This window comes from Numenius arquata, chromosome 22, assembly GCF_964106895.1.
Source record: "Numenius arquata chromosome 22, bNumArq3.hap1.1, whole genome shotgun sequence".
NCBI classification, from domain to species: Eukaryota; Metazoa; Chordata; class Aves; order Charadriiformes; family Scolopacidae; genus Numenius; species Numenius arquata.
The window spans coordinates 130,332-235,880 of NC_133597.1; the positions used below are offsets into that span (position 1 = coordinate 130,332).

General features: G+C 58.4%; 7 protein-coding genes across 13 annotated transcripts; 3 read left to right on the forward strand and 4 right to left on the reverse strand.

Moving 5' to 3' along the window:
- Nucleotides 1-52,383: 52,383 nt before the first annotated feature.
- On the forward strand, nucleotides 52,384-55,113 carry FOXR1 (forkhead box R1). Its single transcript, XM_074162270.1, has 5 exons — nucleotides 52,384-52,504; nucleotides 53,355-53,569; nucleotides 53,850-54,085; nucleotides 54,465-54,697; nucleotides 55,085-55,113. The coding sequence occupies exons 1-5, from the start codon at nucleotides 52,384-52,386 to the stop codon at nucleotides 55,111-55,113; spliced, it is 834 nt and encodes a 277-aa protein (XP_074018371.1).
- A 922-nt stretch (nucleotides 55,114-56,035) lies between these two features.
- On the forward strand, nucleotides 56,036-59,295 carry CENATAC (centrosomal AT-AC splicing factor). The gene is made up of 9 exons (XM_074162464.1): nucleotides 56,036-56,328; nucleotides 56,520-56,685; nucleotides 56,766-56,828; nucleotides 56,924-56,988; nucleotides 57,275-57,380; nucleotides 57,701-57,731; nucleotides 58,105-58,191; nucleotides 58,295-58,427; nucleotides 58,697-59,295. The coding sequence occupies exons 1-9, from the start codon at nucleotides 56,036-56,038 to the stop codon at nucleotides 58,740-58,742; spliced, it is 990 nt and encodes a 329-aa protein (XP_074018565.1). The 3' UTR covers nucleotides 58,743-59,295.
- RPS25 (ribosomal protein S25) lies at nucleotides 58,836-61,943 on the reverse strand. Of its 2 annotated transcripts, none has more exons than XM_074162472.1 (5): nucleotides 61,412-61,431; nucleotides 61,181-61,276; nucleotides 60,560-60,743; nucleotides 60,078-60,176; nucleotides 58,836-59,534 (listed from the first exon to the last, which is right to left on the reverse strand). In XM_074162472.1, exons 1-4 carry the CDS (start codon nucleotides 61,412-61,414, stop codon nucleotides 60,082-60,084), a joined length of 378 nt encoding a protein of 125 aa, XP_074018573.1. In that variant the 5' UTR covers nucleotides 61,415-61,431; the 3' UTR covers nucleotides 58,836-59,534; nucleotides 60,078-60,081. The 2 variants fall into 2 exon arrangements, with proteins under 2 accessions (XP_074018573.1, XP_074018572.1); XM_074162471.1 differs by lacking the exon at nucleotides 58,836-59,534 and adding an exon at nucleotides 59,670-59,748 and having other exon boundaries at nucleotides 61,412-61,943.
- Nucleotides 61,441-63,261, forward strand: TRAPPC4 (trafficking protein particle complex subunit 4). Of its 5 annotated transcripts, none has more exons than XM_074162465.1 (5): nucleotides 61,441-61,737; nucleotides 61,824-61,998; nucleotides 62,079-62,182; nucleotides 62,266-62,392; nucleotides 62,812-63,261. In XM_074162465.1, exons 1-5 carry the CDS (start codon nucleotides 61,563-61,565, stop codon nucleotides 62,888-62,890), a joined length of 660 nt encoding a protein of 219 aa, XP_074018566.1. In that variant the 5' UTR covers nucleotides 61,441-61,562; the 3' UTR covers nucleotides 62,891-63,261. The 5 variants fall into 5 exon arrangements, with proteins under 5 accessions (XP_074018566.1, XP_074018570.1, XP_074018569.1 ...); XM_074162469.1 differs by having other exon boundaries at nucleotides 61,563-61,737; nucleotides 61,824-61,891; nucleotides 62,134-62,182; nucleotides 62,812-63,259; XM_074162468.1 differs by having other exon boundaries at nucleotides 61,563-61,737; nucleotides 61,824-61,865; nucleotides 62,075-62,182; nucleotides 62,812-63,259.
- A 95-nt stretch (nucleotides 63,262-63,356) lies between these two features.
- Nucleotides 63,357-71,077, reverse strand: SLC37A4 (solute carrier family 37 member 4). 2 transcript variants are annotated; one of them, XM_074162462.1, is made up of 9 exons: nucleotides 70,765-71,077; nucleotides 70,419-70,651; nucleotides 68,892-69,135; nucleotides 67,459-67,617; nucleotides 67,070-67,155; nucleotides 66,444-66,557; nucleotides 66,114-66,179; nucleotides 65,000-65,138; nucleotides 63,357-64,717 (listed from the first exon to the last, which is right to left on the reverse strand). In XM_074162462.1, the coding sequence occupies exons 1-9, from the start codon at nucleotides 70,910-70,912 to the stop codon at nucleotides 64,551-64,553; spliced, it is 1,356 nt and encodes a 451-aa protein (XP_074018563.1). In that variant the 5' UTR covers nucleotides 70,913-71,077; the 3' UTR covers nucleotides 63,357-64,550. The 2 variants fall into 2 exon arrangements, with proteins under 2 accessions (XP_074018563.1, XP_074018564.1); XM_074162463.1 differs by lacking the exon at nucleotides 66,114-66,179 and having other exon boundaries at nucleotides 70,765-70,912.
- Nucleotides 71,078-71,166: 89 nt separating this feature from the next.
- HYOU1 (hypoxia up-regulated 1) lies at nucleotides 71,167-86,263 on the reverse strand. The gene is made up of 24 exons (XM_074162339.1): nucleotides 86,163-86,263; nucleotides 85,974-86,067; nucleotides 84,374-84,452; nucleotides 83,942-84,096; nucleotides 83,784-83,860; nucleotides 82,726-82,907; nucleotides 82,019-82,134; nucleotides 81,081-81,264; nucleotides 80,536-80,670; nucleotides 79,649-79,731; nucleotides 79,417-79,549; nucleotides 78,898-79,085; nucleotides 78,495-78,633; nucleotides 78,345-78,405; nucleotides 77,013-77,095; nucleotides 76,428-76,610; nucleotides 76,081-76,280; nucleotides 75,828-75,915; nucleotides 75,127-75,249; nucleotides 74,658-74,791; nucleotides 74,079-74,163; nucleotides 73,366-73,618; nucleotides 72,453-72,536; nucleotides 71,167-71,970 (listed from the first exon to the last, which is right to left on the reverse strand). The coding sequence occupies exons 1-24, from the start codon at nucleotides 86,224-86,226 to the stop codon at nucleotides 71,909-71,911; spliced, it is 2,985 nt and encodes a 994-aa protein (XP_074018440.1). The 5' UTR covers nucleotides 86,227-86,263; the 3' UTR covers nucleotides 71,167-71,908.
- Nucleotides 86,264-86,800: 537 nt separating this feature from the next.
- PHLDB1 (pleckstrin homology like domain family B member 1) lies at nucleotides 86,801-103,688 on the reverse strand. Its single transcript, XM_074162304.1, has 26 exons — nucleotides 103,632-103,688; nucleotides 102,379-102,495; nucleotides 101,882-102,005; nucleotides 101,639-101,809; nucleotides 99,688-99,813; nucleotides 97,319-98,421; nucleotides 96,358-96,600; nucleotides 96,143-96,280; nucleotides 95,915-96,052; nucleotides 94,098-94,226; nucleotides 92,885-93,040; nucleotides 92,689-92,799; nucleotides 92,445-92,534; nucleotides 91,811-91,933; nucleotides 90,917-91,054; nucleotides 90,261-90,419; nucleotides 89,711-89,878; nucleotides 89,354-89,470; nucleotides 89,148-89,241; nucleotides 88,941-88,985; nucleotides 88,249-88,540; nucleotides 88,049-88,139; nucleotides 87,822-87,968; nucleotides 87,487-87,706; nucleotides 87,302-87,387; nucleotides 86,801-87,068 (listed from the first exon to the last, which is right to left on the reverse strand). Exons 1-26 carry the CDS (start codon nucleotides 103,686-103,688, stop codon nucleotides 86,928-86,930), a joined length of 4,524 nt encoding a protein of 1,507 aa, XP_074018405.1. The 3' UTR covers nucleotides 86,801-86,927.
- Between the last annotated feature and the right edge of the window lie 1,861 nt (nucleotides 103,689-105,549).

Genomic DNA, 105,549 nt, shown 5'->3' on the forward strand with positions numbered 1-105,549 from the left:
ATATGGCACAAGCTGCAGCGTGAAGCACGCACACTGCCGGCAGCCACTGGCTGGCCAGCTGCAGGGAGCCTTCAGCCCCGCTGGAAGAGGCTGCTGCCAGACAGCATTCCAGAAAGCAAGCCCTGCAGCAGCTCCCGCTGCTGGTGGCCCAGAGCCCCCGCCTGCTGCGCCGCAATCTTTGCAACGTGCTGCGCCACAGTCCCCAGGGCCACAAACCCACCGTCCCAGCCGAGGAGCTGCTGCCACTGCCACTGCCACCCCTACCAGTGACAGGCTGGGAGATGTGGGTCTGCCCCTGGCATGTCTGCACGGGCACGACATTGCACGCCAAATGGGTCCCAAAGTGTCTCACCAAAAATGCGAGCGCTGAGCAGCATTGCAGCACAACCCCAGAGCAGCAGAGCACGGGCATGTGGGTACCCTGGGGAGGGAGGAATCAAACCGGGCCCCTGCAGAGACTAACGCTCGAGATGCGCCCCCTTCCCCTCTAGTTCTCAGGTGAGATCACAGGGAACACACGCATCGATCCCGAAGGACCTGGCGGCTGCCACGGCAAAACCTTCAGACACTGCCTACAGTGTGGACGAGCCTCAATGGCTGCGAGACCCCTCCAGAATGTGACGGTTTGGGAGCATCTACCTTCTTCCTTCATTCTGGGAGCAGGCTGGTGCTCCAGGGAAGAATCCAATGCCTTGTCTCAGCCAGCCGCAGGGTGGAAAGCCACCACCCTGGGTTGACTGGGGGCCCTGGCTCAACCTTGGGCAGCCCCTCCTCTTCCAGCCTGAGTCCGACCGCACTCCCCTCGCAAATCCTAATGGGAACAAGGCCAGAAGCCGCTGCCTGCTGAGTCTGCTCTGCTTTGGGGTGTAGCCACAGTTGGATCCTCATGCAGATGGATAGCGGGGATCCACCCCAGCCACCCCATGCCGATCGGCATCTCAATTGCTCCTTGCACAGGCCCTGGGATTCAAACTGGATTCCAGCAGGCATGCCACACATCTGGGCCACAGAAGAGAATTAGAAAGTAGACACACTGACACGGGGAGACAAATGATCCAAAACATCTTGAAAAGAACATGAGAAAAAGGAGATTGCATAGAAATCTGGCTCCCTCTGCAATTCAGCAACACACCCACTCCAGCCCAGTAGTTTTCAAGACAATAGCAAACTTAATTCCCAGTGGTTAAAGCAAGGAGCCAGGACTCCTGGCTTCCATCCTCAGCTGCCACCAATTCCACGAGTGACCCTGAGCGAGATGTGCTGTTTCTGGGTGCCTCGATTCCCCTGCCATTAAACGGGGAGGGGAACCCAGCCTACCTCATGCGGGGAAGGAGGTTTACAAGGCACGAGAAATATCTCTGTTGAACGAAGCACTACATCTAAACGCGGAGGGAGAGTGTTTGCGCCTGGTACATCTGAAAAGCCACAGCTTCAAATCAAAGACTGGGACCTTAGCGGACAAGAAACCTCAAAACAGAACAACAAAACCTGCTTTCAGTAAGTCTCCTCCAGTCAGGTCTGAACAGCAGCAGAGGGGGCGGAGGAAGCTCTGGGTGAGCAGAGACTGGGCTGACATATTCACAGTCCCGGAATTGCAGGCTGATAGTTCACGAAACCTGAAACCCCGCTGCGTTCCTGCAGGACTTTCTGGTGAATCATGCTCCCAAGAACGATAACACAGATTCCCAACGCTGCCGCAAGAATGCAGAGCCTGCGCCCGCCTCCCGACTGGGCAGGGTGGCCCCCGGCCACCAGCCCCGTGGCTCCCACCCCTGGGTGCCGGCAGGCATGGCTGCCCTCTATCCTTGTCGGGAGGAAGGGCCAGAGGGGAAGCCGGGAAACCAGAGCCGCCACAATTCCAAAAGGCAGGAGCTTCACTGCAGGAGAGCTCTTGCGAAACCCAGACCCTTCCTGACTTGCGCGAAGACCAGAAGCCTCCAGAGCTGTGCTGACATGCCCCGCAGACCGTGAACACCCAACCTACCAGGCGAGACGGGTCGTGACAGTGATGCAACGAGCAGAAAGTCACCCAGCCCCTCTCCGCCAGCCAGTCCAGGCAGCAACAAGACGAGGCTGCCGCTGCAAACACCCTCTGAGCACATCGCCCGTGCTGAGAGCCACACACCCGCTCCCTGCAATCCTGGGATGAGCCCGATCCAAAACGTCCCATGGGCGCCACCACGAACTCAAGCGGAACACCTTGGCTTTGGAAATGAGAGGTCCTAAGCAAGCTCGAGGGCTTCTTGAAGAAAGGCATTAGGCAGGTGTCCCAGTTTGAAGTAAACCCGAACCAATTTTCTGTTCTGTAATTTTACATCTTAGCTAGGCCTCTTCTAACTGTCTGAAATTAACGGTATATTGTGGAGAAAACTGCTCGTTCTCAGAATGATAAGACCAATGTTTGTGCTACATGCCAAGGAATGGTATGCAGAGACGCCCTTGCTTATACTTATTGCTATAACAACCAAGGTCAGCCCATTTTCGTTATTTGCCCCTTAGAGGGTTGGAAACAGAAAAAACGTAGAGGGGTCACATCTGTGGGGAGGAGTGGACAGGACAAGTGACCCAAACCTGACCAACTGGGGTATTCCATCCCATCTGCCCCGTGCTCAGTATAAAAGCTGAAGGATCAAAGGGTCAGCCCTTCTTCCTGCAATGGCCAATGTCCGGAGAGGACTCTGTCTGTTCATCTGCCTTTGATCCCGATCTGTGTGTTCCTGACTCCAGAGCTGGAATCTAGTTCCCATTCGTCGCTGAGTCCAGTCTGGGACTTCCCCAGTGCCTGCCGGTGACGTGACTGTCATCCTGGGAGCTTGATATGGTTTTGTATATACTGTATCTATTTCATTATTTTCTTTTTTTTTTTCTTGTTTTATTTTAATATTAAATCTTCATTAAAGTAGTTTAGTTCATTCTAAACTTCTGAGTCTCCTTACCTCTTTCTCTCCCCTCTCTCTCTCTCTCTTTTGGGGTGGGGGGGGAGGGCCATCTGTCAGTCTGGTTTTGGTAAATTTGGCCGAAACCACGACAACAGGGAATGGCAAAAGGAGAGACGCAAAGAACCCATCACCCCATTCTGAAACACCTCTCACCCCAAGTCTGGATGAGATCGCGGGCACAGTGCCCAACACCTCTCCATGATTACCAGTCCTCCCAGGGTTAACAGCAGAAGGGGCTGGAACACCTCCAAAGAAATACCATACTATTTCATTAAAGTCAGAGTGTTCCACCGCGGCAAAGACTACAAAAAACTTTCTAGAAGCAAGACTTCTGAAGTCCGAGACTCTTGGATCATTTCTGATTTGAGAAAAAGACCAGAATCAGAAACTTGACCTTTTCCATGCAAAAATGGTTGTTCCAAAACAATCCTTTTCGCAAGACCATTCAATGGGTTTTGAGTCCATTCCAGTGAGAAACAAAACCCTCAAAAACAGTAGCAAAACAGCACTGCTGTCACCCAGCCAGCTCCAGCCAAGAGTCAGCGATGGGCTCAGACGAGCCCTGGAATCCACCCGGAGCCCCACAAGCACTGCTCCGAGACAGTATGCTTTTTAGCCACCAACGATGGCAGGAGCATCTCTAACCCCTGTACGGGAGCACTCGCCTGAGCATGTTTATCGCCAGCGACAGCAGCCTTAACCCAGGCTGCTGCTGCTAACGGCGTTCTCATTTGGGCCAGCCGGACTCAGGGACATCGTGAGGCACAGAGTTCTGCAGGACAACGCTCCCGCTGACGAGAGTTGTCCATTTTGAATGCGTCGTGAAATTATCTTGCTTTTACACCATCAGACAGGTAGCCCAGAGAAGCCTATTTTCTCTTCTATTCATTTCTTGGATCCTTCTCACACCCTTTCAAATAGCAGAAAAGGTGGTACCCTCACAAGCTGTATGGGAGGGATCCAAAAGACCTAGACAGAGAACTAATGCTCTGCTGAGTCCTACCAGTTCTCAGAGTCCTTTTGGCAGGCCCTGCTGATCTCCTGCCATTTGGAGCTGCCTCAGGAACGATGCATTTCAGCAGGCTGCTTGGCCACAAGTCTCAAAGGTCTTTAGTAGGACAAAACCTCAGATTCACGTTCCCTTCCACCTAGGAACAGATATCCCCAGGCAACACGGGTGAAAACAGGCTTGGAGAGAGAGAGGTGAAGCGGGAATGTCGTTTGCTTTCTGCCCTGCACCGTATTACCTTTCTCCTGCTGCGGCTTCAACCCATCAGCGTTAGAAGGGCTTTTCTTAGCACTTCCTCGCTCCCAGCTCAACAGTTTCTCCCACTCTTCTGCTGCCTCCTGCATCCCCTCGCAGAGCCTGCTCCCCGTCCTGTGCTCAGGGAGTCTCCAGGTCTACCACCGAATCTGCAGATCCTTTCAGCTTCCGAGTCCAACTGGCACATTCCCTACAGAAACCCTGCATGTGCCAGACATTACTCGACAGCCACACACGGCTCTACAGGAACGATAACGAGGAATTACTCTGTGCACCAGCTCAAGCGACCTGCTGGGGACGGGTCAGCGAGAGACGGGCAGGCAGCAGAGCCCCCTGCATGCTGCAGCTGGGCAGGCTGCGGTGGTGGAACAGCATCTCACAGGGCAGGAAGCAAAGCCAGAAATCTCTTCCAAAGGTATCACCGCTGCTCAGGGAGCTTCGATTTCCTCCAAGGCAGGATCTCTTCCCAGCGTATGTGAAATCTGGCCAGGGTCAGGGGCTGCTCTGACAACAGGACACCCCGATGCAGCCTTTGGTAAACACCTGGAGGACCTTGGCTTGCCGAGGCCAGTGGCACGGCTCAGGCTGGTAGCAACACCGGGATACATCCAGCACTTCTGCAGTGGCACCTTCCATCTGAACCCCTCAACTAACCACCGCCGTCTGTCCCAGCTCAGGGCAGGAGACCGTCCCAGACCCCAGCAGCGCAGGGTGCACAACGACAAGCCCACCCATACACAAAGGGGGCGATTTCCCTGTGAAAACCACCATGGCAGACAACACTGCAAGCAGTAACGCACAGCCACAGCACGGACCTCACTCTGCAGTTGTTGCATGTGATTGAGAGACCTCCTCGGGCAATTCCCACTGTGTTTGTGCACTGGGATTACTGGGATTGGCTGAGTAATGCTTAAAAGCCTACCTGGTGACCTGCCCTCTGCTACATCAGCTCCTCTGGGTAGCAGGGCTCATAGGTGAGACCCCAAAAACCCAACATTCCCACAAAACCATAAGGGAGACAACTCCTGCCTAGAGCCACGCGTGTTGGATAAACAGGTGTTTAAAAACAGGCGTTAGTCCGATGCAGCTAACCCTACGAGGAGAGTCTTTCAGCTGCCCCTAGAGTTCAGTAACTGCTTCAGGATCCTTCAGCAATAATGAGAGAAGTCTATGAGAAGCCAGCAGCATGCAGGACTGAACCCAGCAATGCTGGAGTTCAGGAGGAGCTCCCGAGATCTAACACAAGAGTTTCTGCTCTTCTTTTTTAGCAGAAAGTCTCTCTGCAGGGCTCTGTGACACGCTAGCCATCACCAACAAGGACATGGCCCTTGGTTCCTTCCCTGTGCACTGTCTCAACCAGAGACATAGGGTTCTCAAGCACCACAGGGTCTGTTGCCTACAGCTGGTCCTGCTTCATGCTGGGCATCGGGAAGCACCGGGAGATTTTCTGGGGTGTCACACCCAGCACCCCCATCTCTGGGGCTGAGGTGGAGACCGTGGGACGAAGCCACTAGGTGTCACCGTCACCCAGGGCACCCGCAGCCCCACCAGGGCTGAGCACTGGCCAACGCGCTGCACCTCCCAGCTGGCGCAGGGGCTTGCTGTCCAGACCAGGGGCTTCCTCCGCACCCCATCCCTCACACCGGGGCCTGCGCAGGGTGTGGAGGGGGGTGCTGGAGGGCAGAGCCATGGGCTGTACCCCGCAGCAGGCACTTACCCCACTTCCTCAGATACGGGCAGCACCGAGACGCCTGTTGCATCCTGTGAGCGAGGGCCAGACATCCGATGCCACCTCCAGAAAGTCTCCCCCAAAACAACAGCTCTCCCTTTGAGCCCGACCACACAACCGGGACACTTTCTGGCCTGAGGAAGGGCACAAACTTCACAGGACACCCCTCAACACCATCATGTACCCCAGCTACACCCCACAGTACAGCCAGCAGTGCAACAAGGTTTGCCTTTGAGGATGCAGAGGAAATGAGACATTTGAAGCCACACGCAGGACGGCTTTGTCTGACAGCGCTACTTTGACGGGACTATATGCATTTTTCAAATCACTCGGCGTCCCAGGGTTCTCATCCTGCTCTCCAAACAGAGCTGGGCTCCCTTCCTGTGCCCTGTCCTGGCACTAAATGCGACGCACAAAGGACACACCTGCACAAGAAGCAGAGGCGGGAGCAGCTGTGGGCAGCAAACCCACACGCAGGGAGTTGAGCGCACGCAGGAACCCCAGCTCACCTGGGGAGGGGGATTCGACAGAGAAATGCCGGGAAGAGGGGGGAAAGCAAGGCTGGCTGCCCCGGCACCTTGCCCCGGGGCTGCCCTCTGCCAGCAGAGACGCAGAGCATCGCCCAGCGCTCCTGCAGGGTTATAAATACCAGGCCCAGCACACAGCGAGCCTGGCTCTATATTTAAACCCCGGCTGAGGTCACTTCCTCTTCCCAGCAGCTCCCGCCAGCCCCCACCCCGCCGCCTCTCCTATTTGCATGCCATCGTGACTAAGGCACATCGGGGTTTAAGGTCAGAGGCGAAGTGGCCACGCATCTGCCTCGCAGGAAATTCCACCCTGGGAAACCCTTCACCTTCCCCGGCGCCGGCCACATCGGGCCGCAGAGATCCCACCGTGGCACCGGGCCCCCGGCGCTGGGCTGGAGAGAGAGGGAGGGACCCGGAGGAGAGGGGACCCCACGCTCCCCCCACCTCGTTTAACCGTCAGAGCCTGGGCTCGCACCACTCCGGAGCGGGGTTTCCCCTCTGCGCACCCCGAAAGGGCAGCTGCTCCACCTCCTCACCATGCTTCACCTCCCCACAGCCTCCTCCGCACCTTGAGCTGAAATTCCCCACCTTCTCCCACTCAGGGGGTGCAGAGGCACGGCCTTCCCCACAGACCTACCCCAAGTCCCAGGGGCTACCCCCGCAGTTCCCTGAGCTCCTCCAAGACACTGTGATCTAACCCTGACCCAGGCCTCCAACCACCCCACGAGAAACTGGCAGAAAGAGGCAGAAATTGCCCCGTCTCACTAACTGCAGCCCTCCACACTCAACTTCAGCTACACCGTTACTTAAAAACCAGAACATAGCAAAAAGAAGTTACTGCATCAACAAAGACTGAGGTACAAAGGAGGGGGGAAGAGCGCAAAGGCTACCTAGTGGGAGAAGGGGAGATAACGGATCTTTAGGAAGCAGGGTAGCTGATATAAGCAGGGTAATGATATAAGCAAATTAGCTGCGCGGTTTGCAGTAGAACTAGTTGGTGACGCTCACATGGTATCTATTTGGTTTCAAAGTTCTCGGCCATCTGCATCACCAAGACGATTTGCAAGTCTCTGAGCTTGCACGAGACACACCGGGATCAACATCTCTGAAGACCGACAGCCAGAAAGTTTCCTGTACACAGTCTTGGCATGCCGGCCAAATGCCTCTTCCTCTCCCTCATCCCATGGATTCTGGAGAGGAAATCTGCGACGGAACAGGGGTGCTGACTGCAGCCCTATAATCCCCGGGGAAGCAAGCGTGACAGAGAGCTGCAGGGAAGCATCACTGCTACGAAAGGACGGGCAGCACAGAGCCAGCCAGCAGAGAGGGACGCGGGTGTCCAGCTCCTCTGGCTGGCGACAGGGTGTTTGCCATCCTCTTGGGCACATGAACACCGCACTCTGACTCCTGGCTCATGCCTGTGCCCTCCAAGGCTTTGCCCCTACAACAACAGGAACCAGAAGCCACAGCAGGCACCACGATCACATTACAGGACAGGAAGGAAGAAGGCACTTTGATCAGGCTGGAATTGCTTTAAACAGCTTCCACACCGATACCTCAGCCACTGGAATTAGCACCCCAACACCCCAAACGTCCCGTTCCCAAAGACACGTCCTGCCCTGGCACGTGTCGGGGCCAATGCAGCCCAGCAGCCGGTGGCCACACTGGAGCCGGCTGCAGGCTGTTCCTGAAGCAAGGTCAGGGCAGCAAGCAGCCTGGAAGAAGGCAGAGGTCCTCCCTACACCTTGTCAGAGGAAATCAAGGCTCAGCGGGGCCCTGCCTCTCCATGTTCGCCTTCACCACAGGCGTGTGCCAGCAAAACAGCAGCGACTGGCAGATTTGGAGGCTGCCGCTGCCCTGCAGCTCCCCGCTGCCTACCCAAGGGTGGCAGGAGCTCCTCCACCTGTCCAGGGGACCTCCTGCTCTGCATGCCCTGCCACTGGCAGGCAGAGGGTTAACGATGCCCAGGGAGCTGCAGGCAGCCTCCTCCTTGCCCTCTCAGGAACAATGGGGCCATTGTGGGAGGCCAGGCAAGTGTGGGCAGATCCCTGGGACTGGCAGTTACCCACTGGGTGGGTCGTTACTGCCACCAACTCTCCTCCTCCTTCGCTCAGGTAGGAGGAGAGCGGTGGCTGCCATGGGCCCTAGAAGAGAACAGGGCCAGCCCAGCCGCAGGAACGCCATGCCAGCTTGCCCGGTGGCCCTGCCGAGCAACCTCGCTCCCACCAATTTGTCTGGGTACAAAATGCAGTCAGACAGCCACAGGCGCAGAGCTGCCAGCCGACACCAGCACGCAGCCGCCCAGACTGCGAGTGGCTGCTGAGCACCGCCGGCGCTGCCAGCACTGCAGCTGGGTCTCCCAGCAGGACCAGCTGCACGCTCGGGATGTGCTGCAGCGGGACGGGAGCAGGAGGAATCAAGGTTTTCTCACCCCAAAGTCATGTTTCAATGGTGGGTGCAAGTGCTGACCTGAGACCAAGAGCTTCTGGGAAACCCGAGAACTCCTGGCCTTGACACACAGGAGAGCAGCGAGAACTGTGTACGGGGGTATGACAGTGAGGGTTTCCAAGCCTCCACAGTCTGAAACCAAGATGAATAAGCAAGGGAGCAAGCAGCTGCAACATACTCCCACTCTCATACAGATTTGCATCTTCTGGCCCCAGCAGGTCAGTGCAAAGAGAATACGGGATGCTCCCAATTCACACCCCCAAGACACAGCGCTGATCCCCGACACAGCGGCAGCACCTCTGGGGAGTCCTACGCCGAGGCACTCTGTCATGCTCCCAGACTTTCCAGCAGAGCCTCGTGCCCCCCTGGGCACGGGACCAGGGTACACAACAACAAACTGGGCTCGCTGAAGTGTACACTCAGCATCCGCGTGAAACCCTTGGCCAGGAACCTAACTCTGGACGAACAGCCCGAGTTACAGCCACCACATGCTGCCTCCAGCACCAGACGCAGCTCCGACTGGTCCACAGGAGCGTAGCACTGCAAACAGGAGTGTAAAACAGCTCGTACCACTTGGCACTGCCCCCCCGGAACCCCTCATGCGATGCCGCAGAGTGCAGCTCCAAACACCTGGGTTAGTCCAAGTTTGGACAAGGGGAAGGTGCAGCTCAGGCACCTGCTGTGTGTGCTGCTGTGCACAATCACTGCAGCTCAAACCCTACGGGACCTACTGCCACACGGACATGAGGGAGGTGTGTCCTGTTCCACTCGACACGGCAGCTTCTTCCCCCATCTCACAACTAGACTCGATCGTCCCATTTTCAGGAGCACGAACACAGGCCAGCACAATTCTCTGAGCTGGCAGCACCAGCTCTGCCAGCAGTTCCCATCTCTGTTTCATTTTTACCCCACCTCCCGATGTCCCGCACTCGCTCAGGAGCGCTGCCGCTCCCTCATTTTCCCACAGCCAGGCTGACGAGCAGCCTGAGCATCTCACGCAGCTCCCTCGGGCTGCACCCCAGGTCCTGCTTTCAGAGCTGGAGCCTTCTCCCCTGCAACTCCCAGATAACTATTCTGTCATTTCTTCACATTTCCCACCCCAGGGCATCGCTTTCTTCCTTGCCCCCAGATCGCTCTCTCCTGCTGCTCTTACTCAGCTCCGCCAAGCCCCCTTCAAGACACGCTGTACAAGTTAAATACAACACTGTTTCGGGTCCCAAATAGGAGGCTGGCTGCTCTCAAAGAAAGGGCTACAAATAGATCTGTCGACATAAACGTGCCGTGCTCCCCGCTTTGCTGCCAGCTCCGTCCAACAAACCAGCACAGCCCGCAGATGGATTTTGCTCTTCCCTAAATACTCGAGCAAAAGGGCCTAAGACAAGGGCAGGTAAAAACAGGCAACGGATCTGACAGGGCAGGGTTTCGTCTGTGTATCTTTGCAAGACAGCGTGCCTGAAAGAAAACACAATCTCTCCTTCCAACAAGGAAAAGGAACAATCTGGGTAACCTCTGGCAAGAAGAGAAGAAAAAAAAGAAAAGGATAAAAAAATCAGGGCAAGAGGGACAAAACAATCTTTGTCCTCATTTTGCTGGTCACGCAAGCACAGGGCAGCCTCAGTACCCGCTGCCCCGGCTTGGACAGCGAGTAATAAGCACGACCAGCCCAGTTTCACCGAGGCTTAGAGACACCAGGCTCTATGGGTCCAGGGACCTTCCCAGGGTCCAGGGAAAGTCGCGTCCCTGCGCTCAAGAAAGAGGTAGAGCATAGATGGGATTTCCAGACTACGCTGATAATCGGCTCACAGAAACCAGATAGGACAGCACACCCTCAGAGGTCACCGCTCCACTCCACAACCTTCACTTCGGAGGCTGCTCCTTTAAACGTGGCTCCAGAGACCACACAAGGGTTAAACCTGCCTATAAATATCTGTTCTCAGCAGGGCTGCTGCTCTGAACCCTCCAGCCATCTGTTCTAGCTTTCCCCCATCTAAGACTCTAACATCTGAAACACGCTCACAATTCTTCGGAGCGCTCCCAAAAATAGCCCAGTGCCGTGGCTCAGCCTCGTCGCCAGCGAGCGCGGGAGCGCGTCTGCCTGCGCTGGTGCCGGCACCAGCCCGGAGCTGTGCGCATACGAACACGTCCGTGAAGGCTGTGTTTGCCCCCATGCTGGCGTGGGTGTGCCTGCGGAGCCCTGTGAATCCGCGCCAGCGTGTTTGCGCCGGTATGGACCTGCATCTGCCCGCGTGTGCACGTCTGTGCCGGCGCGTGGGCGTGAGAGAACGTGGAAGCCTCTCGCCCATGGATGCGATGGCCACCCTGCTGTGCCCTCTGCGCCAGCGGGACATGGCCAGGCACCTCTCCTGCTGCTCAGCCTCAGCGTGAACCAGCTTGTCCTGCGAGGTCTCGCTGTCCCCTGGCCCGGGGGAAATCCATCCATCCATCCTGCCCTATGGCACAGCAGGGAAGGGAGAACACTGGTTCTCTCGCTCAACGCTTGGCTCAGCAAGTTCAGCAACCCCACCTCTGGGCACCAGAACCTCACTGCAAAAGCAAGTAAAGCCTGATCTGCGTGAGGCCAGAGACACGTCGCCCTGCTCGCATCCAGCTGGGGCTTGCAGGATTTCCTCAAGCGCTCCATGGAGAGAGATGGGGCAAGGCTCCTGCTGCCGACACAACAGCGTTCTGGAGCAGAGTGGGCTCCAAGTCTCTCATGGCTCTTTCCAGATATCAAAGACATCGGTAGGTCCACCCTTCCAACTGCCAAGGCCATTAGCCTCACTCCAGGCAGGCAAATCCAAGAGACAACGATCATCTTCAGGCTCACAAGGCAAAACGGGAAACGAGCTGTCTGCTCCCAAATCTGGACATATTGTCCTGGAGCAGACCGTCCTCCTGCGCATCCTCAGGGCACAGCGCTGCCCATCTGCCCTGTGCCAAGCACAGCTCATACTCACACACCCTTTACACAGCGGGGACCACCACAAAGCTCAGCCCCAGCTCCTGGCCCTGCTGACACCACATCACAGGGCGATGTGCGCGCAGAGCCACAGGGAGGGGACACCCAGCGTCCATCCTCCACGCAGCAACGACAGCCCGAGGATCAGACAGCAGTTGGGTTCTCACCTCTAACTAGTTTCACAAGAGTGATTTTCCCTGCACACACAGGGACACACCTCCTCGACCAACGCGCAGAGAGCCCATGGGTGAGAAACACGGCGGGGGCTCTCTCAAGACCGTACCTGCATATGTGGGCTGGCAGAAGGGACCGAGGCTGCCGCACCGGAGCACTGCACCACTGAAGGGTCATTTGGCATTTCCTGGAGAGCATTCCAAAGGGAACCTGGCAGGCAGGAAGGTGGAAGGGCAGAAAGTACATACCCCACAGTGTTGCTCAGGGTTTGCCAAGCTGCCCAGTCCCCTTCACCCCTCTGATGTACTCACGATAGCCAGCTAGCTACAAGCAAGAACTACAAGCAAGACTTTCCGAGAAGTCTAAAATGCCGGTACACCTTACAACTCGGGTGACAATGTAAATGGAAAGAGCTTGAAATTCCAGCTCTTCGCTTCAGGCTTTGGCAGGGAGATGTGCTGGGAAACAGCCTCAGCGGATTGAGTCAACAGAGCTATACTCTATTTCTGACAGGCAGGAAAAAAACCCCATTGATCTAGGTATTGATTTGATGCAGGAGTTTGTGTTTGTTTAAAAGTTTGCCCATGGGTCAGGCCCTGTTACAAGCGTCTTTCCTGGTGACGAGGTTAGAAGGAGTCCGTGCCAAACTCCGGTCACCCGCCTGGGGAGCAGAATGTAAGCAGGTGTGGAAGTTAAGTAGCCCCTCGGGGATTCTTCCCTCCTCCGCTCCCCCAACATTAAAAAACATCTTGCTGGGTGGAGGAGCACCACAAACAGCTGTGAGGCAGCACCCGTGTTTTGAGGAGTACAGTGCAATTAAGGGTGGTAAACAGGGGGCTGAAGGCCAGGCAGTGTGTCAGAGGGTTCAGATCACGAAGCGGAAAGGATTTAAACAGCAGATCCCTGTCAGGATTATTTTTCCTCCTCCCTTTCTCTCAGAAAGAGCAATGGGATTTCAGGATCCCCACAGGTTTGCAACCCAACCAGGCAAGGGCCCGAGAACCAGGAAACGACACTGACCGGGACAACACGGAACTGACAACTCGAGCTGCTTTCTTTCCCACAAAAGCAGAAGCAGGTAAGTACCAGGATCGAGCCGGTACCCACTGACACAGACAACCTCCCAAAAGCACCGCACACAAACAGCTTCTGTACCCGCTCAGGCCCCCAGCGCACTTCACCTTTGTGGAAAATAACCGCTTCCAGCCCCCAGCCACGGGTGCCACCAATCCGCAGGTCACTCTGAGCTACTACATTCCCTTCCAAACCGTTCCTTCTCCTGTCCCGGACATTTGCTGAGCAAATGACGGCAAGTAAGTTTAAGGAAAAAGGGTGGCTACGTCAGGCACAGTTATTCCATCCGAGACACTTGGGTGCTGCTATAGAGCTCTCCTCTTCCCATACCTCCTCAACCCTATGGGCACAAGCTCTCAAGAGACAGGGAAGGGAAGAGAAGTGAGGACAGGCTGAGGACTAGGCACAAATGAATGCAGGAGGCGCGTCCCCAGCAGCTACCTCCTGACCTCATTGCTCCTTCCCTTAGTGCCCAGCAAACGCGCAGCATCCATTGCCCCCTACTCATTTCCAGCCCCACAAATCTCTGCCAACAAACACCAGATCCCAGCAGTGCTTCTCAATTTTCCTCACCGCTTCTGTCCTGCTATCACAGCTCCTGCACCAGCCGCAGATGCGTGCATACTGCAGCGTTTTCATAGCCGCCTCCAGCGGCGCGGCACAGGCAGGGCACCGACCGCCGGGGGAGAGGTGGGGGCACCGCTCCGAGCACAGGGAGACATCTCCTAGGGGCTGAGATAGCTATCGCTCCCCACGTGATGTGTGGCAGAGAGGCTCGGCCTCACCAGGAGCTTGCAGACACCTTTCCCCACCGCATTCTCAAACCTCCTTGTCCACCTTTATGTTCCCTTCGTTTCAACGAAGGAAAATATTCCGGAGGATTTATTTTGCCTTTTACGTTTCTTAGCCCATCACATCACTTCCTGCTAAAATATAAAGCAGTAAATCAATTTCTCCCCTTCCCTGCCTTTGCTGCCTTGGATGTGCGTCTCGCAACTGAGCGGTGATATATGAGGGAGGAAGCAGCAAATGAGCGGAGATCAGCGCGGGTATCCTCAGATACCCGTGTGGCTCTCAGCAGCCAGCCACCCGCCCGCCCTCACACAGCCCTCTTGCTGAAGCACACAGAAGCCAGAGTCAGGCTGGAGCATTTGCTGCGATTTATGCATCTGAAATAGCAAAAAAATCGACATACGAATTAAGAAAATCTGTCACCGATTTGCATCTGAAAACTGCTCTCACCCAAGGAGCCTCCTTTGTTGGCTCAGTAAGTGTCACTCCTGTGAGATGCCACAGACTTGGGTGCCCGATGACACCCGGGAGCTGGGACAGGGCGAGGTCCCACGGCCTGTCACGCAGCTCAGGCTGGGACACGGGTTCGCATGGAGCCGAGCTGGCAGCGCTGGGATCACACCTCAGCCCCTGCACCATCTCCCCTCCACCCTGGGAACGGGTCACGAGGCCGCCCGCGGAAGCTGGATGCAAAGGGAGTGAAGATGTTGATGACCAAGCAAGAGGCCACGATGCAGAAAACCACCCCCTAAACAACACAGTGCTGGGCCGTTCACGCAGGGGGGATGTTGGCTCCCATCTTCCCAGTGGAGGAGCCAGCCCTAGGACGCATTTCAACCAGCCACACCTGAGCCATGGCGGCATTTATAAACACTGGGGAACAACGCTTCGCCTGGCTTCTCAGCTCCCATCCTCCCAAGCCAGGCCCTGTCCTTTGTCCCTCCATCTAACTGCCCATTGGAGAGTGGAGGCTGCCATGGAAGGCCTGGGCACAGCGGGCAGCTGCCCCCGCTCCCAGGCAGCATCACTGTGGGTGAAACCCGGCTGCCATCCTGCACCTTCTCCCCCGAGACCGATTCTGAAAATAAAAACCAGCTTCCACTTGTCCTGGCCCCGAGAGACGAGGAGGCAGAAAGAGGTTTGTTGTCAATACATGAAACTGTCGCTAAGCGAAGGAGAAAAAAAATCCGGGGGGAAGGGGGGAGAACGAGGGAGGGGACAAAACCGCATTTTTACTTCTGGTGGCCAGCCAGCTGACTGACTCAGCCAGTTTGGTCGCCTGCCATATAGATTTAAAAACAAAACCAAGCTCTCGGAGAGGGGAAAGAAGGGGATTGGGATGAATGTGCTTTTTTGTTGCATGTCAAGCAGATCCTAGACCGGTCGAAGACATGTTTTCGGAAAATGGCTTCCCTGCCACATGGTGCCCAGGGGCTCGGCGCAGGGCAAGGTGCAGCACGGGTCTGCCACCACCACGCTGCCAGGGCCAGGCTCCGAAAAGAAATGCAGTGAAAGCCTGAGACTCCAAGGCTGCCCCGAGAGCTGGTTCCCTCCAGCCGTCTCCAGGGCTAGAGACAGTGGTCTGGGTCCCCAGGCAGGTGCCATCTACCAGCACGGCCAAGGCAAGGGTGACCGGCTGCCTCCGAGTGTCCCGCATCCGCCGGGAAGAGAGCTGCGCCTGCCGCTGCAGCCGCTCCCGGGCCACGGGCAGCTCCCTACCTTGGCCTGCTCCTGCCGGAGGAATGCGCACAGGAGGTGGGAGGAGCGGGGAAGAGGTTGTTTTGAAATACCAGCTCCCGTTTTCATTTATCTGGATCCCACAGTGCCCATAGCACGGTAGCCGCTCGTAACGAGCGCTTTCTGTTCCCAAAGCGCTGTGCAAACACGACCACGCGCTCCCCACGCCCTGCGCGGCAACGCGACGCGCTGGCAGGCTCCGCGCGGCACCAGACACGCCGAGCTCGCCGCCCCGCGCCGGCCCGGCGCTTCCACACAACTGGATGGTCATGAAATCGTATGTGAACAAGCCGTACTTGGCACTCTGCAGCTGCAGCAGGCATTACAAACACGAGCCGGCGGAGCCTCGTGAGCCTCCCACGCAGTGATCTCCCATAGAAACTGGCCGGCCTCCCTGGAGATTAATCCCCGGCTCGCTGCGGGGAGGCAGGCAGAATAAGTTACCTAAGGAGCCGAGGACAGGTAAGCGCAAACCCTGCGGCTCTCACTCCTGCTCCAAGAGAGTGGAAAGGACGCACGGAAAACCCAAGGCCTTGCAAACCAGCAAAGCCACAAAGAAAACCTTTGCCCTTTGGCTCCCGGTGCCCAGCACGGACACCACAACAGTGACACCACAGCCTGGTCTGCTGGCAGCACCGCGCCGGCCTCGCCGGGGCTCCGAGAGCAGTGCCGACACGCACCCACCCCACGAGCACCGGGAGCAGGAGCCGGGCCCCCCAGGCATTGACGGGGAGCTGCCGCTGCTGGCACCAGTGTGGGCAGGAGGCAGGGAACTGACGCAAGGAGAGCTGCCCAGCCACACAGGACCCTCGGGCTGTCCCCAGCCCTCAGCCTGGGGGAAGAGGCTGGCCCCGCCACCGGAGATGTTTCTGATTTGAGCAGAAGGAGCAAGACATGGGGCTGGGGGCAGGGGAGGGGAGCGCCGGGTAGAGGTTTGCAGCGGAGCTAAAAGGGGAGATTTAGTAACTGTCGGAAAAAAATGGCTGCTTTATTGCAGGCAGCTTGTAAACCCTGGAGCCTGAAGGTCTGGGAGTAATTTCTGCCTCCCACGTGCTGGGCTCAGTTTGTGCTGGGGGTCAGAGGGCAGTGCTTTTCCAAAGCATTCTGGGAAAGACGCCAACTGGAGCAAGCTGCTAAACACTGCTCCTGCGGCAGGGCTGCAGCGCCTTAACCCTTCGCGGGGACATCCCTCCCCTCCGTCCCTCCCGCCCGGGGAAGGTGGATGCTGCGGACCCGCCAGGGTCAGCCTCCCTGAGCCCAGCCCACACACCTGCCTCTGCCATGCCACTGCCCCCTGAGCAGCCTGCGGGCACCGAGTCATACAATCATGGAATAGTCTGGGCTGGAAGGGACCTTAAAGCCCATCCAGTGCCACCCCCTGCCCTGGGCAGGGACACCTCCCACCAGACGAGGGTGCTCAAAGCCCCGTCCAACCTGGGCTTGAACCCGTCGAGGGATGGGGCAGCCACAGCTTCTCTGGGCAACCTGGGCGAGGCTGAACTCCCCCAACTCTCTCGGCCTGTCCTCACAGCAGAGGGGCTCCAGCCCTCGCAGCATCTCCATGGCCTCCTCTGGCCCCACTCCAACAGGTCCATGTCCTGATGTTGGTGGCCCCAGAGCTAGAGGCATCGCTGCAGGGGGGTCTCCCCAGAGCAGAGCAGAGGGACAGAATCCCACCCCTCACCCTGCTGGCCACACTGATGGGGATGCAGCCCAGGATGCCAGTGGCTTTCTGGGTCGCAAGTCACAACCGGGGGCACTGACTGGGGCACCCACAGGAAAGAACGCTCCCCGTCTGCAGGGTCCTGCCAGGCTCCTGGCACCCCTTCTCTGCTCAGGAAAGGGTGTCTTCCCAGTGGGTGCTCCCTCTGCCTCTACCCCTCTGTGCTTTGTTCCCAGGGTACCACCATGCCCTGCTGATCTTCTGGGGGAGGCAGCGACCGGCCTCCGCCTGGCACCTTCTGCTTCTCCCCAGCATCAGGTAAACACCAGGACCCACCAGGCTTGCCTTGGGCTGCTGGTGATGCTCCCGTTCCCCGGGGGGGCTTTAAAGGCTGCCTGCCAGGGCTCCCTTATCTCCTCAGCCCCCGCCTGCCAGGCTCTGGGTCCGGCAGGCTGGGGCAGCCATGGCTCTGCTGTCTCCCCCCTGCGACGCGGCGGCTCTGGATCACCTGTGCAGGCGAGAGCATGGCTTCCTGCAGCATTTCAGCTTCCTCTCCCGGGGATGTGCGCGAGCGTTTCTGGCCTGCAGCCCAGCCCCGCTGCCCCCACCCCACCAAGTATCCGCCGGCACACAAAGAGGAAGGGCGCTCAGTTCTGTTTCTCGGCGGCATTTCTCATCTTCCTCTCAGATGCATGCCCCATCTTTCCCTCGCTTCATCATCTCCTTCATGCTCGGCGAGGAGGAGGGGCTGTGGTTACTGCCCAGGCAAACAGCAGACCCGAGCGCTCGACTCGGGTCGGATACTCTCTGGGGTCTTCCCTCCATGCAGCAGCACCGGTCCCGGTGGCACACTGAAAGCATGGCAACGGTGCGCCGGGGCCCTTCCATGGTGACACCGCAGTCTTGGCCCTGCCTGGCCCTCGCTGCTCACCGTCAGCCTAGCCCCATGGCTCCCATCTCTATTCCACGTCCCTCACAGCCACTCGGAGAACTTCACTGGCTCCTCCAGTGGCAGCCACCTGGTTCTCCCGTTTCTCCGAGGCCTGGCGCGGGCAGGGACCGCAGCCGGACTAACCAAACGGGGTGGGGGCAGACCCTACTGTCAACCAAGTGCGTGCCGAGCGATGCCCTTCTGTAACACCACACTTCCCCAGAACTGGCAGGGGGATCTGGCTGTGCCTCTGCCCCCCTCCACCACAAAGACGGTCACAGCGCAGAAGACGATCCCTCTCCCTCCAAACACAGACTTGTGCCTTCTTGTCTAAATCCCTTTGAATCACACTCGCATCTTTCTGATCCAGGTACAAAACGGCAAATTTCCCCACCGGCTTCGTTTATTCCATCTTTCCAAGCTCCTGTTTTCATGTCCCACCTGCAATCCCTCCAGCTCCTTCCAAACCTCCCTTTACAGTCAGAGCTGCTGAATCCTCTTTCATCCTCTACCATCTCTTCTGACTAATCCACATACCTCAGCCCTCCTTCTGGGCTTTCCCTGAGATCACAGCCCGGCGTTGCCTTCGTGCTCCCAGCTATGGCTTCACCAGTTTCAGGAGAAAAGGAGTTTGCTACGCCCCCACCATGCCCTCTCCATTAAATCCTTCCGCTCCATCCCTCCCAGCTTCTCCATTCTCACCTCCAGAGAAGCCCCCGTGCCAGAAGCACAGGCTGTGCAGCCAGGGCATCTTGGTGACTGTCCTGTTGGGGAACTGGCTTGGGGCAAAGATGTCCTCTCAGGCTACCACCACCCTTTCTGGTACCAAACGCGTACCCACAGAGGGGAACCTGGGGCAGCAGCGCTGAGAGGCTGAAGCCACAAGAGATGCCACTGTGCAGGGTGCTTCCCGCTGCCAAGACGGCAGGACTACCAAAACCTGGGAGTGGCTCTCGGGAGGCAGAAATCCCCAGCCCTGCTGCCCCTGCACCCCAGGCGCACGCCATCCCTCTGCTCAGCCACAGTGGAAAGGAAAAGACCTCCCTTCTCCCCGAATGGGCCAGAGGAATACCTGGAATAGCGAACTATGCCCCCCCACAGCCGCGTGGGACAGACCCGAGCCAGACAGCGGAGCGAAGCATCCTGCTCCGGCAGCGGGGCCAGCCGCTCGGGGCTGACCTCGCTGCATCTGCTCCAGCCAAACGGCTCCGGGATTTTCTGCCCCAGACTCCGCGCCTGCCTGCGGCCCCAGGCGCCGGCTGGAAACCTGCCAAGGAGAGGGCTGCCTGTTTGAATCACCAGCCAGAACCGGGTAAGCATCACCTTTAATAAGCCTTTCCCCTCCATCAGGCACCCTGTGTTTTTTTTCAGCTACGGTCTTGTGAGACGGAAGGCTGCTTGGAGCCGAGCCAGGACCGGGGAAGCCACCATTTCAAGGTCCTGCGAAGGAGCCTGTAGGAGCAGAAGGGAGGTTTGGTGGGGTGTGCGGGGGGTGATGCGAGGAGCAGGCTGTTCACTGGGAAGCTGCTGCCGCTTGCCAGGCGGTGGTGGGGGAGGAGGCAGCAGATGTCCGCAGACAGCATTTGCCGAGAGCCTGCAGCGCTTCAGAGCCCAGCCAGGGGAGGAAGGCGGCGGCTGGTGCCACCGCTGCTGCATTGTAATTGAACAGGACAAACGCCACAGTCTGCCGAGAAACCCTATGCTGCCATTCCCTCCCATCACCGCTGCTGCAGCGATGGGAAGCAGGAGTCTCAGGACCCTGGCTCGGGGTCAGAGAAAGACCTCAAGATGACCATCAAGAGCCCTCAAATGCAGGAGGAAAAAGCCCTGCCATGAAGACTGTGAGACCCTTCTTCTTGCCTGGGAAGCAGTGGTGGCTGCAAACCCTGGGGCAGCCATCGTGCCGGGGCCAAGTCTGGCTACAGGGGCCTGGGCGAGGGCAGTGGGCTACAGCCCCGGGGCTGCCTTTAGCCCTGGCACACATGATAGCCAGGCACCAACAAACAGAGCCCGGGCGAGTGCCTGAGGACGGACGCACAGCAGAAAGAAGAGCCCAGGAGCCCTGGCTGCAGCCTCCTACTTTGGGCACTGGGGCACCAGCCCGCTTTGCCCCTCCCTGTGCAAACAGAGGAGACTGAGCAAGGCCACCATGGCGGGCAGCCAGCGAGCCCAAGCCCAGCCATGCTCATTGGGTGTGAGGTGCCGCGGGGCTCAGAGGCGGCCCACGTGGCTCCCGTTTCCTGCCTCTGGGGCAAAGGGGGTTGGCTTCCTCCCCACCCCACCGCAGTGAGGCCGATCAGGGGAGCTCTGCATCCAGCAGCACCCCACAACCACCCCACAGGTTTTGTCCCGCACCTGGGATGCGGGGAGCCGGGCCGCATCAGTCCGATGAGACAGACGGGAGCAGCACCTTATAGAACTGGTCCGCTGTCACTGGAACACCTGAGGGCAGCAGCAGGTCCTAGGCGAGCACCATCCTCCCATCAGACAGCATCCTGACCATCGCCAGAGTCTACACAACCCTCTCTACCCAGACTGTTCAAAAGTGCCTTCAAACCCCCAGAAAAATTGGCACTTGCCCATTTGGGATGGAAAGGAACTGACTTCAGCCAGAGGGGTCTTTGGCTCATTAAGCAGCACCACCCTCAGGCCTGTTGTTCAGATCAAATCAAGCAGTTCCTGGGCTCTTCCTACAGCATACTGAGACGCGGTCTGGCACTTGGGTCCACTTGAGTCCTCTTAAAACAAAAATTAATTGATATGCAAATCAGATGAGGCATTAGACTAGTCTACCGGCCAAGGGCGATGCGCAGATTCCCTGTTGTTTCACGCTATGATCCCATCTCCCCCACGCCTCTCCTCCTTTCCAAGCCCAGGGCCAGCCATTAGCCCCAGCTCTCTAGAGCGGGGAGGACCTCGTGGGTCCTTCCGAGACCTTCCTGAGCCTCATCCCCTCCCTGACCATCAGCATGTCACGCCTGGTGGGAGCACTGCGGGGCTCTCACCTCAAGCTGAGCCTGAGTCTGCTTCGTGGGACAATGGAGCTGCTCTGGGCACATCACCATCTGTGCCCAGCAGGGAGGCAAGGAGGTGGCAAGAGAAGCAAGAGCCTGGCCTCCTGGCGTGTTTGCTATTGGGATTCTTCCATCAATTTCCCAGAGAGATCGATTCTTTGCACACTCCCAATAGCTTTTCCAAATCTACTGCAAACAGCAACCACAGCCCCGGCCATGGCACCACCCGCAGCCAGAACAGCCACAGATCAAACACGGACACAGCAGCAAATCCAACACGCTCAGAATCAGGTCGTGGACAAAGGGCAATTCTAAAACATGCCATCACTCTTGGACACCGTCACCTCTCCTCTCTCCCTTTCCAACCAACCAACCATCGACTACAGCTCCCCTTGTCTGTGATCTTGTTCCAGCCTGAGGTTGGGTGGCGCAATTAACCTCTCCATCTGGCCGCAATGAGACAAACACAAAGCTCAGCATCACCCGGACAGGGATCACCAAAAAGATCTGTCCATACCAGCACCAGAAAAATAACTGGAGCCCTAAAAAAAAAGCCTAAAACCTACTAATGCAAGTAATACATTTTAAATAGACTAGAACCTTGTGAAATTACTTTCGACTAAAAAGCATAATAAACTAACCGATAAACATTTGCCACCGGCAGCTGAGACTCTCTGAATATTCCAAAGGCGCTGTGCGGGGTGGGGAACCGTCACTTAGAGGTGAGGTCCCGATCCCACAAACACTCAGGTACGTAAATCACTCTTCTTGCTAAAATAACACACACACCTGCAAAATCAGGGCTAAAACTACATTTATAGCAAAGTATTTGTAAGTATTTGTAAGAGTAGAACCTCTTTGCTAAAGTTCTGCTTAAGGCAAAGTAACTCCTCTTACACCAAACATTTACAACTTCAGCTTGTGAAACTGACTTTCAATGAGCAAAACCGGGTTTGGGAGGGGTTTTTGTTTCTTTTTGAAACAGGCTCCAAAGCAGATTCAAACACTGAATGCTGTGAATTTTTTTATTTTTTTTTAGAGAGAGTGGGGAGCAAAACTCACACTGACTCTGCAATGCAGGTGGGCAGCCTGGGCAGACCATCATTGAGCAGACCTGCAGAAACGTCTGGGGAGGAAAGGTGCTACTGAGCGAATCGCAGCCACGCTGCTGCACTTATCTGTTCTTCCTCGGGTTTGTCCTGTTCTCACAGCAAAGACAACAAACAGGGCTTTGGACTTTTCTCTTGCAGTGTCAGGTTCACATGAAACAGGATTCCCCACTGACAATTAGGAAATTAATTAGAGAGTACAGAAAACATCCACTTCAGCCATTCTAAAACAGATATATACAGATGGCATCACAGAAATAAATAATAACAGCAAAAAGGTATTTGACTATTTCTTGAACACTTTTTCCAAGAATGAGATGGGACAGAGAAGCTCATCCCTGCGAGAAGCCGGCAGGAGAAGCCGCCCTCGTACTCGCCAGCGGCAGAGCAAAGGCGCTGGCCTCAGCTGTCAAACGCGATCTCGGCTTCTGCCCGTGGACCCTAAGAAAGGAAAGGGGACGTTTCACTCATTTTCCAGGTGGAGGAGGGGACACAGCCCCGGGAAGGTGCTATCTCCTGCCCAGTGCAGCAGAAAGCTGGGGATGGGTGGAGTGACGACAAAAAGGGAGAGGAGGGCACGGTTCTGGTGCCCACATCCCACGCCGAGGGCTGCCAGCCCCGCATGGGCTGCCAAATCAAATAGCTCTCCAGAGCCACGGTCCTGACAGGCGGAACAGGCAAAGCCCTCAAAGCAGGACCGGCGCGAGGCTCCTTCCACCCAGGGCCATTGCTGCCCACGTCTGACGCTCATCCACCACGACTGGCAGCAGCTGATGCCTACGGATCACACAGAAACCTCCATTCCTCCGCTGGAGAAGCTCCACAGCTCCCCAGGCCCCTGCAGCTTTACTGGCTCCAACCAACACCCTCGCCGCGCTCCCTCCAGATGCCTTTGTACCATTGGAAAGGGACCCGGGACACTGTGAGGAGCAGCCTGCACCCCCAGCGCCTCTCCAATCGGGAGACGAGTGATGCCATGGGTGGGCTCTGCTGAGGGAAACCAGACAAACACAAGGGCAGACCTTTGGCACCTCCCCATGGGAGTCTTGACCCAAAACCAAAGGCTCCCAGCTCCCTTCTCAGCACCGTCCTGTCAAGGGAAGGCAGGCAAGTCACAGATTATCCTCTTACCATAACACAGCTGCTCAGCCAAAGGGGCAAATTACACAAGATTGTCCCCTTCAGCTCAAACATTGTGCTGGCAGCACCTGTGTTCCTACATCGCTGTGCCCACCGGCATCCTGCCGTCCCCCGAGGTGGGGGGACCACCACCATGCAGTGGCCATCCCTCCCACGCGCCTTTCGGACCAACATGCAGTGCATCCACGTGCGGGAGCCTCCGCCTGCAACCACAGTAGAAATAAAACCACTGCCATCCAGAAAAAGCACAATTAGCAAAGATTAAACAGCTGGTAGCTACGCCAGCAGCTGGGAGGGAAGACACAAACCACCACCACCTCCCCGAAAAAGAGGGGTCGCTGCCTCCCTGCACCCATCGCACACCCTCCGAGAGCCGGACGTGCCCCACACTGTGCCCAGCTCCGGCGGGAGGCACCGAGCACACTCGCCCCCATCACTAGAAAGTGTATACACCGCAGTACGCAAAATCCTTCCTGTCTTCTTTTCCAAACCCATCTCGCCCCCTCTCAACTGGGACCCCCTCATAAAAATAAGAAGAGACAGGCCTTTCCTGGCATTTCCTTTTTCTGAAAAGGCTGTAAAATTTTCCAAGCGTAGCCAGAGCCAGAGCAAAGTTTGTCAGGAGCTCAGCTCATTAGGCGGCTGCTCAAGGAGCCCCGCGGGAGGCACAGGCTGCATAATTCAAAACAGCTTGGACCCTGGAAAAGAAAATAGAAAGCAGGCTGGGAGAGCGAGGGGGGCAGCTCCAGCTCCGGCATAACCCCCGCTCCGGGAGCACCCCATCCGCAGGGCTCCAGAGGAGCCCCAGCCCCAGCCAGAGGCGCTGCGGCCAGCCCGAGAGGAGCTGGCACCAGCCAGAGGAAATTCCAAGCCTGTTGCTTCTGGCAGCCGCGCCGGGCCCTGGCTAGGACCTCGGCAACCTGGAAACCGGCTACTCAGCAATTTTCTTGCCATCCAGAGGGCTTGTTCTGAACCACAGTTTCACTTCCCCCTCCCTGCATCGCAGCCCAAGAGGCAGGGAACAGCAGAGGCAAAAAACCCCTTTGCTCAAAGGCTGTCGTAACCGAGGCCCCCCTAAACTGCTCCGCTCCGGGACAGCACTCGGGAGCTGCTGCTGTTTCCCCGTTGCATCTGGGGGCGGGGAGAGCAGAGGAAACTTGCTTGGACCAGCCCTAGGTCTCCCCGGTTCCTTTTGCTCCTTGCCAGAGAAAAGTTCAAACAAGGCTGCGCGGAGGCAGGACAGAGGCAGCTTTCAGCCCGGCCAAACTGCGCACTCGAGGCGCGCCTGTGGCCGGACCCGCTCCGCTCAGGCCCCGTCGGCCCCGACCTCCGCTGCAGACCAGCACTAGAGCGAATCCTGCCGAGGAAGCGGTGAAAGCTCCGGTGCCGCGGGGGTTTCCACAGCCTTGGCCAGCGTGCCTTCGGGAAGAGTTGCCCAGAGACGCAGCCCTTGCTCCCAGTTACTGGCTGTTGGAGCTCCCCATCCCGCTCCTCACCGCCTCGAGCCCACGCACCACCGGGGCTGCAGGAGACCTACGGCATGGCTACTCAGGACCCTCGCGACCACCTTTTTACAAGCCAGCATCCTCCACCAACTGCAGCCTCGCACAGTGCCTTTCCCAAGAAGCCAGGAGCCCAGCACAGTGTAACAACAGAACGAAGCAACAATCATTCCACCCACTGCCGAAACCCCTTCCCATCTGAAGGGGAGCACAGCTGCTCACCGATACTCAGCTGTTACACAAGATCTTTCTTCCAGAGAGGATTTTAAGAATACATTTTCTAATAGGAAGACTGCAACGCTCCACAGAGTCTGCAGAACCAGGCAACCAATGCACGCCCGATCACGCAGTTACCAAGCCCTGGGTGGCAAGCCAAGGAAGACCGACCACGAAGCCAACTTCAGGAGGGGAAACACTGCAAGCAGAGAGAAACAGCTTCCCTTAACTTAAACCCTTAGGAGAAACCTGTGTCCGGCCTCCAAACAAAGGTACAGTGCTCTGGGAGAATGGCATTTCTCTGCAGAGCGCACATCAGACGAGGACCACGGTGCTCCTTGGAGAACCAGACACTCGACCCACCACCCAAGGACACCGTTTGCTTTAACCACACCAGTCGTAGCTTTCTAAGTTACGGTTTTCTCTGCTGGGCAAATCCTGGAGGGGAGACGCTCCGGGACTGGAAAGCTCACAGATGCACCGAGCATTGAGGATAGTTCAGGAAAGAAGCTCCTGACCTGCAGTTTCTTAGGGGGCTGGAAAAGGTGCCGTACACCCAGACTCGAATAGCAGGAACCCAAAGAGGCAGCTGAGTAGGAGCAGAGTGATGAGCAGGAATCGGGAATCCTGGCTTCTGTCCCTAGCTCTGCCCCATATTCCCTTCCTGTCTTTCGTTAAGTCATTTCCTTTCATTTTTCCTCCCAGTCTCTATTTCGGAGGTGAAAAAACCCAAGCCCTCGCTTCTGCAGAGCGTTCGAAACCTCCCCTGGCCTGTGACAGCGGAGAGCATCGCTCCCAGCAGAGGCTGCAGGACACGCAGTGCGCAGGAGCCGCACCACTCACACAGGCAGAGCCCGGCTCTTCCTCCACTGACACCTCCCCAGAGCTCAGAGCCCGAGAACAGTCAGTGCCGCGCAGCATCTTCTACACAAACCAAATCCTGGCCCGGCCCTCGCCTCGGCCACTGCAGTGAGCAGCCGAGCAAGGAGAAGGAGAAGGAGAGCTGCTCAGCTGAGCTGTGACAGACGCAGCATCGCTGTGGACAGCCCCTGCAAGGAGGTGGCCCTCAAACCAGCAGCAGCAAGGACGAATGAGGGATGATACAGCAACGAGACAAGAAGGGTTAAAAGGGGGAAAAAAAAAAACCCAAAGCCAACCCAACAAGCAGCCCAAAGGGGCAGGCTGGAGCAGAGGTGCCTGAGGAGCACAGCCCTCCTGCTCCGGAGCGGAGCAGTCCTGTGGCCTCCCACATACTTGAGGGAGAGGGAAGACCAGTAGGCACAGGCAGGAACAAGGAGCACTCTGTGGCTTCGCTCGGTATTTCAGGCCATCTCTCACACAGGAGGAGTTCTGCTTCGCTTTCCAAGTCTCGCCCTCTCTGGCACGGATCACAGACCTGGCTCTGGGCCCAGGCCTTGGCTCCAGCAGAGCTCCTCACCAAACAGGGTGACGCCCCACCTCCGGGCACAGGCACAGCCCCATCTTAAAGCCATCTTGAGGCCATTACCCCAGCACCAGAGGAGGCTCCATCATCCCCTAGCTGGGATTCAAGGCATCCCGAGTCGCAGCTGAGAAAAACCAAGCCCCAAACCTTGCTCCTTCTCTTGGTGGAAGCAAAACCCAGCGACAAAGCACTGTTTTCTCCAGCGGCTCCAGCCGAAGCTGGGAGAGGATCTGCCCGCATCAGGAATCTCCCAAAGACACCCCAAGGCCTCGTTCCTCTGCCTACAGCTGTCTGGAAAGACACAGCAGGACAAGACGCCAGGTGAAGGCCCTGCCCTCCCATCGCCGGCAGTGCAGAGGGGCTGGAAACCACTGCCTGATGCTCCCATCTGGTGATCCAGCATGGACACTGGGATACAGGGGAGCCACTTATGCCCAGACACCAGTAGCTGCCGAAGAACCAGCTGAGCAAGTGGGAAGCAGGTCTCACCCCAGCAAGAGCAGAACAGGTTCCCACTTGGCTCTTCAGGGTGCTGCAGCCCATCATCCTCATGCCACCTTCTCCAGCGGAGGGTGGCATCAAGGCAACCCTGCCCATCGAGGAGCTGCGTGTCTCCGATGGCCCATCCCACACCCCGGGAGAGGGAGACAGCAGGAGCACAATCTGGGAAAGGAGGTCGGAGTCCAAGTAAGCTGGACTTGGAGCTGGTAAGGACACCCATCAGCACGCTTCTAAGGCTCAGTGCGGGCTTTGGACTGCGATGCCGAGATGTCCCCGCTCCCTCTCCTGCCTCACTGGGGACCAGCCTGGCCAGGGCAGTGACAAGCCCAGCTCTGCTGGCCCAGGATGCGGGGAGCACGCAGGGCTCCTGGCAAGCCGCCCCTGCATAGCGTGGCTCTCCCTTAAATCAAAATCAGGTGCCAGTGACACTAACTGCTTCCTCTACGCTGGCTCCTGCCGAGCACAGCCCTGTGGCAACAGCAAACGCCACCGTGAACCGGTCCCAATTAGAGAAAAATCCATCACCCTCTCCACCTTTGGGTTTCAAAGAAAATTGGGTAAGGAGAAAACAAAACCAGCTCCTTGTTCCCAGGAAGGGCCCGGTGCCAAGCAGATGACCTGGAACAGGCACCACGGAAGGAGGAAGGGTGCCTGTCCTCCATGCCACGTGGTCCGGCTGGTGCTGCCTCCCAGGGAGAGGCCGAGGGAGGGCAAAATACAGCAACAGAAACCATCCCCGCAGCCTCCGGTACCAGCTCCTGGGTACCTTCCACTTGGGGCTGCCGGGGGTGGTGCTCACAGAAGGGAAGCCAAACCAGGGGAGCAAAGACCGACCTGCCAGAAGGCAGCACGCAACTTCGAAACAGGAGTCGGGAAGAACCAAGGAATCTCGTTTGGGCCTTCCTCCCCCCTGGCCCCGCATGGGGCTGCTGGAAACACACAACTGAGAAGCAAAGCAGCCGCAATGCTTCCTCAGCCCCTGGCTCCCAGACACTCCCGCACCTCCTAGAAACATGGAACCATGCGCGAGACCACCAGAAAACGTGTTTCCCGGTTGACATCTTCCTGGGAGGGAAGGAGAGCTGAGTGACACCGAGTCCTGACCTGCATTAGATTTTGATTTGCCACAAGACTCATGCTGGCAATCCTCCTAGCACTTCGCTGATGCAGCTTAAATAACACTGACAAAATATTGCCGCATCTGTATATCATATCGCTATGATACCTCTGTCCTTCATTATATGGCGTATCTATGCGTCTGTGTACCACATTTCCTGCTAAAAATGCCAAAAGCAGTCACAAACCTGGCACAAATCTCCTGTGCTCCCCCTCGTCCAGGGCACTGGCGTGACGCTGGGTCTTTGCCAAAAGAGCAACAACAGAAGGAAAATGACATTTGCAGGGCGAGCTCCAGGCTCCTGCTCGGCTACAGGGGGTGGCCGGCGGCTGGGCAGGAGGCAGCAGGAGAAGCCCAGGAGCAGACTCAAAGGTGGAGCAGAATCTCGACGCACCCCCAGACAGGAACAGCAAACTTGTGCTTTTCCACAGGGGGCTTACTCCCCCAGAAGAGGCTGCCTGGGCGATCTCTCCATCAGGGTGTTCAAAACTGGATGGAGCCCTAAGGAATTAAGGGCTGGAGGCCAGCCTGTGCCACCCCCGGGAAACGGCTAGACCCAAGCAGCTGAAAACCCATCGTAGCTGCTGGAACACACAACCAGTGCCAGCACAAGCACATCTGGACTGCGGGGGACACAGACACATCCCCGAGCACTCCAACGGCTCAACAGTTTCACTCTCAGCAGCAGCCAAGCCTGATGTAATAACCCGAGACAGCAAAGGCCATCCCAATGTCAACACCGAACCGGACATCGCGCCGAGAAGAGATGGGGCACGGCAAACAATCCCAGGACCCATCTTTTACTTGGGACTCTGCAACCAGTGGCAGATGACCAGGTAAACTATGAAGAGTACTGCCTCTAGAGCAGTACGAAACAGCCAGTACAGAGGACGTGATGCCAGCTGGGCAGCCGACACGATGGCAAAGTCAAAGGGTGAGTTGAGCTTGGACACTGGGGACTCCAGGGCGGCACAAGCAAGGTCCACAGCTCCACAGGCTTGCATTAGCCTGGAGCTGAAGTGCGAGTCCAGCGCAGCCCAGGCCAGCAAGCTCAGCACTTTCAGCTCTGCCGTGGCCCAGCCACTTCACCCAGGGTTCTGTCCCCTCTGTCACACGGTGGCCAGAGCAACACAGCGAGGGGCAAAAGGTGGAGGGCTTTAAAGTACAAAACAAACTATTTAACTTTCTTCACCTGAACAATCATGGTTTCAAGTTTCTGAGCAAGCTTTCCTTTAGCTGCTGTGTTTTATTCTTTCCAGCGGAGCGGTCTGGAAAGAAGAAAGGAACTTTTAGGGGTAGGGACACGTAATAACACCTACGACATTACACTACAGAAAGTACCAAACACTGCGAAATGCATTTTCTAGGTAACAAAGATACAGGTCGGGGTGGTGGGGAGGCACTGATCACACCATCTGCCCAGCTAAAATGGCAAAACCCATGTTAAAAAACAGACAGAAAGGTTCTAGAGCATTTAGGGCGTGAACGCTCTGGAAAAAGTCCCCAATGGAGCAGACACTTGCCATAGAGACAGCACACCAATACACTCATCTTTCTACCAAGGAGAAAGAGAGAATCAGGCAACAATGTCAATCTGGTGATTTCTGCACTAGTACCAGCCTCGGGTGCGTGGTATATACCCACGTGCGGCGACAGCCAACCTCCTCACAGGCACCGGAGCCAAAGCAGGTCTTGCTTCAGCACTGCCACAGACTCACCATGCGACCTTGGGGAAATCACTTCCTCCGTGACTCACTTCTCTTATCCCTCCTGCCGCCGAAGTAGCAAAACAAGGTGCACACACATCCCTTCGCAGAGACCTGGCAACTGAGCTGCGTGTCGTTACTGCGTGCCTGGCATGAAACAGCCTCTGGGCCGGATAACGAGCAGTAGCCACGTTTGCAGCGTGGATCCTGCAGGTCAGGAGCACGCAGCTACGTCTCCTGCAGCCCTGCTTGGTGGGGACGCACTGCAGCCAGAGATGTGTGGTCCTCCGTGCCGTGCCACGCTGTCGGCAGCCCTTTGCCTGGCACAGCCAGGACACAACCGTGTGACACCGCAGCCCGACACCCTGTCACACAGCGCTGCCCCCAAGGCGCGCAGACGCCGCACACAACAACACAGCAGCCTGCCCTGTCATGCAGCATTACTTATGTGTTCAGATATGCATCCTTCTCACATTTCTACTCCAGCAAGTGGTTGCTAGCAGAGCGGGGCTAGGACAAGTTCACCACCTGCTAAAGACACGTCCCTAATACAACGCAGGGAAGGTTTTGTTACACGGGTTCCTTTCTGCGTGCAAGGAAGGCATATACGTGTGGTGCTTCCCCCCTTTTTCCTCCAAGCCGACCGCACGCCTGATTCACCTCCAGGAGCCCATCGCGTAGGACACCGCACAGAGAGGGGAGAGGTCTCCCCCGACACTTAGGATGGGCTCCCACAGGAGCGTTCACTCAAACCCCCAAGTGAAACGCGGCGAGTCCAGCTACGGGAATCCCGGTTCCAGCCCTCCGTGGGGCTCTAACAGCACCTGCAACGTCTTGCCAAATCCAGAACAGCCCGGGTAAAACCAGGCGAACGCAAGTAAGTTCTTTGCCTCTACAGCTGAGCCCCACTCGAGACAATTTGGTCCTCGAGGAATTACCGGGCTGGCGGCGGTGGGTGACAAGGACCCGGGAAGAGAGGTCCCCGAAGCCCTCGAGCGAAGCGGGCCGGGGGCGATGCCCGGGACGCGCCCGGGAGCAGCGGGAGCGCTGACAGCACATCCCGGCCCCCGCCGGCGGCGGGACGGAGCGCACCCGCCTGGGGAGCGGCGGGCCGGGGCCGTCCACCCCCGCCGTCCCCCGGGAGCCGCAGCGCGGCGGGACGCGCCCGGCGGAGAACCCCGGGGCGGAGGGGGGCGCGGAGCCCCGGCCCCCCGCGGCGGAACAATGGGGCGGCGGCCGGCGGGGCACTCACCTCGGCGGCGGCGGCGGCTCAAGGCAGGCCGGGCGAGCCCGCCGGGGCGGCGCGGCGCGGCTCCGCGGGCTGCTGAGGGCCGGCCGGCGGCGCGGGGCCGGCGGCGCGGGCCGCGCTCATGGCTCGGCCGCCCGCCGCGGGGCGCGGGGCCGGGGCCGGCGGCGGCGCTGCCGGCGGAGCCCCCCGCCCCGCCGCGCCGCTCCTTCCGCCGGCAGCAGCGGCGGCGGCTCCAGCCCGCGCCCGCCGGCGGGGGTGGGCGTCCGGCGGCGGGCCCCGGCTGCCCGCCCGGCCCCGGGCCGCGGGCGGCTTCCCCGCGCTGCGGCGGGCTGCGGTGCCGGCGGGCGCGGCGGGGCGGGCGCGGGCGGGGACGCCGTGGCGGGGGGCGAGGCGCTGCGCGGCGAGTGCTCCTTTCTCCGCCGGAGCCTGAATAATCATTTGGAGAAACGGGATCATTCACTTTCCTCCGAGCGCCGAGCCAGGCGCTGCCCTGTCAAAATAAAAGCCCCGCGCGCTGATTCACCGCCTCCTCCGCGCCGGCCGCCCAGCGGCCTGACGGGGACCAGCACCGGCCACCGCCGCTCGCCCCGGGCCGCCCGCCGCCCCCGGAGGGACGAGGCCGTCTCCCCGCCAGCCGCCGGCGGGGGACAGGGGTGTCGCGCAACCGGCCGCCCCGCACACGGGTCCCGGCGTGGCCTGGCACAGAGGAACCGCAAGAACCGCAACAACACCGGGACTTGTCCCGCCCGGCATCTCCCTGCCCGGCTCCATCACCCGAAACATCGGCCCGGGGTGAAGCTCCATCAGTCTCCGGTTCTGGCCCTGCTGGCGCCCTGCCTGTCCCACTCTTGAGCCTGGCTGTGCCGGAGGGGGGGTTGGGAGAGATCTCACACCTGAGCCCCTCTCTGCTGCATCTCCCAGAGCCAACACACCAGATGCAGAGGGGCTGGTCCCCACACCTGGGGCAGGCAGCGTGATACTGTCTTTACCAACAAGTTTTCCACACATTAGCCACCCTCTTCCCCTGAGCAAGGGCCTCCTCCAACTGCTACATCAGGGTGGGGGTGACAGGAGCAGGGAGAGGCAGGTGAGACAGCTGGGGACAGCCGGGTGCAGGCTCAGGCGGGAAGAGCATCCACCTCAAATACACCATTTGCTCCAGCTGGGCGGCAGGAGCCCCCCACCCACCTCGGGAGCTGCGGCCGGGCCAGGGGCTGGTGCTGGTTGCAGCTGGGAGAGGACACAGCAGGGCTCGCTGGCTGCCCGCGCTCTGTGCCCACGCCCCCCCCAGCAGGCAGAAGGAAGCCGCACAAGTGTACACGCACATCAGGCTATTAAGCCGGTCCACCCGCTTCGGGATGATGCCAGCAGCATCCTAACCAGGATGTGTCACCTTCCTGCCTGCAGTGCACTAACTGCTCGGGGGTGGGCTGGGAAGAGAAGGCTGGAGGCAGGGACCACTTGGCAGCATCTCTGAACATTGCAGAGCTAAAGGGGATGCAGGGACAAGCAATCCATCTCCGCTGATGGGAAGTGACAGCCCTGACTGAAAATGGAAGCACACCCTGCCCTCCCGCAGCCGCCACCAGGGTCGGACCCCGGGGACCCCGGTCACTCGCCCTCCCTTGGCTCGGGGTGAGGAAGCCAGTCTGCCCCCGGGAAGCAGAGGCACAAGAGGTGGCAGGGAGGGGAGACAGAAATGCACTGGCTGCTCCCAAACCCAAACAGAAAGGATGGGACATTCCTCTTTGAAGGCACCTCTCTGCCCCCAGCACAGGGCAGCTTTGCCCGTCTGCAGAAGTGCCTGGGGAAAGCAGCTGAGGCTGGAGCAGACAGGAGGGACAGATGCCCTGGCTTTTCCCCCAGGGGACCGTAGGCTGCACGGGTGGGCAGTCACTGGGGACCCCTTTGCAAAAAGCAACACCGAGCATCATTTGCTTACGCCAGCCCCGCAACCGTACCCTGATGTACCCCTCCCAGGGACCGGGGCGCAGTGAGGCCATACATCTCCCCGCCTCCCTGGTGAGCTCCCGAGTGCCTCATCAGCGAGCAGTGACATAGTTTCACGCTTTCATCCTTCCCAGTAGCAGCACTGGGCTCGTGTCCCTGCAGACGGCACGCACAGGCGCAGTGGGTTAAAACCAGTGCCCAACCACCACTTTCTGGCACAACAGCTGGGTGCCAGGGGCAGGCTGGCAGCTCCTGCCCTCCAGCCACGTCTGGGGACATGCAGAGCCACCTCTGCTCCAGGCCCTCTGGCTACCTCTCCCTCCCGCTCCTTCCCTGTGGCCTCCCAGGCTTTCTACATCACAGCCCCTCGCATCTCTCCCAGCCTGTGCACATGAAAGTGGCAGAGCGAGACTGGGAAAGGTCAGCAGGAGGACCAGCCGCTGCCGGCTCAGTGCTGAGCCTCTGTCTTTAATTAACATCTGCCGGGCTAGCTGCCCTCCCTACACTTGACTCCGACTCCCAGTCTCCCCTTCCCTCCTCTATCATTACACCCACGCTAGGAGAGATGGGGAGGGGAGGAGACGGGGAAGCAGAGTCCTTGGAGCTTCTCAAAGCCTCCCTCTGCCAACACCACCACCACCACCATAACAACAGCACGGCAGCAGCTCATCCCAGGAGCTGCCTGGTACATCGGCACGTTAGCGAGCCCCTGGCCGAGATGCCCAGACTGGCTGTTACCTGCCCCTCCCTTACACAGGGCTTTCCTGCCTTTGGGCCACAAAACATCCGCCCAGGAAATCTAAGGTCTCCCTTCCAAACTAGTCAAGGACCAAGAGAGCCATCTGTGGCCACAACTCCAGCCCAGAATTGGGACCAGCCACCCAGAAGCGCCTGACACGTTCTAACTCTGTGGGATGCAGAGGATACCGAGATACAGGTTCAGAAGGATCAGCCTCCTCCCATCACGCTTTCACCGGCAAGGACACCTGGAGAGCACGGAAGCCAGGTCCCAAGCCACCTCCAAGGCTCCGGGACTTGTTCATTCCCGTTGCCTCTGCAGAATGCCAACCCCAAGCTCAGACCTTCGCAAGACCCCTATGGGCAAGGCCCTCGTTACACTTATGAATATGATTAATTAGGTCCAATTAACTATACTGGAATTAATGATGTGGCTCACAGTTAGCTGGAGCTGCCTCTTTGCAAAGCATTTCCCCAGTGGCTCACTCCAGTCCCAGACCAACCCCCAGCAGAGGCCCCAGAGATAGAAGCGCGCAGATGAATTGGGATGAAGAAATGAGCCCGGGGCTGCAAAACGCCTGTTTCAGGAGCAGCCCTTTGCTTTGCTGACCTACCCTGGTACAGAGCAGGGAGCTGGGGGCGTTAAATCCACAGGCCTGGCACACAGACTCACCCCGTGCTCCCCCAGAAAGGCGAATGTCCAGCCAGGAGAGGGAAGAGGCTACGTTACTGCTGCAGAGGGAGACTCTGGCCTAAAAATGTCTTTTCAGCTCTTTCCCTGCTACCCTTGGTCCTGCACATCCCGACACAGACTCCTGGCCACAGTGCCCTCTTCTCCCCTCGGACGCTGGCACGGATCCTACCCCACAGCCTCACAAGTCCCTGCTGTGCCTCCATCTCCCTCGGGCTGCACCGCGAGGTCTCAATCCCACCTCTGTTTTGACGGTACCACAAAGCCGTCACTCAGAGAAAGGGGAAAAAAGCCAAGCCAGGAGAGGCCCCAGGCCTGTGCCCAGCCCTGCAGGCAGCCGGGGAAGGAAGAATGGGCTCCCTCATTGCTCGTCGCTGGAGTTTGAGCAGGGCAGGCGCCAGCAGCGGGCAGCTGCGAGGAGCCCACGCTACCTCTGCCACCTCTGCAGCCGCCCAGGCAGTCTGTGCCGCAGGCCAGATGGACCTGGGCAGAGCCAGGAGTGCCCAGCTTGGCTTCTCTGCTCCTTTCAAATGGGATCCCAGCCCATTTCCCTCACACTAACTTATTAACCATCACATCTCCAGCAGGCCAAGGCTGTTCACCCACCGCAGCCAGAAGGAACTGGGGAGCTCAAAGACAACATGTGAAGCGAGGCAGCCAGGCAGCCACGGCGTCCTGCTCAGCATCCTCATGCCAGGCCCTGGCCCCCCTCCGTACGCTGGGATTTTCCTGTGCTGCAGCCCTAAAGACAGAACACAGCCCATGCTGGAATACTGGAGAATTTAATCGAGCTGAGCTGTCCTCTTCCCAAATGGAAATAAGCTGCTGCAGCCACAGCACGGCTGCCACACCAGCGTCTCGCAAAGACAAACTCCTGACACAGTTCCAGGATCACAAAGACACCGAGGCGCGGGATCCTGGATGCTATTCCCGCAGTGCCAGACGCACTCGTAATGCCTATGCGGGTGCAGGCACGACGAAGCTCTTCGAGCCTTTTTCCCTTCTTGTGACTCCCGCGCGCTCTGAACGCCAGCCTCATCCTCCCACCGCCTCCGGTGCTCGCTGCAGCCCAGGGGAAGTCATCCCAGGTCCCACAAAGCCCTGATGCTGCCGGGATACTGGCACAGGAGATGAGCTCCACTCCGGCCACCGCAGCCTGGCCTCGGGTGGCCCCTGCTACAGGCTCCGGCTGAATTTGGGCTGCTCTTTGCCCGGGGCCCTGCAGAGACATTTGCTTTCGCTGTCTCTGCTCTGGGTGCATCGCTGCTGCCCAGAGCAGCCCCCGGCGAGCAGCAGACCCCGAAAAGGCGGGGGTTTACCGGCGCTGGAGCCGGGAGGGAGCTTCTGCCCCTGCCACCGGGGAGGGCCAGCGGAGCCGGAGCCCGCCCGGCCGCTGCCAGCGGGGCAGAGCCCGGCGCCTGCGGGGCGCAAGGGGTTAAAGTATTTAGCGAGGCCACCAGCGCGATAAATGCGAATCCGGCGCCTCCCACCGCCACCCGGGGCCGGGGCCGGCCGGGGAGGGGACGGTGGCGGGGGGGACGGGGGTGGCGGGGGGGGGGGAACGGGGGAGGGACTCTTATCCTGATACGGCGCCTTCTCCCGAGTGCGGGTTTGGAAAAACTGAGCAGGCAGGGCTGGCGCTGGAGCGGCAGCGCCGCGGTGACACAAAGCCAGCAGATCCCTCGCCGAAAGGACGGGCGGGCGGGGCGAGGCGGGCAGGGGGCGGCGGGGGTCCCCGCTCCCCCCGCAGCAGCCACATTCCCCTTCCCCGAGCCGTCCCCCGCCGGCTGCGAGGGGTTTCGGGTCTGGGCAAACGGGCCGGCGGCTCCGTGGTCCCTGCCTGCCATCGCGGACCCCCGCAGCAGCCTGGGCATGTGCCACGCACACGGGCAAGCGCACGTCGCAGACGGGCAAATCTTCACGCGTCGGCGCCAGTGGCGGGTGCCAGAGAGGGTGCCGGGGCAGACGAGCTCTCCGCGGGCGTGCGGGAGCGTGTGGAACCACCGGCATCAGGAAGGGAGCGCGGCAGAGGGGTGCCAGCCCCACAGCTCGCTGCCGACACCCCACCAAACAATCCGGGGTGCATCGTGCCGGGGACAACGAGTCAAGAAAGGAGCAAGAACAGCTTTGGCTGTCCCTGCTCCTACAGTCTTATAGCCAGGCTGAACTAGGAACGGAGCAACCCCCCGCTCTGATTTATTTATTCGGTGCCTTCATCTCCAGAGTATTCCTGGGGGCTCGGTCACTGCAGACCTGCGTCAGTGAGTGGCAGAGCAGAGATCAGGGGAGTTTTCAGGGAGGTCACAAGCCTGACACAAATTCAATTTTATTCAATGTCTCTATTAGTATTTGGGGTCACTCAAAATCACTGCTTTGTAAATGGGGTCATAACAGGAAAAGTTAGTGAGCTGCTGCCTTGCGCCATCTGCCAGCGTGACAAGGACTCGTGGCCAGTAGCCTGGACCAGCACTTGCCGCCCCCATCCCCACACACGCCGTCCCTGAGACATGTTGTACCTTGGCGTGTGCAACACCTCAGCCACAGATCTCCAGCCGGGGGAAAAGCCTCTCCCCCGGCATCTCAGGGGCAGACCCGCCCTGCAGAAGTGGGGAGCCTGGCCCGCAGGGCTGATCCCCCTGCATCGACACCCAGCTGCCTGGCCGGACACTTCTGTCCCGTGTGCTGCAGGGAGGGCGACCATCCAAGTAAAACCACAGACACTACGTGTGTGTTCAGGCTCTGCTCCCACTTCTCCCTTAATTTTCACCCAGCCCTTGCTCATCTGCACCCTCGTCTCCAAAAATATGCGTGCAAGTGATCAGAGGCTGGAGCCCCTCTGCTGTGAGGACAGGCTGATGGTGCTGGGGAGGCTCAGCCTGGAGAAGAGAAGGCTCTGGGGAGACCTTAGAGCCCCTTCCAATCCCTAAAGGGGCTCCAGGAAAGCTGGGGAGGGACCCCTGATCAGGGAGGGGAGCCATAGGACAAGGGGGGGATGGTTTTAAACTGAAAGCGGGGAGATTTAGACTAGATATTAGGAAGAAATCCTCTACTGTGAGGGTGGGGAGACATGGGCCCAGGCTGCCCAGAGAAGTTGTGGATGCCCCATCACTGGAAACATTCCAGTCAGGCTGGATGGGGCTCTGAGCAACCTGACGTAGTTGGAGATGTCGCTGCCCGTGGCAGGGGGCTGGAGTAGGTGGCCTTTAACGGTCCCTTCGCGCCCACACCCTCCAGTGACACCGATTCCCGCAGCTCTGATGTGAGCGGGATGCGGGCGAGGAGCAGCTCCTCCTTGCCCCTCGACGCGTTCGTGTCTGTCCCTGTCCCGGTCCCAGTCCCGGTCCCTCTCCCGCCCCGTGTCCCTCCGATCCCACCCCCCCGGGCGGGCGGGGCGCGCGGCGGGGCGGGGCGCGGCGGCGCCACCTGGCGGCGCACCGTGCGGGCTCCCGGAGCGGGGGGTGCCCGGCGGAGAGAGGAGGCAGAGGGGGCACTTCCCCGGGCCCCCGCTCCCACCCCGGCCCGGGAACGCGGGGTCGCTCCCGCCGCAGCCGGGTTTTCCCCTCCCGCGCCCCGGGCGGAGATACACCGGGTAGAAACACGAGAAAACACGTTGCCTTATTGCATTTACCCTGTTTTCTCTCTGCGATGATGCAAAGGAGACGCAGGGCTGTGCATGACAGAATAGCAGCATGTGCACAGCAGAAGGGGATGTTTTAATTAAGAGGAAAAGGGAGAAACTGTGGCTCCAGTGGAAAATGCCAAACGGAGCATTAGCATCCAGGCACAGAAGTGAGGAAATGGATTTCCGCAGCGTGCGATACATCCTCATACGAAGAGCTGAACGCACCCTCCATCCCCGTCAGCAGAGTGGCTTACAGCTGGCACCTGAACCATTAAATCACGCAGCCATTCATGAATATCTGTGTAACAGGCACCGTAACACACTTTACAACTGCCCTTTACACGGTGTGGACGTTGAGAGCCAAGCACCAAAATCCTCTCACAGGTGGAAGGAACACAAGGGGCTGCAGGGAGAGTCACATTTGCCAGAACACCAAATGCAGGGGTTGGCCCAGCCACAGATATTGAGGTCAGACGTATGTTGAGGTGCTCAGCCAGGACAAACACCCGGATTCAGAGAGGTAGAGACGGAGGGAGACTGCCAAAGCCCTGCTGGCTCTCCAGCAGCGTGACCAGACAGGGCAAGGAAGAGCGGTGAGGCTGAAGCAGCCCAGCTGCCACAGCCCCATCACACGTGGGACAGCGACAGAAGGGGCTTAGGGAACCTCTCCTCCCGACCACTGCCCTTTCCTCCTTCCAGTGCAACCGCTCTCTCCATTTAAACAAACAGGCTTGAAAATGTCAAGGCACAGTTACTTAAGGAACAAAGAAGCCAACAAGTGACAACTCGTTAAGATGCAGCATTGCAATTGTTTCCCACTTTCCGTGGACAGTCTAAATCTACCAGGCCAAAGCACAAAGTTCTCAGCCAAAGCCAAAGGCGTCAAGAAGGTGACCGTGCAAGAGCCTGGAGCAGCATCTCCTCCCTTCCTGTCTCTCAGCCATACTGCAGCCCCGGCACCAGCTTGGACTTCGCAGAAACAGACAGGAAAATCCCTCAGCTATGACAAGGAGCACGGTGTGCACCACCCTGGGTCTGCTTCCTGGGCCACCAGAGACAACGGCGGACTCACAACAGGAGAGACCCATGGGGACCCGAGGGCGTCCAGGACCCCCTTTCATAGCTGCAGGACACAGAAAAGGCCAAGCTAATGACCACATAAGCTTAATTACTTCATCCAGTCCCTAATGGTCTTGCCGTATTCCCTCAACTCCTCCCTCTAACCACTGCCTTCAACCCCGTTAGCAGGAGCCCTGCAAGCTTCCCCATCCTCTGACAGCCACAGCTCCGTGTCCAACTGGAAAAGGGGAAAGAGACAGGGGAAAAGGGAAAAAGGACGTTTTCCAGAAGCCAATGAAATTCAACTGTGAACATAGTTCCCATGGTAACAGCAGGATCCAGGGGAAGAAAAGGGAATGTAAATCGGATTATCAAGGGGATGAACAGGGAGGGACCAACAAACCAGTTGCATCCACCAGCCCAGCCAGGCCGCTCAACCACCGCCTGCGCCGTGGGCCTGAGGAACAAGTCCCCTCCTCAAACGCCCGCCCAGAGCTGCCCGTGCGGCAGCCCACCTGGCAAGGAGAGGTCCCTGCAGCACGACAGGGCTCATGGAGGCCACTGCGGGAGTCCCACCACCTCCCCCAGCCCAGAAACTTTCCCCTGAGCGGAGCAGTCACCCTATAATTGATGCGATATATTACTTTCACTGTCTGACATCCTAACCATAAATGAGGAGGCGGCTCAAAAATGCCCTGAACATAAAGAAAAATATAAAAGTCACAGGGAAGTAACTCACGAGACCCAAGATTTATGCTTCTCCACCCACAGGGGAATCGGCGTACTCCTCCATGACATTCTAGCAAGGACTTGCACTTTGCAGAGTGAATACAGTGAAATCAAGGTGGCTTTCAGTAAAGCCAGGAAAAGCGCAGGAACTCGCATCAGATGGATTTAAACCAGCAGCAGAACCCCCTGTTCCAGCCTGAGAAAGGACCACAGCCCCTGGGGCTGCTCCCAGATCTGGCTCTCCCGGCACTGCTGCGCCTCCTCCCGCACACTCTCTCTGACAGCGCTTCCCAGCCTGGAAAGGGTTAAGCCTCAAAAGCACCTCCTGGGGTTTTGCTACTCCTTTTCTGCTCTGTTTTATTTCCTCAAAGACAGAGATCAGCTGCCTGGATCTGGCTTGACCCCGCAGCGGAGCCCGCAGCAGCCCTTGCTGCAGCACCGAGTGCCAGCATAGGGGGGAGGCACGGGAGGGACACAGGGATCTGCTGCGCTGGAGCCCCTTTGGAGATGGGCATGAATATTTCACGACAGGGAGAGGATGCTTCAGCAGCACCCTGCAGATGTGGATTTGATCGGTTCTGTGCAGGACACAAAAGGACAGAGCCCAGGTCACTGCTCTCCAACCCCCAGGGACCCACCAAGAAGAGAAGCCCCCCCAAGGGTGAAGCGACCTCCTCTGCCCATCCAGCAGCCTGAGGAGCCGCAGGTGGTGCCAGCAGCTCCTGCACAAACCTGGCAGCAACATCCCAGCAGAGAAAGCTGGACCTTGGCCTAATGTGGGCAGAGGTAGAGGGACAGCCCTGTCCGTCCCCAGCACATCCCAAGGATGGTAACGCCCTCTCAGAACAATGCACCGGCCCCAAAACACAAAATCTAACCAGACAGCCATTCCTAACGGGACCCAAGGTGTCAAGAAAAGCACAATATCCAACTGGAATCAGACGAGACATCTCCAGGAGGGCTGGATGGCATTTGGCACAAAGCGTACAGGCGCCTTTTGATTCAGGCACTTCCTCCATTCAAAAGGAGAGCGAAGTTTGAGATCCCTGGTTTGACTCTCCATAATAGGTGGAGCGGGTCCTGCCTGAGAGTCTCTGAAAGTCTGGCATAAAAGGAGCGCTTGTGTCTCCAGAGCACGTGGAGAGGGCGGAAGCACGACTGAGAAGGGAAGGGACTGAACAGCACGACACGGGACTGCCTGGAGCAGGGCTCGGCTTGTCTCTGAAACTCTCAGGCATGATCTAACTGCAAAATTACCAGGGCTACAGCATCAAAGTGTGTTCCCACTGGCAATCCTGCGTGAAAGGAACGGCCAGGAGCCCTGGTTCAAGTTCCCCAAAATCCAGCCATGCAGAGGTGATGCCAACAGGAGGAAGGAACAAGATCTCAGCAAGGGGAACCCGTGGAGGACCACAGCTCTGGAAGTTAATTGAGACAAAGCTGCCACGCTTTTCTTGGACATGAATTTGAGTGGGAGGTGTTTGTTACTGCCAATACATTTTTCCCTCATACAGTTCTTCCACATGAGGTTGAACCGTTAAGCGTTGACAGTGCATCTGTTAAGATTGGCTCTAGAAACCAAATGTTCTTGAAAATAAAGAGAGAAACATGCTGTGCTTGCCCTTCATCTTCGCAGCCATCCAGCTCCCAGTACCATGAGGAAAAGCCATGTGGAACAGCCCGTGTGCACAGGAATGGCCCGAGAGCGGCCGTGAAAGGTGTAGCCGAGGAACAGAGAGAAGTTCCCCAAGGATGGCAAGACTCGGCAAGAGGGCGGCACGACAACATCAGGCTTGTTTCTGCTGACAATATGAGGCTTCAAAGAAAGGTCCCACAGAAGATCTGAGAGAAGGGCTCTTCCCAATATTTCCAATTTCTCTCCTACTTGGTATTTTCTTTTTACAACTGCATTTCTGTCCTACCTCCCGTGGCTGATGCCTTGGGCTTAGGGCAAACGGTGAGCCTGCTTCTTCAGAAAGATCATGCGCCCAGCAGAGAGCACTGGGATCACCATGGACTATGAGCACTGGAAGAGGACATCCCTGCAAACAGAGGAAGATGATCTTCCTCCAAGGTCATGAAATCTTTCCTTCACAGGAAGAAGAGAAAAAAAAAAAAAAAAAAAAAGAAAGGCCAATGCAGCCTCCTCACTTGACTCCCTTTAATTAGTAACCATCTGGTTTTGAGAAGAGCTGTCAGCCGATGTAAAGCATTTGGCAAGCGTCCTCCACTGCTGCTCTCCTAACTTCAGATCTTCTTGGAAACGCTCTAAGCCCCGAGATGCCAAAAGGAATAGAAAAGCAAAAAAGAGAGGGCACGAGCGAAGCAGAAGAGCAAGGACGCAGTGTGACCGAGTGGATGGAGCCAGACATTCCCCAGTTCCACTTCCAGGTTGGGGAGCAAACTGTGAAGGCTGCTGCCCTTTCGACAGCCGGGAACCCCCCGCCTCGGCAGCTGCAGGAGGGACTGCATCACCTCGAGCACCGTATTTCAAACAAGCCGGTACAAATCCCTCGACATTTTCTGGAAGTTGGGCTGCTCAATTCGGCAACCTGGCCAAATTCCAACTTAGGCAGTGACTTTCTGTCTTCCTACATTCCCTTCCTCACTGTAATTTGTCCTGTGTCCCACCCAACCACTACACGGCGGCACCATGTGCCTGCAGTTACCAGTGCTGCTCCAGCACAGCGTTCATCCACTGGGCAGACGCGGACAATCTCACAAACCAAACTCATCGTGCTCTGTGGACGAGAGCTGCGACGCTCTTCCTCGAGTTTTGTCCTGGTTCTGCCTGATGCCACGCTCAAATAGAGGGATACTGTTCTCCATCGAGAAACCCGTAGGTGGGAAGGGAGCATTTCACCAAGCTCGTGGAGGCAGCGAGGAGGAACCATAACCCTTCTGCTCGGCTCAAGTCCTCAGGCTTTGCCAGCACAAGCCCTTTTGCTCTTTTCTGGGGAGCAGCCGTGCTGGAAGCGAAGCCGGGGGCTGCCGCATTTCACGAGCGCTGCCTCCTCATTAACATTCAGCGCAAGGCTCAAGCAGCTTTTAGATTACTCCTTCCTGACTCTGGGACCTTGCGCGTGAGTCAGAGCCTTGCACATTCGCTTCTCCCGATCCCTGTGAGCCCGCAACACATGGCAAACTACATTTTGAACAGTTCCCTTAATTTCTGTGTGCAGACAACCTTCTTCTGGCTTTTGTGAAGAAGCCGAGTCATCCTCTGCTCCCTGAAACAGCATTGTATGCACAGGGACCACCACCCTCTTTTCTCACAGACCTGTTCTGATTTTGCAATACCCTGAGACTGTGCGGGCCCCTCTTGTAAGCAGCTACAGCAGACCCTCTATGCTCATCCCCCTCTATTTATTTCCACCCTGGTTCCCATGTGGTGCTTCAGCTTCCCACAAAGCACATGTAGGAGCCCTTTCCCTTCCCCAGACCCACGGCAACGGTACAGGCACAGCTGAAGGAGCGGAGGATCCCATTAAATACATTAATTCCCCACCACAAACAGGGCAGATATCATTTCCCAATGCATTTCTGCAGACCTGTCCTATGTGGCAAAGGAGCCTGAGATCCAAACCTACGAGATTCTCCCGTTAAACCTGCCCTGACATCCACCAGCCCGTCAGCACAGCAGAGCTGTAACCTCGTTGACTCCTGACCTGCGAGTAAAAAGCAAGCATAAAATTCCTTATTAGAGCTTCTGAAACCACTAGGGACCTGCACCTGATTAACCTTCTCACACATTTCCAGGGGGGCAGATGAGCAGGTTTCAGCTGCCCTGATCCGCACTGAGCTAAGAGAGATTCTCACTTTCAAATGTCTCAAGAGCTGCACGGAATTCAGAGTTGCCCGAGATGCTCACCATCGCCAGGGCAGTGGGAGCTCAGGAACCCTCTCACATCCACTTTTTTTAAGAGGATGTGTGCTGGTCTCACACGCTTGGGACTGGAAATCCCTAGGCAGAGAACAGGGAGGCCCCAGGCAGGTGAAACACACGCGAGTCATCGGGCCTGGACCATCCTCCCGTGAGCCTCGACACAGCCAATTTACACCAAAGGACCAAAAGCTGTGGACACCATTCCTTTTTGGCTTCCCAACCTGAATGGGGGAAAACAAAGCTTTTCCTTTACACTCTACGCTCTGCTCCAAGCCCCAGGAATCTCTGCGCAATACTTCCATCTTCCTTCTCCAAAGCCTTTCTTCCTCGTCTATTAGTATTATGCAAAGTGCCCAACTGCCAAGCCAATGAGACTTCAGGCACAAATCCATCTATTTCTCCCCTCCAGCTCTTAATTAACATGTGGACTTTAATTACATTTCCCGTTTTCACAACAAAATACGTCTCTCTCCTTCACCTGCCCCTCCCCGAGATCATTATGAGAGCTCTAATAGTAATCATCATCATCCATCTACCCCGAGAGTGAGGTGGGGGGCACCCACGCCATCTTCCCAAGCTGCCCCGTCCCACCAAACCCCCAGTCACTCAGTCCTCAGAGCCCTGGTCCGTTTCCAAGGAGAGAGGTGGAAGCACTGCTAACAGGTTGGCACGACATATTGCCAGGGCGGGATGGTGCCTGCAGGCTTTGGCTGCAGTGAAAGACATCACAATTCAAGGATGGACATGGAAACAAAGACAAATTGGGGAGGTATTAGGGATTCTCTTCCTTTTCAAAGGTAAAGGCGGGCCTCCCTCCTGCCAAAGCAGCTCTGTCCTCACTAGGAAGCTTTGCAGTAACACTCAGCTGGGTCACAGATTGATGCACTAAAAAAAGAGGGGAAAACTTTCTAACAAAACTCCCCATCCTCCCTGATCCAGCCACTAGAAAAGCCTTAGTAAATCACAGAACATCCTTTTCCGAGGAGAAAGTGAAAACCAAGAGATTCTTCCCTACCCAGCCAGATGGGAGCGGGCAAGAAGCTGACAGAATTTACTAGAGCGCAGTCAGGCTTTCGCGGAGCTCGGGCATTTGTCTGAAGGTAACTCAAACTGGTACCAGTCTCCTCGCCAGCCCCGGAACGTCACACAGATGCAATCTATCACGGCGGGGAAACCAAGTCCTGCACAACATCAACCTTGATTTGCAAACTCGGAATCAGCTCTCAGACTATTTTATCTGAATGGTCAAAATTCACCAGTCAGCTGGTGGCTTTGTCCACTTACGGAGGTCTGGGAAATGAGATTGTCCTTAGGTATTACTTTACGCTTTCAGTGCTACTCAAAGACAGTCTCTAGCCCTCCTGGCAGCAAACAGTAAGGAAATACCGAACTGAGTATCAAGCTATGCAATATTTGCTTTAGTTTGACAACAGACGGGAGGCAGCAAGCTGCCCACCTCTCCCAGTGCCGAGTGGTGAAGAATTAGCAATACTTCACAGAGCAGACATGACATCAGGCTCTTGGGACAGAGACAATAACATAAGGGCAGCACCGAGGCGACTGCAACACAAAGGGGATATAGGAAGGACTAAAAATATGGCCCAGACAGAGTCTGCAAGGCAAGGAGTGCGTGATCCCAACGTGCAGTGAAGCGCATGGTGCGTAACTCGGGCAGAAAGAAGAGCTGGCAGCAGAGCTCCATGGGGCAGCGAGCACCCCACGAACGCTGACGGCATCGCTGCTGCTCACAGAAACCCACATCCCTCCCCACAGACCAACCGTGTAAGAAAAAAACCAAGTAATTGCCCGAGAGGAGAGTGTCGATAAGCACGGCAGAAGGGAGACGATGTACCTTTAAATGCGACTAAAGTGTTGTCAATGGATCTGCCATGGTAGAGGAGTTAATCCCCCCCCAGCCCCTCTCAGCCACTGTGATGGGATAATTAGATGCGAGGGCTCAGCACAGATGATGCTCCAGTTGCTTAGCAACTAATGGTTTCCATGGAAATGGCAAAGCACAGCCTTCGGAGCAGTAAGTGAGCAGTGCAGCAGGGCAGGGAAAGATGCCTTAAACTCCTGCACTGATCCTCTCCTCCAGAGTCACTCGGAGGCCTTGAGGTATTAGGGGAGCAAGAAGAGGGTGCCTTAAAGATACAACATCCCTGTTTCAAGCAGCAGTAAAAAGAAAAGGGTTTTTTTTAGGCTAAACTTTCAGTGACATGGTCCCCCCCCTGATCTCGGTGCCCCTCCACTGACAGGAGGAGGAGAGAGGCTGAATCACAGAGTGGTCTTAGGCAAAGGCTCGTGCCCCAATACATGGCTCCTCCTGCCAAAAGCAGCTGAACGTGATTCCAGCATCAGTTCTCGCAGCCAGGGCCTGAGGTGAACGCACACACACACTAACGTGCTGAGATTTTCAGCGCTGTTCCGTAAGATGCCGTGTACAGGCATCCAGCCTGGCCCCGAACCAGCAGGCAAGAGGTTTCCTCTCAATTCTGCAGCTCCGCAGCACATACAAAAGCAACACTGGCTATAAAACACCAAAAGCCTCGCCAGAATAGCAGAGATCAGATTTATTAACCTTAGCCCAAGCCCCTCATCTGGTACTTCCTGCAACACGACCGATTCCTACTGCTTTATGACCGCCGCTCCCTGCACCGAGTCAGCGTCCCACTGTTCCTGAGCATCGCAGCCAGGACCTGCCCCTCTCCTCGCCAAGCAGGGCACGTGCTGCCCATGCAGCAGCACTGCTGCCATCCCATTATCTCCCGCACTGAGCAGGGATGAGCTCTCTTTGTATTTTGATAAGGGAGCTCTGGGACACCCAGGTGGGGCTGTTGGTTCAGTACTAGATGGTCTTCACCCCCTCGCAGGATGCAGGAACAGCATCGCTGCCTGCTTCCCCATGACAGCCTTGTGAGTTAAAGCTTTGCAAACGCCTCGAGCCCTGGTAGCACAGAAGAGGGTACGGACGCTCACGCCACAGAGACGAGCCCCTGCTCTCCCATCCTCCCTCGTGACAAGAGGCGTCCCCAGCAGAGACAGCAGCAGAGCGGGTGCCATGGGCACTGGCTGCAGATCACGCGTGCACTGCTCTGCTTTTCCCCTTCCCAACCGGGAGGACACTGGCAGCATGTGCTCCGCTCCACTGGGTGCTATATCTTCTAAGCAAAAAGCATGTAAAAATGGAGAATAGGGCAGACCCCTCCCTCCGGCAGCAGCTGAGCTGGGAGGTGGTACATACTGCTGGCAAGGAACAGCCGGACCAGGTGCCAAGCCCCCCACAGGGTCAGTCAAAGCCACCGACCCCAAGATGCTCTGCAGCTCCTTCCTCCCCTCCCTGAAAACCCAGGGGATGCTGGCTGCGACATCCAGGAGGGATGGAGCATCCCCTTGGCCACCCTGCACCAATGGCTAATTCAGCCACAAGTGAGGTCTCCTCCCTGGAGCCCTGTCCTCATCCACCCGGCACTTCAGGAAGGTACCAGAGCAGAGTCACCAAAAAAGTTGCGGAGCATTTCAGACTCTGTCCCCTATGGCTTTCAAAGAGGGAAATCAAAGGGAAGCGCCGCGCTTTGTTCTGCGGGGGAGCGGCAGGAAAGGTGAGCGGCGGCGAGCCCGGCAGAACCGGTCGCTTCAATCGTCCGCCAGCTCACCTTTGAAGTGGTTTTAAAAATCAGGGAGGAGGGGCAGAGACCCGAGTTCAGCTCTTTTACTGCAGCTTCACAGAATTTGAGGATGTGGGGGGTAAGAGGCCGCCTTTCCCCCACCAGAAAAGTAGCATATCTGTTCAGAGCGAACAGAATATGGCTAATAGAAAAGGCTGTGATACTCATCAAGTACACACCAAGTCCTCACGTCCCACGGAGGCTACGAACAGCTACGATGGCAGCAGCATCTGCCTACGGTACCGACAGAGACAGATGGGGATCCACAGGATTAAGCAGGTGCAACCCCCGGTCCAGTCCCGATGGAGCCACCGACTCCCCCCAGTAACAGAAAGGTCTGATTTTAACCCCAGCCTGCGCAAAACCTGGGAGCTCTTTCTATATTATAGTCACAGCATCAGCCCTTGCTGCAGCGCGGGGAACCGAAGCAATGCCACCCAGCAGGAATGGAGAAAAGGAGGCTCCGGGGAGACCTCATAGCGGCCTTCCAGTACCTGAGGGGGGCCTACAGGAAGGCTGGGGAGGGTCTGTTTACAAAGGCCTGCAGTGACAGGACGAGGGGCGATGGTTTTAAGTTGGAGAAGGGGAGATTTAGATTGGATATTAGGAAAAAGTTCTTTACCATGAGGGTGGTGGAACACTGGAACAGGTTGCCCAGGGAGGTGGTTGAGGCCCCTTCCCTTGAGATATTCAAGGTGAAGCTCGACGAGGCCCTGGGCAACCTGGTCTAGTTGGGGGTGTCCCTGCTGACTGCAGGGAGGTCGGACTAGATGACCTTTGGAGGTCCCTTCCGGCCTGGACCAATCTATGAATCTATGAATGGCACTGTGTGAGGCCAGGCCAGGCCCTACCATACACCCCGTGCTGGGGAGATGGGGAAAAGTAGCAATTACTTAGTTGGAAATTAATCTGTACCACAGAATATATATATATATATATATATATGTATACATAAAGAACACAGTTGATTGGCATGAGCAGTCCCCCCAAGCCCACTGAACCTGCTTCTATACAAACACCACCAGCTGAGCAAAGCCAAGACAAGAGGTGACACCCTCCTGTTACCACAGACAATCGGATGTCACTCCGTACAAATACAAAGCTTTCCAGGGCTGTGGAATACAAGAGCCATTCGAGCCAGACTTGAATAACAACTCTGAGTCAGAAGCCAAGTTACAGAGCTCCCCTCTCTTTAGGGCAGAGAACGAGCTCAAATCCAACATCTTTCAGAACTGGGAGCAAATCCAGTTTCTCTGCTTGCCGAGGAGACCTCGCACCGCACATCATGCACACACGAGGCCATGAGCCCGGCCAAAGACATCTGAGTGCACACACAAACCTCAGGCACCCCGAGACGCAATTGAGCGTGCTCGCAGTTACGTCTCGAATCTGAAATGTCTTTTCACTCTTGATTTGCAAACACGACTTAATCTAAAACACCAGGACACAGGAATCAGCACGGATAGAGAACTGCAACTGCCCCCCGACCTCATCCTTACAAAGCTTCCCTGGAGTTCTTGTGGTTACGGGGCATGTGGGAGTAGGTGAGACTAGTTTGCAGCAAAACTGTCCCATCAATTGGCTTCCGCGCCGGTAACACTCACCTGAGAAGAACTGGCTTTGAAGAATCCAGACGTCCTGAGCCAAGACACCTCCAGCTTGTGGCTCCTCTACGTTTTCAGCTCCATTCATGATGCAGACAGAGGTGCTGGCTTTGACCTTCTGCACGTATCAGCAGGTTCTCTTCCAACTTCTGTTTCACCTTCCGAAGCTAGAGGGGGACCCAAAAAAGAGATGGCTTTAGGAGACAAGTGTGAGCTGCTGGTTAAACTGTAGGGCATAAGGAATCGGCAGCCTCAGACAAACTGGCTCTCTCAATCTGATGAAGATCCCTCTCACCTGGGAGAGAAGGCGGTAGAAGCCAGAGCTCAGGTGTTACGATGCTTTTGCCCAGAATACACAGGATACAAACTGGTGGGATTGGGATTCAGCAACTGAACAGCCAAAGGCAAAATTAAAGCCTTTTAGCCTTTTCCTAAACTTAAGGGAAAGGTCAGTGGTTACAAACACATGTATTTAAAATATTCTTAGGCTTTAAGCTGGAAACCAACACTTCTGCTCCCAGTTTTGCTTCACTGCATGGACTGGCCAGACGACAGGGCCCATTTCCCTGCTTCCCCTGTCCGTACGAGGGCAGCACCTCAAATCTCTACCAGTAAGAAGTAAATGTTATCACATGGGGGAAATCCTTTCCATCCCTGCAGCAGGGGCAGCAAATATTAGCAAGCTCTTTTCACATCTTTTTTTGAGGAGGGTCTAAGTAGAACTGTTCAGGGCTTCTCTGGGTAGAGCACTATATTATATTAAGTTATATCCTCTCCCTCCCCGTCTGTTACTTACCAGTTCCACCAACGGGCACAGCCTCCTCTGAGGACACAAGAACCTGGGGGAAGATGGGAGAAAGGAATCTCTAATCAGCTGCAGGCAGCTGCTGCCGGCAGCCTGAGCTCTGCAGGTGTTTCTCATGTCCCTCATTGCTCTGGAGCAGCTTTTGCTGGTGAATACCACCCGGCCTGGGGGTACCGGCCCTGAATCAGCCACAGGTGAATTCAGTCGCTGTCTGCAAAACACCAGCTCACACGGCCTCTTGTGGCCGAGCCTTCACTCCTGCTGTCCTCTGCCAGGATGCTCCTGGAAAGCAGCACAGGCAACCAGGTCCTTCCCAGGGACAACTCCATCCCCAAATATCCTGCTGTCTTTTTTCTGTTCACATCGATGCCTCGCACACTGCCCCGCTTGTTTTTCTGACAAGAACAAGCAGGTCAAGATGCTCCATCTGCACGCAGGGTCCAGCTGCCCCGGGGCTTCTTTCCCCCAAAAAATACTTACATGGTTCCAAGATGATTAACATAACTGCATCCAGGCTGGCGCTCCTGTGCGAGCTTGTTGGTGAAGTCCCAAAGGTTAGGTGGGTAGGTGAGGCGTCAGTTGAGGGTGCTCACAGATAATCACCAGCTTAATGAATTACTCTGCCTCAGCTGATGCCTGCCCCACTGCAGGAGAGTTTCGCTCCAGATAGGAAGGGGAAAGCGACTTTGTGGTGCAACAGGTCGAGTGATACGTGGTAAATTATTAAACTATAGTAGCTGGATTGTTTGCAACACATCTCAAGTCAAACACCGGGCTCCAGTTTCAGGAAGGGGAAGGGATTTTGATTGGGGCGTGCTCCGGCTTTTTGAGGAAAGCAGCCAACGAGCAGGCCATGGGCACACCTGAGGAACCTGACGGGGAGCACATCGTCTGCGCTAACGACTGAACTTTGTCACACCAGAGTGGGAAAAGCTACGTGACTATAGTAGTTTGCATTTAGCAAAAGTCAAGCCGTGCTGGCTGGACAGTTGTGAAATGCCCAACAAGTACATAGGGGACAAACTACCGTGCCTGCCTTGACTCAAGAGGCAAAACTCAGAGATCCTCCTCTGCCCTTTCAAAGTTACCTTTGCAAGAAAAGCTTGATTTGCAGTCTGATTTATTTGTCAACTTTTGAGCCCGTCTCAAAAGATGCAAATAGGCAAAGGGCAAGAACAGCAGCAGCCAACAGTGCAGCAACATCTGGCCCAAAGCAGCAAAGAGCAACCCCGTGGTGGGGAGAAGCATTTTCTTTCATCACACAGGAAAAAAACCCACATAACCCAAAGCTAAACCTTTGGTGCCAGGAGAAAGGAATTCACTTTTACACTGAGATTCCCTCAACATCGTGACACTAATGTTGTGGTGCAATCTTTGCCAGCAAATGCCAAAACCAGCCTCGTTCCATCCATCTCCCAGCAACTCCCTGATGTACTCCTCCGCTACAAGCGTAACCTGCATCCTCCTACAAAATGCTCAATGTATGTAGGAGTCTGAGACCTCATTGCCTGCTGGTGCCAAGCCAGGGCTTGGATTTTGGTTTGAGGCCACTCCATTTCCAGCCATGTCACCCACTTCCCCTGCCCCCTGAGCAGAGGAGCGGTGGTAGGCAAAGGGGGTAAAGATGTCTTACACCCACTCTGTAACAGCACAAACCACACGGCTTCATTTGAAATACATGGGACAGATTAGGCTAGGGCCATGTGTGAAAGACACGGTCAAAGAAACAAGACCAGTTCAGGAAGGTGCAGAACTCAGATTGCATCTCCGGGCTGTACAAAAAGTTTCTGAGAGACACTGTGAGAGCACACCCCGTACCTGCCCAACCTGGCTCCTTTTCCCCCTCTGTGGCACCCCCTCGGTGTTTTGCCTGGGCTGAGCTAAAGCAGTTTCCAGCCTTAAAACCCTCCCCAGTACCTGCAAACGCATCCTGAGGGCCCTCCACACCCTTCAGAGATCCCTCCTGCTTCCAGACGCATCCGAGTTCTCAGGTCAGGGAAGCCCAGGGCAGAGTGTAACACTGTGATTTTATCAGAAGCAGAGAAAAATAAGAAATTAGCCTAACAAATACAGGAACGGCTCACTTCTTGAGGCTCTAGCAAAGTAAACGGGTAGAAAAACAGAGCCCATGTGCCACTACCTTTGCTATTCTCAATCAGCTCACTTACCCCACCAGCATGGACCCTTTACTCACCGGAAGGGGCTTTAATCGGTATTTAGAAGTGTGAAACAGAGACCAGCCTTTCACCCACCTGTGTGATCCCCTTTAAAAAAAAAAAAAATAAATGAAATCAAGTCTCTTGGCACATGGAGCCCTTCCAGCTCGTGGGATTCTTTGTGCTCCCTCACAGATCCCACTGCGCTCTACACCCGGGGGTCACTTCGCCACGCAGAAAATGTACTTGAGCTTTCAAAACAAGTCGTTTTGGGAAAGCCTGCATTTAAAAAAGGGCCTTGAAGACTGGGATATGGCAGAGGAGCTCAAACTCTTCGTCACTACTGAAGAGTTTCTTAAAGGTAAGGGCCGCGGGAGGATTGATTGGTTTGGCTTTCCCTTAAGAAGATTCCCATCTCTAAAATGCAGGTGAAAATTGTAGAATCTGGTAAATAGTAAGTTCCGGTCTCGAAGTTAACAAAAGGCCCATTTTCTTTATGTTTTGATGTGATCAGATCCAACTAGGAGTGTCTGCAATTAGGTGTGAAGTCAGTAGGAAGCTCACAGAGAATGATGCTCACACAAAAATGCTCCCTGTGGTGTCCCTGGGCCCCCCCACCGCCAGCTCCCAGCCAGACCCCTCACACGCTGCCGTGCCAAGCTGAGCCCTGGGACATGGTGCCAGATGCCGGGGGCAAGTCTGGGAGCTGGTGCCACCTCCAGAGGCTGGTGGTGCTTCAGGGAACGACCCAGGAAAGGGGCTTTTCTCTCACCAGCCAGAACCTCTGTGTCCAGATGGGAATTTTTCGAAGCTTACTTAGGGAAAGTTGAGGCCTGTCTCTCAAAGAAAAGGATGTAATTACATGGCTGTGCCTGCAGACACACTCCCCTCTGAACACAACCTTTTGGATAAACTCGGGAAAAGAGGACTGAAGGGAGTAATTTACACTCTTCTGGCTTTGCGGGGGAAAGACAAAGTACAATGTCAGAGCTGAGCACCGTTGTTTGGGCTGGTCACAGCAGCACAAGACCACGCAGACACGCATGCTGTACGCTAAACAGGGAATAAAATGCTATTTCGAGGGATAAGAAGGCAACTGGAGACCTTTGCCTTGGGATGTGCATTGCGCTAGAGCTTCCCCAAGCTGTCTCTGGACAGCAGGGTCCAGAAACAATCCCCAGGTAGGACCATGGGGTGACATTTCTCCTTAGGACCTGGGGATCAGCCCCGCCTGTGGACGTGGGTGAAGCCCAGCCTGGTCTGCCCCATCCCCAGCAGCCCTGGCCCAGTCCCAGCCGGACTCCACAGCTCGGTGGCCTTGGCTGCTGGTGTCGCGGAAGCCTTCTCTCCAAAGACATCCCGGGATGACACCGACCCAGACTGCTCCAAGGAGGACGCGCCGTCAGCCAGCAGCAAAGCTGGGAAGGTACAAAAAGGGAACCCCCTGGGCAGTCTGGAGCATCACACGTGCTTAACAATGCCTCCCGTTTCAGCAGGGGTCGGTCAATGCGGGGAGCCATCTGACGAACAGGCTGAGAGTACGAAGTGCAGGGCAGGAGGCTGAAATTTAAATTCTATAAAGCCTATAAGCTTTCTATACGCTCACTGCCAGACCCACCCTGCCCCAGAACAAAGCAGCTTATCCCTCCCCCTCGTTCCATTCAGGGCTAATATGTCCACATCCTTTTCCTCCTTCCTCTCCCCAGCTCACTGAGGAGGAAGATGCTTCGCATGGGGACATTCCTCAGGCGATGACGATGCCTTGGAAATGTGTGGTCCTCAGACCCCAGAGCATGAAGCTCAAGTGCTCCAGGCAGACGAGCACCAAAATCAAGGGAGGCTGGCCCCGTCCCCCCCTGAATTACTGCATCCTCATCACCCTCGCCCTGGGCAACAGCGCAAGTGGCAGCCTGAGTGTACAGCAGATCTACCAGTTCACACGGTACCCACTCCCCTCCCACTCTTCCCCCAGCTCCTAGCGCAGAATGAAGGGAAGAGGGATAATGAGGGGGGCAGAAGTCCCTGATCTTCTATTGGGGAGCAGGGATGTGGCAGCCAGGACCTGTCTTCTGGCCTTAGCTCTGCCTTCGGCTCAAGATGCCGCTGAGAAAACTGCTTCCCCTCTTTGTCAACACCCAAACCCAGGAGCCTCGAGAGCAGGCATTTTAGTTTTGTCTTACCCTCCTTAGAAAAAACACAATTCCTTACACCACAGGGGTCAGGGAGGACCTTCTCCTCCTCCCCTCACTCATACGTTGTATTCTGTCATTTGTCAAAGCCTCGAATTACTTCAGCTCAGGACAAATCTTTTCTCTCCGCAGGCAGCACTTCCCATTTTTCCAAACGGCCCCGGAGGGGTGGAAAAGCACCATCCGACACAACCTGTGCTTCAGCAGCTGCTTCGAGAAAAGCACCGGCTTCGTGCGCGGCGAAGGGAACCGCAAGTCCTGCCTGTGGAAGCTGACACCAGAAGGACGCAGGAAGTTTCAGGAGGAAGCCCAGGCTCTGCCCAAAGAGGCTCTCGACCTGGTGCGCCAAAGCATGAGCGACCCGGGTACGCTTCAGGGCGAAAGGCAAAGGGAGTCAGGCTGTACGAGGTTCCTGGGGTCAGGGGGGCATACGGGTGGGCACCCAAGGCAGTATGTGGTGACCAGCACAGCGTCTGGGACCAACACTGGGTGTGGGAAATGCTACCAGACCCTCACAGATGCCTGTAGCGATACCCCCAAAGCAGGGCTTGGTCACCAGGCCCTTCTGTAATGAAACCAGCACAGCGAGAGAAACAAACTAGGCTGCGTTAAATCTCAGAGCCTTCACCTCAGTCTCACGCTGCTCAGGAATGCGGTACCTCTCAGCTTAATGGGGACAAGAACCGCAGCATCAGTGTCCGCAGTCATTATGATCTGAGTGACTGCCACAACCTCTCTCTCTTTTTTTGCAGGTCTCATGAGATCCCTGTTTGGGCTGTGATGCCTTCTGGCTCCCTGCTTCTGAAAACACATATTATGTCTTTTCAAACCGAGCTTGGTTTTTGGGGTGCTGCCGCAGAGAGCCTCCCAAGAACTGTGTATGGAAATTATGAGCATCGTGACATAAGGGCTCAAATTTAGAAGTGGGGGAGGAGAAAGATGACCAGTCTTATTTCCTTCAGTAAGGGTCAGGAGGGACCTTAAAGCCCCCCCAGTGCCACCCCCTGCCCTGGGCAGGGACACCTCCCACCAGAGCAGGTTGCTCCAAGCCCCCTCCAACCTGGCCTTGAACCCCTCCAGGGATGGGGCAGCCACAGCTTCTCTGGGCAACCTGGGCCGGGCTCTTACCACCCTCACAGCAAAGATTTTCTTGCTCTGTATCTGATCTAAGTCTCCCCTCTTTCAGTTTTAAAACCGGCTGTGTGTTTGTGTGTGTGTGTGTGTCTCCCCAGAGCAGAGCAGAGGGGCAAAATCCCCCCATCTCCTTACTGGCCACGCTGCTGGGGATGCAGCCCGGGATGGGGGGGGGGGAGAGGGGGGGGGGGGCGCTTCTGGGCTACCAGCGCACGTTGCCAGCCCATGGCCAGCTTCCCCCCCCCCCCAGCACCCCCAAGTCCTTCTCCTCAGGGCTGCCATCCATCCATCCATCCATCCATCCATCCATCCATCCATCCAGGGTTTGGTGCTGGGGATGCCCCGACCCCCAGCCGCGGAACAAGTGAAAAAAGTCTGAAAACGAGTAAAATCCGAGCCAGACCCGGGGTGACACACGGCGCAGGCTCGTCCCCGCCCGCTGTCGCGACACGATAGCGGATCCCCGGCCCCGGTCCCACCCTCCCCCGGTGCCCGGCCGGGAGGGACGGCCCCGGACGGGGCCGTCCCTCCCGGCCGGGCACCGGGGGAGGGTGGGACCGGGGCCCGCCATGGCGGTTCACTACTGCGATCTCTGCCGCCGCACCTCCTTCTCGGGCCGCCGGCACCTCTACAGCGCCGGGCACCGGCGGCGGCTGCGGGAAGCGCTGTCCGAGCTGCAGGAGGCGGTGGCGGCGGCGCGGGCGGCGGCGGCGGCGGGGGGGGAGGCGGCCCTGCGGCCCTACGACCCGGCGGAGCACGGGCGACGCGTCTGGTGCCTGGTCTGCGGCCGGGGCGTGCGGCGGGACGGGCGGAGCGGCGGCATGGCCCTGCCGCAGGCCGGCCTCCTCCGCCACCTAGCCGGGTGCGTGGCGGGGGGCCACCGGGGGAGGCCACCGGGGCGGGGGTGCGGCCTAGGCGGGTACCGGGGCGGCAGGGCCGGGATGCGGCCTAGGCGGGTACCGAGACGGGGATGAGGCCTAATCCGGTAGCGGGGCGACAGGGCCACCGGGAGCGGGAGGGCGACCGAGAGGGCCACTGACGGGCGCCCCGCAGGCCCGATCACCGCCGGGAGACGGCGCGGTTCTGGCGGGAGCAGCGGGCGGAGGCGGCGCTGCGGGAGCGGGTGCTGGTACCGGCCGAGGAGTACGAGCGGTTCGCCCAGGGCCTGGAGCGGGCGCTGGATGAGCACCGGCGGCGGGAGGAGGAGCGCATCCAGCAGGTACCCCCCACCCCGCACCGGGCTCGGGCCCGGCCGCACCGCCCCCTCGGGCCCGGCCCCACCGCCCCCTCTCCCCGCAGATGGCCGCCGGCATCCGGGAGGCCGAGCGCAGGCAGCGGGAGACGGTGCGGAATGCGCTGCAGGTGGGTGAGCCCAGTCCTGCCTGCCGGTACCGGCACCAGGAGCGGGGGGAAGCTCTGCTCAGGACCAGAAATACCGCTGCTTTTTCCTGAACCAGCATCAAACGGAGCCGGAGCCCGGCATGGGACCCCCCCTCGGCAGCCTCCCCGCGGCACTGGGAAGGTGAGAACCGTTTCCCATCCCCTTCCCCACCGGACTGAGCCACAGCTGGTGCTACCATCACTCACACCCTTCACAAACTTTTATCCAGACTCTATTAAGCATCGTAGCTCCAGAACAATTAATACACGAGCATTTAACGCGATCATACCCTGAGAACATTTCTCCTTTGCCTTCTTACTGCAAAGCTCCACACACAAACACTAAATCTGCTCCAGAAGCCTCCGCTGCCCGCCCAGCTGCGGCCGTCACTCACCTCCGGGGCTGCCTCATCCCCTCTCTCTTCCAGGGACGCCTCCCAGGATGCAGAGCAGCCCGGCCCCAGTGGGACACAGACGGGACCCGACTTAAACTGGATGGAATCAGGCCAGGCTTTGACTTTCATCGGCCACCAGGTAGGGGTGACTCGCTAACAAGCGTGACTTAAACGCAACTGTGGGTGACACGCGGCACGTGTCCCAGCACAAAACAAGGGGTTGCCGTCTCCGGTGCCGAAAACGGCAGCTTGGCAGATTCGAGCTGGGAGTTTCAGTCCTCCAGTGCTAACCAGTGATTCGTTAAGCAAATGTTCTTTAACACACCCTGAAAAAACAAATGCTCCTTAAAGAAAGTAGAGAAGAGCCTCCCTCTTGTACCAGAACACACAACGCCATTCTGTTCAGAGATAGGCTTAGAAGCATCAGTTTCTCACCAGTTTTTTTGCCTCTGTTCACAGGAGATGGAAGGGAGAGGGAACGTGCACACAGGTAATCCCACTGGCTTCAGGCTCACTTGGTTCCTCCCCTACCGAAAACTCCCAGCGTGTAAATAGAGGGGGATAACATAAAGCAATTTTAAAGCAGTTACAGCATAACCAGGAGGTGCTGTCTTGCTAACATTTGATGTACTAGAGAAGAAAACCCTTCTGTGTTATGAAAACTGCTGGTGCTGCTGTGTGGGGTTCAGGGTGTGATCTCCCACGGCCATAACCAAGGCAACGCGGCTGCTTTTGCTGACAGAGCCCAGACTTTATTTTTCCTTTCCCGCTTCCTGGGCAGTGCGAGCTGCAGGGACGGGGAAGAGGGGACACTTTTCCCCATCTCCAGCTCAGGCCAAATGCATTCTCCCCACAACTTCCAGGAGCAAAACCTCCGTGGCTAACAGAGGAAGAGGAGGATGGGAGTACACGAGAAATCGGACCTTCGTATGAGGAATTTCTCAAACAAAGTGAGTGGGCTGTGCACGTTTCGGTTACCCTTACACTCACCGTGCTAAAAAGCCAAAGGCGATCCCACTGAAAAAATCCCGCTGAACAAAACCATTTTTCCAGAGGAGAAGCAGAAGCTGAAGAAGTTGCCGACGGAGCGGGTGGGTGCCAACTTCAACCATACCTGTCAGACGGGCGAGAGCTGGCTGCCCTCCTTCGGGCGGGTTTGGAACCATGGCAGGCGATGGCAGTCACGGTAAGGCTCAGCGCGGCCAGACGGTGCCTGGCGGGGAGTCCCTCCAGCCGAGCTGCACGCAGAGTGGGATTTGGGGGGGCTAGTCCCGCTGGTGCCGTCTAACGTGCTATAAACGTGTCAGCTACAGAGAGAGCTCACCAGGAGATGGGGGAAATGCCGCCATGTGAGGCTCTGCTCTAACACTGTGCGCAGTGCTGTCGTGTGACACGGGGCAGCGCTCGTTACCTCTCTGAAGGCCGCTGCTTTCTCACTTCTATGCTCTCTTTCAGGCATCAGTTTAGAACCGAGTCAGGGGAAAAGAAGAAGAAAAGGTGATGGGGAGAGGAGGACCAAGGAAACCGAGCTGTGGTGCTGTGGAAGGCGGACTGTAGAGCAGCAGCTTTGTCGGTGCCACCGCCACCACATTTTGTGCTGGTTTTTAATACACACATCTGGATGTGCTGGTCCCCTGGAAGGCAGGGACCACAGCACTGCGCTGGGGGTGTTGCAGCAGATCTCCCCGTACCCGACACTCAGGGCACCGATTTCTGAACTCTTTAAGCTACACCAAGGCAGAGCCTGCAGCGAGAAGCACGTGCTGACGTGTAGCATTGCATCCAGTAACGAAATAAGTTTTTGAGAAATAAACCTTTTTTTTTTTTTTTTCTTTTAAAATTACCTGTGTTAGTAGACCAGCTCCTTTCAGACGCAGGGCCCGCTCTGGGGGCAACTGATGACAAGGCCTGATGTTTTCATTCTAATTTATGTGACTTTCACTCGTTCTGCCTCACCTCAAGGACGACTCACAAGTCCTCAGAAGAAGAAAGGCCTAAAGGCCTTTGCCGTGGGCAGTTCTTACCTTTAATTTCAATAAAATACTTACAGCCTTATTTAGAGCTACTTTTCTACGCTTCCTCGCTAGACTCTGACCTGAGAGACGCTGCTGCCATGTACGCACAGGGATCTGCGGGCACAGCTTGGGTAGAGTTTAAATAAGTGATGGAAATATCCCACTAGCACCTTCCCTGTCTATACTGCAGGAAGCGGCCTTCCATTTTCCTCCTGTTAGATCCGAATACAGTTCAACATTGCTGGCTGCTGTAGGTGATGCAAAAGTTCCTCCCCTTTCTGCAACATAAAAGCATGTTCTTGGTACAATTTTTTAAGACAGTTTGAGTGCAAAAAGTGGCTGGTGGGGGAGGACAGCCGTGACCTGCTCCAGAATCCACTCTGATCCCACCAATAACAAAACGTACACGTTCTTGTAAAAGCAAGAAACATTTTGATAATTTTATTGTGTGCATCTACATATGACACATAGCTGAGGAGGTCACTGGAGAACCTGCAAAGCAAGGAGTCCCGAATCAGACAAACAGGTCAAAGCAAACGCTCCCAAAGCTCCGCTCCAAGAGAACACGGTGCCTCGGGCAGCAGGGGGGGCGCTGCCCAGGGACACCCAGCCCAGAGCAGGAGAGCACACACGGCTTTCCTCATCCCACAGGCAACATGGACAAAAATCGCAAATTGCTCTTAAATTCTGGAAAATCACTGTTTCCAGTAACGCCACCCAAGAAGTTGCTCAGAGCACAACATCCAGAGCCCGGAGGGAGCGTCCATTAACAGCCTCACGCCTTTTGTTGGCCCCTGACAAAGCCCAACCCCATGTCTCACCTCCCTATGCGTCCTCCCCGGCCGCAGGCGCGTCTCCACCCTTTGTGTTTCTGGTGTAGATCACCTGGGCTCGGTGCTTGGACACCAGCTTGATCAAACCTACAAAAAAAGGCACTTATTTGAGTGTGTGTGTACTGGAGGACGCCGGGGATGTTGTGCTGCTTCCCAAAGCGCAGACCAGAGGGCATGCGATAGGAAATACTGGGGTACCCAACGCCACACGCGCTTATATGAGGCTTTTGTTCAGGTCTGGCAGTAGTTACATCACAACCCGTCCTTCTGGCAGCATTTTATTAGCACAGCAACGCCACTGAAGGCAGCGGAGCCTCTGCTCCTTCCACTGGAGCCCTTCTGAAACCCAAGCTATGGCAGCGACGCATCAAAAACACACCAGCTTCCATACTGCAGATGCAGCACAAAATCCCTAGGTAAGCAAGGAAAAGAAAACAGCTTTCTGCTTTCCCACAATTTTGAGCACTCACCTTTGCTGAGCAGCTCCTGGAGGGCGGCCCTCGCCAGGGAGCCGCGAATCTTCAGTCTCTCGGAGACAACCGCCGGCGTGATGAGCTTGTAGTTGGGCACTTCTTTGCACAGTTTGTCATAGGTGGCTTTGTCGAACAGGACGAGGTTGTTCAACTTGTCTCTCACTTTCCCCTTGGACCACTTCTACTCGAAAAGAGGGGAAAAAACCAAACCACTAAGCCGCCTTCCAAGCAGTAACAAAAGATAGAGCAAAAAAAGTACACCATTCAGTATCTCTGTATCACATCCCACATTAGAGGACTGGAGATGCACAAGATGGTCTTTATAAATGCACACGTTGCAGATAATACCTGCGCTATCTCCAAAGAAAAGGAGAGAAGCCTTTTTCTACTCGGATTTAACACCCTCACGTGCAGTGCACTGGCCGATGGAGAGCAAGCTCCTCCAACACGATGGCACCTCCCCGCACCACTAGGAGCACCCCCACACCCGCTCCCCAGGCCTGGGGAGCCCCCTCGGCCTCTCCCGCCCCCCTCCGCGGTGCCCAGCCCCGCAGTGCCACGCCGCGCCCGGTTTCCACGGCGGGATCGAGGCCTGCCGCCAGCCGGGCCGGCTCCTACCTTCTTCTTGGCTTTACCGCCGGACTTGTTGACGGGGTCCTTGTCCTTTTTGGTGGACTTGCCCGCGTCCTTCTTCTTCTTGTCGTCTTTGGGCGGCTGCGGGGGTGGAAAGAAGGGAGAAGGACGGGAGGGTCAGCGGCGGGGGACGAGGACGCCCCCTCGGACTCTCCTCGGAGTTCCCCACCCTCGGGGACGCCCTCCCGTCCCGCCTCGGCCCGTCCAGGCGCTCACCATGCTGCGGCGGCGGCTGCTCCCCCAAGATGTCGGCCGAGAAAGGAAGCGCCTGGCGCGAGGCGCAGGGAAGCCCCGTAGCCTGGGGGGCGGCTTCCGGGGCACGGTGTGACGTCACTTCCCGGGCAGGGCGGGCCGGGCCGGCGGCGCCATGGCGATCTTCAGCGTCTACGTGGTGAACAAGGCGGGCGGCCTCATTTACCAGCTGGACCACTACGCGCCCCGCGCCGACACCGAGAAGACGTTCAGCTTCCCCCTCGACCTCGTCCTGCGCCCGCACGACGAGCGCGTCGTCGTCGCCTTCGGGCAGCGCGACGGCATCCGCGGTGCGGCGGGCGGGGAGGGCCGGGTCGGGCCGACTGACAGACAGACACTGACACACTGACTGACTGACTTCTCGCTGTCCCCGCAGTGGGCCACGCCGTGCTGGCTATCAACGGCGCCGAGGTGAACGGGCGCTTCACGGCAGACGGGAAGGACGTGCTGGAGTTCTTGGGCAACCCTGCCAACTACCCGGTGTCCATCCGCTTCGGCCGCCACCGCCTCTCCTCCAATGAGAAGCTGATGCTGGCCTCCATGTTCCACTCGTGAGGCTGGGCAGGAGGCGAGGGGATGGGGGTGGCCGGGACAGGGGTGGTGGGGGGCACTGAGAAACATCTCCCTGCAGGCTCTTTGCCATCGGGTCACAGCTGTCCCCTGAGGTGGGGAGCTCCGGGATCGAGATGCTGGAGACCGACACCTTCAAGCTGCACTGCTTCCAGACGCTGACAGGTACCGTCTGGCCCCAGGCACCCGGCCCCGTTCTGCTGTGCCGGGGCTCGGCTTTCCTCACGTTCCTGTCATTGTGGCTCCAGGGATCAAGTTCGTGGTTCTTGCTGACCCGAGGCAGGCGGGGATAGACTCCCTTCTCCGCAAGATATATGAGATTTACTCTGACTTCGCTCTGAAGAATCCTTTCTACTCCCTGGAGATGCCAATCAGGTAAGGAAAAGCCCAGTTTCAATAACGCAGCCCCAGCCCCCCCTCACTTTCTCCCTGCGCAGCAAGAAATGTCCGCAGCCCTTCGTTGAAGCGGCAGAGCAGACGCTGAGGCCAAGGGAAGCAGCCGCTGCAGGGAGGGGACACTGACCTGTGCCTTGTCCAGCGCAGCTCTACTGGGGAAGTGGGAGGTGCTCTTTCTCAGCGCAGTCCCTGCTCTCCTAACGTGACCCTGCAGCCCACACAGGCAGCTTTACTGGAACTTACTGGCCAAGCAAAGGCTGACAGCAGTCCAGTTGCTGCCTCCCGACTTACGGAATCTCTCCTTGAAAGATGCAGAGCCAAAGGATGTGGAGATCCTGTCTTTGTTAGCCTGTTCTGTAGGTAAAGCCATCCCCTTTCTGCTTTTCTGACTGTTTCAGATGTGAGTTGTTTGACCAGAACTTGAAACTTGCTCTGGAGGTGGCGGAGAAAGCGGGACCCTTCGGACCCGGATCATAGGGAAAGCCTCGGCTGCTGCACGGCCTCTCTCCTCCCCGGCTGCCCTCTCCTGGATCTCTCCCCTCCACAGCAGAGACTGCGTATCCCCAGAACATGCTTCGTTACCTCCCAAGATCCCGGCTGCTCCCCTTTGTTGTGAAATTTACCTTAAACAGACTGGTTCCTGTTTACATTGGGCTACAGAAGCTTGTTCTGCTGCTGCGGCTCCGCTGCCCCCGGGTGAGGACAGACAGGGTGCGGGTCCGTGGCCTCACCGCAGCCGACTCTCTTCTTTCCTCTCCCATTTGTACATACGTATTTTTCCTGTATAGCTCTAACTTATGGTTCTGCAGGGGGTTTCTGTGTAGGAATAATAAACATTCTCAGAGGAGGCGGGTGGCTGCTTGTTTGCTGCTGCCGGGGCAGATTCGCACCAGGCTCGGGGGCTTCTGCTCGTGCCGTTCCCCGTAAGACGACCACAGCCCTTGTGACACTGCTCCATTTTTATTTCACAGATAGTAGAAGATCGTAGAATTAAGTACAAAATGTAATTCACTTCCATTGTTTTAATTAAGGCTGGCTACCTGCTCTTGCAACCGAGCTGTTCAGCAAAGCACCCGTGTGCAGGTTCTTCACGAGCTGAACTTGCCTATTCCGGGACCCTAAAGCAGTAAATCCTTTTGGGAAAAAACAAGTATTCAACAAAATTCCAGTTAAAAACCTGAGAGTAGTTATTGCAGAGAGCGCTGGGCCTGGCTCTCAGTGGGGGCTCCGCTCAGAGGTAGCCAGTTCCCTCCCTGCAGCCCTGAGAGACGCAGCTCAACCAAAAACATCCCAGACTGTGCTGAAAAAAACAAAAGCTGATGCCAGAAACAGGGGTTTTCAGGAAACCCAGCGGCTGTCGTGATGCCTGCTGCCGGCTCAGTTTTCTGGCCGATTCCCCGTGAGCAGCCGCGGCAGCAGCTGCCTCCCTCGCTAATCATTAACGGCATGTGCGGAGAGCCCAGCGGGCGGGATGGGCTCCGCAGACAGAGCTTCTCTAAACGCTTGCCCCCGACATGCCAAGAATTTCTTGGAAACCTGCCTATTCCTAAGCGCTGCCACGGCCCCCGCACCCCCCTCCCATTCCTCCCCACCGCCGAGCCTGGGCAACGCTACAGCCGCACCGCTCAAATCAACCACGAGGCCGAACCATTGTCATCATCACCGCTTGCTGCTCTGCCAGCCTTGTGGGGCTGAGAGTGTGCCGGGAGCCCCGGGATGGGGCGGACGGTCGCTGCAGCACCCCTGGAAAACGGGGCTGAACTGGTAATTAACGGGCAAGAGGAACAGTCAGGACAAAACTAAAGGTGACGGCGGCTGGAGCCGGTCCTTTCAGAGCACGTTCAGTGGAGAAGCCGCGGAGCCTGCTCGCTTCACCAACAGCGCTGTGAGGAGGAGGTACAGTGAAATCATCGCAGCTGTAAACGAGCTGAATTATCACATTTTGAGAGGGAAAAAAAAAAAAAAAAGTGATGGGTAGCGGGAACCTTATGCCCTGGGGCACGAGACAGTGGGTGAGACACTGAGAGACTTTTATCGAGGTTGCACCAATAGGTAACTCACTCCTAGGCCAGTTAAACCCAATACGGGCAGCGCTCACGTCGGCGCAGGAGCATCCCCGACGCCACGCGGCTCGTCCTCAGTCAGCCTTCTTGGGGACCCGGCCCATCTTGGTACGGATGTTCCGCAGGAGGAAGAAAGCCATGGTGCTGGCGGTGCAGGTGATTTCGGCCACCCAGAAGGCTGTGGCCCAGCTGTAGTGCTTGGCGATGGTGCTGAAGGGCAGCCCGGCCAGAAAGCCCCCCACTGCAAGGAAAAACAAACAGAAAAATAGCAATGCTAAATTGTCTTAATTTTATCTGCTAATACTTCCTTTTGCATGCATAAAAATTCCTGGTTTGAACTTAAAGCACAAGCAAAAACCCACCAGGGGCAGCAGGAAGCTTCCTTGAGGCTCCCAGCTCTACTCCCTCTGCTCCTCGGTGCCTTCCTGCCATCCATGACCTGGCACCCAGGGGCCAGACCACGCTTCATCCAGAGCACACCCGGGTTCTGTTTGTGTTTTTTGGGGAAAAGGGCAGTACTCACCGTTGGCCATGAGGGCCACTATGGCGTGGGAGGTGCCGCAGAGGTTGGCAGGGGCACTTTCGTTGGCAATAACCCCGAAGAGGGCGATGGGCCCGTAGGAGGAGAACCCAAACACGGCTCCCAGCGTCAGGATCCACAGCTGTCGAAACAAGATCGGGTCAGAAAGGGGATCTGGGCACCTCACCCCATCGGTCAGCAGCTGCTGACAGATCTCGGGCCCCATGCGCGGGGTTGTGACATTTTCGGGCTGAGGGCAGAGCTCAGACACAGCCCAGCTCCACTGCACCCTCCCATCGGCCAGCGCGAGCCCTCCTCTCTCCCGCGGTTCTGTCCCCTGCGCCCTGCACACAGGATACGTGCTGCTTTGCTAGAAAGAACCAGAACTTCCACGAGAGATGGGCAACGAGCCCGTGAAATCACAGAAGAGCGCTGTGAATCCAGGCCCTCGTAAAAATGATCCTGGAAACACTGACTAAAAGCGTTTCTCATTTTAGATGCCAGCGGCCGATCGAAGCATCGTTATTTGTGAGCAGCCACTATCTGATAACCTCTGTGTGACCACACACACACAAACACATCCAACAAGCCCCAACAGCGTGAACGTCAGCATTAGTTTATGCTCTAAGAAATCTCCCGGGCTCAGAATTTATCAGTTGCTTGTGAAAGGACAACAAAGGGCAGGGAACGTGACCGTCTCAGGACTGCAGCAGGCTTTTTGACCGATAAACACCATTTCAGGATGCCCAGAAGCAAGTAGGTGCCATCTCATTTTCCAGAAGGCAACAAACACAAAGAGTTAGGAAACCAGTTGCCAGAGTTAAGCAGAAACAGCCTCATTCCTTCCAACCTCACTCACGAGACCCCTGAATCGGCTGCATTTTACCTGACAAACAAACGTCCTCAGAACCTTCTACACTAAAACATTTTATATTCAGGCTTTTCAAGTCAGTCAGTGTGATCAAATGATGAGAAGGTTTCTTTTACAAAACTTACAGTAATCTTCTCAAAGCCCTGGTTCTAAGTTCTGGGTGCTAACCAGCCTCCCAGGAGAGGGAAAGGGCAGATCAGCGAAAGCAGAAACAGGCAGAGGGAGAAAAAAAGGCAAGGCAGAAACCTCATGTTCTTTCAGGCCTGTAAGATCAGCTAGAGGTTGCAAGGCTACAGTCCAGAAGGGATTTTCCTGAAGAAGAAAAAAAGAAATAGGAGAAAAGAGGTTTCATTTATTCAGCAATCATTCAGGCAGATGCAAGTCACACCTACGCTACGGCTGCCCGAGCCAGCGGAGGCGGCAGCGACAGCCCACACCAGACTCGGCTTCTCTGCAGCGCAAACAAAGGGAATCCAAACCTACAGCTCTTGGGAAAGGCGAAGAAAACAGCCACACTCCCTACCATCACACTCCTCACCGCTGAAGAGCCGTCCCTACAGCTCCTGGCGACGTTACCTTGGGAGAGTCGCCCGTCACCGTGACGCGGAAGAGGAACATGGACACACACATCCCGGCCATCATGGAGAGCAGTAGCGTGTGCCGAGGGTTCCCGTAGCTTGACAGACCCACCTGGAAGGGAAACCGAGGGTCAGGAACTCCCATTTTATGCTGGGAGTAATTAACGCCGTCCACACAGCCCAGTCGGAAACGCGGACGGCACAGCCAAAGCACGGCTTTTAGCAAAGCCTCTTGGTTTGGTGTAAGGGCCGCCCGCAGTCAAACTGTGCTAAACGAGCAGCTCTTAGTGATGAATGACACTTCTGTTATCAACTGCGCCCTATTTCCACCCTGAATTTGCCTTCAGAATCCACCACTGGGTCTTAACATGGGTTTTTTTTCAGGCAGAAGAGGTGTCGACAACCAGATCTCCTTCAGCATGGAAATCCGGAGAATGCAGTAAAGCTGACAAATCCAGCAGATCAAACACCTCAGACCCGAGAGGCGTATCATGATCCCTAACATCGGCATATGTTTCCCAGCACATTCACAAAGCAAGCCAAAAACAAATGTAGAAATTCAGAAGTGGCTCAAATTGACACTGTGTCAACTGCCCAGCGCGGCGGAGGGCCTGGATTACTTACTCTCGCTACCGCTCTGTCGGAAAGGTACCCAGCAGCGATGCTTCCCACTAGGCCCCCAATCTCCAGGGCGCTCATGTAGGAACTACCTGGAACGCAGGCGAAGCAAGAAGAGGTTGTCAGGTTCAGTCACAACACGCTTTAGACCACGCTCAACCGCTGTCAGCTCCCCCCAAGCTCAGAGCAGCTCTGCTGGAGAAGACCCTGCGGCTCATCCTGGTCCAGGAGGGCCCTGGCACAAGAAGGCACCGGGGCACACAGTGACTGTGGCAGCGAGTCGGTTCAGTAACTACGTGTATCTGAACAGACAGGCAGGAGGTGAGCAAGGTCCCTCAGATGGAGGTGCCTGTGTCCTTGTGCTGTACCCAGTCGAGCACAGCTTTGCATCTTACCCACAAGCATGGATTGTCCCCTCTCCTGGATGAGGAAGAGCTGTCCCCAGTCGGTACAGCACGTTTTCACTCCAAAAACCACCAGGTAGCCCGTGGAGAGCACCCAGAGGTACGGGGAGAGCAGCAGCTCTGTCAAAGTGCTGTTGTCGCTGGAGGAGCCTGTCGGGAAGATGAGGAGGAACATTATTACTGCCTGAGCTCAGCTACTGAACCACAGTGGCACCACAGACACGCTGCAAGCAGGATTCACGCACAAGAACATCCTTACAGGGGAGATTCTCAGAGTTATTGGGAGTGACTGGCTCTACTTTCCCCTTGTTCTGGGTTTGCTGCGATTTCAGAATCTTTTCTGTCAATTTATTCCACATTCATTACAGATTTCAAAAAGAACAATCAAAGCACTACTCCCGGTAACTCTCTGTATTGCGGTTGCCAATAAACCCTTTGCAAAGGCTGTTAGAAAAAGGATCTGCTTCTCCAGATTTCACGGTAACACTTTTAAGCTCTGCCCGCGGAAGCCACTGCACAGACCCAAACACAGATGCTGACGTTCAGGCATTACCTTCGTTTTTGCATCGGCCGTCCCAGAACGCCTCCAAACCCACCCTCCCCAGAGACGCTCTGGGGAAGCAATGTTGGGGTTTGCACACAACGAGGTCCAGCCCAGCAGCGCGGGCACCACAGGACGGTGTGGAAGGTGGGTTAAGCTTCCTTTGAAACCCCACAGCAAACCTCTGTTGCAATCTCCTCTACCTGTTCCACTTTCAGAGCAGCACCAGCTCAGTGGCCTGAACAAACATTTACTAATGATATGTCCTGGGCTGGGGCAGAAAACACTGAGCAGAGTCCACCGCCAGCCAGGGGTCACAAGAAGCCACAGCAGGGTGAGGGGAGAACTGCCTGTCCGCGGCTAACGGGGATGAAAGGAAGGTCGGGCTCGAGGAAGCGTTCCCTGCTGCTGTGTTTTAACTCTCTCTCCAGCATTACCTGGGAGACTCGCTCACAGTCTGAGCAAATAAAGCTCTGAGAAAACAAGGGCACCGTTAGGAACACATTACACAGATGGAGAAATGATGGAGAGATGAAAAAGCCAGCCACAAGCGCCTCAGTGACGCACACACGGTCACCAACAGAACCGATGGGGGCCTGGCTCTTCCTCCACTGCTGCACTTTGCTGTGACAGCCCCAGGAGCCCGGACACCGGCCCCGTCCCGTGAGGTTACGCTGGGGCTTGGTTTACAGGAGTTATAACTAACGCAGCACAGTTACCATAATAAAGCTGCCAAAAACAACCCCTCACAGATATCACAGTGGTGTGGGGAGGTGGGAAGGACGGAGGTCTTGGCACACCGAGAGATGCATTTGTGCCACAACACAGAGAAGGCACCGCATCTTCCCCCGCGCTGCCGCTCACAGTGAAGCCCTGTGCTCACCTTTCTTCCCTTTCTTGGCTCCTTGGTCGATGTTGGGCAGCCCAACATCCGACGGCTCGTTCTTAATGAGGAGAAGGCAAACAAAAGAGACGACAACGCAGATGAGGCCGGAGAAGGACAGCGTCATGCGCCAGTCGTAGTTCAGAGAGACGAGAGCAGCGACGATGGGGCCCAAGCCTCCGGCCAAGTTCATGCTCGTGGACAGGATCGCCCACCAGGTCCCGAACTGGGAAGGCTCGAACCACTGCGCAATGACAAGGAAAAGGGTATGAGATGTGAGACAGAGCAACATTGCACCTGGAATTCCTCATCATGGCCCACGCTGTGGGTTTGGGGCAATTCTAACCCAAATCTACAAAAGCTGACAGAGGGAGCACCCACTCCCTGCTACCTCAGTCCTGCAGAGAACCCCAAACGTCAGGCAAGTGCCAGCCACAGGAGCTGGACGGCCGCTCATGCTGCGAGCCAGCTCGGGGTCATTTCCATTTAGAGATGCTGAAACCGAGCCGTGGGGCAGGAGAGGCAACTGTAAGAGCGTGCAGTTCCACGTACTCACTTGCTGGGAACAGCGTCCTCCTGGAAAGCTCTGCTGGCACCGCACCGCGGGGACGAGCAGGAGGCACAGACTAACTTTAGGACTCACTGTCACGTTAAGTATCGGGCACAACAGACTCTGCATCGCACCCTGCGCTTGGGCTGGAGCCACCGGGGTGGTGGCTGTTGGCAAGGAGACCCCCCGAGGGCTGCATTTGGCTTCAGAAAGCACTGCGTGTGCAATTTCCGTTACTTGGGAACCCCTTTCTGAGCACACAACCATCCCGGGCGGCCCTTCCCTCCCCAGCCAGACGAGGCCAGATGCCTCACCAAAAGGCAATGCAGTTGTTTGTCTCTCCTTGTCCTACAAGGACCTGCGTTCTGGGGTTTTACATCCTCCTAGAGAGGTCAGCAGGCAGCTCCCTCCTTCCCTTCCACCCTCGGGCAGAAATCAATCTGTTCCATTCAGGTTGCCACAAACCCCAGACGCAGCAGCTCAGATTGAGAGGCTCAACTCATGCTATTCTGCCGTATGTCGCCCGATTTTCTACCTGAACAGCCCACAGTTTGCAATTCCTGAGTTTTCCGAGCGCGCAGATGGAATTCTGCTCCTTGCCCCTTGCCCGGCAGCAAACTGCTGCCACGGCAGCGAGACAGGCAGAGCTTCGCACGCTCAAAATACCAGATTCCACCAAAGGACGACTCTTAAGGGGCAGAAGGTTTGCTCTACCAAAAACGTCACTTATCAAACCAAGCTAGAATCGAGGCACGGCAAGGCACGGGCTGACAAGCTTTTCAATCTTTGCTAGAACAAGCAGAACCTTGTGCAGGGAAACTCACTCCACGGGCAGAGGAAAGCCCAGCTGGTGAGTTTGACCTCGAAAGAGGCTGGAATAGGTGCAAATTCCTCTGAGTTCGGACCGAGCTCCTCCCGCACAGACCAGAGAAGAGCCGTGAGACGTTCCCCCCTCGCCCTTCCCAGCAAACACTCACCTTCCGCAGCACCTTCCCGCAGGGCGGCCAGCCCAGCCCCTGGGCCAAGCCGTTGAGGAACCAGAGCCCGGCAAAGGCGGCGACGGTGGAGCTGCAGGAGAAGCCCAGGTTGACCAGCCCCACCATCAGCAGCCCGCAGGAGAAGAGCCAGCGGGCGCTCAGCTGGTCCGAGAGGACGCCGCTGATGAACTTGCTGATGGCGTAGGCCGCGGACTGGCTGCTGGTGATGAGACCTGCGGCGGCAGAGCCCCCGGGGCGCCTCAGCCGGGCGGCACGGCCACCGGCCCGGTAACGGCAGCACCGGGGGGAACGGGGAGGGACCCGGGGGGTGGGTCCCGGCACTCACCCAGCTCGTCCTTGCCCAGCGGCACCTCGGCCATGACGGCGGGCATAACGAAGGAGAAGGTTTTGCGATTGAAGTAGTACAGCGTGTACCCCACGAACATAGCCGCGAAGATCACGGCCCGGTACCGGCCGTACCCGCCGGCCGCCATCCCGCCGCGCTCCTCCGACGACGGGTCAGGTCAGGTCGGGACGAGGCGGCCGAGCCCCGGTCCCGCGAGCCCAGCGGGCGGCGACACCGGGGACGGGACGGGACAGAACGGGACCGGCGGCTGCTCCCGGCTCCTGCCGCTGCCCCGGCCCCCGCCGCCCCGCCCGGAAATCCCGCCCCGCCCCGCCGCTCCCATTGGTCGCCGGGCGCCGCGCCCCGCCCCCGGCCCGCCCCGCACTTCCCGGAAGAACCGTTAAACACCCGGAAGTGTCATTTTTATTCTCGGTTGAAGAGACCCAAATGGAGAACAGCCTCAGGTGCACAGAGACAGGCGGCGCCCGGCGGCGGCGGCGGGTCGCGATGGAGGCGGAAGGAGGAGAATTATGATTAATTTGCCCCGGTTTGGCTGTGATTACCTTTGCCCGGCCCCGGGCCCCGCTGACCCCGTCTTTCAGTCCCACGGCGCTCGGCCCAGCCCTTTCCGAGCTTTTATCTCACCGTGAACGATAAGCGCCATCATTTTATCAAGGGATTGTGGGCTCCATCGGGGAGAGACACCCCAGCACCAGGGTGTGGAAAAGGGACACTGACCCCCTCCCATCCCACCACCCCATCCCCTCTCCTTTGCAGAGACACCCCCTCAACGGACCCCCCGTCCCCACGGCGGGGGCGCGGGAGGGGGTCTACGCTCCAAATGACCCCCTAAAGCTGGAGATGGTTCAAAGTCACGGGGGTGACTCGGGTTCGGAGACGGTTCTGGGTGGGCACACCCCCACCCTTAAACACATAATAAAAAAAACAAAACAAAACAAAACCCAATTCACTAAGTTAGTAGCGGCAAAATCCTCAGAAAGAAAAAATAAAATGTACATCTCTATCCCATTGTGCTGCCAGGCTGCTGCGTTCCAGGTACACTGTGCCTAACCCAGTCCATCATAAAAACAAGAATGTAACCATGAAATAAATAGATGTTGACACTAGTGGGATTCCAGGGCTGTTATAACTCATCATTTTTCCTGTTTTCTCCTCCAGTTTCTGTCTTCTTCTCTTTTTGGTACCCTGTGTAATGAAGGAAAAGCCGTTACAGGCTGCGGCATGTTTTACAGCACAAAAAGCAGGGCTGAAGCCCCCGATGTTTGTTTGGTATTTCACCAAACTCCGGCCTATGGTAGAGGGGTCAGGGGATGCTCTGAGGGCTCGTACTCGGCTCCCAGGGGCTGAAGATGCTGCTGCTCTCACTATTGGGCAGAATAAACCTGCTCATCAGGCCCTTAACGAAGGTGGGCTGACACCTAGGCACTGGCCACAGCGCACAGCGGCTGAGGCAGCGGCACATTTTAACTCGACACTGAACAGTGAGAAGGTAGGAGCAGCGGGGAACCAAAATTTGTGTGTTCCTCTTTGCAGAATTAACAATTCCTTTGCAATCGGGGCTTCTACCATCCTCATGCCTCCCACAGCCACAGCCGTGGAGAGTAGCTCAGGGACAACCGGCACTCACAGCGACCACATTCCAGACCGTCAGTCGAACCGTTACTCACCGGAGTCTGATCCAGGCTCATCACCTGTTGCTGCTTTCTCAGCTGTAGGAGGTTCCTTGGCTGGACCCACGTCCTCAGGTTTGTCTGTTTAAAGCAGAAAGAAACAGCACAAGAGTTTTGGGAGAACATAGAGGAGATTAGGCACGGGGTGAGGTTTGTGACCATGCCAGCCATGGCTCCTCAGCAGGGCTGCAGTGACCCGCTTTCTCCGTGGCGCTCTCACACCCAGAGAAGCACCACAGAACTGCTCCTTATTTCTCACTGCCTCTCTTTGCCAGGCGCTACGTCCCTGGAAGCCCCGGAGATTCACTGCTTGCACAGACAAGTCACCTTTGGAGCTGTGACCACAAGCAGCAGCTCTCACTCAGGCCAGGGGAACCGGCAGGGAACTCTGCTGACAAACAGCAGATTTAAAAGGAATGGGGAGCTCAGAACCTGAGGATCTTTAAAAAGTTCAGAAAACTCCAAGTCTTGGTGCCCCAAGAAATTTTTTATGTTTTTTCCTGGGGTCCATCTAAGCCAGAAACCTTTCTCATCAACAGGTCATTCTGTTCCTTGACACAGGACATGACCTTGAACACTTGCTGTGGACACCCAGAAGGGAACGGATGGTTTCTCTGCCTTAGGGGGCAGCCAGCGGCCCAGAGCGACACTGACCAACCACCCTGGGAAGTTTGTAAACACCTCCCCTTCCTTCACAGAAAAAACCCAGACAAATGCTGGGGGAAGAGGACATCGCCATACCTGGATTTTCCAGCTGTTTCTGAAAACTAAGAGGTGGATCACTTGATCCTGCAGTTAACTATTGTCCTCACTTATTTATCTCCCTTTCACCCAAAGCAGGGAAACACAAGTGTTACACGTGGTAATTATACACCAGAAGTTAAATACTCGCTCCCCACCCGCTCCTTACCTTCCTGTTTCCCCTCCGTGGGAGGGATAGTGTTCTCGGTCTCAGAGGTGGCTGTACCATTCTTGCCTGACTCCGGTTTTGTGGTGTTCTTCTCCTTTTTGGGCTTGGGTTTGGCAAACTTGGCTTTATTCAGAAGATACTGCACTTCCCTGTCCAGGGCTGCCATCTTGAGCTCTATGTCCTTGGAGAGCAGGACGGGTTTCTCCGTAGGAGAGAGCTTGTTCTGCTCAGCCAGTGTCTCGTTTTTCCAAGTCTGTGGGACAGGAGGGAAGAGGTGCTTTTCGGATGCTTTTTGGTTCTAGGAACCACTGTATGTTACAGCCTCTCCCCGTCACCGTACTCAGGGTAACGCTGCTCCCCGCTGCATTTCCAGTGGCTCCTGAACTACCCAGACACAGGGCAAACTGAAGGAACGGAGCCCTCAAAACCCAGCCTCTGCTTTTAAAAGCTGCAGCCGGACTCCTGGGCTACCCCACTGCTCCTGGAGACAAGTGCCCACGCGCAACACAAGAACCATTATCCCTCCAAAGCAGCCTGGAGTCGAGCTGGGCATTAGAAACACTGAAATATGGTTTGCAGGGGGCATGGAAACAAGACAAGCACACCCTGTTCCACAACCCTGAGTGAAAGAACACGACCTGTTCCTTTGGGCAGGAAACACAACCTGAAGGGCCACCCCCGCCCTCCCCCAGAATCATTTGACCCGTTATTACCGTTGTCTCATTGATGGCTTTTTCCAGTGTACTCAGTTCCACTTCTGTGAATATCTGGTCAGACTCTGGAATCATTCGGGCACCCCTGGAAGATAAAGAGAAAGTTTATTTCCACTAAACCACACAGATTGTGCCTTGGCAACTCCATGTTTATGGCTCCTGCAATCATAACAATTACTGGCCACTGCACATGCTTACCAATTAGTGCATTTTACAGTTACGTGTCCTGCATCTGCAGGAAACAGAGCCCTAAATCAATCTCTGGGTGCTGAGGACAGAACACAAAGCAGCAAATGCAGCTATCATGAGATTAGAAAAAACGGGGAAGACAGAAAAAACCAAGGCCATTGGACCAAGAGGGAAAAATCTGCTTGTAAATGGTGGGTACAGCGTAGGATGGTTCCTGCCCCCCCGGTTTAAAGAGAGCTTCTATTAATGGGCTCAGCAGAACTGAGCAGGGTTTTGGGCTCTTCTCAAGAAGCGCCAGTGACTTTCAGCCCACGTTGGGTCTGGCTCTGTTCTGTGGCATCTCTGACACCATCATCTGCCCGACCCCCCTACCCAGCGGCTCCCTCTTACTTGAGAAAGATGGTCGAGTGGTTGAGCAGACTCTCCAGGGCAGCCAAGCGTTCTGGCCACTTTCTCCTTTCCTCCACACGGAAGAAAAGGTTCCTACAAAGCTTTTTCAGCTCTGAAAGCTTGTCTTTCAGCTCCTGCAAATGGGGGAGAGGGGAAAGGAGATGGTTAGGTTGTCCGCTGTCTAACACCGTAAACCTCAGAACTGCAGTTTTTGTTGTTCTATCAAATATACTATTTCAATAGAGTAAAAAGAGGCAGGTGGACTCGAGAGGTTCCTGCTGAAGCTGGTGAAGAGGCACCCACGGCTGGAAGAACTTCCCATTTTGTTCTGTGCGTAATGCACTGAGGAAGCAAGAAACTTCCAAGAACCAGATTTTGAGGGATCAAGAAGGATCAATGCTCTCTCAGCCCACATGCTCCCTCCCACGCCAGGGACAGTGACCGATGTCCCAACCCTGTGCAGAGATACCTTTGTTGCAGCTGCGTAGCCCTCCTCCTCCATCCAACTGGAGGCCTCGCTGAGCTTTTTGGAAATTTCTTCTCTCTGCTCCTCTGTCGAGACAAACTGATACTCCTCCTGGTAAAGCTTGTCCTGGAAATAACAAAGCAAGTGCTCCCATCAGATACCACTGGAAGCACAAAACAACTGGGCCGCCCACTTGCAACTGGGCTGGACTGGGAGCTCCTGGGGATGCGCTGGCCCCAGGAGATTCCCATTCAACCCTCCCAGACCTGGGCTCTGGCTCCTGGCATCACCAGGGGCGCGATGGTAATACACCCCGTATCTGATGGTAAAGCTGCACTAACCACGCTGCTTTCACACACGCTTAACATCATTTGCCTCCTCTGCACAAGTTCCTGAGAAGCTGTAGGGTCTTTACAGCCCAACTGTTCCAAAACGCAGAGCTAAGTGCACTAAGTGATACTGGAAACCCAGAGTTTAACGTGTGAGACACCCTGAAGGAAAGCGTTCATTCTGTATCGAGGAAACCTCCCAATTCCACGTGGGCTTGGGAAGCCTAATCGCAGCAGAAAAAGAGACTGAAAGATGAAAGCTGGGCTCTTCAAACCAGCTTCCCCCCACTCAAACCACTCCCCCACATTCGGATCAGCCAAGCTGCGTAAGACACTTCTACCTGGAATTCTCATTTCTTCACATCCCTCTCTCACCTGGGTCTCAAAGATGAATGACTCCAAGCTGTTGGCTGATTTTTCTCTTTCCTGTTTCTCTAGATCTCTGACTGTCAAGTCTTGGAGTCTAACAGGGGAAGAGAAGAGAAATCAAAGGTAGCAAGTATCTTTAGATGTGCACAACACCATATACATCAGCCTCTGAGGAGAGCAGCGCCACGGGAGCTATCACCGCTCCAGAGCCATTCGCTTCCTCCATCGAGAGCTTTAACCAGAGCCATTTTAAATGTACTTTTTCATGGAGCTCTTCAGTTCCTCCTCCAGCAGGTCAGGGACATCGTTCACATCCAGCTCCATGGTGATCTCATGGACAAGCTTCTGCTTCTTGGGCGCTTTGATCTTCTTCTCTTCCTCCGTTTTGGTAGCTGTGCTGTCGCTGGAACTTTTGGACGATTCTTCCTCTTTTGCAGTTTCTCTGTTTTCTTTGGGATCCTGGAACAGGTAAAACACATTCTCAGGCAAGGGAGCAGATTTGCACATTTTGCAACTTTTTTTTTCCAGGGAAAAGAAGGGAAAGAAGAATTTCACTAAGGAAATTGCACTGAAATCCCAGTCCCATTCCTTCAACCTGATGCTCACCTGAGACTCTGATTTCTCGCCTTCTTCCTTTTTCTGGGACTCTGCTTTCGGAGGGGCAGTTTCTGCCTGGCCTGCAGACTGCTGCTTCTCTTCTCCCCGCTCTTCATCTTCTGTGCTGCTTTTCTGCTCTTGTTTCTCCCCCTGCTCCTCTTTACCTGGTTCTGCCAGGCTCTCTTCTTCCTCCTGCTCCCCACAGGCAAGCAAAGGGGAAAACAAAACAGTGTTTTTAATGGAGAAACTCTGTGCAAGTGTTTCACAGAACAGATAATTCTCTGCAAAAACCCCGTATGTACGAAAACCAGCACTCGCAGTGACTGCAGGCGTTAGCGAGGGACTGTGCTGAGCTAGAATATTGAAGAGTCCTGGAACATTAGTCCACCACTGCTGGACTTGCCAGTGACAGAGTACAAGTTTCTCTAAACACACGCCACATGAAACTCCAGAGGAACATAGGACTCCCTGGAAATATTTAAAACCCTGACGTGGTGCCAGACACCTTCAGTTCTGCTCACGTGAGCCGCTGCCCCGTCAGCACTGAAGCAAGACGCGGGGCTCCCTCCCGCTCGCAGACACCCTGGGACTCACCTGGACCGAGTCCGTCAGGTTCTCTCCCATTTCTGCCTTGGGGCCACCGCCCCCAAACAGGCTCGAGATGGTGTTTCCAAGTTCTGTCCGTGGGAGACAAAGAATCCAGAATATTATATACCCAAAGGAGGAATAAAGTCACCTGTGGCCCTCAGTTCTTCCCCTCACAACCACAGCGACCACAAGGCAGCTCCCGTGGTGGTATAGGTTTGCTAATACACTCCAGAAACCCATCCTTCCCTGACCTCCCTTTGTGTTTTTCTGTGCACAGACACGTGGGGCCTCTGCTGGAATGAGACCTGAAACTTGTAACTTCAACCAAAAAGCTTCAGGCTCCAACCCGTGGCTGCATCTCCCATCCCCGCATCTCCCCCTTGCCTCCCAGCACACGGATTTCCAGCTCCTCTCTAGAGGGGACCTGTGCTCTGAAACTTGAGGATTGCAGAGCACAGACCGGGCGCCACAACCCAGAGAGTGAGAATCATAGAATCACAAAATCATAGAATTGTCTGGGTTGGAAGGGACGTTTAAGATCATCTAGTCCAACCATCAACCTAACTCTGATAAAAACCATCACTAAACCATGTCTCTAAGCACTACGTCAGCCCGTCTTTTAAATACCTCCAGGGACGGTAACGGTTTTAAATTGGAAGAGGGGAGATTTAGATTAGATACCAGAAAGAAATTCTTTGCTGTGAGGGTGGTGAAGCACTGGAACAGGTTGCCCAGAGAAGCTGTGGATGCCCCATCCCTGGAAGTGTTCAAGACCAGGCTGGATGGGGCTTTGAGCAACCTGGTCTGGTGGGAGGTGTCCCTGCCCACGGCAGGGGGGTTGGAACACGATGATCTTTAAGGTCCCTTCCAACTCTAACCATTCTATGATTCTATGGTGCCTCAACCACTGCCCTGGGCAGCCCATTCCAATGCTTAATAACCCTTTCAGTGTAAAAATTTTTCCTAACATCCATCCTAAACCTTCCCTGGCACAACTTGAGGCCAGAGAAGGGAGAATGCTGTGGATGCAGGACTTCCCTTCAGGGCAGACCTCCCCAGATCAGCAGCTGTGGCCGAACACACAGGACACAGCTCCTGTTGTTCTAGTTGCAGTGTGTGCCACAGCCACCTTAGGAGCGTATGGCATTCCAGAGTTCCTGGCAGCCACTTGCAAAGGGCTTCTAGGTATTTTGGAGCTGTACCTGCCATCAGAAGCTATGGCCGACCCTTTAATCTCCACGTCCCAAACCCACGGGCTTGCTCTGCTCAAAGAAATGCTCTGCTTTAGCTACCCCAGCTACTGTGGGTAAAACACAGATACCAAAGTTCAGCATTTACTTGTCAGCGTTGACTCCTCCTCCAGCTTGTCTTCCACCAGGGTCTCAAACACAGATTCCACCTTGGAGAGGGGAGCAGAGATTGAGTTTTAAGCAGGGACCAGAGAGAGGGGCAGAACTGGAAAATACATCCCAGCGGGGCAGTGCTTACCCGGTCAAGGCTCAGAACTCCACTCTCATCCATGTTGAAGTGAGCTTTGATGCCTTTGGATTCATAATCCGAGTGCTTCTTGAAACTGTCCCCAACTCCCTTCAGCCTCACGGTGGTGAGATTGAGAGAACCAAAGACCCTGGTGACACAGGGACGAAAGCAGAGAGAAAACTTAAGTGAACGATGCTACAGAAGAGATAACCCCTTCCCACAGCCACCTCTGCAGGGATGGAAAACTGCACAGAGTGAGGGACCAGCACGGTTCCGCTTGCTGAAGCGCACGGGACTGAGAACAGGTCTGCAAACACGCGCTGGTGGCCTGGCAGGTTCTTCAGCTGGCCACCAGTGAAGTTTTCCAGCTGGACAAACTGCACTGCCCGCTCAGACGCTGGCCTCGACTCACCGCAGGTCATCCTGGTTCAGGAAGGACAGGTCCCCGTAGTTGACGTAGAACTCGAAGTCGTCCGTGTAGCGGTTGAAAGTGATAACTTTGCGCTGCGGGTAGGGTGCCATGCGCTGGAACAAAACCCTCTTGTTGTGCTTTAAGCTCTTGGATTTATCATCCTCCTCCACCTCACGAGTGAACTCCACCTGCATCACAAACGGAAAACACGATTCAGCAACTGCAAACTGCTGCTGTGGCACCTTCCCTCACAGGCTTCCGCAGCGTTTGGCTGCTCCACCTCGGGCAACAGTCTGGGGACAGGCACGTATTTCCCAACGGATGTTTCTGTGAGCCCGGCTTCTTGGACACAGCACTTCTACAGTCGGGCCGACATTATTCTGCTTTCTTTCTTAGGTTGGCAGAGAGATCTCTGTAAGTTCCTTGCTCAAAGGAGCCCAAGGGGTCACCCGGAACGTCTCTCCCAGCACAGCCCCATCTCCCCACACCCCGCACAAAAGGCAGGAAGCCAAGGGTTACCTGGATGGGAAACACGGTGGCATCCCGAACCACGAAAGGCTTCACCTTAAAGGCTTTGCTCAGCGCCGCGGCCTGGTAGACGGCACCCATGGCAGCAGCCTCATCTGCATTGATGTTCTTGCCCAGTTCCTCTCTATGAAAAGTGAAAATCAACCAACATCAGCTTTGCGGCTGCTGCCACCAACATTGACTCATCAACAGGAGACAGACTGAAGGGGCCGCACATACTCACTTGCCCACAGCTTTCAGCAAAACCTCCTGCACTTTGGGGACCCGTGTGGCACCGCCAACGAGAATCACCTGGTCAATTCCGTCCTAGGGATTGGAAACAGTCACCTTGAGTCCAGAGAGCAGTTGAGGAAAGCCAAGTTCAGGGCTGCCTTATGGTCCTTTCCCCGCCCCCCCGACATACACCAGGACGACACGGGGAACCCAGAGTCACGTCTGCCAAATGGGGATAACGTCACCACTGCCTCACGTCACCAGAAACATGGGACTCGGCTCACAATTAGGCAGATTACAGTTTAATACCAGAGGAGCTGGTGACTGGGACAGCAAGTGGGATCAGAAGAGAGGGAGATCTGGACTCTGAGGGGTGACTCAGTGCCTTGCATGGAAAACCAGAGCCAGGAAAAAGAGATGCTCAAGGGCGTCCTGGCACCCTGGAAACCAAGCACTGAACAACACAGTGAGTCTCTCCAAAGGGCTGCAGCACGTTTGGTCCAACTGCAGCCCCCAACGGGAGCGCTCAGAGGAAAAGCCTGAACAACAATAATTCTGTTTCCAGGCGCTTTGAGATTAAACTTCGTAAGAGAGACCAGAACCAGCATCTGAGACAAAAAATAAAAACCCCAGGAAAGATCAGGGTTTCAAACCTCCGTCCCGAGGGTAAAGTTTTTAAACATAAAGAAACGTCTCCTCCAAGTCCTTTGTTTGTGGTGCACAGCGCAGGGAGCCAGGAGGGACTCCTGGCTTCAAACAGCAGCAACTCCCTGCAGTAGCCACATCACTCTATCGCAATAGTTGGCTCTTGTACCTCTGAACACCACCACTGATCGTGACATGACAGCAGCTCTGTACGCAGAGACTTCAGGCTTGTTAAAGCAGTCCCAAACCTACCAGGTTCATCTCTGCGCTGCTCAGAGCCTGCTGCACCGGTCCTGGGACTCGCTGGAACAGGTCGGAGCACAAATCCTCAAATTCTTGCCTTGAGACCTTGGCCTTGAAGTCGATGTCATCTAGGAGCCCCTCAATCTGTCCAGAAAAAACACAGCCGGAATGAAATTATTCATGGAGCGTTCTCCAAGCGAAATCTTTGCCCGATTTTCCCAGTGTGCAGAACGTTCCAGCTTCCTTCACGCACTGAGGACCTGACCACACTCATCGAACACCATGGCTCAGGCGGTGAGAGGATGGAACGTGGATGTAACAAACAGCTTCTCCCAGTGACAGTTATTTACCAAACCTCACGCGACTAACTCCATCCAGTCCCATCATTTAACCACCAGTGGTACTAAGTGGGCACAAGTTGAGGGACCACCAGTGCCACCAGCACCCCTGGAACACCAGCACCGATGCTGCAGAGGGAGACGTTCCTACATGCCTGCCCTTAACCCACCCACACTCAGTCCCAGAGGAGCTGGAAACCCTGAGAGAGGCCGGACCTGTGCCATGTGGTCAGCGTTGGCACTCAGGACGGTTTTCAGGCGATTGGCCTCCTTCAGGAGTTTGGCCATGGCCCGGGGGTTCTTCCGGACGTCTTTGGAAGGGTGCTGATCATTGAAGAGTTTTGCCAAATAGTCCCGGAGACGCAGCTCCATCTCTAAACCTCCCAGAGTACGGTCAAACCTGCGCAAAAGAACAAACAGAGATGTAACAACTTAAATAGCGTTGGAAAACAAATAAACTTTCTGTGTTACTTCACAAATACACAGAGCAGCAAGCAGTCAAAAGCAGCTGCAGTACTATCAGCTGCGATTTAATATGAAAGAGCAATAGCTGTTCCAAAAATAATGCATTATAATGAAACACAGAAAAGAAAGATTCACCACCATAACAGCCTTTGACCAGGAAACCTCATTATATTTACGGTAAAGGCCTTATTGCCAAGCATGCCAGGGGCTGAGGAGCCAAAGGGTGGCCGTCTTGTGTCCCAGGTATTTTTTTTATACAGCAGTGGAAATGTTTTGGAGTTGAAATTGCTGGGCTAGCGATTGACAGCAACCCCCCTCCTCATTCAGCCAACGCACTGCATTTTTAGTCCTCTCTGGGAGGATATTCTGCTTTTTCAAACTGACACACTCTACTTCTGTAAGTTTATAGGAAGCAGAATTAGGCTAAAATGGCTTGAAGCTATAAAAAAAAGCAAGCCTGAAGAAAATTAAATACACTGGTGGCTTCCCGGGCTCCTGGAAGCTCTCAGTTACCTTCTGCACAAGACAGTGACACCAGAATTATTACCAACCGGAGCCTTCTCGCTCCAAACATTTCCCACTCTGCCACCCAAATTACTGCGCTGAAATCCCACCTTTACAAGAGACTGTGAAACAAATGGTTTCTTTCCTGAGACCTGCGGGTTCTGTGCGACTCGTTGAACTCTTACCCAATGCCCTGGATCTGCAACTGAGGTTGGGTTCCCAAGTCCTTAGTTTTCACTGTCTGATACGTAACAATAGTACAAACAGTGCTTCCTGCTCCCATGTCGTAAAACATGATGTTCTGAAAAGAGAAGCTGGGATGGTGAAGCAGAAACACCTGGGTGTCCCCCACGAGTAAGGAAAGAGCCCACCAACGTCCCAGCCTGACGCAGGCCCAGCCTGTCCGCTCCCTCGCCCGCCTTCACACCGCAGCGGCAGGACTCCTTCTCAGATCACACACAGGGGGTGTGCAGGGTCACGCCTGACACAGGTGGACAAGAAAGTTTTTTCATCCATTTCATAGATCAGAAAACCAAGCTTTGCTCTTTCAAAGCTTCTTCAACCTCAGGAAAATCAAGCATTTCAGAGTCGGTCTTCCAACACCTTAGACAATCGCTAACGTTATTTCCCCCCAGTTGATGGGAAAGGAAGAAGCTTTACAAAAGGGGGGCTCCCAGCCACCTGCCTGCACTCCAGGAGCTCTTGGGCTTCACCACGCATTCACAGAGGGTTTCACCTCCTCCTCTTGCTGATGAGCACAGGATAACAGAGGACACTGGTTGCCCAGCAGCATCCCCTTCCTCACAGGCAAGTCCTTTAGATTTTACCTGCAGCACTCTCTCCCTGCACACAGGCGCTGGCATGGGGCTCTCTGCACCCCCCCAGCCCCTACCTGTGCGGTGGCGTTGATGTCCTTCCTCCTGAACACCCCGTAGTTGAGGGCCACGGCGGTGTTGTCGTTGATGAGCTGCAGCACCTTCAGGTCGGCCATGCGGGCGGCCTGCAGCACCGCCCTCCTCTCCGCCTGGTTGAAGTAGGCAGGGACCGTGACCACCGCGTCCTTGATGGGCTGCTCTGGAAGAGGTGCAGGGAACATGTTTTTCCATCACTGCAGCCAGAGAATCTCAGGTAAAGACTCGTACAGAATACAATCAGCAGCCAGCATTGCTAGGGGTGAATCTATCTGTGTCCTCTTGACACCGAGCAGACTTTACAGGTTCTCACAAAGCCATGTGTCCCCTGACCTCTCTTTCACACGTCAGGACACTCTCAAATGCTCTGGGGTGCCTTAGATTTCAGCAAACGTTATCTTCACAGAGACTGACTTTATCACTGGATTATGCTCACTCTCTTCAGAGCAAAAAGCCTTTGCCTGGCTGTAGTATTACTAAACAAACAACACACAGTAAATCAAACACAGCAACAAAATTCACCCAGTTCTCATTACCATGGTATTTCAGTAGCAACACCACAAGGAAAATGCATGGCAGTCCCTTACCTGTTCGCCAGTTTCACAAGAGAGGACGGGTTTTGCCTTTTAATTGTAATTCGGCTCCATCCAGACCAATTCCAACACAGTCTGCAGCAGAGCCACCTCCACCTTCCCTGGCAGATCCCTCCCAATGGGCCTCTGCTCCACTCACACACACAAGTGACAAAACACTTCACTCTTTCTCCAGAGATGGCCAGAAAGGCTTCCTCACCACAAGGCTGGGTGGGATTGGGGGTCCCTGCCCCCGAGAACGGGATTAAAACCCCAAACTCACATCGTATTAGAAACAAGCGATGACTTGATAGCTGCTAAGTCCTGCTTGCAGCCCACAGTGGAAGACACCCAACAGCCTGTTTCTAAACATCCCTGGGCTTTCAAACACCTTCAGTCTCTACTCAAATCCCATAATATACAAACACACACACAGACACCATAAGAAACGGGTAAATCCTTCCAACCTGCAAACTCCTCAGCCAGCCCACGTGAATAGTTCAGCACCATCCCCAGCATCTCCTCCGGAGAGTACTGTATTGTCCTACAAGAAACAGGCAGGAGAGAAAATTACAGCAACAACCGGAGCTGGTGGCCAACATCCCATCCAGAAGCAGCCACTCACTGGGACAGCTTGAAGATAACGGTCTGCCTTTTCTCATCCTTCACCAGTTCGTGCTCCGGGAAGCGGGACTGGTAGAGTACAATGTGGGGGTTATCCATACGCTTCCCCAGCAGATCCTGGAAGTACCTGAAGGCCACCTTGGGATTCCTTATGGACTGCAGAAAGAAAAGTACATCACCCAGCTGCACTTCTTCAGCTTCGCTGCTGTCAAACCAACCTCTCCCAAGCTACATGGTGAAGAGCTCTCGTCATGGGATTCAGGAGCACGAGGCCAGGACACAAAGAGCCAGTACCACACCAAGGAGATGAGAAGTACAGGACAAGAAATAGAACTTCCTCACTCGGACATTCATCATGAAGGACCAAGCAGTGGGAGCATAAGTTCTGCGCACAGGAACTGCAGCTGGAACAAGGAGTAGCAGGAACTCTTACCATCCCCAGCGCACTGTCACCAAAGAGACGCTCATTCTCCTTCAAAGACACGGCCACGGGTGTTTTTCTTCGTGACTCCCTGCACAGAAAGAGAGGAATAAACCAGTCAAAAGAGGTGAACGTTCGATACAGAGTCCCTGTGAGGAAGGACAGCGTCTGCGTTTCAGAAGGACGAAGGGAAGGTGCTGGGGTGTGACCAGCAGAGAGGACGACCGGACTCCGTCCATCCAACAGGCGGCAACAGCAGCACCTCCCTTCGAGGCTGTGCTGGGCAGACTGTTATTTTTCCTGTAACGCAAGAGAGCTCCACAAGAGGTGGCCCATTTCTGCCCCCACACACGCATTCACACACCAAGGTATTTCACTACGATAACCACAAGAAGGCCCTAAAGTCATCTACTGAGCTCAGCGCATGCCACCTGCTTCCAAATGCCTCCAAAAGCCTCAGAACACATTATCAGTTCTCTAACATGAGGCTACAACACAACGACTTGCCACGAGGGAGAAAGGCTCGCGAGCAGCTTTCTGGAACGTGCTGCTTTGGACTTAGACGAAACTTGCTTTATTTTTGCTTCCCTCCAGCAGAGAGCAAAGTGAGACAGTTCCCTCGTTCTACCAACGACTGCCAAGTTTCAGGCAGCCGGGTGAAAAGTCTGTCTATTATCTCTCAGTCTAGACTCCCAGTAAACAAGGATGCTCCGGACCGTACATCCTCTCCCAGCTGCGGGTTTTCTCCTATTCAGCATCTTGGGGATGGGCTGCAGCGACAGCAACCAAGTGAAAGGAGACCTTTATCTGCTTCACAAACGAGCTGCAGCCAAGCAAACCTGTGTCTGAGCTCCCTCAAAGAGAACCGAGAATCAGGCTTCTTAACCGGAGAGGTGAGAACATGATACTACACCCTGTCACATCTGAACCGCATCCGCCCCTCTGCTCCGCTCTGGGGAGACCCCCCTGCAGCGCTGCAGCCACCAACATCAGGACACAGACCTGTTGGAGTGGGGCCAGAGGAGTCCACGGAGATGCTGGGAGGGCTGGAGCCCCTCTGCTGTGAGGACAGGCTGAGAGAGTTGTGGGGGGGTTCAGCCTGGAGAAGAGAAGGCTCCGGGGAGACCTTGGAGCCCCTTCCAGTCCCTAAAGGGGCTCCAGGAGAGATGGGGAGGGACTCTTGATCAGGGAGGGGAGCCATAGGAGGAGGGGGAAGGGTTTGACACTAAAAGAGGGGAGACTGAGATGAGATGTGGAGAAGAAATTCTTTGCTGTGGGGGTGGTGAGAGTCTGGCCCAGGTTGCCCAGAGAAGCTGTGGCTGCCCCGTCCCTGGAGGGGTTCAAGGCCAGGTTGGAGGGGCTTGGAGCAACCTGGTCCGGTGGGAGATGTCCCTGCCCAGGGCAGGGGGGGGGTCCCTTCTACCCAAACCATCCCACGACACCCTTAATAACGCAGGGGCCGGTTTCTTGCTGAAGAGGCCCCCGGTGCGGCCCAGCCCCCCGAGAGAGTGTCACCGACTCTCGTCCGCTGCACTCGGAGCCCCCCGTTACCCGGTTGGGCCGCCCCAGCCCCGGCGCGGCGGGTACCGGTCCCCCCGCCCCCGCCGCTCACTTGTTGAGGACGATCTCCATGGGCACCCCGGGCTTCACGATGGCGATCTTCATGGACTCGCTGCCCACGTCCACCGACATCACTGCCACCGCCTCTGCCGCACAGACACCCGCCGGTGAGACCCCGCACCGCTCCGGCCGCCTTCCCGCTCCCCCCCCGCCGCCCCCCGGAGCCCCGTGGCGGCCGTACCTGCGGCGGGCAGGCAGCAGCAGAGGAGCAGCCAGCCCAGGGCCCAGCAGGCCGCCCGCGCCATCCTCGCCGCCCTCCGGACCCGAAACCGTCCCGGCTCCGGCCCCGGCGTCTCGCGCAGCCGCCGGCCCCGCACGCGGCGCCCGCTCATTGGCGCGTCCCGCCGGCCCCGCGGCGCCGCGCGCTCCCATTGGGCCACGTCAGGAGGAGCCGGAAGCGGGCACGACGGGAGCTGCGGTCCCATTGGCTGCGGGGCGGGGCAATCGAGGGGGTGGGGGTGGTGTGCGCATAACGTCAGACGTACGCGTGCGTGCGCACGCAACGGGACGGCAACAGAGCCACGTGCGGCCCCGCCTCCTACGCGCGCGCGCGACACCTGGCGGCGGCGAAGAGACGTGTGCACCGGACCCCGCCCCTTCACGACTCCGCCTCTGACCACTCAGTCCCCGCCCCTTTTGAGTCAGCTCTGCCCCTGACCCCGCCCCTTCTGAGCCCCGGGCCCGCCCGGACTCTGGCCCCGCCCCCCCGCCTCTGCCCTGGGCCTGCTCCTCCCCCCTCCCCCCGCAGGGGCGTGGCCGATCGCACCTCACCCCTCCCCCCGCCCCTCCCCCCCACCCCCGATCGTGTCACACCCTGATACGTTTCCAATAAATTTTTTGTTTTCAAAAAGTCAACATAAAAAAGAGACAAGCCAATCCGCCCCGGGGGTAGGGGTGTCTCCGGGGTGGGTGGCGCTGGTGGCTGCGGGGTGCGCTGCACCCCCCCTCAGTTCATGAACTGGGTGTAGCCCTCGGCCCCGGTGACGATGACGTCCATCCAGATGCGCATGGCCTCGGCCGAGGGTGCCACCATGTAGTAGAGGCGGTCGTGGGTCTTGACGCAGAAGGTGAGCGCGGGGTTGGGGCTCTGGGGGAGGGGGGAGGGAGGAGGAAGAGGAGGGGGTCAGTGATGTCATGTATGTCCCCCCCTCCACCTGCGTCCTGCCCTTGGCACCCCGGGATTGGCGACCATGGACCACGCTGGGAGCATCCCCAGCACTGACTGCCCCCTGCACACACAGTGGAGGGTGATGGGGGGGACAGGAATGCTGGGGGGGGGTCCCAGTGCGCCCCATGGCAGCAGCAGTGCCCCGCTCTCACCTTGGCCGCACTGCGGAGGTGGTCATAATAAACCTCCTCGATGGCTTGGAAGTAGATGACGCCCTTCAGCTTCGTCTCGTGTTTATCTGCCCGAGGGAAGGAACCGGTGATGACCATGAGGCTGGGGGAGCGAGGGGACAGGGAGGGGGCAGTGGGACATGGCATGGGGCAGCGCAGGGACTCACCCACGTAGTAGGAAAGGGTGCGCTTCATGCGGTCGAAGACGAACCAGCGCTTCTTCCAAGACTTGATCTTGCCGCCCATCTTGACCAGGTAGCCCTTGCACATCTTCTCTGTCAGGATGAGGTGGTAGCAGGTGTCCACGCTGTGCCCCGAGGACTCGATGTGCAGCCGCAGGTCGAAATCCTCCTTGCGGATGGGGAGGTACCGGGTCAGGGGACGCGCCTGGAAAAGCAATGCAGCCCTGCAAAGCCCGTAGGGACGCCGGTGGGGACGCCGGTGGGGAGCTACGTCCACCTCACGGGTCAGGCTGCGATGGGGGACCCTGCGCACCCCACACCTGGGAGAAGTGCTTCTCCCGCAGCTTGACCTCCTTCTCCACCAGCTTCTGCCGCCGTGCTGTCTCGTCCTGCAGCCGCCGTTCCAGCTGCTCCCGGCGCCGGCGCTCGTCCTCCAGCGCCTGCCGCCGCAGCTCCATCTCCCGCTCCTGCTGGCATGCACCAGCGTCAGCCCCGGTGACGGGGGACCCGCTGCCCGGCCGAGCTGCCCCCCGGTGCCCCCACTCACCCGGGACTCCATCAGCCGTGACTTCTCTGCATGCGCCTCCTTCAGCATCTTCTCCATCTCCTCAATCTTCCCTGCGTCCATCACACTGGCACTACGAGACAGCGGCGGGAGATGCCATCCCGGTGGGAAGGACTGTGGGCCAGCGCCGTGGCCAGCAAAGCGGGCTGGCCCTCGGCCGGGGGAGCTGGTCCCAGGGCTACCTGGAGATGTTGTCAGGCGAGCAGGCGGAGTTGTTTCCGGTGGAGATGCTTGTCTCCATGCTGTCCGAGCTCTCCAGGCTGAGCGTGTCGTACGCGTGGTCCAGCTCTTCAGGCCGGGGCCCGGCGCCGTGGGGCCGGTGGTGGTGGAGGATGGAGTGATGGACGAGTGGGGGAAAGGCGGTGGGGAAGGGAGGCTGCCCGTGCAGGGCTTCCCACTGGGACTGAGCCTCGGCCGCCGCCTTCTGCTTCAGCTCCGCCAGTCGCCGCTTTTGCTCCTCAATCACCTGCTGACCTGCGCCACGGGGAGAAGATAACGATGATGGCAGAGCATGCCACGCTCAGAGCCAAAGCATGGCGGGTGAGGGGACAGCACAGGCAGAAGACGCCGCAGGCGCTGCTGGAGCCAGGGTGGGATGGTGGGAGCCACTGTCCCAACTCCCCGGTGCGCACGGCAAGCAGCATCCCCCTGGGGAAGGAGGAGGAGGTCCGGGCAGGCAAGGGGGACATGCGCCGGGCTGGGCAAAGCATTAGCGCGTCAGGAACGCAGAGGGTTGTCCCTAAGCAGATGCCGAGAGGGACCTGGGGTCCTGGGCTGGTCATGCTCCTCCTACGCGTGGCAGAAGGTGCCAGCAAACTGCCATGCTGCTGCCTCTGGGCCGCTCTAGGCACTCCCAGCCACCCCCCGTCTCTACCTGGTGGATCGCCCGGCTGCGAGGGCTCTGCTGGGAGCGGCTCGGCTGGAGACGCACCGTCGGGGTCGGGAGGGAGAGAGGGGGGGAAGCGAGAGACCGTGAGAGAGGCACCGCGTCCCGCCGGAGCACCACCGCCACCTCCACGGCCCGCGTGGCAGCGGGGGAAGCGTCCCCCAGAGCCCCACCGCCCGCGGAGCCGGAGCTCACCCTTCTGCTGCAGGGCCAGCTGGCGCTTGGTCTCGATGTCCTGCAGCGTGGCCGCCAGGTTGCGGGGGAGGCTGCCCGCCGGGCTGGGGGGGCCCTGGGCAGGACGGCAGGCGGTCAGCAGCAGGGACAGGGACAGGGGGTGGCACTGGGCGCCCGAGAACTGTGCCTGGGGACGCGCGATGCCCGGCTCCCCCCGGCAGCCGTACCTTGGGTGAGGGGCTGCGTCCCAGCACAGAAAGGTTGAGCTGCGAGGAGGAGGGGGTCCCGCTCTTCATCCGAGGGGTAAGGGCACCAGCGTCGTCCTCCGTTTTGGCACGATAGACCTGGGAACAGAGAGAGGGAGGTGAGAGGGGCAATGGGGGGGCTGCAGAAGCCGTCAGTGGAGCTGAGCATCTCCTCCCAGACCCTGCCCCAGTGTCGGTGCCATCTTGGCAGGGGTGCAGCGAGGGGAGGCAGCAGCTGCCGGCCGTGGGTCTGCTCTGCCCCTGCCCCTGCGGTGCCCGGCAGGAAGGTCCCTGCGCTGCCCTGAAGCCTGAGCCCCAGCGGCTCGGAGCCGAGATTACCTGGAGAGGCTTGTGAGAGGAGTGAGCTTTAGCTGGAAGCGGAGGAGGGGAGGAAGGAGGAGAGAGAGAGGAGGAGGAGGTCTCAAAGCCACCCATGGCCTCCTGGTACCACTTCTCTAAATCGAGAGCTGGGGGCCACGCAGAGACCCCTGGCAGCTGCTGCTCCATCTGGAGAGAGACGCAGCGTGAGAGAAGAGGGAGGGCAAAACACGGCCAGAGAGACAGACGCACAGAGATAGAGAGGTTGGAGCATCCCTGCCTGGATCTGCACCCCCAGAACGGGACCCCTGGGGACCCCTTATACCCCCTGGCTGAGTCCTGGCAGCTCCGGGACCCCCCTGCTGCTCACAGGGCCGGTGAGAGCCGATGGAAGCACCGGGACGGCACAGAGACCCCCTGCCCCACACCACGGCGGGCAGTGAAGCAGCAGCAGAGCAGCGAGGGGTCTGCGGGCGGGTGAGAGCATCATCCGCGGCTCAGCCCTTCCCGTCCATCCCCATCACCACCCAAGGAGAGCGCAGGGGCAGAGGGAGGGAAACGGGGCACAAACCTCTGCAAAGATGGAGGGAGAAGAGAGATACGGAAGAGGAGGAGAAGGAGGAACGGCGCAGCCTGAGGATGAAGGAGCCGGCGGGGCACAGCCCAGCGGGGAAGCGGCAGGAGCACGGGGGCCGCCCAGGATGCCCGAGAGCTGCTCAACGGTCACGTACTGGGCAGAGAGAAGCAGATTAAACTGGGAGAAGAGGCTCTGAGCAAGGGCAAGCAGGCACAGGGCAACGAGCAGCCCCCAAAGGAGGGTGCCACGTCCCCAGGAAGGGAAAGGGGTGGTGCCCACCACCTCGGTGACAGGCACTGGGTCAGGTCCCCCGCCTGCTCTGCATCCTCCCCGCCTGCGACTGGTGGCCAAGACAGGCAAAGGGCCACCCTCCTGCCCCTCTGGGCATCCACTCGGCTCCCCAGCCCCACTGCCGCCGCCCCAGAGGGCAAAGCCCATCTGGAGCCGGTGAGAAGCACTCCCTGGCAATGAGATCTGGCAGTCCCAGCCTCTGCTCCCTGCTCAGCTGCAGCCAGACGAGTCCCCCAGCCCGAGAGAGAGGGGGTCTCCGAGCACCGGGGCAGGCGGGGAGGCCGCTGCAGCATCCTCGCAACCCGGGATGGGGCAGGCAACCCCCGGGAGCAAACCCGAGGACGCTCTGGAGCGGGTACCTCGTCGGCTGCGGGAGGGACAGCAAGCAAGAAAGAGCGCTGAGCGGCAGCGGGGGCAGCAGCGGAAGCTTTAGTGTCCGGGCTGGGGCCGGGCGCATTGCGGCAGAACCTGAAAACGTCAGACAGCCTCATGTACTCCTAGAAATCCACGGCGGAGGAGAAGGAGGAGAGTTAGACCCTGTGCTGGCACCACGGCGCTGACCGCAAAGCGGGAGCGAGTCTCCCTGCACCCCGGCCCTTTCCTGCCTCGCTGCCCCTGCTCCCTGCCCGCAGCCGCTGCAGCGCATGGCACCGTGCCGGGAGCGGGGTGCCCAAGCCAGGCTGGGGGTCCCAGCATCCTGCTCCACGCCTGCCTTCGGCGCAGCTTCACTGGGGAGGGGGGGTGCTGCAGCTGCCCTGCCAAGGCCCTGCTGTTCCCATCACCCACATCTCGGGGTCACCCAGGGTCCCCAGCCACAAGCCCTCCCCAGTGCGACAGCTTGAGCTGCTCCGAGACAGCTTAAAATCCACTTCCTTTCTGAACCAAACACGCTAAAACTGGGGATTTGCTCTTTTTTTTGGGAAGCCAGGCTAGCAGGACCCTGAAGGCTGCTGTCAGGAGGTGCCTGGCCAGTGGGCGAGGGGGAAGCACAGGGATGCCTGTGCCACAGGGTGAAAACCGAGGGGGGCAGTGGGAGCCGGGGTGCCTGGCAAGCTCAGGAGAGCACCCGAAATGGGGGGCTGAGCGTTAACGGGCACAGCTGCCGCAGATCGAACTGCCAAACGCCTGGCCATGCCGTCTCGGCGTGTGCCCTGGGGATGCCCTGACAGCTGGGTTAGTTCGCGCAAGGGGTCTGGCGGCTGCTGGGGTGAGGAGGGGGCAAGTGAGCAAGCACGTGCAGTTAGTCCCGTTACCTCGTGTGCCTTGGGGCAGGAGCGGGCGGCAGGAGAAGCTAAGGAGGTGGCCACTGCGGGCAGGGGGCTCAGGGGCTTAGTTCCCTCCAACAGCTCATAAGGCTCTGAGATATGGAGGGTCTCCTGTTGGGAGGGCAAAGACCACGTGGGCAAGGCGGGCACAGGCAGCGCAGCGGCAGCAGCAGGAGCTCCACTGTGGGCAGAGGCGAGGGCACTCTGCCATCCTGCACCAAGACACCCCACGCCTGCTCTGGGTAATGACGGGACCCCAGGCAGTGCCTATCCCAGGGGCTCTGCAGCCACACCAAGCCATTCTCTGGTGGCTACTCTCAGCTCTCGCTGAGCCACTGGCTAAAGCCCAGACTCTCTGGGGCTCCCGCAGCACCTCAGCAGTCCAGAAGGGCGATGCTGCTGCTCCCCAGCCCAGCTCCTTCCCTTTCCCTCCCTCCCTGGTGACAGTCTCTGCACCCCACAGAGGGGCTCTGAGCACCTGGCTCCATCCAGAAGGCGCTTGGAGCACAGGAGCCACCACAGGACAGAGCTTGCGATGCACCAGGCTCATCCCCGCTGGTGACAGTGGCTCAGGGCGGCAGCAGAGCAGCCCTAGGAACCATCCCCCCCTCTCCCCACTTACCTCTCTGAGAGCCGAGGACATTTTGGGGAAGGTCCTGCCACCTGTGACCAGTTGGTATCGCCGCTCCAGAGACACGAGTTTCTCCTTCTCCTGAGCAGGGAGCGAGGGCAAGAGCAGAGGCAGAGGATGGTTATGGCACCCCATGGCCAGCCCCTCAGTCTCACCCCAACTGTCAGCACAGGAGCCAGCGTGACCTTGTCCCCAGGGTTGGGGAGCACACATCGACCCCCGTTGGCCGCGTTACCTTCTGCAGGAGCTGCAGGACGCCGTTCCTCTCCCTGCCCAGCCGCTCAACCTCCTGCGTGCTCTGCAGCCGCATCTGGGCAGCCTGGGCGTCCAGCACGGCCACCCGCTCCTGGGGAGGGGGCAGTGGGGTGAGCCAGCCGCTGGTGAGCCCAGGCAGGGGGCTCAGCCAGACCCACTGCCCCCTGCACCCCTACCTTCCTGCGGGCGATGCTGCGGTGGCACTCGGCCCGGCTCTGCAGGAGCTGCTGGCCCCGCGTCTCCCGCTCCTCCTCGAGGCGGCTCTCCCGCTCCAGCTGCTGGAACTCCAGGTCCTCAAACAGCTTGGCCTCCGTCTCCAGCACCTCCGCCTCCTTCGGGCACAGAAGGGGACGGTGGGTCACTCCCCTGCCTGGCCACCTCCACATCCCACAGGGGGGTCTCCTGCAGCGAAGCCTCCTGCCGTGCCCTTGCATCCCGCTGCTGACCGGGAATGGGAACTGTGGCAAAGCCCGTCCCCAGTGCCCTGTGCAGGCGGCTTTCCCTCCTGCTCAGCACCAGCAACTGACACCCTCTGCCCGGCTGGAGAAGGCGATGGAGGCACCGGGCACCGGCCAGGTCAGAGCCGTCACCCCCCTGAGATGAGGGGTTCGCCACAGATGGGCTTCACCAGCCCTTGGAGACGAGCTGCGCCCATCGAACCACGTCCAGGCAGCAAAACGCCACATGGTGGCATCACCACTACCACGCAGACCCGTGTCACCACAGCCCCCACGGACCAGCACTGCACCAGAGAAATACCCCACGGACCAGCACTGCACCAGAGAAATACCGGCACATCCTCCCAGCACCGGCAGCACTCAGCTCGGGGTGCGCCGGTGCCGCCCCGGCAGCACCGCACTGCACTCCCCGCAGGGACGCGTTCCACCCTGCGCCGGAGGCACATGGTGGCCAGCGAGGGCTCCTGCGCACCAGGACCACCCCATCGCCGCCCCTGGCCACCACACGCCATCGGTCCCTGCCCTGGCCGGCTGCAGGACAGTGGGTTTGTCCGCACGGCAAGGCCGGGCAAGTGCCGGCCACGGGCTGGGGAAGGTCGGCCACCACCGGAAAATACCAGATTCTGGGAAAAAATGCTGTGGCCCAGTGGTAATGTAAACTGACGGCAACGTGTAAATAAACGCTAGCAGGAAATAGCTGAAACCAGCCCCAGGAGGAGCCGGGGGTCCCCCGGGCTCCCCACTCCTCTGCGGGGCAGCATCCGGGCCCGGGCGAGCGGCAAGCTTACCAGGACGGCGGTGCCCGGTGCCAGCCACCTCCATCCCGGGCGTGAGGCTCCCACTGCGGCCCCGGGTGGCGGGGAAGAGCCGGCCTAAGCTGGAGCGGAGGGAGGTGGGCCATGGTCCGGGAGGGGTGGGGGGAGACACTGACCCTTCGCATCTGCTCCCGCAACTGCTCCCGCAGTGACTCGGGGCACTTATCAAGGTGGCTCCTCGACTCATGGTAAAGCGCCCGCAGTTGCTCTAGCTCCTTCCTTTCAGCATCAACCTTTGCCTTTTCCTGAATCGGGGGAGAATGAGACAAAGGGGAAAAAAAAAAAAAAAAAAAAGAAAAAAAAAGGAAAAGGGAAAAAAAAAAAAAGAAAAAAAAAGGAAAAAGGAAAAAAAAGAGAGAGAGAGAAAACACACTTCTCAAATGCAAGCCATGCAGAAGCTGCAGAGTTAGAGAGAGGCTCAGCTGGAAAAAAGAGGGGGCGGAGCATCACTGGCATCTAATGGGGGCTCGAGAGAGCAACAGCTGCGGGGACCCCAGCTGGGGGTGTTAGAGGGGTTACGGCCAGCCCTTGCCTCAGCCCCGCGCCCCCGTGCTCAAAACCCACTGACGGGCAGCAAAATATGGGTGCTGACAGCAGGGATAAAGCCATCCCCATCCTGCAAACGGCTGCACCCCCTGAACCACCACTAACTAGCTGTGTTAATTGATGCTCCCCATCTGGGATGCTGCCAGTTAAGCACAGTAGGTCCCATACATGGGCTGGGGGTCCACGGGCCACCCCATCCATCGAGGGAGGGGATCGCCCACAGGACGGCAGTGACAACAGGGGACAGGGGCACAACCCTGCTGCCGGTGACACTGGGGCAGAGCAGAGACAAGCCCTGGCCCCAGGGGGAGACATGGGGGGACACAGAAAGGGACATGAGGGGACACGCCGGGGAGGGGACGGGGCTGGCATGGATGGGCGCCCCGGGAGCGGGGCTGCAGGGATGTCAGAGTGATGACAGACTGCAGAGCAGGCCTCGTTAGTACAATTAGTGCAGGCGGGTTAGGAAAGAGGGGGGTTAGGCCAGCAGCGAGGTGGGGAGGGGGATTTCCCTGTGCTCCTCTCCTGGCTCTGCTCCATGCCTGCAAAGGGCTGGAAGAACAAAACCACAACAAAAACCCAAAATGCCATGGGGGCATGGCTGGCAGGCGCTGATGGCAGCTCTGCCCAGCCACGGGCAACCAAACAGCCCAGGCACCTCCGGCCACGGGGCCAGCCAGATCCCAGGGACACTGGCACTGCATCACGGCAGCCCAGAGCCACAGCAGGACCCCGGCCTTGGGCAGCAGCTCGCCCACCACGGAGCAGCTCGCCCAGGACCGTGCCACACTACCCACAAGGCTGCAGGATGGCTGGCAACCAGCAGCCGGGACGAGCGTGCCACATGCCACGGCACAGGTGCCCTCGGCATGGCGGGCAGATCACAGCAGCAACTGCACCAAAGACAACTCCAGGGGAAGGGGCTGGGACCCCTCCTCAGCCACTGAGCCAAGTGAAACACCCACAGCGACTTCCCGGCCACCTCCAGTGAGCCAAACGCAACGGCGGTGGCCACCATCATGCATAAAGACACCCCAAGGGGCAGCAGATCAGGGGGACTCACCCCAAGACACAGCCCCCTGGCAAGGGGTCGGTGCTGCCCATCTGGGAAAGCCCCGCGCACAAGAACCCCCTGCAAGACCCTGACGGCGCAATGGACGGACAGCAGCCAAAAGGTAGTCTGAGCATCATCCCTGCCCTCCTCCAGCAGGGCTGGGGACCAGTCCCAGGCAGAGGGACAGACAGACAGACCCCCACAACACGAACCCAGAGGGGATCCTCCTTGACACTTCCGCGGAGCCTGAAGACAGGAGAACATGTCCGCAGGGGAACACCGCAGCACCGGGGTGGGCACGGCACCACCAGGGAGCCCTGTCCCGGGACTCACCTTGTCCCGCTCCCTGCGGATGCTGGCATCCAGGCCGACGAGCTTCTCCTGCAGCTGCTGCGCTGCCTCCTGCTCCTGCCGCAGCCGTGCCGCCTCCGCCTCCCGCTCGCCCTGCAGCAGTGCCCGCTCCATCTCCGCCTGCGCGGGCACGGCAGGTCAGCACAGCCGCCCCAGCTCGTGGCGATGGCGACAAGCCGCAGGGACCGGTGGGACACCCCATCCCCTCACCTCTCGCGATGTCTCCTGCAGCTGCTGCTCCAGCTCCTTGAGGCGGCCCTTCAGCTGGTCCAGGCGGCCAAGGACGAGGGTGCGCTCCTCCTCCAGCCGCTGTGCTTCCTTGGACCGGGGACCTGCCAGCTCCTCGTGCTGCGGAGAGGGTAGGTTGGCATGGTGAGGTGCAGCATGGCACGGCACAACACAACACGGCACGGGCGTCCCCTCACCTCATGGTGGGTGCTCTCAGTGCTGCTGCACTCCTCCTTCAGGTTCTCCTCATCCGACCGCTCCAGGCTCTCCCTCTGCCGCAGCTCCTTGGTGGCATGGCCTGGAGCCACGGCACCCCTGGGCGCCCGTCGGCCAGCATCCGCCTCGCTGGCCAGCAGCCGCTGCACATCACCCGCCTCGGCACTGTCCGTCCTGGTGTACTCAGCACAGAGGTTCAGGATGGTCTCCAGGCGCTGCCGCTCCTGCAGGGAAGAACAGTCAGCCCAGTGCCCGTCCCGGCACACGCCGCCGGCAGAGCCCGCCGGGCCCCGTGCCGATGGTGGGCACTGGGACGTGGGGTCACCTGCAAGCTGGGACAGGCTGGGGACACTGCAAAGCCCGACACAGTCCTGACCCCCCGCTGGAGCCAGGCAGGCACGGAGCTGGAGACGGGCTAATTACAGGCAGCCGCCGAGCACTGCCACTATTTCCAGGCAGTGACTCAGGCCGCCTGCGCCGGGCGTTGAGTCAGGGCTGAGCCAACGGCTCTGGCCACACAGCCCCGGCCCCGGCAGAAGGACGGGGCCAACCCCACCCAGGCAGCTGCCGCCTCTATAAAAACTCTGTCCCCCCTAAATATAGATGCGGTGCCCACAACACCACAGCACCGATGCCGGCAGACACAGCTCCGGTGGGGCTGGGCGAGACATGGATGGTTTGGCAAAGCCGGGGGCACCGTGGTTCCAGCTGTGCCCACCCTGCGGGTGTCTCTGGGCTCTGTGAGCTGGGGGTTTGTGCCCCCACAGAGCTGCTGTGTACTGAGGGCCGCTCCTGGACGTAATCCCCCCCGGATAATCCGGCAGCCTGGCAGCTGCGGCAAATCCCCGAGAGCCGAGGGCGAGGGCTTAAAGCAGCAAAAGCTGAAAGGCATTTACAAAGGGGGGGATCCCACCCTCGAACCTCCAGCCCCCCAGGGCTCACCAGGCGCTCCATCTCCTGCTCCCGCACACGCTCCTGCCGCTGCCGCCGGTGGTACTCCAGCAGCTCGTCCTCGTTGTCACTGATCTCCGTGATGCTGTTCTTGCGCTCCCGTGGCCCCACCAGCGGCCGTGGGTCCCCCAAGGGCTTCCTGGGGGTGCGGGGGCTCTGCCGGGGGGAGGGCACGGCCACGGAGCCCAGCCCGTATGCCGGGCTCAGGCAGGTGCCGAAGCTAGGGCGGCGCGGAGGGGTCTCTGCTGGCAGCGGGGGCGAGGGGCTGCTGGAGCCCCTCAGCTCCTCCAGACCCTTGCGCCTGGCGCGGGGGCTGCCAGGCACCTCCCTGCCCAGCCGGGGCTGTGGGGAGGGGGTGTCGGGGGCCACCCGGGGGCTGGCAGCCCGTCGCGACATGGAGGGGCTCATGGGGGGCAGCTCCCGCATGCTCTCCATGTTCCTGCGGGCCACCCGGGGGCTCTCGGGGGGCTGCATCCGGGGCTCCAGGACTGCCTTGTTGGGGGGCTGCCGGCTGGGGGCCAGGGGGTCACGGAAGGGGCTGGGGGGCCGCTCCTGCAGAGCCCCCCGTGGCCGTGGCATTGGCCTGGGGGTCAGCCGGGGGCTGCCTGCCCGGTGGTCTCCGAGGCTCTCAGCTGGCCAAGGCTCGCCAGGACCCACCCCGGGCGGGGGGGGCGGGCGCTGGGGGGGCGGCTGCACAGCATGGTTGTAGCTGGAGGAGCGGAGTGGGACGAGGGGGGGCACAGCCGGCCCCTGCTCCTGGCTGCTGGGCGAGGGGCTGGTGTAGCTGCCGCTGCTGGCCGGGGAGGAGAGTGGGGAGAAGGTGGGGGAGGCGTTCTCGTAGCTGGAGCCCCCGGAGGTGGCCCCGGGGCTGGCCGGAGGGGACAGGAGGCAGCGGCCACCCCCGTTCACCATGGGGGAGAGGGGGGACCGGCCGCGGGCGGGGGTCTTCTTGCCAGCAGGGACCGCTGGCTCCTCCAGCGCCAGTGAGTCCATGATGTCCTGCAGGTCCTTCTCGATGGAGCTGACGAGGGAGTTGTGGCTGGGAGAGCTGCGCTCGGCCGGCTGCCGGCTACCGTTCACCAGGGCCTCAGGCTCTGCAGGGAGACAGGGGAGCAAGCGTCAGTGTGGCCGGACCCCCCCATATCCCCCTGTCCCACAGGGCTGCCTGGCATCACCCCTCTGCGCAGCCAGCGCTGCGCCCCAGCCCCTCTCCCCACTGCCCCGAGCTGCCTGCGCCCCACAGCCACTGTTTCCCGCGGCGGGGAGGAGTCTGGCATCCCGGCATCCCGCCGGCCCCATCACCAGGGAGACAGAAACCCGATAAGGCAGCCCAGCTGCCCGCTGCCGACATCTCCGTGCTCCCCCGGCCCCACTCCCCTGAGGAGCAGCCGCCCGTGCCACCCATTGCTGGTCCCCGGCACCCCCTCGGCACCCCAGCAAGGGGGGCAGAGATATGATGGCTAAAAACACAAACCCGCGGCACGCCTGGACCCACCGCCATGTTGCCCACAGCCTCGCTGTGCCCCCTGCCCAGGCCACCCCGTCCTCCTGATGTGCCTGTCACTCAGGGAACGAGCTAATAGCAGCAGGCGCGGAGCCTGGCCAGGATGGCATGCCACCCAGGCTGCGTCACCCCCTGGCACCCCGCGGCGGCCAGCAGCACCCAGAGGGACAAGCCGCAGCCCGGCCCATGCCATCCTGCCCACTCCAGCAGGGCAGCGGCCGTGGGATGCTCGGCCATGACAGGATGCTCCACGGACACGGCACCTCCCCACGTCCCTCCTCCCGTCCCCCAGCTGCCTTCCCGACACACACGTGGCACCAGGCGGCTGCCAAGCTCCACTCGCCGTGCCAGGGTGTGCCAGCTGGGGCAGGAGATGGGCTGCCCGCCCAGGGACTGCTGCCGGGGGCTCGGACATGGCCGACCATGGTGCAGGCGCTCGTCCCGTCGGCAGACACAGCAAGATAAGTGGCTGGCGAGATGGAGGAGCGCAGCAGGGAAACGGCCTTGGCAGCCTCCACATGGCCGCCCCGGCACGTCAACACCCGCCCCACGGCAGCCGGGGGGGCCCACACATCCCGCATCCCCGGCATGGACCGGCGGGTGCCGGCTCTGCCATGGCCAGGCTGGGCAGAGGCAGGAGCCGAGGCTCGCTGCCCTCACAATTACCCCCTTCCGAGGCGATATTAATCATTAACGAACACCGGTGCAGCTGCCGTGCCGAGCCAACGGCTGGCACATCTGTGGCCGAGCGCGGCAACCCGGGGTGGGAGAGCATCACGCTGGGGGGGCTGCCGGCATGGGACAGGGAGCACCCGGCACCCTCACCGCCCCGCTGGGACCAGGGGGAGTCACCTACTTGCTGGCAGCCCGTAGAGAGCCGCTGGGCTCTGTCCCCCTGCCGGGATCATGCTCTTCATCCACTTGGCCTCGGCAGGGTGGTTGAAGCGGAGGAAGGTGGCCTGGCCCAGGCAGATGGTGCACCCTGGGGAGAGAGAGCAGGGGGCTCAGCCGTGGCACCCCAGCATTGCTGGGGAGCGGGGAGGGGGCAGCCAGGCACTGCCCGCCCCTGCCAGGCATCCCCAGGAGGGGAGCAGGCTCCTGCCGTCAGCAGAGGCTTAGGGGGAGGCTGCAATCCAGGTCACCCCCCGCCGGTGCAGGCAGCGCGTGGCAGGCGTAGGCACAGCTGGGGTCCCCGCCGGGGGCCACGCTGCCGCTGGGGACCTGGCCGTGCTCCAGGGCCTGCGCCGCCGCCAGCTGCAGACAAGACAGCTCCTGTCCCCGGCCGCAAAGCGCCTTTTCTTGGCCCAAAGCAGCAGCTCTCTCGGGGGAAGGCTGCCGAGCCCAGGGGTGGCAGGCGGCTGGGGCAGGGGAGCCGGGCTCCAGGGCTGCCTGCTCTGGGGCTGCCCGTGGTGCCGGGGAGCCATGTGCCAGCATCGGGGAGCACGGGGCGGCTGGAAGGCTGGGTGCCACAGACACACCCCACTTTGAAGCTCCTGCCAGGACCCGGGGAGCGGCTCGCTCCGCACCGTCATCCCCAGCCCAAAATCCCTGGCCGGAGGGAACGTGTTTTGGGAGCAGCCGGTAGCCCAGGCCGGCGGCGGGGGGAGCGAGAGGCCGTAGGGACGAGCCGCCATCACCACCGCGGGAGCCTGGCACCCTGGCCCGAGGCGGGAAGGGGCACCCCACAGCACCCCGGCTCGGTGGCCGTCCCTCCCGCCAGCCCAGCCACCCCTCCGCCTCGGGGCATCACTGACCCACGGAGCCGGGCATTGCCGCGGCAAAGCGGGGTGCCCCCACCCCACGCCCCGAGCGTCGGGCACCCCACGCCCGCTGTAACCGGGCACGGAGGGCTACCCTGCCCCGCGGCGTCCCTGCCCGCTCGCCCTGCGGCCACCCAGGCAGGGGAGGGGGGGCTCGGCTGACCCCCGCCCGCACCCCCCTGCCAGACCTTGGCTCTCGCCCCCCGCCCTGGGGACCCCGCGGGTCGGTCTCACCGGCGCCGTCGCGCCCCTTCTCCGGCGGCCACGTGGCTCCATTGTCCCCCCGAGGGGACGCGGCGGCGGCGCCCACGCGGGGGGGTCCCCGCTCCCGGGGAGCGGCCGGGGGAGGCGCGGGGGGGCCGCGGGGCGGCCGCCGGGGGAGGGGGGGACACAAAGGGGTTTGGAACCCGCGGGGGGACGGGAAGCGCTCACCCCAGCCCACCCCACCGCGGACACGCGTGTGTCGCCCCCCCGGCCGCACTCACCGCCCGCCGCCGCCGCCGCGCCTGGGCAGCGCCGCGCACCGCCCCCGGGGAGGGGCGGCGGGCGGGGACGGGGGGGACGGGCCTCGCCCTGCCCCCGCCGCCCCCGCCGAGGGTCCTCCCCGGGACCCGCCGCACCGTCCGTGCGGGGAGAGGGGGGACCGTGGGGAGGGACACACGCTGCCCCCGGCGGGGGGGACAGTAGGGCCCGACGCCCTCCGCGGCGGGTCCCCGGCAGCGATGCCCTGGCGGAGCCGAGTTGTGCTCTGCCTCCATCTCCCCTTCCCGAACCTGCCTCAGCATCTCTGTCTGGGAAATGGGCGCAATGGCGGGGGCCAAACCCTGCCCAGCACCGCCCGGACTGGCTCTCTGTCCCCCCGTCTCACACTGCACAGCCCCGGGCACGCGGCAAAGCCAGTGCCCAAACGGTGCCAGCGTCCTGCACGTCCCCACCCCACAGCAAAGAGGCAGGAGCATCCCAGAGGGGACACGGAACTGCAGGATGGATCCGCAAACACCCCAACGCCTGACGGCACGACCCCGTAGGAGCCCAGAGCGTCCCTACCTTGGGTGAGGCGCGTGGGCCGCCGCAGCGGCACGCCGTCGATGGCGCAGGCATTGCCGCAGGGGTGCAGGGTGAGGGTCCCCCGCACGTTCTCGATGTAGCAGTGCTGGGGTGCCAGCCCAGGGCCCTGCAGGACGATGTCCCTCGCTGCCGTGCCAATGGTGGTCCTCCCTGTGGCAGAGAGGGCGGCTCAGCGTCCCTGGTCCGGGGTGACCGCGTGGACCCCCCCACAGCGGCACTCACCTTCCTCCAGGGGCAGGAGGGTGATGGCAGTGCTGAGCCGGCCGCTGCCCAGGCTCACCAAGTGCGGCTTCTCCGTCTGCACCTTCAGCCCCTTCCCTGTGTCGATCAGGTCCAGGGGGCTGTTCTGCAGGAGGAGAGGGCAGGGATGTTCACGGACCCTGGGCTGCTCCGGAACTGCGGCAGCACAGGTAGGGAGCGGTGCCCAGGCACAGCCACATGTGGCAGGACGCTCCGGCAGTGGGATGCCAGAGCTAGGGGCTCCCTCCTGTCCCCCCTCCTGTCCCCCGAGAAGATCCCAGAGGCTTGGGCTGTGTCTAAGAGGATCTGAGCTGCCAGGCTCTTTGCTCAATTGGCTTTGCCACCGATCCCCTAATAGGATTGGGGCGAGGAGAGGCCGGAGGGCAGCCTGGGGCAAGGCTGGGGGCAGAGGAGAAGGGGCTCCTGTGCAGACCCCTGTACCCACACAGGGCAGTGGTCCCGCAGCTCCACACGCTCACCTGGATGATGGTCTGGACTCGGCGGGTCGGGCTGGCAGGGGCCCTGCTGGCAGGGGCCCTGCTGGGTGCCTCCATGGTGCCCGCTCGGAGACGCCGGGTACTCTCAGGCACGGGCTGCTGCCGGGAGAGATGGAGGAGGTGGGCACAGGCAGCCATGCTGGGCACAGCTCTGCACATTCCTTCCGCACATCCCACGCCTCGACGGCCCTACCCCGCCCCAAACCCGCCTTTCCAGCAAAGGGACTCCCCTCCTGAGCTCTGGCCCTGCCATGTCGGCCCGAGGCCACCAAACATCTTCGCCCAGGGAAACCCATGCCAAGCGTCAGGCTGGGACACGATGCCAGAGGAGCTGGCATGCCGCCCTGGCTTCGGGGAGCCGCTGTAGGAAATGCATGCCCCAAACACCAAGAGCCACAGGCAGCTGGACCCCGGTGGCCACTAGTGGCTGAGGGCAGGCGAGCAGAGCATCCATCTGTGCCCAGCATCACCCACATGTGCCACGAGTGCCCGTCCCCAGCAGCTGGGCACGCACCTCCGATCCCACCGACCTGGGTGGTGGCAGCCCCTCGGGGTGCCCGAGCCCCGTGGCCGGTACACGCTGGGCTGGCAGAGCCGCCGCCACCGCTGCCACCCGCTGCTCTTCTGCAGGGACAGGAGGCAGCCGGGGGAGGAATGGTTTCCGTCACCCGGCGCTCACGCCACCGTCACAGCCCGGGATGCTCCGGGGTTACTAAATTTACCTTCTGCTGCTCCCCACGTCCCTCCCTTCCGCCCGGGCCCGGCCGAACGCAGCTTAACCCTTCCTGGGCAGGCGGGGGCAGCCGAAACAGGGAGTGCTCCCCTGTCCCCAATATGGACCCTGGTCCCAGGGCAGCCGGGGGCACCAGGAGGGGCCCGGCGCTCGGTTCCCTGCAGTATCACCCCACGGTCCCGCCAGCCCCAGCATCCTGTGGGGTGAGGACCCCTCTCCGGCTTGGCCAGCGCCCGGCTGGGCTGCGGGGGTGAGCAGGCGGCTATTACACACTGCGGAAAAAATGAAACGCTGGAAAACACCAGGCGTGGGATCCAGGGCTGGGACAGAGCCCAGGCGGCTCCATGCAACACCAGGGACGGCCGCCCCACGGCAAGAGCTCCGTGGGGACCGTGGCTGCCCTGCGTGGGATGGGGGCAACTAGGCTGGGGCAGGGGGAGCAGAGAGGCAGCACCCCAGGGAGCAGCTCCAGCTGAAGAGGGACCCCCCCACTTTCCCTTACCTGCCACCCGCTCCTAGCCCGGGCACCGAGCGGGACCCTCCGCGGCAGCGTCCCCATGTCCCCCGGAGGTGGCCACACTCTCCAGCACCCGCAGCCTGGCCGAGCCCCTGCTCCCAGGCCCCCCTCAGCCTCCGGGAAGGAGGAAAAGCCAGGAGGGGCTGGGCTCCTGGATAGGAAGGGAGCGGGGCCAGGGTGGGATCCTGCGCTGGCGTTAACCCCTTCCCATCACGGCTCTGCTTGGGGAGCATCGCAGAGGAGCATTGCGGCGGACCCCAGCCCTGCTGCTCGGGGAATGGGTACACCCTCCTGCTGCAGCCCCCACTCCACAGGCAGCCCATGGGCTGGGGGGAACCCCAGTGTCTGGCTGCTCCCCGACACCCACCCTGATGGCCCCTGGCCCCCTGGCATCGCCCCCCGCCCTGGCAGAGCCCCTCACCTGGCTCCTCACAGCCGTCCCTGGGGTCCCCAGCCGGCTCTGCTAGAGGAATGAGGGGCGGGAGCGTGGCCGGCCCGGCCGGCGCCCCACCGCTGGGGCAGACAAGGCAGTCTTTCTTCTCCCGCCGCCGCCTGCAGAACGCGCTGCTTGTTCCCGCCGTGGGAAGCGGCGAAAGCAGCAAATGCCAAGGGGTCGGGCTCGGTTACCGCCAAGCAGCCCACAGCCCCCGCGCCCCCCGCGCTCAGGGCTGCCCGCTCGGCCCCGGCCTCCCGCAGCACAAAAGCCCCTTTCTTCTCCCGGCGCAGGCAGAGACCTCACCTGGGAGGACGCCCAGCCCCGCCAACGCCGGACAGGCAGCACCGGGACATGCTGCCCCTTGGCCACCACACTCCCGGGGAGCCCCTGCACCCCACTGCCTGGGTGGGTAGGGGTGATGAGGGAGTCTGCTGCCCCCCACTGAAACCCAACCTGGGCATGGCACAACCTGCCTCACACCCCATCACCACAGCCAGGTGCCAGCAGCCAGACCCCGCAGCCACACCACGTGCCACTGGCCAGGGCACAAACGGGGCACGGCCGGCCAGCCCCTGCTGCCAAAGGGCCGCACTGGAGTACAGCCTGGCACAGTCCCTGCTGTGCCCCCTCCGCGCTGCCCGCCTTGCCCAGGGCAAGCACTTGGCATCCCATGGCATGGCCCTTCCTCCCCTCCAGTGGCCAAGTGAGTCAGGGGCGGAAGCTGGGGCGGCCCCACACAGCAACCGCAGCCTCCGTCCAACTTGGCCACCCGCTCGCTCCGCATCTGCTAACGCGCTTTAGGGCGCCCTCAGCCTTCCCACGCCCTGCGCCCTGGTAAACAACTGGCAGCGGGGAAGGGGGATCCGCCTCCAGCACCGAGCCAGAGGGGAGCAGGGACCCCGCTCCCAGCCCCACGCTGAGTGGGGGGACCCGGGCGGGGGGCAGCAGGGGCTGCATCCTGGTTGCTGGGACGACACGACGCTGCTGGCAATAACATCCCCGTAAATCAGCCGCCAGACAGCGCCGGCGGGAGCCGAGGAATCCCGGCCGCACCCGCTGATCTCAGCGCTCCCGCACCCCCGCAGCGCAGCTGCACCACGGCCCTGCCGTGGGGGTCTCCACGGCCTGCGGGACACCCACACCACGTGCTTGGGGCCGGGAGGGCACAAATCCTGCTTTCCTGCACCCAACGGCCCCCGAGATGGGCCAGCTCCGAGGGGTGGTGACGCCACACACAGTCCTGAAGCTCCAGCACTAAGCCCAGCGCCAGCATGAGCCTCCGGCCACCGCAGCACGGACAGGGAAACACCCTCCCCCGAGCAACAGGACCCCCCGTGAGGTCACAGCGATGGAGCTTTATTCCTCAAAGCCCCCTCGGAGCAAATGATGGCTCCTCACCTGCAGGCCCAACGATGGGCTGGGCTCACGGGGAACACCTGTGGCTCCTGCTAATGCTGGCCCAGGGAG

What these genes read in the sequence shown, in the direction of transcription:
- RPS25 (XM_074162472.1), bottom strand. An exon ending in GCGGTAAAGCCAAGAAGAAG is followed by an intron (nt 60,744 to 61,180) that starts GTAGGAGCCGGC and finishes CTTTTCGAGTAG; the next exon opens with AAGTGGTCCAAGGGGAAAGT. An exon ending in CCAGGAGCTGCTCAGCAAAG is followed by an intron (nt 60,177 to 60,559) that starts GTGAGTGCTCAA and finishes CTTTTTTTGTAG; the next exon opens with GTTTGATCAAGCTGGTGTCC.
- SLC37A4 (XM_074162462.1), bottom strand. Translation starts at nt 70,912, where the DNA reads ATGGCGGCCGGCGGGTACGGCCGGTACCGGGCCGTGATCTTCGCGGCT. An exon ending in CCGACAGAGCGGTAGCGAGA is followed by an intron (nt 66,558 to 67,069) that starts GTAAGTAATCCA and finishes TTTCCCTTCCAG; the next exon opens with GTGGGTCTGTCAAGCTACGG. An exon ending in TGACGGGCGACTCTCCCAAG is followed by an intron (nt 66,180 to 66,443) that starts GTAACGTCGCCA and finishes TTTCTTCTTCAG; the next exon opens with GAAAATCCCTTCTGGACTGT.
- FOXR1 (XM_074162270.1), top strand. Translation starts at nt 52,384, where the DNA reads ATGTACTTGAGCTTTCAAAACAAGTCGTTTTGGGAAAGCCTGCATTTA. An exon ending in CCAGCAGCAAAGCTGGGAAG is followed by an intron (nt 53,570 to 53,849) that starts GTACAAAAAGGG and finishes TCCTCTCCCCAG; the next exon opens with CTCACTGAGGAGGAAGATGC. An exon ending in CCAAAGCATGAGCGACCCGG is followed by an intron (nt 54,698 to 55,084) that starts GTACGCTTCAGG and finishes CTTTTTTTGCAG; the next exon opens with GTCTCATGAGATCCCTGTTT.
- CENATAC (XM_074162464.1), top strand. Translation starts at nt 56,036, where the DNA reads ATGGCGGTTCACTACTGCGATCTCTGCCGCCGCACCTCCTTCTCGGGC. An exon ending in CGGTGCGGAATGCGCTGCAG is followed by an intron (nt 56,829 to 56,923) that starts GTGGGTGAGCCC and finishes TTCCTGAACCAG; the next exon opens with CATCAAACGGAGCCGGAGCC. An exon ending in GAGAGGGAACGTGCACACAG is followed by an intron (nt 57,732 to 58,104) that starts GTAATCCCACTG and finishes CACAACTTCCAG; the next exon opens with GAGCAAAACCTCCGTGGCTA.
- PHLDB1 (XM_074162304.1), bottom strand. Translation starts at nt 103,688, where the DNA reads ATGGGGACGCTGCCGCGGAGGGTCCCGCTCGGTGCCCGGGCTAGGAGC. An exon ending in TCTCTACGGGCTGCCAGCAA is followed by an intron (nt 98,422 to 99,687) that starts GTAGGTGACTCC and finishes GTCTCCCTGCAG; the next exon opens with AGCCTGAGGCCCTGGTGAAC. An exon ending in TGCGGGAGCAGATGCGAAGG is followed by an intron (nt 93,041 to 94,097) that starts GTCAGTGTCTCC and finishes CTGTGCCCGAAG; the next exon opens with GAGGCGGAGGTGCTGGAGAC.
- TRAPPC4 (XM_074162465.1), top strand. Translation starts at nt 61,563, where the DNA reads ATGGCGATCTTCAGCGTCTACGTGGTGAACAAGGCGGGCGGCCTCATT. An exon ending in CTGCTTCCAGACGCTGACAG is followed by an intron (nt 62,183 to 62,265) that starts GTACCGTCTGGC and finishes TTGTGGCTCCAG; the next exon opens with GGATCAAGTTCGTGGTTCTT. An exon ending in TCCCTGGAGATGCCAATCAG is followed by an intron (nt 62,393 to 62,811) that starts GTAAGGAAAAGC and finishes TGACTGTTTCAG; the next exon opens with ATGTGAGTTGTTTGACCAGA.
- HYOU1 (XM_074162339.1), bottom strand. Translation starts at nt 86,226, where the DNA reads ATGGCGCGGGCGGCCTGCTGGGCCCTGGGCTGGCTGCTCCTCTGCTGC. An exon ending in GGAGGAGTCAACGCTGACAA is followed by an intron (nt 77,096 to 78,344) that starts GTAAATGCTGAA and finishes TCCCACGGACAG; the next exon opens with AACTTGGAAACACCATCTCG. An exon ending in ACCTGACGGACTCGGTCCAG is followed by an intron (nt 76,611 to 77,012) that starts GTGAGTCCCAGG and finishes TGTGGGGAGCAG; the next exon opens with GAGGAAGAAGAGAGCCTGGC.